Raw genomic sequence first — 142,479 nt, 5'->3', positions numbered from 1 at the left:
AAATTCCCTTCTGGCTTGGTAACACATTGTACTGGAAACTGTTTCCGTTTTAAAATCCCTCCGTGTTTGCCTGAATTCCATCATACCCCTGGATTAAAATGAACACACATAAACGATCTTGCAATGACTGCTGCATCCTTCCTTGCTGCATGTCAGAGGAAAGAAAGAATGAGTTATACCAAAAGGAAACATCTGCTCCATACTTGAGATTTTTCCAATTTCTGGTCGCATCAGCTTTTACCACAACTAACACGAAGTCCGGTTCACCCAAACCAGTTATGAACAGCGATCTTGCATTTGTTACACAATCTGCTGATATTGTGTGTGAGTTCTTAGTTATCTCTTTCAGAAAGAGATTGTTCTGCAAGAAATATATTTGTTTTAGTTAGAAAAAGCTTGTCTGACCCACCCAGTAGTCCGATTCTTTTGTTTTCTGATAAATGCATTTATTTGCAGTAAAATTAAGATAAAAATCAATTTTTGAAAACAAATATACCGTAAAGGGCTTCCAATTGATTATTATTGAGCAGCTCTTCACCCTGTGTTAAAAACTCTTCACCCAGCATGATCAGTAGAAACACAATTAAACTACCAGCTCTGACCAGCTGAAACTCATTGCTGGACTTGCCTGGTAAGCTAGAATTACCAAGCAGCCAATGGTAAACAATGGTGCCACTGTTGACCATGATGCAATGCTTCAGGGTGATTAATGGTCTGATATTGATGGTGATTAATGGGCTGATATTAATGGTCTGACATTGCTGTGATTTACAACCATGTTCTGTGTTACGAGATTAATATGGTTTGCCTGTGGTGCCACATGTACTAAGCATGGTTAGCCATTACAGCAAATCTGGGTTTATCATGTTAATAGCTCATGTTTTAACCATAGGAAACTAACCATGGATTACAATTGAAAACATGATTTTCCTACAGATGTCAGGACTGCCCAGTCCCTGACCACATTCCGGCGCCTCCTTAAGACTCACCTCTTCAAACAGCACCTGTAGAACTCCTCTGTTGTATCCTGGGACACTATAACCCTTCATTTAAATGTGCTTTATTTTGCTCTTATCTGCCCCCTATTTTACTGCATTTAATCCTGTACTTCAGAATACTGTAATCTGCCAAGTGTTTAACCTGTAGTATTTTGTACTTAATCATATCCTGATGTAACTATCGCTATTTAATCATATCCTGATGTAACTATCACTATTATCTGCTGTATTATTGAATTGTGGTTTGTCACACTTGAACAAAAATTATTGTATTTCTTGCTCTTATTGTATTACTTGTATTGTAACACTTGAATGTATTTGTATTTGCTTGCGATTGTAAGTCGCCCTGGATAAGGGCGTCTGCTAAGAAATAAATAATAATAATAATAATGATACAGATATGAGGGTAATAAAAGGACTATCAGTACAGACTTTTAGTTTTGTGCTGGAACCCGTCTATGCCAATGATCTGGTTTTGTGCTCACAGAACAGTTCTCTATTTACTTGGCAGACGTTCCTGCAGTTACACTATTATTATTTGTTTATTTAGCAGACACCTTTATCCAAGGCGACTTACAGAGACTAGGGTGTGTGAACTATGCATCAGCTGCAGGGTCACTTACAATTACGTCTCACCCGAAAGACAGAGCACAAGGAGGTTAAGTGACTTGCTCGGGGTCACACAATGAGTCAGTGGCTGAGGTGGGATTTGAACCAGGGACCTCCTGGTTATAAGCCGTTCTCTTTAACCACTGGACCACACAGCCTCCTATACCTTACATCATGCTATTTACCAATCCCATGGCCTCTGTCATAACCGCCTATCAGTTGAATAATTGTCTTGAGGATGTGTTTTTCTTTTCTTGCAATACATTTAACTGGTTTGACCAGAAACTCTTCTTAAAGCATGTAGAAACTTGAATTATCTGAGACACATCTACCCATATCTCCTACTGTGCATTTGGCTCGATTGCCAGGAGCTGGTGGCCTGTTCAATTGTAATTGCTTATGTAGTTTACTATTTATAATGGCATGCATGTGGCATTGAGGCTCAAACAAAAGGCTGTTCTGCCCTTTATTAATCAGATAGCAAGGACACCTGTGGAAACGTGTGCTGAATTGCCATCTCAGCCCATTAGATTGAATGGCAAGGCAAGGGCTGGACACGGACCTCAAACCTTACAGTTCAAAGACAAACACCTTACTATTTAACTGAAGAGTAAACTCTGTAGTTGAGAGGTAAGTACGTGTCTGTTGCTCATGTCAGTATTATTAACTCACCAGCCGCTAGTAAGGGTGTGCAGAAACTCATACTGTTACTCGGAATTGCCTTTAAGAAGTATTTATTAGCAGATATTCAATAAATCAATCCTGATTTCAAAACAAGAAAAGCTGTCCTTCCCTCAGCTTTACAACTGAGTACCAATCAATCAATGGCATTTATGAATTACCATTGATTAGTAATCAAGTGTTTTAAAAGCCGACTGGAAGCAAAGTTACTGTAATTTACATCGATTGGTACTTGAGTGTAAAGGTGAGAGAAGGACAGCTTTTCTTGTTTTGAAATCAACATGTTAATGGCTGTTTTTACAGAATACCTGCCGATCAATACTTCAAAGCAGTTATGAGTATGAGTTTCTGCACACCCCTCGGCACTAGGCGATTCATTATAAAGATCAATAGCATACTGCCTGACAGAGTGCCCATACAGTTAATGTCCCCTTTGATAATTGATCTACCCCTCTAATTACATGTAATTATATGTTTTATCTTTAGCAGATCATTGTTATTAAGATAATAGATCTGAAGAGTTGATACTGATTGTTAGATTAACTGTGCTATAGTATAATAGAATAGAATATTACATTTTTTATAAAGGGCAACAGCAATTTCTAAACACTATGAAGGTAGACGGACGATCAACAAACACAGGGTCTATACTTGTCTCTAGGAGCTTTTAAATGCTATGTAAAGAGCAACTGAGCTGTTTATAGTTTATAAAAGCTTAACAAAGCCAGCTAGTGGTGTCTGGAGCCCAGTTAACTGGCTCAGTTAACCAGCCCCCAAGCTGAAAATGTTACAAGATGAACAACAAAACACATTGAGAGTGCTTAAGAGGACTTCAGAGGAAATATATAACTTTATATATATTTCTACTTATATTTATATAAATATAACTTTGATTCTACAAGATGAAAAAGTCATGTTAAAGTTACAAACTTTAATGTGAAGAGAACTTGGATTAGATTATTTCGTTGTTTGGTTCTAGCCTTGTAAAATGAACAGGCGTTTTACCTCTTTAATTAAAGACTGGAGTTAATGCTTTGAGAATATGGCCCGGCATCTCTTATAACAGTAAGGGCTACACACAACACATTGTATTATACCAGACTGTCTCATATAGAGAAGATAACACACTGCTGTTTAAGTTTGCACTGTGGCAGAATTCAAATGAATGGCATTTCCTTTCTGTCAAAATGCCTGGCCTTGCCATTTGTGTTCCATTCACATGGGGGCACCTTGTATGGTAGCAGACACGCCTTGCTGCAGAACTTACCATCAGTTCTGTCAACAATCCTCCTGGTCAGGCAGTAGAGCCAGGGTTTGTCATTTGCTCAGGAACTTGTAAAGAATGGAAAGCTTGAGAGGCAGAAATGGAACGCAATGTATTTTCAAGTCACATAAAGCTCAATGATTATTGCACGGTTCCAAGGATATTTAAAGAACGTGCCACCTGCTTTCCAATTCACTTCCTTGCAGAAAAATGAATTGTGCTGTTTGATACCCGCACATGGGAATGAGGATCTAGTAAAGGAGGAAGCAAATAAACAAGCAAAGAAGAAGCGAATCCTGGCTGGCTTGCGAATGCACATCTCAATAAGAATGCATTGCTCTGGCCCATTCACAAGTAATTTGGCAGGAAATCCTGCTTCTATTTCTGATACAAGCACTGAAGCTTTGTCATGTAATCAAACATATCTGTCTGAAACAGCAGCTTCTGTTTACAAAGGGCTCCTGTAATATGCATACGAATGGCATTTCTCCATGTGGGGCATAATCAACTATAAGAAGCCAATTCTTTCTGTGCTTAGGAAGGGACTGCTTAGCACTCAGCTGAGCTTGTAAAATTGTAAACAAATTAGACTGGACCTGCTTTCTGATAAAGCACAGTGCAAAGATTTGTTGTTTATTTAAGTCTGTTAAGTTGATACAATTATTGCAGAATTCCTAAAACATTTCTAAACTGTACTGTCATTAAAGAAGAAGTCGAAAACGTCAAACTGTGTTTTATTCCGTGAAACAGACTATTAAAGAAACAAGGCTGTATTTTCAAAGCGGTTCTTCCATTCTATAGTGAACTCCTATTTTTTTAAAATGAGAAAAGTTGATGTTAATGTTGCAAAATGAAAAACAAAACATGCTGCGAGTGATGAGGGAATATGCAACTTAGCTGTCTGGTTCTAGTTTTGTAACATTAACAGGTGTTTTACCTCTTTCAAAAAGTACGAGTTAATTAAACACTGAAGTAAACCCTTTGAAATTTTTATATAAAGCTTTGTGAAGTTGGGCCCACTTCTCTGAAATACATGGTGTACATTATTGCATCTGCTGCTTTAAGTAAATTCATTAAAATCGGGTGTGGCCAACTTGCTAGTTTTTGCATATTCACGGTTCCTGGCATGCTCTGACCGCATGATTCACACGCATGTTTAATGAGGATAATCACAGGCAGCTGAATGTACCATTCAGAGTTTCTATTTAGCACTGCCACTCCTGCCAGGAATCCTAACGCTGCACTAACAGACCGCTATGTTTCCATCAAGCAGCTCTGAAGGTGTGAAACCTGTAACAAAGAGAGACACCCCCCACCCCCGCCCACTCCCTCGCACTTCCCACCTGGAAATTTGCTCTCTCACTAAAGACCTGGCTGTGTTTACACAGGATGAGGGGCTTCCTGCCTCTGGCGCTGGGAGGCCTGCTTCCCAGGAATGTCGAAAGGAAAGGCGGGGGAGAGGGGCTGGATGGAAGCTGCATCCCAGCCTGTCTGGGCTCTGTGATCCATCGGCAGCTGCAGTCAGATCATCCGATAGAAAAGTGAGCACATATCCGTCGGTGTTTCCGCATGTCCCACCCCATAGCCAGCAGTCAATCTCTGAGCCCTGATTCTATCCAAGCCAGGCTCCATAGGAACCTGTCCCAACAAAGGAAACCATTGCTGCATCAGAAGAGCAGACATTTATCCCTGGTAGCATATGACAGAAAATGATACCAAGTGAACAAAGTGCATATACCTTGGATGGCAACACTTTAAAATAATGGTCCCAAATTCATAATTAATTCTGACTAAGTGACCTGAGTGTCTTCTGCACTTCCTCAGAGTTCTTCATTCATTTTGATTCAACCCTCTTAATTTGTGGATTTAATTATCCGTATTCATTCCATGTTCCTTTGTAACAAATGATGTCGCTCACATGTAAGGCGTGCATTTATGCGTGAATTTACAGATTGTGAGAACTCTTAATTCATGTATATTGACTGGGGTTGACCTTTATGTATTGGATACAGGAAGTGAGAAAGAGGGAGAAACGTGAGTGAGACTGGTAAGCAAGACTTAACTCTACACTAGTAGCTCTGTACACCTCCTCATACCGCATCCTCTTCCAATAAAGCCTTTTAAACCTACTTATCATGTATGGACAATTGATAGACAAGCCTTCCAGTAGTACCATGTGTAGTCATTAAAACTAGAAACCTGATCTAAGTGCCCCCATACTTATATCTTTCAGCTATTTTGTTGACTATAAATTCACATGGGATTGATTTAAAAAATCTATGTTGTTATGATTGCTGCCAAAACATTGGAGTGGGTTACAGCACAGTAAGGGATTAGGTACAAAAAAGCAACAGTGTGCAATTCATGGTGTTCTACTTGAAATACAGCAGTGCCTTATTAAAGAAAAAAAATGAAAAGAACCAAACGATATTCAATACCTCAAGAAGGGCCCCAGTGATAATGTTCATAATTCTATAAGAGTTAAGAAAATTGGGGCCATATTTTCAAAGCGTTTCCACCTGCCTTTAATTAACATTGGATTATATTACTTACATGTTTGGTTCTAGTTTTGTAAAATTAACAGGGGTGTTATCTCTTTTAAAAAAATAGGAGTTAATTATAGAGTGGAGTAAACGCTTGCCCCTTGATTTCTAGTTCATTCTTAAAAGTTGGATCCCTTTTAGGAAAGAAGAAACCAAAACTCCATGCTGAAGATAAAGTTTAGTAAATCTGCCCTTATGTGAAGAGCAAAATGATATTTATTAAGGCACTAAATATATCAATTGTTTTTTTTAAATTCACTTAAACTCAAATGGAGGAACATGGCTCAGGCCTGATCCATGTGCTCCATGTCTTGTGGTTTTACAAGCAGTCTTGGAAGGATGTCTCAGGGTAGACCCACATGTTTAAACAAAGGGAGCTCGACTTTCAAGCTCAGATTTATGAGTCTTGTTCATTTAGAAAAGGTACTTTTAACCCCTTATTCTAAAGCCCCTTCAACCATCAAAACACTGGCACCTTGGCTAGAATTCTAGGAAGTGCGTGTGTGTGTGTGTTGGAACAGGAGTTCTAAGAGCATAAAACACTGCTCGGCCACTCACCCAATACAATGCTGGTCTTTATTCAAACATGGTCTGTTTACCATGCCATCAACTCTCCCTCAGTCTGTGGCTGTACTATACCTCACTGTAACAGTCTACCCCTCTGTACCTCACAATAACAGAGCCCCCAACTCTCCCTCAACCTGTACCCCTCTATACTGTAACAGAGCCCCCAACTCTCCCTCAATCTGTACCCCTCTATACTGTAACAGAGCCCCCAACTCTCCCTCAATCTGTACCTCTCTATACCTCACAGTAACCGATCCTAGAGAACACTTAGTCACACACTCTGCACCCTTCCCTTTGTGACTCAAGTGTAAATGCAAGGGTGTGTCGCTAGACACATCATTCGTTGTCACACAAAAGCACGCTTAACCTTTAGTGTGTACATTGTGCAAAGTCCAGCAGAGATATTGGATCCATGCAGTATCTAAGCCAGCATTAATCAGGCTGCTACACACTATGGAAGCCCATTGCAGTACTATAGTACCACATTAGTTCCAGTGGGCTATAGCATCAGGACCACTGTACAATATGTATTGCAACTTGTGTTGCTATTGCTGGTAAAGCTTGGGTTTGTTTGGTGTGATACAATTGTGTTATAATGGGATTCTAAGGGTATTTTCCTGTCAGGAATTATCTCTGTAAGGAACTATGGGAGACTACCCCAGATCCTAATGAAGGTGATACAGCTAACTCAACGCAGATCAAGCGATGGCTGATCCCTCCCTTGCATCCTGTCTGTGAGATGCAGCTGCTTTTTATATTTAAATATTTATACAAACAACGCCCGGTTTGTTTTTCATTTGAAAGGCAATTTAATATCTACCTGCAACAGGCCCAATAAGAGGGTTGGTTACCATAAACAACAATTATCGCAGCACTTTTTTTAATGTGGCGGAAAATGATATTCCTTCACTGCAGCTAACAATGAAAGAGGCATCTGAAACCTGCTGAACAATGTGAAGGACAGGAGCTCCAGAGAGAGTACCTGCAGTCATGTTTCAAGGCCACCTTTCCACAGCATGATCGGAGTGCAGACACACACAGACACACACAGGAAGTAAAGGAGGACGGTCTGGAGGCTCGGGCCTTGTTTACAGTTTCCTTGCTCTTCTAAACAATATTTGATACCCTCATTGAAAAGGTGTGGCATAGGGTGTCAACACAGGGGCCTACAAGTAAATGTTTGCCTACTTTTAATAGGTTCTCCCTGTCTGTCAAAAGTTCTTCTTCTGTTTTCGTCTCCTTCCCCTTTTGACTACATACCTGTTCAGTGACTTTGCCCTAGGTCTCAGTCCCAACTTGCAATTTAATCTGAAAAGATTCAAAGAATGCAGATTTGGCTCAAGCGACTGTGGAGCCCCGCTGCCTTCCATTCGCTCTTTGTTTTAAAGAAACTCTGTTCCCAGCCTGAAAAGAAAACGTTAATCCCCATTTGGAGCTCTGAATGCGTCTCTTCTTATGTAGAGAACATGCTTGGGATTTATCTTTTGTATTTTTATTGAGGATGGGCCGCGATGATAAGTTCATTTTATAATACCTTCTATTTGACCTGATGTTATCTTTCATTGGAAACCAAACTTTGTTGCTGGAATCATAATATTTACAACGTATGAAAGTGGTGGATCACAAATTGTTCCATTATGAGTGGTTTTAGATCATGTATATACATAACCCTAAACAATACAAATACTTTAGTTATTGTTGCACACTTCTTGCACTCGTAAAAAATACTTTAAAACTGGATTTGCTTTCTGATCGCAGATGCCTTTATGAAGTTTAGCACAAAGCATAACAAAATGTAATAAAGTGTAGGTAGGGATTGTAAAGCATATTAAGAAAACATGGCTAACCAGGGTTAACTATGGTAAATCTAACCATGGGAAAAGCATGCGGAAACTACAAAATAACTGCACAAATGGACTTTTAAAAAGGTTTCAGCATGGGGTTACATTTAAGGAGTGATTGATTCATTCTAGCATTAGCAATGTTTTATAATCTTCTTTTTGTTTAAATGCTACCAGCATTTCCTGAGAGCCTGCAGAATTACGTACAGTGGCGTGCAGCAGGTTATTGCTTTGGGTGTGGAGACGGTTAGATAAAGTAGGCTAATTTGGGGATTCTTTTTAAAGACCACCTAGTATGTACTCATTACAGACCACAATGCTGTCAACTTCTGTCTTAAAGAAACCTTTTCAACAGCAACTAAACACAGAAGATAGAAACTTGGCTTAACTCCTTCAGCATTGACACCAGGATCAATTGCAGTTATTGGGCAGCTATCCTTATAATAACTTAAAAAAATACCAATAATAATAATATAAAAACTGTCAGAAAGATCAATGATAGTTTTTCACCTTTTTATGCATTATGTAATTGCATGCAGTTTCATAGTTTTATATTTGGCTTTGTAATTGGTTCTATAAGGATAGCAGCACCACAGTTAAAAATGCAATGACTTTACCAGGATAACTAATGAATTAGCTTCAGTGTCTTATGAAGAACCATACATAAAAACATGTGTAACAGGGTCAATAATGTCCCTGTTATCTTTCACATATTTGGAATTGATTTTCACTTTCTAGTAGCTTCTCCATCCAGTTGTAATGCCTTATTGGGTACTGACTGATTTCATTATTGATAGTTTTACGCACCTGAATATAAATAGCACATGGCTCTTGCAAACGGGATGTCCATCCTGGGGGTTTGTGTCTGTGTGTCTGTCTTTCAATGTGGTTTTGCTTGTGCAGGAGTGGGAACACGTTTAGTGTTTGGAATGGAGAGTAACAGCAGTGTGGAGTAGTGGTTAGGGCTGTGGACTCTTGACTGGAGGGTTGTGGGTTCAATCCCTGGTCGGCGATACTGCTGTTGTACCCTTGAGCAAGGTACTTTACCTAGATTGCTCCAGTAAAAACCCAACTGTATAAATGGGTAATTGTATGTAAAAATAATGTGATATCTGTATACTGTGAAATAATGTATAATGTGATATGTTGAAACAATTGTAAGTCGCCCTGGATAAGGGTGTCTGCTAAGAAATAAATAATAATAATAACAGAGAGAAGTGAAACTGTACATGGACTTTCCTGATGATAAGTATTTGGCTGGCGTGCCGTATGCCGTTTTTTCAGTCAGTTTTTACAAATTAAATCTGATATTGTTGGCGACTTTAACGACAGTCAGGATAAGTTCAGTGAATACCAAACTTTATTTATTTGGAAAATCAATATCGTACCGGCAATAATCCAACATTTCCCCCTAATTACCATAACACAGGCATTTTGCTTTTGTCAAAAATATGTTGATTATTTTAAAATGTCACTTCAAAATCCTACAATTAGAAATGTAAAATAAACTAAGAGTGCTTGTATCAAACTGGAATTGAGACCAGAGGAACAACCAGCAGTTGTTACTGAGATCTGTGAAAGCTATGCAGGCTGCTTGTAAAAGCTGGACTGACTTTATTTCATGGCCCGCTTTGTAGATGAAATGAAACAGATGACATCTAAAACAACGATAGGGTTTGAACTCTTCGCAGCAATAACCAGACAGGGCAATCTGACTGAGAAGATCATGTTACAGCCAGACACTGTGCATGCTTATAATGTACAGAGGTATAGTGCATTATCGGACATCATTCATGCACTAATGTGATTGAATGAGCACTTCTTCAATGTCATAATATTTCATATCTGACTTGTTTAATGTTATATATGGGTGTTCACTGTCATTGTCTAATATTGTTACAGGTTGTTAACTGTTCCAGCGAATATGTCATTTTCAGCCATTCTTACTTGAATTTGTGAAGTGTGGTGGTAGTTAAAAAATGACCACGGGGAGTGTGCGACTGTGATGACTGTCCCCCTAGAAACGTTGGCAACAGTGAGAGAGTTGATGGAAAACCCTATAGAAAACCAGAATTTTAGAGGGGAAAGAAATTACAGCTACTCAGTTTTAGTTTTCATTTTTCAAGCCACATCAGAAATTCAGCAAATCATTTATTTATTTATTTTATGCTGAAATAGTAAATAAACCTGTTAAAACCAAATATATAAGCGGAAACAACAACGAACAATGCTTGATCCGTTATGTAAATGTATAACAGTACATGTGTCTGCAATTTTGCAGTTTTCTCATGGTTATACTATATATTTACCATAGTGTGCTATGGCTTTACAATGCTTGCCTTACAATGCTTGCCTATGCTTTACCACGCTTTCACTGTGCTGTATTACACTTTTATTATGGTAAACTTTTATAAGGGAGAACAAACATCATAGGATATTAAACAGGTCAGCTTTTCTTAGATAACTCCTACTGATTTGTCAAGTGTATGTACAGTGTATTGGCTTAGAAACACACACACATACACACAGAGCTAGTATTATATATCCCTGGTGGAACTAAATAAACAGATTAATAAAGCCTGGCTTGTCAGAGAGTATTGAGCAGTTCCATGTATTTCTCTGAAAAGCCAGTACTTCAATAAAGGTTGTATGCATCATTTGTTCAGTAACCTATTGGTAATGCAGGCTTTATCTCCCCAAGATAAGGTCTTCAACCAGGCTGTTTCATTTTCTATAGTATTGAAAGGCTTTTCAAACTTCTCTCCTTTGTGAAATGCTTTCAGCTCAGTAGACTCTGCTCCTATACCTATGGGAGAAGTCCCAGTAAGCTCCTGCACCCCTCCACTTCACATCCTGTGCAGGCACAATGGTAGCCACCCAAATCCCCAGGATCATCAGAACAAAAAAAACGGACCCCCCCCCCCCCGCCCCCTCCAGCCCTTCTGAGATAATCATAAGATAATTACCCGTTCAGTCTAGCATTAAACCACTTTATCTGAAGGTGGGGAGGGTCATTATGTAGGGCTTGAGAAAAAAACAATTGCTAACTATTTGTGAATAAATTGCGGTCAGCAACTTGCATGCTCATGACTGGTTTGAACAGGATTGTAGAGCTGCTAATATGATTAAAAACACCTGGAATATAAAGCAAGGCCCTATTACATTTCCTAGCTATTGATCCATGTTTATTAAAAGAAAAACAAAAGCAGGTGACAATAGGTGAAAAATAATATATTTTCCAGGAAAATATCAGGGGTTATACCCAGGCATAGTCAGAAAAGCATGTAATTCAAACCGTGTAAAGCTGGAGAAGTTAACCTGTATTAGTACTTCAGTATGTTAAACAGACGGCCCCATATTACCCCAAGATGCATCTACCAAATGTTAAAGTCATGGATGCTCTTGGTGTAAATCAGTATTTTCACATGCTTGAGTGGGGCCAGATTTTAGATGAAAATGAGTCCATACTGACCTATAGATTTCATGTAAAAGTCTGCCCCTCACGTGACTGATTAAAGTAGCTTCTCTGACATGTACTGTGTGATATATAAAAGATGCATCTACCTTTTTCTCTCGTCTTTTTTTCCCCCGATCCTTGTACTGTAGTACAAAGGATAAGAGAGCTTTTTCCCCCTGCTTAGTAAGCGTTCTCTTCCGATCTGAAACATATTCAATACTTTGAGAAACCATCTGCTGCTAAACTGAGGTATTGATTTTTGCAGGACAAACAGAACACTGCAAGGTGAAGAAATCGAAAACAAGCAATTTGGGAGGAAAATCATTGAACAGTGGACTGTGACAGCCACTTAGAGCCATTCCTTATCCTCTGTGATAAGGGTAAAGAATAAAGTAGCTGCAGTCAAGTCTAGTACTCTTCATCTGACACTACAGGGATGCAGCGTATGATATGTAATCATTCAGAGAGGTGCTCAGATTTTATTTTTTGACCTCTATAGAAAATCCCCTTGGGTACAATTGGCAAAACCTTAGCAGACCACTCCCTTACAAGACGATGGAGCCCCATATGGGATAGTGTATACTGGTGTTCATATTAGTCCATAGGATTGCAGTGGATAGCCTGTGTGTATTGGTGCCACACTGATCCCATTTATATAGTACAGCATGAAAATTACAACTGATTTAATATCACCGCACACCGAAGCTCATACTTATTATAGCTGCTCTGTGCTGCCCTATCCGTCTCCATTGTAGTGCCCCTGCATTTGCCATTGAATTTTGAAAAAGGAAACAGGGTGTGTTTAGACAGTGTATGAAGCTTTTATTAAAATGTCCTTGAATTTTCCACGAGACCTTTTGAATGAAACCGTGCTAAAATAAATACAAGTCCTCTCTGAGTAAGCATGCGTGAAAAGCGTTTCTCAAATGTCCTTTCAAATCCTGAATCCCTGTTTAAGGAACAAATAGTGACATCAGGTCAGAAGAATGCTGTGTGAAACCTCCTTTTGTGCGCCATTAGCCAGTCACCTTGAAATAATGTGTTATCAGACAATAATAACCTGCTGTCTTGCTGCGGCAGGACCGGAGAGCACAATAATTATTATTTGAAGCTGCAATCTTACTCACATGCATACCTGCGATAGCTGTTTCCATTTCACGTAGTGTTTTGGTTGAGAAAATAATGTTGGGAGTGATGGCTGTCTGTCTGTCTGATACAGCCCTTATAAAACCTTATTATAGTAAAAACTTAGCAAAGTGTAACAAAGCATAGTGAAAGTCTGGTAAAGCATAGGTAACCATTGTAAAGTCCATCGTTATGGTAAAGCGTATTAAAAAACAAGGCAAACCATGGTAAATGTATAGTATGAACATGGGAAAAGCAAACATTTATTGTAGTAGACTTTTATAAGGGAGGGCAAAGCTGTCTCCTTACTGTGGCTATTACCGGGTTTCCACTGGCACAGCAGAACTGTGACGACCCCAGGCCCCAGGCCCTCACAGTACATGGTTTTCCATTGGCTGTTTGTCAAGCCATGAAACTCTTGCCTCACAGCACATGTGAATCTGTCTCGGAGCCGAGCAGGGCCAGGGGCAGGGTTAATGATTTTCGTCATCACGTTGCGTCAGTCAGCACACTCGAGGAAGACGAACAACATGGCGTGCAGCGAGTCGGAGCAGAGAAAAGTGCATTTCAGTTGTATTCAGTAATAGATGAAGAACAAAAATGAAGAAAAACACAACCATAATCTCTAGATCTGCCATTCTCAACTCAAATACAGCGCCTCTTAATACTGCATCATCTACTGTACATGCGGCTCCTCACGTTCATTGCGCGTGGCTTCAGTTGCACAGCTCGGGCCGAGTGGAAACACAGCCAGGCTCCTCCTCAACCACGCTGGGCTGGCTCAGCCCCAATGTGGCTCGGTTATACAGTGGAAAAGAAGTATTATAGCTTTGGGATCTTCATACTACCCCCAACATGGAAAAAATAGTATACACGGACAATATGTACCTTCCAGAACTATCATTAAAAGATGTACAATTATAAGACAACAAGGATTTAACAGTCCCCTAGGCAACCTTTAGAACACATGGATAATCCTTAAAGTGAAGGTGGCCATGATGATCTCACACTGCTGTTCGTGCGAGTGGGCGAGGGAGCGCCACACCTGCTGACTCACTCAGCTTGCACAGGTACTACTGCCACAAGCCCACCGTGTCTGAGAAAATTCACACACCAACACCTAAGCACGGAGCCAACTCCTTTAAAAAAAGAAACGCACGTATTCCCAGAAAAATGTGCTGGAAAAAAAACAACTCATCTCAGATTACAACATGAAAGACACAGTGTTCAAAGACTCTTAAACCTTTAGGGGAGGAATTCGATCAGAAACACTGCTCTGTGGCGCTTTTCAATCAAACTAGCTGACATGGGAGGAAGTGCCAGGCTGCATTAACAGAACTGCCCACAACTCACGCTAACATCCTGTAATTTAAACCATATACCTCAGATTTGATCATTTTGAAGGCTGCCTTAAAACTGGCACATATCGTGAGCTCTGTATTTTTTGACTAAACGGCTGAATTACTGTAAAAGAAAAAATGGGTCTGGCAACTTCATATTGCATGGGGCATATGTAATAAGAACTGGCGACCACCGCACGCTGCAAGCAAGCATCTTAACCACAATGCAAAAGAGCCAGGATCGTCTGCAATCGTGATTTTAGAGGTTTTAGCCGCATCTCATCTCCTCGACAGGGGACAGAATCTGTCCATTCCACATATTTATGGTGACAAATGTTTGCGTTTATAATCTATACATAAACTGTATATACACCAAAGGAAAATGAGTGAACATTTTTCGCCTGCAAACATTTACATCTGTTTCACAGGTCACTATTAGCACTAATCTTGACTACCGTATCTAAAGTCCAAGATTCCTGCTAATCGGGGTCTGTGAAACCAGCAGTTAATGTATTCAAGATCAGTGATGGCGTTAATACATTCAAAGATATTACAATCCAGTATGCTGGACTAAGCTGTGTGCAGATGTGATTCAGAAAGAGTTTGATTCAATTTGATTCACCGTTGAAATGAATTATTTCGCCACAATTATTTCAGAGGTGCTGTTGATTGTTGTAATTTGTGGTAGAGACAATTCATTTTTACAGCTGAACCACATCAGTCAACACAACAGATCCACCCATTAACAAGGATTTGGTAAAGGAGAACTGTTTTCAATGGCATTCATGGCATTGTAATCACCAACTAGATTTGTCTGCCTTTTAATTACAGGGGTTATGGAACAATTTTACAAACGCCTGCCATGATACTGTCAATAAGGGGCTGAAGGTTTTTAAATACTTGACCATTCCTCCTTGCTTTGTAGAAGGTTTTTATTTCACAATGCAATACATTCTGGCATTTGTAGTCCTGCATTTCTTAAAGAAAACAGACAGCTATAAGGTACATCGATGCATTAAAAGACAGAATTACAGAATGCATGCATGTCAGGGACATACAAGTTAATCAGCCACCAGGGTAATCAGTGACCACTGGGTTATCGACTAGTTTTCTATGTAAATCAATAATCAACAACGCTGTGCTATTTGGATGAGCGCTTCCCAAAATATCTATACACCTGGGTGCCTCCATGATATCAGTCAGCAGGAATATTCAATCATAAGCAAGCAGATAGGGATTATTAATACCTATCCACTGACCATACCTTTTATCAACAACAGGCAGGTCATTAAAATGACCATGCAGAACATCTTCATGTTCTTTTCCTCATGTGGGTGTAGCTGAGAATGTGTCAGGAAAACACGTTACCACCAAGGAAGGGTATTGTATATGTTAACAATAATCAGGAATCAAATCACTGTTTGTATGGACAGAGGTTTACCATTATTACATTTATTAAATGCTGTGACATCCAGTCACACGTACACCACCAGATGAGAGCTCATGTCCTGTTTTTCCCTGTTAGTATACACTAGGCCTCAAGGGGGTGTTTGTGTTCAGTTTGGAGCCTGTCGTATTAAAAAGCTTGGCAGTGAGATGAAGGTTCGTGAATGAGAACAATTATCAAAGCGATAGCATAGACAAGCCTATGGGCCTGCCAGAGGTAAGCCTGGCTTTATCTGTGACAGGTTGTTTATTAAAGCAAGGTAAAGATGGCACACCCATCTGCCATAGCGTGCACTAGGACATTTTTTTTTTTTTTTTCTGTTATGACTTAAAGACTGGAGTAAACGCTTTGATAATATGGCCCATAATTTATTAGTAAAGGGCGAAAGACTGTTTGTTTTCTTAACAAGCTTTGCAATGCTCGTGCCTGTGCCTCACCATACTTTGTATTGCTTTTACAATGGTATACTGTACATCAGTCATCTTTTATAGGGTTAATAAACCTCATTCCAAATCAATTGCTAAACCTGAGCCAGCGACTGCATGATTCAAGGCTGAACTTTGCACTTCCTGCTTATGTTGCTAAGGCCCTGTCGCGGTGCACTTTTGTTTTATGACAGTCTTTAAAAAGTTGTGTCCGGGCCTGTACTGTCTACTGCAGAGTCAATAAAGGCTATTTCTCTATTTAAACTCCACTGCTACCACAGTTCTGCAAGCTTTTGTGGCATGCCTAATCCGAGGATTAAGTCCCAGTAAAACGGCATTGTTGACTTTTTGACCTCTCTCTCTCTTGGTTTCTGTGCTGCGGGCTTCAATCACAGCCACCATAAGAGGAACATTTGAATATCTCTGTTGCTGAAGCACATGGAAAGATTAGTGTTCAGTTGAACACGTTAGAGTAAAGAAGGGCGTGTTCATCTTCAGAAATGTACTTTAGGAAAATGAGAGGGCCAGCCCCACATCACACTCGCCTAATTAACCAGAACAGTAAGCCTGTTGCTTTCCTCGATTGAGTTCTTCAGGTGGCACATGTCTTTGATTGGCCACCAAACACTAGAACCATTCTTATTAAAATAATCTTATCATTTGTAATCACCCTTTTAAAAGTTTCCCACACTAAAAGCATATCAATGTGTAATAAAGCACAGTAAAGAATAGTGAGGTATGGTAAAGCATATTAATAGTAAACTATGGTAAATGCATAGCATAACCATGGTAAAAGCATGGGAAAACTACAAAAATACTGTGGTAGACTTTTACCAGGGCACCAGCAGGAATAATAGAGTTAAAGGGAGAGGGAATTAAGATCTACTGCTGTCTATATAATTAAAATAATGGGGCACTGCACCTTTAAGAGGTTGAAGGGGTGTTTTCTACCATCTACATTGCAATGATATTTAATTTCTTGCATGCTTTATATTATGCATGGTCTCTATTTCTGCTTCGATCTAGGACTTTTTCCTTGAATAGTTTGCAAGCATGGAAAATAATGATCAAAGCAGAAACTACAAGAGATAATGATCCCGTTTCTGTCTCCCCGTCATTGCATGCCGTTTGCAATCTGTCAAGGTAGTTCTAATTGGCGTTACTCAAATATATACCAAATATTGCAGGACTTTCTTTTTTTTGTAAGTCTAGTTAATGTTCCGGCTGCTCTTCAGGTCTAGTTGCGTGCCATAGACATGTGGAATGCAGTTTCATAGAAAGTGATATTAATGAGTGTCAGCGCCACCAGCAGTGCATTACCAGAGAAAAGGAAAAGTAGCTCCTGGTCCCAGGAGTGGGCAACAGGAACCACTTGGGATGATAGCAAGCATCATAAAGTAAGGGGGCAGCCAACAAACAGAAATGCTAAGCTACTTTATATTTGGGATGACGATGGTATATAATCCATTTAGGTTGTGGATGTTTCACTTAAATGTTACTGTGCAGCGGAGTGATCAGTCTGCAGCGGAGTGATCAGTCTGCAGCAGAGCGAGTTTGGCAGTGTGCAGTGGAGTGTGTTAGGTACAGATTCCTAAAGCTCATTCACGCCATTAAACTGATGGTACTGTTATCCAGTTTTCTATGATTCATGAAGCCACTGTACCGGGAACTCATTTACTTGCATGGTATTTAACTGTGGGGCTTATTCTGCTATTGTTGAACTAATTATCATAACCATTAGCTGATTCACAAAGTGATCATGATTTTTTCTCACCACAATAATTATGTCATCATAGAAGATATTAAATCAGTAGCACGCCTATCTAAATAGAGCCAAGAACCTTTTAATAAGCTTATATTTAAATTACAAAAAGAACAAAAAAAACTCGCCCTTACTTTTCCAGCGCAGTATTCTTTTATGAAATAATGTGTCATTTATACACACCGCCTGGCCACTTTATTAGAACACGTTTTGGATTTGGCATCACCCTGAATTAGGCTGACCATGTGGTGTGACACGTGGCCCCTGCAGTGCTATAAAGCTGTGGGAGCAACACAATTACAAACCAGGAATGGGGAAAGGCAAACATCTTCAGGCATTTGAAAGAGGCATGATAATGGATCCATGCAGAACATGTGCCACAGGAGCAATGTTGGCACGCAGCAGCAAGACATAGTGTACCAGCAATGGCAAAATGAAGGGACGTCTATGCCACATTGTGCACAGACTGTGATCAGGGCAAATGGCACCCAACCCCGCTATCAAGTACAGTGGCCAGTTGCATAAAACTGCTTCAAACATTTAAGTCAATACCCTAGTTAAAGAAAAATATATCCCTAAGTGTTGTACTTAAACATAACACTCCAGATTTTTTATGCAACCAGCCCCAGGTCCTAATAAAGTTTGCAAGCAGTGTATGTGTGTATGGGACGTTTCCCTAAATAATGCTGTTAAAACATTTGCCTACAGCAAACCATCCTTTCTATATCCCTGCAATTGCCAGCAGTGCAAGCCCTCATTGTGGTTTCCTGGAGAATGTGTGTGTTTAGTGTAATTATAGAGGCTACTTTGACCTAGCGAGCCCAGGCACAGATGTAGTCAGGGAGGGAAATCAGTCATTTTGAAATCATTTACACTACAGGACAATGTACTGTATTCTAAATGTGTGAAATGCAGGGTGTGGCGCTTGAATTAACATTCCTCCCTGTGCTGTGCCAGGATGAGTCTGTGTGAGCGAGCCATTTTCATACACTTGATTTATGTGCTCCCAACAGCTCCGAGGAAAAGATTGGCTCTCGCACACAGCATGCAAGGTTTAAATTGCATCATAAGACTTATCTTAATGCTTTCAGCTAGTTCTCAAATCATCCGGAACTTCAAACACTTAATCCTAGGTGAACAAACTTCAACGAATGTAACTTTGTCGAAACATTTGTTTATTGAAACTTCACTGTTGTGCTTTTGCCAACCTTACCCCCCACACTCTCCTGTCAAAAATGTGATTTGAAATCAAAATGAGTAACTGTAGGCTTTCAAAAGAGTGAATCTTGTATTTTATTTTACAAGTATTCTCCTCTAATCACAACCATACCCTCTGGATCTGCCATTCTCAATTCAGACACATCTCAATACCACGCGGCTCCACACGTTTATTGCGTGTGGCTTCAGTTGCACGGCTCTCAGTGGAAACACATCCAGGCTCCTCCTGAACCACGCTGGTATTAGGATTAGATTAGAGTCTGATTGTGTGATTTACATTGATGAAGGCGCTAGTTGAAATGCTTGTCTACTTCGTTTTGTGAAGTTATGGATGTGTCACAAAGACGGCCAGAGTGGGTGGCGTCAGACCAGACAGGAATTCAAAACAAAGACAGTGGTTGATGATGAGCTGAGTGCAATGGCTGCACTCAGCGTTTATTAACAAATAAAAGGGTTGAAAACAGCACAAAACACGGGACACGGCACTATACGCCAAAGTAAAAAGACAAACAAAACGCACTAAACACAAACGGTGCTCGGAGACAAACAAACACGGTGAGTACACACACTTATCTTCACTTTTACGATCTTTAACTTAACTCTCCTCTCTCTCTCTCCCGTTCTCCTCTTCCGAACACCTAACCACCACTGAGTGAAAATGTGCATCTATATATACTGTTGTGCTGGGATTCAATTACTAATTAATTATTCACTTGAATCCCAGCACGTGAATTAATTCTGTGCAACCCCGTGCTCGCATATTATATTTTAAATGCACGTGCGTGATGTGCAATCCCGTGCCTACATATAATTATACACTTTTTAAATACACGTGAAACACAGACCCGTTTATATCCCGTGTACCAATGACTATACACCAACATTTACACGCGCAACATACAACACATAACACACAATTGCACACAGGGGCGGGGCACATTGCCACATATACCCCCCCTTGTGCGCAGCACACATGACCTCAACGGCCACCTCCCCCCTTAAATACCCAGCAGTCCAGGCCAAAGTCTCGGGCTGGGAAGGGAGGCTTCAGTGGGCCCTTGGCTGGCAATGCTGTTAGCACCCCTGCCGGTAGTGGCACGGCTGACAGCCTGTTGGTCCCATCCTGCAACGAAAAAGCTGCGGGGGCAGGTGGTCCCCCGACCTCCCCCTTCTTCGTAGCCGGCAGCTCCCTCCTGTGGGGCTCCGGCCACAAGAACTCCTGCAGCGAAACTGCTGCTGGGGAAAGTGGTCTCCAGACCTCGTCCCCCTTCTTCGTGGCCGGCAGCTCCCCTTTCTGGGGCTCCGGCCACCGTACTCCCTGCGGAGGTACGGGCAGCAGAGGCAGCTCCTGCTCCTCTGCTCCGGGCGGTGGCGGAGGCAGAGGCAGCTCCAGCTCCTCTGCTCCTGGCGGTGGTGGAGGCAGAGGCAGCTCCAGCTCCTCTGCTCCTGGAGGTGGTGGAGGCAGAGGCAGCTCCTGCTCCTCTGCTCCTGGAGGTGGTGGAGGCAGAGGCAGCTCCTGCTCCTCTGCTCCTGGAGGTGGTGGAGGCAGAGGCAGCTCCTGCTCCTCTGCTCCTGGAAGTGGTGGAGGCAGAGGCAGCTCCTGCTCCTCTGCTCCTGGCGGTGGTGGAGGCAGAGGCAGCTCCTGCTCCTCTGCTCCTAGAGGAGGAAGCGGTGGAGGTGGCGGAGGCAGAGGCAGCTCCTCTGCTCCTGGCGGCGCTGGCTCCCTCCGCTGTGGCGGCTGGGCTGGTGCGCGCCGTGCTGCCTTCAGCAGCATGAATAGAGGCTGCTGGGGGACACCAGCCTCCTGCCCCTCTCCCCCCCAAAAATTTCCAGGGGGTTGGGCCTGTAACTCCTCCCCTTCCGGCCCTTGGGGCTGAACCAGCAGGCATTTTCCCTCTGCTGGTGGCTTGGGTCCCAGGGCTGTGGAAGCCCCGACTTGCCTCCCTTTGGGCTGTGGACGCACCGACTCCTCCCTTTTGGGCTGTGGACGCACCGACTCCTCCCTTTTGGGCTGTGGACGCACCGACTCCTCCCTTTTGGGCTGTGGACGCACCGACTCCCCCCTCTTGGGCTGTGGACGTTCGGGCTCCCCCCACTCAGGCGTAGGACGTTCGGGCTCCTCCCACTCAGGCGTAGGACGTTCGGGCTCCTCCCACTCAGGCGTAGGACGTTCGGGCTCCTCCCACTCAGGCGTAGGACGTTCGGGCTCCTCCCACTCAGGCGTAGGACGTTCAGGCTCCTCCCATTTGGGCTGTGGACGCTCAGGCTCCTCCCGCTTGGTCTGTGGACGCTCAGGCTCCTCCCCATAGCTGCGGAAGGGACAGTGGGCGAACAGGTGATCCTGGTCGCAGAGGAGGCACCCCGGCGATGGCTTGTTACATCGCCGTGGATGCCTGGCCCTTAGGCGGCACTCCTCCTCCCTGTCCTTCACCTCTTTATCCGGTTCCTCCTCCTCCTCACCTTGGAAGGGGCAGATCGCCACCGTGTGTCCGTAGACTCCACAGGCCATGCACCAGCCTTGGTCCTCGAGGCCCCCGAGGAGGTCCTCCAGGTCCCGGCAGCCGTCTCTCCAGCCTTCCATTTTCACTTTTTTTTTTTGAAACCAGTCCTGTGGTTTTTTTTTTTTTTTAAACACAAAACCCCCTCTCCTGGTCTGACGCTTGGAGGCGCTGTTATCCCACTTCTGACACCACGTGTCACAAAGACGGCCAGAGTGGGTGGCGTCAGACCAGACAGGAATTCAAAACAAAGACAGTGGTTGATGATGAGCTGAGTGCAATGGCTGCACTCAGCGTTTATTAACAAATAAAAGGGTTGAAAACAGCACAAAACACGGGACACGGCACTATACGCCAAAGTAAAAAGACAAACAAAACGCACTAAACACAAACGGTGCTCGGAGACAAACAAACACGGTGAGTACACACACTTATCTTCACTTTTACGATCTTTAACTTAACTCTCCTCTCTCTCTCTCCCGTTCTCCTCTTCCGAACACCTAACCACCACTGAGTGAAAATGTGCATCTATATATACTGTTGTGCTGGGATTCAATTACTAATTAATTATTCACTTGAATCCCAGCACGTGAATTAATTCTGTGCAACCCCGTGCTCGCATATTATATTTTAAATGCACGTGCGTGATGTGCAATCCCGTGCCTACATATAATTATACACTTTTTAAATACACGTGAAACACAGACCCGTTTATATCCCGTGTACCAATGACTATACACCAACATTTACACGCGCAACATACAACACATAACACACAATTGCACACAGGGGCGGGGCACATTGCCACAGGATGGTATAGCGAATGTTATTGTATTATCTTTTATAGTATAAAAGATCATTTCCTTCAGCTGTATCCACATGCAACACTATACCACGATACTCTATTGCTTTTGACTTGATAGGGTGCATGAAATGAAACAAGTCCAAGTTGAAAAGAAAAACATTCCATCACAACAACAGCCATGCAGACAGTCACAGAAGAGGACAAAGTAAAAACAAAAAGGTCAAATATCCAAGAATGAAAAGCAATAAATAAATGAAACACATTTTACGAACAATTTCAATAAAGTTATGGTGTTTAATACATTGCTTATGTTATTGCTACAGACCCTGATTATACTACTCTTGGATAACCTTGCCTAAAATAACACTAGGGAGTTCAAGATCAGTGCTAATCTAGTGCTGTGAAACCAGCTGTATACATTGTTCCACAGAACCTTTTATGCCTTCCACACCAGAGTGATTTGATCTATTTGTAATGCCAGTTTCTGCAGGCTCAGTGTCTCTACAGGTACATGCATTTAACCTGCGGCTGAAGAAAGCACAAATATCATAATATAACTTTGGCAGGGGGAGGAATCTGCGGGCACTCCCTGCTGCGACTAAGCTGTGGGTGGTGGGAAGAACCATCTCAATGGCAGTTCTGCATTAACCCCATAAGCGCTGGCCTGCTGTACTGCTACAGAAATACTACAGAGCAAGTACTTTCATCTGTCATTTCCTTGTTTTATTTTGTTGGTAATACACTGCTGTGTGCTAGATGGTGTTGGTACTTACTAATATAACTTTAGACGATCTAGCCTGCATTGCATATATCTATGGAGACAACTAGAACTGAAGAGCAGCTCCAGCACTTATCCAGCAAACATATACAAAGAAATAAAAAACATTGTATTTCAGAAATTGCAGTAAGTACCTCTCGGAATGACTGCAAGGTCTGGGCCATAAAAGTGTAATGGAACAAAAACGTATGGAGTAATGGAAGAAAACGTATTTTGAAGGTTATAAAGTACATCTTTGAGCTCTGTTATAATTTAGTAAGCAAGTCAGATGTGTTCGGTGTTTAAAATGTAGTACTAATATAATACTTCTATGTGACAGAATATGAACACATTACAGTGCTGCACGACAGTATTTTTATGGCTAGGCTGACACCTTGTGGTAAAACATGATTCTGCAGTCATTACTTTACCATTACCAAATGTTTTAATCTTCTACTTCATATATTATTTATATATTCCGATGACATATACATTCCACAAAATAAACTGCAATGCATCATATATTGGTAAGTATCGTGTACATTAATAACGTGGAACTTCAGGTTTGCACCAACTCCCAGTTTCATCGCTATGCTCCAGCATGCATACCTTGAAATACATGGCTGGCTGTGTATTGAGAACAATCTTAACTTGTACTAATTCATTGTTATTAACAGTAAGGGCCGTGTTTTCAAGCAAGAGTTAAAGCAAAGGTGCATTAGCAACTAAATCACTGCTACTTCCTTGATCATTTCATGTGCGGCAGGTCACGTGGGCTGATTGCATTAAGACCAAAGAGAGGCTATGCTTAACTTCAGTGCATTTTACTGTGTCATGTTACGCTTTAGTTTACATTGATTTTTTTTTTAACGCATGCTTTTATTTCAATACAACAATTTAACCAAAGCACAAACCTGTTACTCTCTAGTCTTCGTATATTGTATTATTAGTAGTAGTATTTGTGCGTATAGATTAAACAACACATTGCTATACAACCCTTCATTTAAAAAGATCTGGCGTAATGTTCAAAAAGGGTAAAAGAAAAAAATCGATTATCACGCTGCTAGTGAGTGGTACAGACTAGTATCAATCTGTGTATTTCTGATAATGGTTGAGTCTAGTTCCTATCTAAAAGGATCTTTGTGAGTCATGTCCAACCACAGCAGTCCCAATTGAAACCTCACCGTCGCCACTAGAGGTTCTTTCCTTGATGGAAAGTTGCAAACTAGCCTCGACTTTGTGACAGTGCTATGGCAAATACAGAATCGTGCTTCCTGGTGGCTTCGGGTGGACCTGTCGCTCTCTGATTGGCCAATGCGGCAATGGTCTTTATATTAACTTTCCCTGTGTTTTGAGCGGGGGGGGGGTCATTAAAATGACAGGATGTATTCAGTTTCAGATTCAGTAACTGAATTGTAAGGACAAAAATTATTGGGTTTTAACTACCCTGCAACGAGTTTTGCGACACTCTAGCCGTATTTACGACATCTATGCTGTCGGCCCGGGTCTCCTAGGAACAGATCCCACCCCTGTGGTTTGTTGGCTTCTGATTGGCTAAGCGCTGTACGGTGAAAGGTTCCCGGTTGTGCTGACGCTACGCTCGTTTTGAAGATGGCGGCTGCAGGAGTGTGTTTGAGAAGCGGGCCCGGTTCTGCAGAGTCTGGTACCACCAGTGGCCGGAGGTTCTGTGGAGCTCGGCACCGGTTTCAGAAGCTAGGGGCCAGCTTCCACCTCATCCTTCTCCTGGTTCTGGCGACGTTGCACGGAGCGCACGCTGATGGCAGGACCCTGGTACTGTTGGACAACGTCAACATTAAGGACACACATTCAGTCTTCTTCAGCAGCCTCGCCGGTAAGCAAACGGGGGCGAGCCTTAGAAATAAAATGCGCAATTTTTTTTTTTTGTTGTTTATTTAAAATCCCTTTTGAAGGCTAATGCAATGGCTATGTTCTTGTTCTAAGTGACATATCCTGGAAAACAAACAAACAAATGAATGATTACTGTCTAATGTAATAGACTATATTTTTATAGTTCAGTAAGTATTTAAAACTGATCACCAACTATTTAAAACTTTTGCAGACCGAGGGTTTGATCTCTCCTTCAAGACTGCTGATGATCCTGGTCTCTCTCTTATTAAATATGGACAGTTCCTGTATGAACACCTCATCATCTTTTCCCCCTCTGTTGAAGGTAAGCATTCTCTTCAGCAAACACTCGATCCTGCAGCAGGGATTCTCTTTAGTAGACTGTCAGGCTGTGTTTGACAGACGCAGGATGAAATTGGGTGATTCTGTGCCTGGGTAATGCGGCACACGTGGCATGGTTGCCCATTTTCATTTTACCTTTGCACCCTGCCTAGATATAGAGGCATATATGGGTGTGTATAATCTTCATTCCACCCAAGAGACTCTGTTGCTCAGTTGAGTTTCCACCTCTTTTGATGGAGTTTTGATTTTGGGGTAACCTGGGTATAGCTGAAGTTGTATCAGATCTATCCGCAGAAATGTTGAGATCATTTTTACCCCAAGATCATGCATAACATGTAGTAAAATGTAATTGTGTCTGTTATCGCATGTGACATTGAATGCTTGAATTCAGGGAGGTAATACAGAATAGCTCAGCAATAAAATGTGCACTGAAGATTTTAAGTGTCTTTCCAGTAGTGAGTTAACGTGACAAGTCATCTGGAATTTTAACACCATTTCTTGTGCTTGCAGATTTTGGTGGAAACATAAATGTGGAGACCATCACTGCCTTCATCGATGGAGGAGGAAACGTTCTGGTTGCTGCCAGTTCAGACATTGGTAAGTGCTATATATGAGTCTGTGCCTCGTGCTGCATACGAAGGACATTGCCACTATCACAAGTATTAGAATATGGTCCTACAGAGTTGGCTAGATGAACAGGGACTGATGTTTCCTTCTCTTCCTAAAAGGTGATCCTCTGAGGGAGCTGGGCAGTGAGTGCGGGATTGAGTTTGATGAAGAGAAAACTGCCGTCATTGACCATCACAACTATGATATCTCTGACCCTGGAGAGGTGAGGGGCTGAGTGTGCTTGTACAGTAAAACATAAAGATAAGCAAAGCAGTATGTTTCAGGGCTCTGGGTACAGTTTCACAGAAACCAGAGGGAACTGAATTCCACAGGTGGAACCATCGCTTTTCTTGGAGAGTCTGCGTTATCGGAAGCTCTGGTTGTTAACCCTAATTTTCTAGCCAATTTATCTCTAACTTCACACCCACAACCTTATAACCAGAGCCAGCTGATTTGTCATATTAATATTGAAATGTTATTTATTTTTATCCCCTCATCACAGCACACCCTGATCGTAGCGGACCCAGAGAGCCTGATGAAGACTCCCACCATTACTGGACCAGCTACCGGGAAACCCATCCTGTTCAAGGGGGTTGGGTGAGTGCATGTGTGCTGGGGTGGCTTTTTGAAATGCTGCGGTTGTTGCTGGAGGCATGGTTTCAATGCGAAGCGCCTGCAGTACAGAGCCTATCCTAGCAGTTTGAGATTTTCTAGGCTTTAGTATAAGCATAATTGGACACATATGTAACCTGTAAAGAGACTGTTGGCTGGTTTAACTGCCCTAGGTAAAGCAGTCCAAGAATAGAGTGAAACCAGACGTTTTGTCATTTAGGAAAATACTAGTTATAGTGGTTGACTGACTTGCATGTCAAGCAAATGTTTAATAAATAAGGCATCTTCAGGAATAAGCCAGGTTTCTAGAAAATCATTTGGTTTTGTGTTTTATAGTCTGTTTTAAAAGTATACATGGTTGACTGCTGACAGCTCATCCATGTCTGTCCTTTTTGCGTTAGCATGGTGGCAGACCCAGATAACCCTCTTGTGTTGGATATCCTAACTGGCTCATCAACCGCCTACTCCTACTTCCCTGACCGACCAATCACACAGGTAACTGCACAACTTGATCAAACATTTGTTTTGCAATAACGTGTGATATTTTGTTATATTTAGGAGGATATTGCCATAGTTGTAAAATAAGGAGATGTTGTACAGGTTTTACATTAGGATGATGATGATGCAATAATAAACCCAATGAAAATGGTATGCAAATAAAAAAGCGGTGACGAACTTGTCTGTCTACTTTGCAGTATCCCCATGCTGTTGGAAAGAACAACCTCCTGATCGCAGGGCTGCAAGCACGCAACAACGCCCGTGTCATCTTCAGCGGCTCCCTGGATTTCTTCAGTGACGCCTTCTTCAGCTCAGCTGTGCAGAAGGCCACGCCGGGCTCCGAGAGGTACTTGGAGCTTTTCAAATTTCACTTTTGTTTCAGTATTGTTTTTTGGGGGGGTTTGCTGAACAGGTGACCCACCCTTTTCTTTGTGAATTTCAGGCATGCCCAGAATGGGAACCTGGAGCTGGCAGTGGCCCTGTCGCGCTGGGTGTTCAAGGAGGAGGGAGTGCTGCGTGTGGGGGCTGTCTCTCACCACCCTGTCGGGGAGACCACACCCCCCAGTGCCTACACCATCACCGACCTTGTGGTGAGTGCCTTATTACAACACAAAAAAGGGCAATTGGAGATTATATTGAATGAAATGCAACAACTGTATTGGCTCTAAGTAAATTTGACATTGGATAACGTGAATGAGTCACTTTCAATCGCTTCTATAGCCAGGGGTATGGGTCTGTCAGACACGGATGATAACAGGAAGAACAGTGTAACTTATATATACATGCTTTTACCATTTGCCTACAGGAGTACAGCATTGTGATTGAGAAGCTGTCTGAAGGGAAATGGGTCCCCTTTGACGGAGACGATATCCAGCTGGAGTTTGTCCGAATCGATCCTTTCATCAGGACCTACCTCAAGAAGAAAGGTAGAAAATGGCTTTGATTGCTGTGGGTCTCTTTCAGTAGGGTTATATTCTGGCTGCTTTGAAAATCTAACTATGAACTGTGACCATTAGCCTAAGTCATTATAAAAATATTATTACTAGCAAGTGGAGAACAGTACAGATCACTTTTATTAATTCCTCTCAATTCCTGATAATTATTGCTTGGTTAGATGCATAGTTACTAATACTGTCTGCCTTGTTTTCATAGGTGGGAAGTACAGTGTACAGTTCAAGCTCCCTGATGTCTATGGTGTCTTCCAGTTTAAAGTGGATTACAACAGACTGGGATACACTCACCTGTACTCCTCAACACAGGTAAACAGCACATTGGGCTGGTCTTGTCTGTACCACTTAAAGTGCTGAAGGAGCCCCAGTACCTGTACAGATTAACCTGGGTTGTGACTAGCTCTTTTAGACTTCTCTACTCTGTGCACTCTCTTCAAGTGATATTGGAGAATAAAGACCTATTGATTTTCATTCGCTTTTCTCAGGTATACTGGCAGAAGCTTTTCTTTTGTGCTATATAAACTTAGTCTAATGTCCCATCCGGTTTTAAATATATTTATTTTCCAATATATTTTTAGAAGGTTGATATATAAGTCGATTATTAGTCAACAGACATATAAAACAACTGTTGGTACTTCCCGTCAAATGTTACCATAATACGAAAACAAAATTAAATGAAAGGCAATTCCAATTTTGTATGCTTTCCTTTTGTGTTTTGAGCTGTATTAGAGATTGTGCATTCATAACTGTTTACTAGTGTGGAGGTAGTGGGAGTGCATCTAGAATACCGAAGTGACAAGCAGATTGCAAGAGCAAAACGTGTGTCCTTGCAACTAAGACTAAGAGAACTGTGATAATCACCCAGGATACTGCAGCTTTTTGTAATTATGAAAAGTGATATTCCAGTCTCTAATTGCCTTCACTCTCCCCCTTCAGGTGTCCGTGCGCCCCCTGCAGCACACGCAGTACGAGCGCTTCATCCCCTCAGCCTTTCCCTACTATGCCAGCGTCTTCTCTATGATGGGCGGCCTCTTCGTCTTCAGCATCGTCTTCCTGCACATGAAAGAGAAGGAGAAATCCGAGTAGTGCCCCTTCCCCATTGCCTGGATGCAGAGATTCAGAGGGGCAGTGGGTACACTGGTTCCCATCTCCTCTCACAGCTGCACTGAGGAATCAGTAGGGACTAGTAAGTGACATGGGAGAGGAACAACAAAACCTTGAACTTGCTAGTCACTACTGTGCTCCCTCTGTGCAATGAGGAGTGGAGTCGACTTCATAGCTGGGCTGTTCTCAACAAGAAATACAGGCTGCTTCTGCTTCAACTTGTGTTTTCTTGGAGGATCTATTTAACAAATTCTTTGGGGAGGGTTGGGATTAATCAATTGTTATAGGTTTAAATTCTGTTAATGTGGGATATTAAGTTCAGGGTTCTTCCTGTGCTCTATGCTGGTGGAAGCAATCCTTGTAAAAGGGTCTGTTTGAAAATTGCAAGAGGAGCACTCTGTTTCCCTGGCATGGGGTCTAGGGATGAACCCTGCAGTTTTCATTTTGAAATGCTTGTTAAAGATGAAGCAGCTTCTAATGAGCACTGCAGTTTGTTGTGTTTTTTTTTTTATATAACTGAGGAATTGGAGAAATTCATAACTTACAAATGAGGAGAATAATAGACAGCTGTGATTAAAGAGAGGTTTTTGTAAATTGTTTGGTTTTTTTTAATACTGTATGGGCCCACATATCTTGTTTTTTTTTTTTTTCCCTGTCCATTTTAAATAAAAACAAATAAATGTTGCCATTCCGCCCCTAACTGTTGTGCAGGTTTTTGTTTTTATTAATATCTTCTATTGAAATTTTACCCCCTCCCCCACCCGAAAGCTATGATGTTATTCATTTTCCTAAATAAGTGGCTTCGTTAAACTCCCTGCCCCTTATTGTGTGGTTCAGTATTTTAAACATATTGTAAATGCATTGGTGCTCACCAAACTGACTGCTGTCTGCTTCAGCCTTGAACCACAACACAAAGTGTTCATCCATTCTGTTATAAAATGCTGTGGGATTTGGGTATTGCATGAACATTCCTAATAAAGACGCAAGATTAATTTAAATGGGAATGAGATGTGTTATCCCTAATGCAGCAGTCTCAAAACAGATTTATTATTATTAATTTATTTAGCAGACACCTTTATCCAAGGCAACTTACAGAGACTAGAGTGTGTGAACTATACATCAGCTGCAGAGTCACTTACAATTACGTCTCACCCGAAAGACGGAGCACAAGGAGGTTAACTGACTTGCTCAGGGTCACACAATGAGTCAGTGGCTGAGGTGGGATTTGAACCGGGGACCTCCTGGTTAGGAGCCTGTTTCTTTAACCACTGGACTACACAGCCTCCTGTGTGCTACCATACAGTAGATATGTGTTAATAAAAGATCGACACAATGATGAATCTGTTATGCTTTCATTTTAGATGCACAGATTCAAATCTGTCTATTGTCACAAGTAAAATAAGCCTCATGCAATACCGACTGATGTTGCCCACCCATTCAACCTATAGAAATTAAAAACGGGTAAACCAATCAATGCCTTGAACTTGTATACATTTTCTTTTGCACAGAGCTGAAAATTCAATCAGAGTTGTGTATATAGGAACACGTTTATACCTGTTCCTTAAGAAAAGTGGGGTGGGTGAGACATTTAAAAAAAAAAAAAAAAAAAAAAACCTAGCCTGCCCAAATTTGCTACAGCTAAGTGATCTTATATTTTGTTTCAGTGAAATGGTGATGCTTTTAAAATGCGTTATAATGTAATTCAATTTCTAATCAAACGGTGCAACTAGTAGTAAATAACTGATAATAATGGCCATTAAACCCTTATAACAAACATCTCATGACGTTTCGCCACGCCCAATACACACAAGTCAGTCACAACTCGTTCCGGTTACAGAAACCGGGGTTTCATTTCATTGCGGCAGTGTGGCGTGTGGGAGCTATTTTCCGGCTGCCGTAAAGCAGGTTGTGTCGAGTGGGGAGTCACGAAGAACCGCAGAAGAATAACAAAACACAAACTTCATTTATTTTTGCACGGAGTCAGGTTTGGTTTGCGAAGCTGTCCGGTGTCGCGATGTTGGTGACGGTGTTCTGTGTGCGTAGAGACCGCTCGGAAATCACCTTCTCCCTGGAGGTTTCGGCGGAGCTGGAGCTTCGGGATTTCGTCGCGCTGTGTGAGCTAGAGTCGGGAATCCCCGCATCAGAAATACAGGTGAATTTTACACACAACGCATCAGCGATGGGCATCTATATCCCGAGATACTGTATTCCAGAGACCAATACAATAGACGCGGAACATAGGGAGTCAAGTGAAATATTATTTACTACAGTGATTTATGTTTGGAATTTGTGTTTTTAAAAACGTGACTACAATAAGTCGATAGCAGTGCAATGTTGTCACAACGAGTACATGGAATTCAATCAAGGACTGTAATTATGAAGTTTTAAATTCGTTATGTACCCACATTTTGAATGCCCGTCTCTGTTCTCCCCCCAATTAAATGCATTTTTGTTTTTGTACACGCTGTATATTTCTCTTTTCCTCTCCCCATTGCTGTATATTATCTGGAAGTGCTGGCGTTAACCGGCGGTGTGATATTATTTGATTTTTAATTGGTTTAGAAATAAAGTAGACTTGGATGTGGAGATATTTCACGAGCAATACTAAACAATGGAACCACCGCCTTACAACGGCAAGATCGAGGAAATGACTGTGTTATGGAAACAATAACCAGTTCTCTGGACAGGATGTACAACACGGGAGAGAGAGAATCGCAAATGTATATAAATATATAATTTTATTTCCAGTGCATGTTTGGATGGGAAGCGCGGCCTTTCATTAGTCACCGCACTAGCGTTTGTGTTTCATACACGAGCGCTAGTCCACACCCCAAACCCCACACCCCACACCCCGTTTGCACATAAGAAGCCCTATACATCTGACACGCGTTATACAAATAAAACAAACTTTTCAGTTGTAGGGCTGTCGGTATTTTCACTTAGTTGCACTGCGGGCCAATCTTAACATGTTTTAGATAGGAGCAAGAACATAAACCAATGTATTAAGTATTTTTTTAGATTGATTGGGTGCTGCAACACCCATCCCTTGGCAGGATTCTAGTGGCCTCCCATTTGCACCCCCCCAGTATATCGTAACGTGTTGGCATTTAGTTTTTCAAATTTTATCCTGAAATAGTTTTGGTGTCGGTTTCAATTTTCTGTCGTTTAGCCTCTTGCTGTCTGTGCAGTGCTGGGTGCCGCCCCTCTCACATGGGAGGGGAGGTTACTTGATGTCATATTGCTCAATCCGGCCTAAACGGAAAGACGTTTCTCGGATCCTGTAGTTCTTAATGAACTTGTATTTAAAATTGTGTGTGTGTGTGTATATGTATATATATAAAATTTGGTACAAACAATAGTTATTGTCAGATTTCTTTTTGTTTAAGGGTACACAGGGATGCATGTACTTGTTGTATACTGACTCTGATGGTTTGATCCCCATGGTTTTAGATCACCTTGGCTGAGCAGCCCTTGTCAAACCCGCAGCTTGCTCTGGCATCGTACGGATTGAAGGATGGTGACGTGGTGGTGCTGCGGCAGGAGGAGCGACGGCCTCCCACACAGCCACAGTTTCCAAGTATGCTGTGTTTTCTTCTCTGGGACACAGCCAGATGAAAGCAGGCCCTGAAAGATTCATTGCAAGGATGCAAAAGAGAATCCTATTACATAGCAGTTTGAACTATTTAAGCTTAATCAGTCACACTGAGGCAGGTTTTACTGTGAACTGGCTGACTAAGCTCCCAGCATAACATGGAATGGCTCAAACTGATATGCAATGGGAATCTTAGTAATCTTTCATCACAGCTCTTCCAAAGTTGCTGCAGCTCTGTTAAGGATCCATTCTATTGAAGAGAATTAAATAATATTGAGTATTTTGCTGTGTTCTAGTTGATATTCATTGTTTTGTGGTGGTGTTTGTTTTATAGGCCTGCCTCGAATTGATTTCAGCTCCATCAGTGTGCCAGGGACTTCTGCTCAACAGCCATCCCCACAACGGCAGCGTCAACGACAGCAACAGCAGCAGGAGCAGTCTCCTCTTCCTCCCCCGCCACCTTCTCTGAACCCAGGCTCCAGCTCCGGCTCCTCTCAACAGGGGTTGGATGACCCCGCCCTATTGAGAGACATGCTATTGGCCAACCCTCACGAGCTGTCGCTGCTGAAGGAGAGGAACCCGCCCCTGGCTGAGGCGCTACTCAGTGGAGATTTGGGTGTGTTCCTGCCTAACTGCTTTTAAAGTCTAAATGTGGATTGTGTTTTACTGAGTACATTTAGAATCCGACCAGGTCTTCCCTCAAACAATGCCCCAGTATGGTGTTGGGCAGCACTGGTGGGAAAGAAGTTCTGCATACTTTGAGCACAAGAAAGATACCTTTGCGCTGCGTGTAAGAATCCGCAAATATTGATAAATGGGAACATCCCTGAAAATGAGTTGAATACAAGTGTATCTTTTTTATTAGAAGGAAAATGGGCAAAAATATGATTTTTTTTGTGCGGGGTGGACAAGAAGTTTTTAACTACGTTCAAGAAAAGAGAAGGCAATGTGTTTGCTGTGTGCAGGGACAATATGGAGATTCTGTAGTGTGCTGTGTGGAACGTAGACCTAGTCCCCCTCCCTTCCTCAAGCCTGTCCTGTTTCCCTCTCCACAGAGCGGTTCACAAAGGTGCTCCTGGAGCAGCAGCAGGAGAGAGCACGCAGAGAGCAGGAGAGGATCCGACTCCTGACTGCAGACCCCTTTGACCTGGAGGCACAAGCCAAGATAGAGGAGGACATCAGGTACTGAGAGACTGCAGAGCTCATGGGTCAGACAGGGCAGGGCTCTCCAAAAGACATTTAATGGGGTTGAACCCTCACTTTGTTTTCAATGAGCTGTATCGGGAGTATAACTTGCCAGTATTACAAATTCAGCAATAAGATTGTGATCACACACTAACACAGTCTATAGCTCTGCCCAACTTCACCTTGAGGGTGGCACTTTGTTCCATCAAACCCTTCATCTACAGAAATCCACTTCAGGATGTTGTTAACTACAGAATTGCATAGGATTTTATTTATAGTATTAGTATAGTTATTGACAGATTTATAGACGACTACAATTTTGTTTTGTTTAAGCGTACACATTCTATAGCAAGCTCTCATTTTCACGATTTACCACTTAAAATATGATCTTGCTGGGGCAGTGCCTTTGCATATAGGCAAGGATATTCTCTGTGCCTAAGTGATTCGGTTCCCGAATTGGATTTTCCTAGAACCTTTCTACTTCTTCGTTGTCTTGTGTCTCCAGACTGTGTATTAGGAGGTATTGTCTCGTCAGTAATTGCCAACCGTGTTTGTTTCAGGCAGCATAACATTGAAGAGAACATGACGTTTGCCATGGAAGAGGCCCCAGAGAGCTTTGGCCAGGTCGTGATGCTCTACATCAACTGCAAGGTCAACGGGCACCCAGTCAAAGCCTTTGTGGACTCGGGTAGGTTTATTGTTAACAGCAAAAGATGTGCTGAACTTACCAGATGTAGTCATGTGGATATATTTTGTACCTGTGGTGATACTTTCAATGTGAAACTTACAACAGACTGCAAATGCTGGATTAATTCTTAAATGCTTGTCGTCATGTCTCTTCCCCTGGCAGGTGCCCAGATGACCATCATGAGCCAGGCATGTGCTGAGCGGTGTAACATCATGCGTCTGGTGGACCGGCGATGGGCGGGGATCGCCAAGGGAGTGGGCACACAGAAAATCATTGGCAGAGTCCATCTAGGTGTGTGAGTTTGATTACACTGTTAGTTACTTCAATTTGCATTAGAAGTTGATACATTTTTTATTGTAGTTCTGTAGTGTCACCAAACAAATATACTTGGTAGAACCATCTCACCTGGATCTCTATAACAATGTTTGACAACACATTTCCTCTAAAATGGAAGCTGTCTGTTTTGCATTAATGTTTGATGTTTGGGTTCAGCTCAGGTTCAGATAGAGGGAGATTTCCTGCCCTGTTCCTTCTCGATTCTAGAAGACCAGCCGATGGATATGCTGCTGGGACTTGACATGCTGAAACGCCATCAGGTGAGGGATACAAGCGAAGTTTGAACAAAAAAAACCAAACATCTATTTTAAGTAGAGACACTATTGATTTTGGTTTAGCCCCCAACCCAATGTATTTCCTTATTCATTCCATTTTTGTAACATGTATAATCTTCTTTCATTTATTTATCCTCCTTCAAAAAGTATAAAAAATGTGTGATCTGCTGGAGATTTCACATGTGAGTGATGCAATTTAGTTAGGGTGTTCTTTAGTACAATTTATTGAGAGAAGCAGAATCTGGGGATATTGGGAGAAATCACACTCTCCTTATTGCATCTACATAATGCCTTCATTACACTGAACCCTAATGTGCTGTAGTAATACACAGATGAAAAGCCTGTGGGCTCCATTCACAAAGCTTTAACTCATGAGTTATTTAAAGAGAGTTTTCTTTTGAAATAAAATCAAGTTTCATATTCCTGAAACTCTTCTGGGCTTATTGATGGTTTAGTTAACAACCTCAAAGAACAGTTTCATGAATATCAAACTTTTCTCCTAAAAACGAACTTTGAAAAGACATTCTTTAAATAACGAGTTAAAGCTTTGTGACTAGAGCCCTATATCTCCCAAACATCTCTCATACACTGCCTTGGTGCAATTTCACCACTCTGTTCTAACCCATGAATACAAGGTCCCCTTTTGTAAGTGGCCCTGGCCCCCTGTGTGCTCCTCCGCAGTGTTCGATTGACTTGAAGAAGAACGTTGTGCTGATTGGCACCACAGGCTCAGAGACCCGCTTTCTGCCCGAGGCCGAGCTGCCAGAGTGTGCCCGCCTGGCGTACGGACAGGGCCGAGAGGATGCCCAGCCAGACGAGATCGCTGACCGGGAGCTGGCCGAAGCGCTGGAGAGATCAGTCCAGGAGTCTGGTAGGAACACTCCAACAAAGACACAGCTGACAACGTCCGTTTCACAGCAGTTTGAGCTGTTGGGGCCCTGCTATGAAAATGTAACATTTGTTATCATGAACTAAGTGATCAGTGTCAGCTTCAGTTCAAGCTTTCTTAGGATAGACCTCGTCGCTGTAAAAAATCTGTGTAGCAGATGTTACATTTCCTTTTGAATGGCGGTAATCCAGGTTTTACTTCAATAATACTTGGTTTCCATTGTTCAGTATTTGCTTGCTGTGTTCAGGAAACTCTCATTTGTTTTTGAGAACATACATTTTTTTCCACCTCAAATACACAAAGAATGATTTAAAGAATGTGTTTTTTTTTTTTGGGGGGGGGAACAATGGATACTTAGTATTGGTTGCATGTGGTCTCTACAAAATGCATGGTGTGGCTGCTAATGTTCAGGTGTTTATACTAAAACCTGTTCAAACCTAAAGTGACTCGAACCGGATTGGGGGCTCATTTTTCCTTGGGATAGAAAAAAGGAAATCTGTTTTTACTATCCCAACTCTACCTTCATTGTACCACTCCCTTGTTTTTGCATTATAGCTCTTATGCCAGAATGGGTATAGATACCGAATTATATATACGTTACAATACAAGTCTTGAGTTTGTAGTGTTCATTTTGCAGCAGGATCCTGTCTGCCCTACCACCAGGGATGCACATTGGTATAACTCGGCCATACTTAATCCCAAATCTCTTATAACCTGTGGTTCCGTTGCTTAAAGTGACTATACTGCACATATGTGACAACAGCTTTCAAAGCCTGCTTTAGTCCTTAAGGGTCCCAATATTTACATAGTATTTAAAATAGCACCATGGCCAACCATACATAGGTACCATATACTACTAGGGCTAATCAGGGTCTATAGGAGTATGTCGTGCGTACTAATCCTGAAGTATGCTAAGATGCCAGAAGTTTTTTTGAACCAGCAAGCTGGTGCCTGAATATAGTGGCTATAATCAGTTACTAGACCCAGGGTGCACTGTGCAAATACAAAGACAGTAACTGAAAACATGTGGAGGTATGCAGACTGAGCCCCTTTCCAGCTCTAACAACCTCACTGAAGCCCTGGAGCTGGGTCCCGCTGTGAATACACGCTGCATGCTTTGTGACTGCTAACAGAGTTTGCTTTTGTGTTTTTTTTTGTTTTAATTTTATTTCCTAATCCGAACAGAACATCAGAAACACTGATGCATGTTGTGTGCGTGCTACAGCTGGAGAGGGCCCACCAAGCAGGTATTTGTTGCTTTATATGCTGTTTTTAAGTAGCTATAGACTGTTGGCATATTCATATTTTTATTTGCTTGTAAACCTGCACTGTCAGATGTAAATATCTGCCGTTCATTTTCATGCAGTCTTCTCCTGCCCATCAAAGTCTTGACATAAGGGGTTATATATTTTTTTTAAAGCTTGGTAACATTAAGTAAATCTCTATTAATAACTCCTTGAATAAAAAAAGTACACGTTGTGCAAAATTACTTGGAACATTAATTTAACTAGAAATACAAAAATAAAGCAGATGTATACATTTTAAAAATGTGTATTTTACTGCCTTACGTAGTTTTGAAAATGACCCTCTGTGTCAGTCTTAGAAGGGCAGTTTGTATGAAAATTCATTTTTTCCTTTTAATTTTATGACAAAAAGGGTGGTGGTGGGGGTGTGTGTTAACACTGACATTGTGCTGCTGTGGGATTGGTTACCTCTTCGTGTTGATGCTGATCACTGGGATCCTTTAAGACCCAACTTGACAAAGTTTTGAGATCAATCAGCTACTGGGAACCGGACAAGCATATATGGGCCGAAAGGCCTCCTCCAGTTCGTTCTGTTTCTTATGTATTATAAAAAAATACTTTCTTGCTTAGTAGAGAGAGTAGGGAGTTAAATATAAGGATGCATTTTTGTAAAGTTTATATAGTGTTACAGCTTAATTGTGCATAGGTATGAGTCAGGGAGCTGATCTGAAAACACCTGTGATAGTCATTGACTTAACTTTTGAATTATTATTATTGTTTCAGAAAAAGATGGGAAAACTACCTCACCAGAACCCCCCCCATTCCCATCCCGACCTCCCCGTCTTCTCCCCAACTGTCCCTCGGGATACCCTTCCCACGTATCTCAGCCACATAGCCAAGTCCTCGATCGATCAGCTTCAGCCCCAGCCTCTTTGCCTCCCCACAAATCCACTGTAAGCTCCCAGCCCCAGATGGTGAGCTCCAGTCCAACAGCAAAGGAATGCTTACCCTCACCATATGACTCCCAGTTTCAGGGTTTCTCTGAAAACCTCTCTACAGACATTGGGCCTCCAGAACAAAGCCCTTCTTTGGAAAACGTGTCCCTGAAATTTCAAGAGTCCCCGGCTCGAAATGTTGACCATTTACCTCCAGAGCACTCGGACTTGGCTCGGGGACTTTCTGCAGATCTCAAGTCCCAGGACATGCCTGTCGGCGACCTGGGAACAGATCTACCAAATGAGTCCTCTGTCAGACTTCCACACGAGTCTGCTTTCCAGAGCTGTGTATCTGTGGACTCTCAACATCAGACCACTGCACAAGTGGGGATTGATTCTGATGACAAAGAAATCCAGCTATCAGGGATGGACCTTGGATGTAAGTTTGGGGCGGGAGAAGTGTCTCTTGCCAAGAACTGCCAAGATTCTGCTGAGAACTTTGCAAGCTACGAGCAGAGAACTGGTACCATTTCAGGAGAAATAGAAACAGAAATCAACAGAGGTCCCTGTAGCCCTGGAACTCAGCTGGAAAACACAGAAATGGAGCTGGAGATGACCTACCCTGAGCAACTCAACCTTGACCACAAAGGTTCTGGGTCGGATGTTGAGTTAAAAGCATCGGAGTGTCTGTCTAATTTGACCCTACCTAGCACTCAGTCTGAAGACATGGGCTGTAGTGATTTGGTGGAGGACAGCTCTAATGATGCTCCAGACTTGACAATGGAGAGTCTACCGACTTCTTTACCTGAGAGAAATCAGCCAGAGGGCAGCATGTTTTCTGAGGAAAGTGGTCCATCTCTTGCGGCCGCCCTGCTGGAGCTTCATGAACTTTTGGTTGCCAACCACCAAGAAGCCTCCCACTCCCTCGTATCAGACATGAAAACTGATTTGCAGAGGGAGGACGCCGAGGGAATGAATGTGTCCGACACGAGCTGCTCCCCAGGAAGTACAGAGAGAGTAAGTGAGGCGACGACTGACGCAGAGGGAGTGATTGCCAAAACTGATGGCCATGAATTCCCTTGTCCCTTCTCTACAGAAACACTGACTGGGGTAGAACTGGAGCCCTCAAACAGAAGCCAACAAACGGGCGTCCCAGAAAAGGACATTCACACATTGGATTCACTGGCAGACTGTGCTTCGTCAGGCCCAACCTTGGATAGCCTGCCTGCAAGAGCTGAACAGGAAGTGCCCCCTTCTGAAGGCCATGCTCATAGAATACCACCAGAGGGCAGGCAGGAAAGGGGAGTTGCAGATGGAAGAGCTGCTGTACTGGTAAACCCACAGGCTGAGATGGAAGTGCCATTGAACTCTGATTTCAGTCTGCCAGTCTCAAGAGCTCCAGGACACCAAGGTGCACCACTTCCAACCATGGAGGTGAGTCCCTTTGGACATCCTCCCACCAGCTCTTCTCTCCCAGGGCCCACAGCCTCCTTTCCTGCTGGCCAGATCGAGAGGATTACAAATGAAGGTTTTACAGTGCAGGAAGCAGTGAAGGCCCTGGAGCAATTCCAGGGAAATGCTGAACTGGCCCTCCTTGTTTTGCTATCTAGGGGCATTGTGGTCCCCACTTAATCTGCCCAGAATGGGTGCCCTGCAGTGAGCCTAAACCTCCCAAAGGATCACAACCTTTTCCAAATGAGACACTGACAATGCAGAGAGCCACCCCTCCTCAGAAATAACACATGAATGCAACTTCAGATGCATCAGAAGCTTACCACTTCTTGACCTGTCAGTTTACTCTTTTGAATCTTAAATGTTAGCTGTCATTAACGTTTTTCTTCTTGGGTCATCTTCATGTGTTTAGGCAGTTGCATTTAAGAGGGAGGGGGGGAAGAGATCTGTACAGATTGCTACAGTTTTTCATGTGGGAAAGGCCGAAGGGACCCTAGATCAAGTTGTTTGGGTTGCTCAGTCTGAAATTCAGTCATGTGTACATTGATGTCATGCTCCCCATATAAACTGAATGATTGGAAAATGTCAAGGAAATGGGACGTCACACTCGGTGCTGACATCACAGGTGGCTTTACAGAGAATGTGCCATCTGGACACTAGACATAATGATTGCCATTGAAGTGGAGGAGCATGTAAAGCATACATCACGACCACAGCTTTCCAAAGGGCCGCAGATTGTGTAATGTGTCCATTCAGCATTATACCTCAATTCAGGTTTTTGTTTTATTTTATTTTTTTAAATCTTTTTGTCCCAATGTTAAAATGCCCTCAAGCTTCATCTGTCCTCCTATAAATCAGGATTAGTGTCATTTTACACTAATTTCTTGATCCAACTTTGTTTTTTTCTTTCGTTCAGTTTATTTTTTTCTTTTTAAGATATTGGTTCGTCAATCAGACCATTTTAATCCTCGCTATGATCTTGTATACATGACAAAATAAAATTGGTTCTTTTATATTTTAAACCATCTTGTGTTTTTCATTTGTTAGCATAAAAAAAAACACCTATAGATAACTTCTGTGGGGCTGGTGTTGGGATTATAACTAAATTGATTTAATTGACTCAAGTTTCACACTCCTTTTGATACAAATATCTTTACCTTGTCAGCACCCCAGCCTGATTGATTTAAATAAACCTGTTCAGGATTTATTATTTTTTTAATTTTATTATTTGGGTTAAACAATTTAGTTACTCAATAGCGCTACAGAATACTAAAATCTCAAGATATCAAACTTTTCAATTCATGTCTGGTTTATTTCATGATTGAGGTTCAGTAAGGCAGTTCTAAACCTGAGTTGCCACATAATACACTTATTCTAAAAGGAGTTTGAAAACTTAATGCATATGAATGGAAGAGTTGCACTCACCAGAGATGAAAATAAAATGCTTTGTTTGCACAAAACGAACATGTGCAGGTTTATTTGAGGAATGCTCACGTAGTTACAACAGTCTGTGTAGAAACGATTTTTCAGTTAATTGATGCGCAATCGTTTTGTTTCAAATTGTGACATAGCATTACAAGAAAGTGAATCAGGTGTCACTGGACAGCAGACTTAAAAGCTTATTTAACACCAGTATACCCGGCATACTGTATTATTACTTATTTTTAACAACCACATGTGTAGGTACAATAAGTAAGAAGTTAAATAAACTAAATCCAATGCTAGAAGTAGTTAATGCACACAATGTGATGTTAGGGCAGGACCGTGAGGACACCACACACTAGTGTTCATTTTCATCTACATTCAAAGTTTACATTGCCCGTTTACATTCAAAGCAGCTATCAGTACTTGCTGTAGTGTCCTCATGCAATTCATACAGGCACTTGTGATGCTAGTCTTCTGTTCATATGCATCAGAAAAGGTACGTTTCCATGTAGTACACAAGATCGCAGCCGGCCATTCTTATACCCCTCTTATAATGTTCCATATAATGTGAAACTTCTTGCATTAAACATAGAAAAAAGTTGGGATATATGTTTCAGACCATTTTAATTTATGAATAAAATACTTCCCCATTAAAATGAATGATTTAAAATACATTCCAACTTCCTGTGAGTGTTATTATTACACTAACATATTATCTCAAAGTCTTTCAGTTTAACCACAACGGCTGTTTCAGATCACTTCTCCTTCCCGAAAGCGCTGTACTAACATTTCAATATTTCTGTTGGATGTAAATTATTATGAGCGCATGTCCCGTGCTGGATGACGTCAGATCCTGTCACGGGTTGTTGCTGTTCTGTCTTGCAGTCTGTCAGTGTCAGGGCAGCAGAACATTTGGATGTATTGTATTTTGGGGTCATTTACCTGTGCATTAAACAGGACTTTTAGATTATAATGTATTAGGTGGGGGACAGGTTAAACTCGTTAAACGTTTTTTTTTTCTTCCCCCAATTATGACAATGTAGTTTTGGTTCAATTCAAGCAGTTTCTTGCACTGCAGATTCGAAATTATGAGACAGTCACCAATCTTGTGACAGGTACCGCGAATTATAACGACCATGCCTGGTATTTAGGCAGCTGTAATAAATAGAAACGTGAAGTGGGTACAGTTGTGTTTAAGAATAAGGAAATGGCACAAGTCAACAGGCAGAAATAAAACCGATCCAGCAACAAAGTACCGGGCGAGGAAAAAAAAAACCAAAATCACTTTTTTAAATCTGGGCAGGAAAATTAGTACGACATCTGTAAAACTTACCATACTACTTAGCGTATTTCCATTTTACCATCTGGACCGTGCATACGGAGTCTCGTCACACAGGGTTTACTGGAGTGCAGTGGATACAAGCCACTTATTGTTCTGTAGATCTAGATGTCTCCTGTGCCTGGCTAAATAAGAAACTCAGACTAGTTCTCGATCGAGATATTGGGATCAGACTCCAGTTGCTGTGGAATACAACATTCTTGTCAGCTGGTGGAGTGACTCTCTTCCCCACTTGACCGGGAGGTTGCGGAAAGAAACAAGCGACCATCCGAGGTGACAGGCTGCAGCTACCAGATACATAGGAGGAGGGTCGGGAGAGCTCGAGTTATGGATCAGCTAAAAGTGAAGGACCGAATCCTGGAGAACATATCTCTGTCTGTTAAGAAGGTAAGCAAAGGGATAAACGGGAGGGGGAGGAGATCACGGGAGAAATGATTAGGAAAGAACGGGGCTCTGCGGGCCTGGGGTGCAGAACGAAGGGAGTCCGCCAAGATATATTCGCTGTCAGGTGCCTGCAGAGACGGTGAAAGAAAAGAAAGAACGAACAGACTGTCAGAATGGGTTTTAATTTTCAGAAAGAGGAACTGGCTTGTTTGGTTAGGAGCCCGAGGTCACAGACAAGGCCCAGTTGATGTGACTAGGGCTGTCATCATCGGTCACACAGCAACGGGTTAGGCACGAATCGTCATCCGATTCCCCAGACTTTTACATTTCAAAACTGTTATAAACATTGTAAAACCGGCTACATCTTAACTTAATATACTAGGCAGTCACTAAGATATTTAAAACGGGGCTTTATTAATGATTCCTACTAATGTGCATTGCATGCAGTACAATTAATAATCGATTTCTTTGATCGGGAAACATACTTCACTAAAGCGGTCATTGTGAACTGTTTCTGAACCCACAGACGTTGCTCAGTACAAAGTTACAGTTACGCTCGTCATATAAAACTGAATTGGATGAGCAGTACAGCTAGATCTGTATCGCTATTACAAAAACAAACTTCAGGATAACTGTATTGCACATTAGTGTTAGATTTAAAGACGACTAAGCAATGACTCTATGTTTGGCCTTTGACCCTTATCAATTTATCTGAAGTGCATTTTTTTTTATCATGTATAATAACTGTTGTTACCTAGTAATACAGTGAATCATATTGCTACAGTATCTCGAACATTAATAGTTTTAAAATTGATAACTTTGTGCTGTAACTTTCCTCCCCCAGCTTAGGAAACTAAATGCAATGGGGATGGGCCAGTGTCAAGGTTTCACATGCCCCTTGTTATAATACTACTTTTTTTTCCCTCAGCTGTTCTCAGAGCATGTCAATAGTTAGGAGTGTTACAGTCTTGCAATGCCCATGACAACTGTGACAGTGCTTTCTCGTTGCACCGATGTGTATCTGTTTAATTTGAATGCTGAACAGCAATAACTTTGCATTCCTGAGATATGGTAAGTGAAACTGTGGTGAAAATTCATAGATAGAAGAAGTTTCACAAGAGATCTGAAGCTTTTCAGGGGGGTTTAATCTGTGATTATGAAATAACAACAGAGTCTGTAGGTCTTTAATTGATTACCTGCTGGGCAAGATCTTTCCTTGACTAGTTCAGCACAGATTTAGCATGAGCATGACTGCTCAGATTTTTGATCCCTGATCTCAAGCAGGACTGGGTGCGAGTAAGACTTCTAAAAAGCCCTAGTAAGTCAATAGCTCCAGTGACTGTCTCGTGTTGTTGTTTGAGCTACACTGTAGAAGCTTCTGAGCTAGCAGTATCCCTGGCCGATTCCTGCCTAGTCACATCTCTCCATCCACTTCCATTTGTTACTACCGGTATTTTATTTCTTTGGTATTTCTAGCTCTCTGCCAGATCACATGACAGGCACTTGGAATAAACATTAGGTCAGACATTCACGTTCAGTACAGCAAGAGCCTGGCAGGCTTGCCTTGCTGTCTGTCAGTCAACTCAGCCATACAAACATCTCAGATTTCATTTTATGTACAGATAAATCTGAAGAGGTGTGTGGTAACAGATACATGTAATGTAGAAACCATTGAAAATGGGGCGTTGGTTTATACAGAATTATGTTATTAAATACAGATGAATAATAGTGAACATGAACAATAATAATTGCAACACACTGATATTAGATAATGCATTTGTGGCACACCCATCTGTTAAGTTTGTATGAGACACGACATGAAACATGTCTGATTCCCAAGTGCTTCCCAATTCGTTGCTGTAAAATGGTATGGTTAAGTTTTCTGAAAGCTTAAAACATACATAATTTGCACACCTAGAGTATTGTTTTGCTGTCCACCTGATAGATACACTTTCATGGTAGAAATGTTGCAGCATCTTTGTGCTGTGGTAATTCAATATCTTTAGAAAAACATCACAGCTAAATTAGACCTTTACTCAGAATGATTGGTGTTATAATTGATAATTGGCTAACTGAACATTTTAGCCAAGGAGAAATCAGCCTTTTACATAACCCAAGGGACTTATATAGTCAGCATGTAATGGTTACCAGCGGAAGCTTATGTGCTGTGTGATTTCTATCAGCCAAGTTACTAAAAATAGTAGTTGGTCCATTATACTTGCTGGGTGGTGCACTTGTCTTAAAAGGAGAAAACTGACACTTAGTTTAAAGCTGTAGGATTTTGTTAAAAAAAACCCCAATAAAGATGTGTTCAGTAATCTGAGGTCCTTGCTGTATCTTAGCTTGACCCTTCTCTCGTTGCAGCTGCAGAGTTACTTTGCTGCCTGTGAGGATGAGACCCCAGCCATCCGGAACCATGACCGAGTGCTACAGCGACTGTGTGAGCACCTGGACCACGCACTACTCTATGGGTAATGTCAGCTGTCCTGGGGATTGTGGGAAAGGATAGGACTCTACGCTGGAACACCATCAAACTGACAGTCACTGATTTCAGTCACTTGATCTTGTTTTGCCTTTTGCAGTTACTTTCATAATGTCTGATTGTTTTGCACTTTGGTTCTTTTTGCAGACAAATCTGATGGCAACCAGCTTGCCTTACATGACAGCCATCTGTGCAATTGCGTGTCATCTTGAGTTAGTAAGCAAGTAGCTTAAATTGTTGACATGGGACTCATTCATGTATCAAAACCCTCCAAGCAGTATTTAAGGTGCCTAACGAAAGCTTAAATCTCAAAGTCACAGTTTGAAGCTTATAACACTTACAGTGATTGCTACAATTATTTCTATAAAAACAGACTTTAATTGGGTTTCTACTGCTGGTGAGCGGACTGGTCCTAAGCAAAATGAGTGGTAGTGTTTTCAGCCCAGTACCCTCTGGACAACCACCCAATCCTCTAAGTCAATGTATTATATACCCCCAATCCTGCCTTCATCTCCTAGACCCTGAACTACCTGTCCTTTCCCCCCTCAGGTTGCAGGATATCTCCTCCGGGTACTGGGTGCTTGTCCTCCACTTCACCCGGAGAGAAGCCATCAAGCAGATTGAGGAACTACAGCACATTGCCACCAACATGGGCCGCAGTGAGGATTAGACTTTGATTTATTCAAAGTGTATTTTGTCCTGAATTGTATATTGTGTGTGTATTCTGTTTTGTTCCTCTTTTGAGACTAGTTTGTGTGTGTGTCCTCAGGCCGGGCTTGGCTCTATCTGGCTCTGAGTGAGAGCTCCCTGGAGAGTTACCTGCGGCTCTTTCAAGAGAATCGAACTCTGCTGCACAAGTACTACTTCAAGTAGGTGCTGCTATCTGTCAACAGCACAATATATTCAAGTAGGGGATTTGCAACCTCTGAAATGTCTCATGGTTATAAGAGATATACTCTCATTCAGTTTGGGAGAGCGGACCGCAAATATAATATGACATATTAACCTGTTACTGAAATCACAAAAGCAGATTTTGTTGCCATGAACTACTAATCAAGTAGTTTTTCTTTTTTTATTTGAGCAGTATGTTCTATGCACAGGATGACATCTGTACACATGATCAGATATACTGCAGTTTTGACAACCTTTAATCAGCGATTGATTGTTCAAGTGAAAGAAAGGCATTGTTTGTGTTTCAGGAACGCGCTGGTCTGCAGCGATGACCACCTGACCCTCTTCCTCACACTGGTATCTGGACTGGAGTTCATCCGCTTCAACCTGGACCTGGTACGTGCTTCTTCTTGCACCTTTCACCCCTTCATCATCTGCTGCTGAGTGCTAAGTGCTAAGTGCCCAGACATTATCTTTGTCTTTGATTTCCTCAATCCAGAAAGCGTCCCTTTGAGAGAGCTCAATTATTATAAAACACAGGACTTTTCAGAACCATTCCAAACTCCATAAGAAGCAGAATACAGAAGATCTGTATTCCAACTTGTCCTTCAACACAGTAAATCTACAGCACAGAATCAGACACAATTGCTACTTTAAGCCATGCCGCCTTCTGCCCCTCTACAGGACGTCCCATACCTGGATCTGGCCCCCTACATGCCCGATTACTACAAGCCCCAAAACCTGCTGGATTTCGAGGAGCGCCTCCCGAGCTCAGACAGCCTGTCCCTCAACTCCTTCAACTCCATTACCTCCACCAACCTGGAATGGGATGACAGCGCCATTGCCCCCTCCAGCGAGGGTGAGTGCACAGCGACCCGGCCCCCTGGTTAGGTGGGGAGGAATTCAGGCAAGAAACATCCAGCACCGTGCTTTATGACTCCTTTTATTTCTCTGTCTTCTATGGCAACATTCAGGATGTTTTCCATTTTAACACACATCTTGTATTTTTTTATTGCTCCTTAATGCAAACATTACTTGTACTTGTAGTCAATTCTGAGCATGTTCATGTTCACTAGCAGTATTAAATGCCATTTATATTCTTTAGTATACCAATTGACCTCAGAGCCGCCAGGTTTTACATATAAAGTATTAAGCAATTCTAGGTATCGTGGGTTTCTCTGCTTTTGCTTTCTAATGTAATTGGGGTAAAGTTTCAAAGTTTGATTGAGTAGCGCTATAGAACAGGGCAATCCAGTGGGTCATAATAAAGCAGTGCTGTTGTTTCTGATTGAATCCACACCAAAGATGCAGGATGATCTCTCTCCAGCCCACCCACCCCCTCCTTGGTGGTGCTTGCAACCCTTGGGTGTTTAGGAGCTGCAAGGAGGATTGCATTCAGCACGCTGGAGGAAGAATTCTACACAGTCCCAAACCCCTTCCAACCTCGCATCATTCATGGTTTCTCTCCACCAGTCATGATTTTTTCCTTCCCATTTCATGCTGAATATAGATGGAGGATGGGCAAAACACTTTGAAATTCTCCAATATATCTGTGGTTCTTAGTGCATACAAATTGTGCCTCAAGTACATCTTTTTAGATGCTTAAAAAAAAAAAAGATGTTTAATAATTTTTACACTGTGATGTTAATGTCACCCTTACACTATTAGTTATAAAATGTTATGGAAACTTTTCCCTAAGTATTTTTGAACAAGAAAACACTGTGAATGTACAGTAGACAATGGTACCCTGCATTCACACCAGCTGAGCTACTGAATGCTGTATTCTACATGGGTATACCAGATGCTATTTTACATGTTGCCGATATAGGTCACAGTAATCTGCTTTTCATTACACTGACACCAGTAATGTGGTGTATTTGACTAATACAACTTTTTGAAGCACAATGGACCCTTGACCCTACAAACCCTGTTTTTTTGTGTGGTCCCTCCTCCATCACTACATGCTTGCCTCAGATTCTGATGCTCAGTTTTGTCCCTCCCTTGTTTTTAGATTATGATTTCGGAGACATGTTCCCTGCGCTGCAGTCAGTACCCAGTGTAAACTGGGAAGGTGGGACTCTGCTCTCTCATACCATCACCTCCCCTCCCTCAGCTTGCTGCATGTTCAGCTTGCAATGTCCTGTGTGTGCGTGGTGCACAGTGCATGTGTAACGGTGGCACAGCTAGCAGAGGCACTTATGTGTGTGTGTGTGTGTGTGACACGGATTTGGGAATTAAAGGAACCAAGAATTTAAAATCTCCTTTACTGTAAAGCTTGCTGCTGCACAAAACTACAATGAACCAGTAATAATGTTGCTTGAAGAGAGTTCAATTGGATTTAAAAGCCTTTGTTCTACTCGTTTTAAAGGGATGACAAACAGGGCTTTATCAAAAGCGTGTTCCTACGTCTCCCGTAGCATAGCTACATTCTCACTAGTCCTTTGCTGTTATAAATGAGAGATCATGATCGTATTTGGTGTTGGTTTCTGCTGGGTTGATTTGGGTAGCAGCCTTCATACAGATATTTGCTGTGCACTTGAATGTTCATAAAGTTACCAAGACCTTGTGTTCTGACATACTTTGCTGTTCAGTGCCAGAGCTTTCCAAAACAACAGCCCAGCCTCCTGTTAGCACTGATCACGGATAGCTGATCAGATATTTTAAATCTGTGATAAATAGCGATAAAAGCACAGCGCATGCATGCATGCATGAGCTGGCACTAATGCTTGTTCCTTTACTAACAGTAATTGATAAGAATTTGAGAGCGATACCGGCAAACCCATTTATTTGCTTTTAGTCCTTTTTTAAAACAAAATATTTTCTGTTTGAACTAAAACCTGGGCTGTTGAGGGCGCGAGGACTGAAGAGGTCCAAATAGAATTGGCTGCTCCACGTACTATGTTTATAATTCTCAGCATGTTGTTCTGGGTTCGGCGTGGTGCAGTTGTATGTAGCAGTGACTGACTGTCTTGTCTGTGTTGCTGCGTGATGCTCTTTCTCTACAGAAGGGGACCTCACAGACTCTGTCAGCTGCCCTCGCTCTGCAGCCTGTGAGCCTCCCCTCTTGGAGGTGGCTGTGAGGAGCCCCACGCTGCGCTACAACCCATTCAACGAGGAGTCGGACACGGCCACTTCCACAGAGGTGACCCCCGTGCACCACAACTCCCGGGACAGGAGCGACACAGCTGAGGACGACACAGAGAGCACTGGCACAGAGTTGGAGGTCATCAGGTGGGACACCACACTGCACTGCATATGTACACTTCACCCTGTCTCTTATGGTATAAGAGTGTCTTCTCATGAAGTTAAAGTGACTGCAACACCTTAAGTTGCAGCAAGCTCATCTTCTTGTTCCCTGCAGGCTAGCCAGGAGGAGGAAGCCGTGTAAGAAGAAGCGAGGGAAGGTGGAGCCGGTGAGCAATCATATGAGCAGCTCTGGTCCGGAGAGCAGGGGGCAGGAGGAGCTATCAGAGCGGGAATCAGGGGACACGCAGGAGCCCCTGGCGGAGAGGGGGGGCCCAGAGGTCTTAGGAGATGAGGGGCTGCGTCTACCAGAGATGACCGACACCTCGATGGACAGCGTGGGTCAGCCACTGCGTGAGGTGATGGACCAGCTCAACGGAGCTCTGGACACTGATCGCTGGAGGACAGAGGAGCCCGACGGCCAACAGCCCTTTCGGGAGAGCTCAGGGGGAGAGCCCCCGGACCCCCCTCTACTCCCCCTGGACCAGGGCCTCCTCCAGACCCCCCCTCCCAACAACTTCTACCGCTTTACCCCCGAAAGTCCAGGCCCTGCTTCCCCAGGTGGTGGCCACTATGACCCTGCAGGGGATGGCCAGCCGCCGCATGTTCTTGGTGGCCATGAAGGTGAGGGAGCGGGAGAAGTGCAGACAGGAGAGGCCGGAGAGGCAGCCAGACCCCTAGAAGAGCGGCGAGTAGATGAAGGTGAAGAGGATGTTCATAATGGAGCCCACCTGGATACCGACAACAGCATTCCAGACTCCCCAAAGCCCATCCCTGGCCAGGGACCTCCAAAACATCGTGTGATTGAGGAAGACGAGCCCAGTAGCCCATCAGAGGTCATGCATCCAGCTGAGTTTAGGTGAGCCACGGTCCTGGTTTTCCATCTACATGCACCAGTGCACTTGGCCAGGGGCTACTTGGTGCCAAGTAGGAACATTTCATATTGAAATAAATAAATAACCTTTTGGATGGATGTGTACAATCGCTCTGTTATTCCACTGAGGTTTTTTTTTTTCATTTTTTCCCATTATCTCAATTTAAAATAAGTTGAACACCTAGAATTCTATAGCTTATTCTATATTGTCTTTGATTTCTTCATTCCGGAACTCAGGTGATGCTGTCACATTTTAATCATTGATTTCACCTGATCTGTACTATAAAATAGAGCAGCCCTCCAGAAAAGCATCATTTCATTGATTAAGCGCCTGTCTGTTCTCTGCTGCAGGGTGGATAACAATCACCTCCTGCTGCTAATGATCCATGTTTTTCGGGAAAACGAAGAGCAGCTTTTCAAGGTATTTTTTGTTTCTGAACGATTTAAATGCTTGGTTAGTTTGGATGTTTTGTGAATTCCCTTTTAAATGAAACATGATTGACTGCCTTTTTTGTAAGTATTCTACCCTGCCCTGACTCCTCTCCTCTCTGCAGATGATCAGGATGAGTACAGGACACATGGAAGGGAACATGCAGCTGCTCTACCTGTTGCTTACAGACTGTTACATCTACCTGCTAAGAAAAGGTAACCTACAAAAATTTGTATTGTATATTGAATTGCATTACTGGCAGGCGACAAGATCCCATCAATGAAACATCATAACTAGAGCCCTACCTATTTCACAGCCGTGAAAAATATGACACAGACCGTGAAATTCATTCTGCACCGTCAATCTGGTCTGAAGTTATATGTACTTGATACGATTATTAGCTTGTTTTAATTTAAAAAAGAAACATCATCAGGAAGTGGATAGGATTTGACAGCAGCCAATAACTGGGCTCTACTCACTGATTGGTAGACACGGGCATCCTACAGCTCTCAACTGGAGGTAACGTTAGGCGAGACAAATTAGACCTAGATTTTAAAATGAGTGTCCAATATAAATCAAGTGCTACAGTCCTAACTGCAGTGGATCGTATAAAAGAATATGGAAGCCAAATAGTATCCACAGAACAAGGAATTTAAAAAAAAAATGCAGGACCTAAAAAAAAAAAAGAAACATAGCAGTAATGTTCAGAGACGTCACGTTTATAGTTTTTTGTCTCTGGATATATTGCCCAGCTACAGACCCGTCCTTCTTTGCTCGGGCTTGCTCGCAAGGCTAGCTCAGCACTGTCTATAAATCCCAACAAACTAAGTGGATGCAGAGAAGAGCTGTGTCTAAACATGGACAGGCATTTACACCACAGAGACAGGGAATGAAGGCAAACACAGTTGCAGGATGATCCATGCTCACATTCAACCCCTGGCTTAGTTCAAGAGTGTGACCTGTTAATGCTCAGCAGTTTGAGTTACTGTTGCATGTAATAACATTTAAAACCAGAACAGTCTGTTTTTAATAATAACTAGAACAGAAACGCAACAATCATAGAGCGATCCTTTGTTTTCAGTTTCATTTTCTTTTAGCGATTTCTACTTTGTTAGTCACATGCTTTTGTTAACTTCAGGGCTTTATATGTTTATATTTTGCCGTTTGTAACTACATGTTTATACTTTTGTTACACCACTGTGAAATTGAAGATTTAAAATGTTATGACCGTGAAATTTAGGAAAATGGACCGTGAATCTGGTAGGGCCCTAATCATAACAGACCATGCAAGGTAATTTCATTATTTAATTCCTGTTTCAAAACAAATCTATAGCCACGCTATATGAGTAGTGAGAAACCGCTTGGAAGCTTTGTATCTTTGTATGTTCTAGGAAGCCCCTTTGTCTTGTAGTACGTTCTGTGCTGTTTGTACTTTTTTGGCCAGTAGATACATTGGGGAGAATGTAATCTGTATCAGTTAAGCGCTTGATGATTTTATTTCTAGGAGCTGCAGAGAAACCCTACACTGTGGAGGAGGCTGTTTCCTACAATGAGCTTGACTACATTTCAGTAAGTATGGGAGTCTATTTCTGTACAAGGGTGTGGGGTTGTTCCGACTGCAACACAATAATAGAAACTTTAATGCTTACTCACAGTAGTTCAAACACTTGGGTCTGACTGTAATGAAACTGTAAATGGTCATTTCAGCAGTAGCGGTTGTTATGATGCCCACATGCAAAGTGATTGTCACGACAAATACATGCAGGAAATGCCTTAACACTTCCACCTGATCTGTTTTTCTTGCCCCCTTCCTCTCCTGTCCCAGGTAGGTATGGACCAGCAGACAGTCACCCTGGTCTGTACGAACCGACGGAGGCAATTCCTGCTTGATACAGCCGACGAGTCCCTGACGGAGTGAGTGCTTTTGAATTGTGATCAATTTTAGGCTCAGCAACAATAAACTAATTAATTTAATGTTGTTCTCAGTCGGTGAGAGCCGTTTCATTGTATAATATACTCTGACAGGTGGTTCCTGGCTACTCTCAAGTCAGCTATGATTAAGGGGTACCGGGAGCCCCCCTACCCCTCCATTCTCACCGACGCCACCATGGAGAAGCTGACGCTCACCAAGTTCGTGGCACAGGAGTCTCAGTGTGAGGTAGGCTGCTATTCCTTTTCTCTTCTGAACCAAGCAATCGCTTATGTGTGACGCTAACTGGAAAAGAATGCTGTTGCAGGCGACGGACGTTTCTGTCCAGCTCTATGCCCTTGTTCACTGGGAGGACCCCATGGATGTGACTGTAGGACACCAGGGTGGCCCCTACATGCCTGGTGAGAATACCCACACTAAGGAGGGGGTGCTGCACTACAAAGCCGGGACCTCCTATCTGGGAAAGGAGAACTGGAAGAGCTGCTACCTGGTACTGAGGTACACTGTCACCCTGTCAACACACTGCTTCAAAACACCTCGTAAAAACAGAGTGGGAGATACTTCCCAGAACATACTGGAAGCATTTTCTTTAGGGGTAAACATGGGGGCACCACAAAAAATATGTGTTTAATTGTTTACGTCAATATATTTCCCTTTACACTTTCTTGAAGTTGTATAAAATTCAAATGTTTCAGTGCCACCTGGGCTGCATGTGTGTGACCGTTGTGCTTCTTTTTCTTGGCAGCAATGGGATTCTGTACCAGTACCCAGAGCGGACTGATGTGACTCCTCTGTTGTCTGTTAGCATGGGGTAAGCACACAAACACTGTGAGGGGTATAGCAGTGTCTCCACTCCCACAGAACCTTAAACTGATAAAAGAATATTTTATACACACATGTGGGCACTGATGAATCTACTAAGTACTGTAAATATTACGCTCTAAAAACTGGAAGGTGTGCGTAGATTGCAGAGTTCAACTTTGAGAGGTTTGATAAACTTAAGAGGATCCAAATTAATGTACTGTACATGTCTGTTTTTTGCACCATGCTTCTACTGTATTCTGCAAGTTATGTGGATGCAAAAACAGATATAAAAGAACAAAACAGCAGCAGAAACATTGGTAGAAAACACAACGCTATCGTCAATGCTCTGCAACTGTGGGCGCACAAATTGAAAAGTATTACTAACAAAGACAGGCGTACATCGTTACTTCCTTGCTTTAGATTTGATTAGTCCATTGTACCTTTTGAACGAGAATGGAGAAGTACTTGAAAAGGTATTGATGCTGGTCTGTCTGTGTGTCTGTCCAGGGGAGAGCAGTGTGGGGGCTGCCGGCGGTCCAACACCACTGACCGGCCACACTCCTTCCAGGTGATCCTGAGTGAGCGGCCTGCCTTGGAGCTCAGCGCAGACAACGAGGAGGACATGGCTGACTGGATGCTGTACCTGTGTCAGGCCGTGTCCAAGGGGGTGAGGAGATCACATATCACAACCAGGACTGTTTGGGAATAGAAATGCTGTTGCAGTCAGCACATTATAGTAGCACAGAATGTAGGGTTTTCACTTTGGGCACTTGTGCATGGTTAATGCACTTTGCATGCATGTATCTCTACACTTTTGGGTCTAAGAAAATGTACATTTAAACAGAACATTTTAGTGTATAAATCAAAGTAGAAAAAAATGTTGTTCTACAAATGTGAAATATAGGATATATTGCAGGATATATCTGGCTCATTCCGATTTATATATCCTTGTAACACTGATTGGTTCTTTTGCAGGTTATCCCTCAGGGTACAGTGCCCATCCCTTGTATCCCATGCTGTCTTGTGCTGACAGACAGGAAGTTGTTCACCTGCCATGAAGATTGCCAGACCAGTTTCTTCCGCTCTCTGGGTGGCAGTGAGCTGATTGACGTGACAGCTGTTTGTACCGAAACAGGCAAAGAGTACTGTATAATTGTGAGTGTGCTTCCCTGTGCAAAGAGCACTGCCAGTTCCCCAGCAACTGAGCAATCCTTTGCTTCCAATTTCATTCCAGGAGTATTTAGTGTAGCTTATGGGAGAACTCCCAATTCAAAATAGAGGAGAGAGATATCAGTAGAGTTTTCTATATTCCAGTAAATCCTCTCCTGGATGACCACACTTCTTTAGTGCACTGTTTAAGAAATGTTAAGAAAGGTACATTTATTTGGGAGCCAAACAAGATTTAATTTTCTCATTTTCAGAATATATAATCCTAAACAGGGATGGAAATAAGACTCCCATTGCATAGCATTTTGATCCATTCCTGACTTTACTATGAGTTTACCTATAGCGTGTGGCTAATCCATTGAAGGGTACGAGATGCAAACTGGTGTATTTCAGGGAGTTAAATAAGACTCCCATTGCATAGCAGTTAGAACCATTCCTGATTTTACTGGGAGTTTAGTGAGACACACCTGTGCTTGTTCCCTATACACTGTGGTCGATCAAGCTCGTATTAAAACCTGAAATGGGTGAAACAGCTGTGCAGTAGGAGTCTTATTTGCTTCCCTGTTTTTAAGAGTGTGGTGGATTTGATGCAGTTGACTGTGTGTTGTGAAGGTCCTCCTGAATGACATGCAGTTCCCTTGTAGGAGTTTGCAGAGGACCGGAAGCAGTACCTGCCCCCCTGGGTTCTGTATTTCAGCTGCCTGGCTGAGCTTCACAGATTCCTCACCATGTTTGAAGCTGCCTGGCAGAACATCTTTCAGGTGGGGGAGAGAGGGGTTGGTGTGTTTTATATTTCCAGATTGTCTTGACAAAAGTAAGAGCCAGCGCCATCTAGTGACCTATTGAATCAGGTTTCTTGTTTTACAGTGGAATACACTGCAGAGCAGGAGATGGTGCCAGTGCTTACTAATATAGTATAAAGACACTTTGACTAATTTAACCTACATTAGATATATCACTGGCAGGCAACTGGAACTGAAGAGCAGCTCCTAGTCAAACCTTAACACAGGCTTACCAAAACTAAAATAAGACAATTGCAATAAGAACCACTCGGTGTGAGTGGAAGAGTCATAAAAAGGTACAGTAAGGGGACAGAGAATGAGAAAATGTCGTTTTCAGCTGCGCGTTCTAATACTTTTTAAAGACGCAGTGCCCTGTCTCTCCCACAGGTGGCGCTGACGCGGCGGCAAGTGGTGGAGCCTTCGGTTCAGAAGAAGTGCCGGGACGCGCTGTGTCTCATTAGAAGCGCGTGGCAGCGCAGTGACAGCCTGCAGCGTGGCCGGTCAGAGAGAGACCCCTGGTGCTGAGAAAGGGGATAACCAGAGGACTCACCACTAACCAGGGGCAGGGGCAGGAGGCAGGGGAAGGGGGGGCCATGTGGCTTCAGAACTCTTCCCCCCCCCCCCCGCCAACCTTCAGACTAGCAGATCCTTGTGGAAATCCAGTAAAATAGAACCTTTTTCATCTTCACAGAATAGGGCACGGCACACACTGTGCCCATAGATTCATAGATTCTGGTAAGGGAGTGGGAAGGCTGTGCCTTGAGTTTGTGGGACTTTGACTATAACTGGGGAACCAGCATACAAAAACAACTATTCCAATAGGATCGTAGCACACTTGCCCCATAGAATAGAAAAAGGCTAAACTGGAGCTGGACACTATCATCGGTGAAGCTGAGGATCATCTGAAACAGGAGGACCACAGTGATGGCTGCATCAGTATCCAGCAGCATTTTGCACAGGAAGCTGCTCAAGCATAGCTAGCAGGAATTGGCTTCTAGTATATAAATAGGACAGGAGGGTAATATACAAGTGAGAGATATGACTCACAAATGATAACTATTTGGTCACTATTTTCTTTGAATTGATTCTATTTAAACTAGAACTATTTAATGGTGTTGGGACCCTATTCGAAAAAAAGGAATGCCTGTTATTTAAATGGAAAATCAGATAAGAAGTGACCTGTTTAAACCGATATTAGTTTTCATTACACACACAGAAGGGCAGTAATAGGAGATCTGAACGTGTAACGGTACTGTCACCGATTGTTCCCTGCCAGACAGCCAGTTTGATTTTGAAGTCACACATCTGTTGTGACATTGTGATGTTTGTTTAGCGATCGATGCATTGGCGAGGTACAAACCGGTTGTAATAATAGAGGATACATGGAAATCCAGAGAGAAATGCGTTACAAAATATAAGTGACGGAAGCTAAATCCGCTTTCCTATTCACTGTGAGGGGTTATGTATTCCTGGTAACACTACAGCGAGTAGGGGGGATTCACAGGGAGAAACTTAGGAACTGGAATGGAATAATGATCGTGTCTGAGGAGCTTTTACACTACTGCATTGTTCTTTGTTTTAAACTATATGTTTTGCAAAACACTTCAAGACGCAGTCCCCCACAATCATGTTCAATTTTGCACTAACTGTAGTTTATCCTTCTGTGCATCAGAAAATATACAGTCCAGTTACTGTACATTCTTCTGAAACCCGCTTGCAAGCAGTCTGGTGTACATTGGTATAGCGCAGGAAGCTAATTAATGTTTGAAATGTAGCCCTTGTTTACCATACAGACGCTATGGACACATTAATTAGTAAAGATACTAAATATGTGGGATGCAAGGGGTTGATGTCTGACAACCAGTTCCTTAAAAAAAAAATACATTTCAATTGTTGCCACAAACTGCACAGGACCTTTTTTTTTTTTTTTTTAAATAAACTACAGAAAAGAGTACTTCATTTTGAAGTATGGTTGTTTGCACTGTGTGTTAATCCAACCTGCCTGACTGGTTTTATTTTTTTTTTATTTTAATTGAGACTGAGATTGAGATGTTTATTCTGGAAACTTCTTTTCAGTGGGAGTAAGTATTATCTACATTTATAGAATTAGGACCTTCAAGTTAAGGTATCCATATAAGGGGTTAGTTGTACTAGTCTTTGACTACACTGTGGGCAGCTGGTTATAATGGACTGAAAAGACCAGTTCACCCTTGACTATTTTACTCAGCACTTTTGTATAAGAGAAGGCAGAATTACTGACGGGGCGGGGGGCTGGATTCCAGCGAAGGGTACGAGATGCAAACTGGTATAATACAGGGATAGAAATGAGACTCCCATTGCACTGCAGTTTGAACCATTCCTGGTTTTACTGGGAGTTTAATGAGACAACCTGAGCTCGTTACCTTTACACTGGTTGATCAAGCTTGTAGTAAAACCTGGAATGGGTAAAACGGCTATGTGATAGGAGTCTTAATTCCATTCCTGCATTATTACTTTGACACCCTATTATCGTTGCACGCGGGTCAAAATAGACAATTATAATATTATTTTAACCCTGACCTTTTTGTCAGGTCGAGGATGATATTTACCTGCCTGCGCATGCCATATTAATACATATTTAATTATATCCAACATATTAACCATAAACAGCATCTTGCTTTCATTTTGGACGGTGCAATCAAACATTGTAGCCTGGGTTTAAAGTCATGTAAGATATTGATAGAATAGGTATATAGGAGCTGTGTCTGTGTTAGTGTTGCTATGAGGAAGGTACTGTACCGTCTGTTCAGGTACAGGGTACATCATGTGTACTTATTCTATCAGATGATAATTAATAACACTCTGTGCATGTGTATTTTTATTACAGTTTATTAATTATAGCCCATTTTCTAACAGGTGTACAGCAACTCATGAATGTATAATACTGTAATCTCAGTAACACTTTCATTTCTGCATGGTTGAAAGTTATTGTTTTGTATTATTATATACTACTGTATATTGTTGAATGTATATATTAAGAGCTGTTGTAAATAAATTGCAGTAAATAAAATAGAATGTTTCTCCTGGGTTCTGTAATCACTATTCCAAATGGATCTTCCAGACATTCTAAGGGCAGATAATACATTTAACCCCGAAAGGCAAACAATTTGAATCCTTACATACAGATGTATAGGCCTATCCCACTTGCTTATAGGAGTGAATGACATTCAAATCAATTTTTTAAATCTCCAATGAGCACAAACAGCATGCTGCTACCTCCTGTTAGAGCCGCACCCGGGTCTTCATGTTGTGTTTCTTCCTTTTCCTTGCCCTCTCAAATTTCGATTTGCACAATTTCTGGTGACATGGCAGATGCCAGGATGCCTTTTTATCCATGAATGTATATGGTGTTCCATCACTGCCAAAATCAACATGAACTGGCAAAGCACCCAGCTCCTGAAATTCATGAACAGATCTGAGGAAGGCATAAACTTTAAAGACATCATAGTTTTTGCTATTCTGTGGGCATGATGAGTCCTCTGAGGTCTGTTCTTGACAAATTATGCATGCGTTCCAGTCTATTGTTAATGTTCAATGTTGAGCTTCAGTGTTTGCAGCTTGCACATTCAGTATAGCAAACCTCAGAATGTGAATCTGAAACACACAAAAAGACCTATTTTAGATGCATAAAATATATCCTATTCATACAGACTGAATTGGCTTCAGCATCACCTCAGGGGGGAGACAAATAAATGGAGAGATAAAGAGCTTCCTTCTGCATAAAGAGATCTAACAGTTGTATTTATGTTCTGAAAGACATTTCATTATTTTTAATCTAATTATTTTTGTTATGTTTTGTTCAATTGGGCTAAAATGTGGTATGTAACTTCCTAACACATTGGACTTTCATTTAAAAGTCAGGAACCTTCATAATATGCGTTTTGTATATATATTCCAGAATTTCTTGCAGCGGCATCACTTTTCTAATTATCACTTTTCTTAATTATCGTACGTGTGTAAAGTCTAATTGAGTACACCTGGGCAGAAGTTTTTAATCTCAGGGGGAAGGGGAGACTCGTTTCTCTACCTTAACAACAGTCGTGAGATACGACTGGTGCGGGTCTTTCTTTTTGTATTCTTTTGAACACTCATCAAATCAGACGAGCTGACGACCGGTGGCTTCGTGTTGCGATCAAGTGTCAGGACGGTGTATAGTTAAGATAGGTCCCTACTCTCGAAACTGAGACTGATATATTTACGTGTCTTCGCTAACGTCTATTGTGCTCTTTAAAAAGTGAAGAAAACCAGATTCACATCTATATACAAAACAATAAAGGTATAGTATTAATATATAAACTACCGCGTTTGCTATTTAGATGATGATGATTGCTTTAATGGGGTAGAAAGTTTTATATATATATATATATATATATATATATATATATATATATATATATAGCCAATTTAAAATGGATCCCACAGCTAGTGTCGGAAAGGCACGCTCCTGAGCCAATTGAAAAGCTTTCTTATGTCTTACAACTGATCCGAGGAGAGATTTTGTCAGCCTGTAATTCTGAAGTAGCCCTCCACATTAAATACATGCTTGAATGCTTACAGTAATAAATGTAGTGTTGGTGTTTCACAGCAGCGATGGACCTGTTCTGTAAGAAACGGACCTTCTCGGACACACCCCAACGCCATGGGGCAGTGAAGCGCCACGCCTCAGGGGAGGAGCTGGCCAGGAGACGGGATGAGGGCGGCCAGAAGGTTAAGGGGGAACCCAAACCAGGCCTACCCTCCTTCAGGGCCAAGAAGCCTGGTTCGTCAGGGTTTGAATACCACACTAGTCCTGCTCTCAGTACTGGGTTTTGGGACACCTCATAATTCACTTTTACATGATCCGGTGTTTGTGCACTGAGATCCCTGTTAAATAATTTCTTTCTCCATTTTATAGCTGCTTGAAAAACTCCTTTTAGTAAACCTACAGACTGTGGGACTTATTCAAGCTGTGAATAGTGCACTGGGAGTACATTTAGTAGGAGGCCTGCTTGCCATAGCCATCATAAAGTATAGATATGACAGCGCCATTAACGTTGATTTGATTCAGGCCCTAGTCATTTCAATACAATACCTAAACAAGGGTAGTCCTGAAATCCAGGACTGTGCATTGAGTTTCTAACTAGACTCCAATCAAGTAATTAAGCAATATCATCTGCAGTCTTGGTTTAACAATGTTTTGCCATTGAAATATTTGCTCACTGCAATTTATTCACCCTGTAAGGAAAGTTCCTATCCCTGACTAGCTATACGGCACATCTTTCCAGCAGACATGACCACGGAGCTCCCTGGAGGGATCTGTGCTGCCCTGGTGTCCGTCGCTGCTGACCGGGACTGGTCCGAGACCCGTCTCTGTCAGTCTCAAGCCTCTCTCTCACACCAGCGGGACTCTGCTGAAGGTTTGAGTCCTGACCAGGACTCTGGATTGACCCCACCCGATGCCTGGTCAGTCAGGACAGTATGGGGTGTTTGTAGCTCAGTAGTAAACCTAGTTGAGAATCCGAATTAAGCAGATCCAGTTATTCTGCAAGCGCATATATCTTGCATGCTTAGAAACTTCTAATAGTCCTACACCCAGGATAACACTTCCATGACTGCTTTCTTTCAGGGATAAGACGTTCCTTTCTATGGAACTGGAGCTGCTTGAGGAGCGGATCAGGAAGGAGTTTAAGTACATCAATGCACGTGAGTCCTTTGTAGAGCTGTAGTGTTAGTCACAGGCTTGCCTGAATAATGCTCATTTCGGTAGTGGATCACTTCTTTAATATCAATGGGTGACTTCATTAATATTGTGCAGCTATTGTAAATATAGATATTTTCTTAAAGAATAAAAGGATTTCCTTTAATAGGAACTGCAGAGGTATATTAAATGTGTGTAATGGAACCAGATGAATAACTGCTTGATAACGATAAAATTAAATTAATCAGATTTTTTTTTTTTTTTTTTTTTTTTTCTCTCTGCTCTTGCCCCTGCAGAGCCCCTGTATCAGGATTACTGGCTGACCTACATGGAGTCTCAGAGCAGTGTGTGCTGGCTGGGCGCCTCTCTGTCTGGCCTGCTCTCCCCCAGTCAGACCCGCAAGGACTCGAGCTTCTCCTGTTGGCAGGACCTGCCGGAGGTGCAGAGCCGTGGCCTGCTGACCCAGCTCTCCCTGCAGCAGAGACGGCTACAGGAGGTACGGCCAGCTCTCCAATGCCGCTTTCACACTGCTGAGCTGACCTGAGGTCAATTACAATTGCAATTTGCAATTCCCATGTCATTTGAACCTTGACACACCTGTGTAATTGTAATTATACCATATAATTGATATTTTTATGCATTTGTATTTTGCGTTAACCCGTCCGTAATCCTTGGCTATGCAATCTCTGGTGTATTTCGACCCTCTCGTTGTGGTTGTGGAAGGTGATTTTGAATTCCTGCGTTCCCAGGCTATGTTTGAAGTGATCACCTCAGAGGCCTCCTACCTCAAGAGCTTAACGGTGGTGGTCAGTAACTTCCTGGGCTCGCGGGAGCTGGCTATGACCCTGCACTCCATGGAGAGACACACCCTCTTCTCCAACCTGCTGGAAGTGCGGGATGTCAGTGAGAGGTACAGTACCCTGATGAGAGAACGATCAGTACACCCACTGATGAATTGCCCATATTTGTGAGCATTCCCATATCATGGCCTGGATGAATCAGGATCTACCAATTTGATATGGTTTCAATTTTTCCCCCACTGCAGTAAGGCAAGAAGTATCCCCCCACTATGTGAAAAACAAATAGTGACTCATGTCTTGAAAATATTATGGTTTACATACAGCAGATTGGATATAGGGGATGGTCATTTATTTCAGTTTTGGTGCAAAGCCAGATTTTCAAAGACGGCTCAATTTCTAAGTAGAAGGAAACACTGATACACCTTCAGCTCTGAGACTTTCTGGTAATGGTATGAGATTTCACTCTGTGTGGGATATACCTGTGTGTCTGGGTGGATCCAGCTGAATCGCTCGTTGAATTGCAGCTTCCTGCTGGACCTGGAGCAGCGCCTGGAGGAGAGCTTGCTCATGACAGACCTCAGCGATCTGGTCCTGAAGCACAGCGAGGCCTTCAAGAGGGTCTACATCCCCTACGTCACCAACCAGATGTACCAGGAGGCCCTGGCCCAGCGTCTGCTGTAAGACCCCACTGCCTTTCAGCCTGCTCCCTGCTTGCAGTGTAATGGATCACTCTGGCATCGACTTCAGTGGAGAGGGCTTTATGAGAATTGATATTAGTGCTGCACAGACTGATTATTCGGATGATCTCTGCACAGAAATCGGGTGCCAACGATCAGGTGAGGGTCATTGGTGTTGACTTAGATAATTTACCATTCAAAGTGAAACAAGTTAAGAAACAGGTACTTGGACTTCTGATTGCTGCTTTTCTTGCTCTCTGGAGAACAGCAATCCACACAAATCCAAACAGCTTTCTTAACTTGGATTGGTGCTTTAGCCCAGTCAACACCAATGATCCTCACCTGTGGGGAGTTTGATCCGAATATTTGGTTCGTGCAGCACCAATTTGATATTATTGAAGGTCTTCAGGTATGCAAATAGTCTGTCTATCCCCCAGCCAATGTTTATTTAAAGCATGGAAAAGGAAGCCCTTAATAAAGGCACAAGTAAATGACAAACCTTTCAGCCAGTACCATTCCCCATAAACCCCCACTGCCGATGCCCTCCGCTGTTGCTGTAATGGTCTCGTGTTGTGGTCCCAGGCGGGAGAACATCAAGTTTGTGACGGTAGTGAGGAGGCTGGAGGAGCTGCCTGTGTGTCAGAGGCAGCCACTCAAGTCCTTCCTGGTGCTGCCCTTCCAGAGAATCACTCGGCTCAAGATCGTCCTGGAGGTAAGGACATCATCACAGGCATGGAAATAAGACTCCTGTTGCATCGCAGTTCACCCATTCCTGGTTTTAGGAAGAGCTTGATAAGCCACAATCTATAGGCATCAAGCTCAGATGTGTGTAATTAAACTCGTAGTAAAAACTGGAATGGATCAAACTATGTGGGGAGTCCACCCGTCAACACTGCACAGATCTGTCGTCTTTATTTAAATGTTTGTAGATGCTTGTCAAGTATTAATTCCTTGTTATAGTGAGATCATTTTTGCTTTCCATTAAGCAAAGGGACTATACAGATTCACTTTTGGAAATACTAAAAGGAACTGTTCAATAATAAACATTTCAACCAAAGCCTTTGTCTGTTGAACTGTGTTTTCAGTTTAAGTTTATTTTAGTACAATCAGATGTACAACTATTGAGTGTTTGTGTGGTTTTGGAGGAGATCATGCAGTAACTGGTGTAAAATGAGTCTCCAAGGCCGTGGTCACAAAGCGTTGCGCTTTGGTTTGATTATTCAGGACACTTCTGAAATGTTAACAGTCTAGGAAAGTTTAACAAAGCTATCAGTAAGGACCCCCCCCCCCCCCCCATTTAAACCACCCATTTAATTTAATTTGATCTGCAAGGTGATTTTATTTCAGGACTGCAAAACACTCAATCAAAAAGCTACTTGGCTAAGTGGACAACCACTTTGGCAAGTGCCTTCCTCAGTGTACTGTGCTGTGATTTCTACTTTACCATGTCTCCTTGCTAACCACTGCTTTCTGGTGGTGGACTCTGGCTCTTGTCTTTCAGAACATCCTGAAGTTGTCTGATCCTGAGTCACTGGTAATCCCATCACTCAAGCAGGCTATCAGGGCTGTGGGTGAGGTAGGAGATGAGCACCGTCAGTCAGTCTGATTTTCACTGATCACTGTGTGTCTGTCCTGACTCCATTCCTTTCCCTCATTAGATTGTGTCGGAGTGCAATGACAACGTCAGAAGGATGAAGCAGACGGAGGAGCTGGTGCTCCTTGAACAGCAAACAGTGTTTCGCAAAGTCAAGGTATTCTCAAACCATCCTCTCGACCAGCTACCCTCTTTTAGTACCACTGAACCAAATTTGTATGTGCAGCAGGTTGTCTGCTAGTCCTCTGGGAACATGCACACTTTTATTAGCATCTGTTTGTACTGCACTTTTGCAACAATAATGATTTTAAAATTATAATTATTTAAGCCACCCGATGACATTTGTTGTCATTTGAGTGTACTGAATAAATTTAACAATGTATATATTGCTACTGGGTTGGTATAATTACACTTTGCATGCATACATACATGCATGCATAATTACTATTTAATCCTATATCAAGTAGCAATATCTTGACAAGCTTGAGATGTTTCTAGAAAATCCTTAATTGTATTATTTAATACAGAAGGTTCTACATATATTTGCACTACATGGCATTCTGCTTGTGGTTATATAGTATGCAGTTGACCCTTGTTTCCTGCAGTCCATCCCATTGATCACTAGAGGGCGCTGTCTGGTGCGTCAGGGGGAGCTGCTCCAGGTCATCGTGGAGGAAGCCAGTGGGGGCTCCAGAATCAAAATCGCCATGAAACCGGTGCAGCTCCATCTCTTCAACGACCTGCTGCTGATATCCGGGAAAAAGGAGTAAGCACATTGAACCACCCTCACCTGTCCCTATGCCTGGATATTGTTTGCAAAAAACAAGTTCTATACAACAGAAAAGACTTGTATCAAAGCAGATATGTAATAGCTTTTAGTGCTCTTGCAAAATACTATGGTTATTGGAACAAATTATGGAAATGCTAAAAGTGGGGCTGTGAGCACAGTAAGTGGACCCACCAGCTTCCCTGATATTGGGTCGAAGGTAGAACCCTACATTTGCTTTGTTTGGTACAATGTTTTTTGGAAGCAAGTTTGGATTTCTTTCTTGGTCTTGCTGTCTGTTTCTTTTGTGAACTGAACTGTTCCTCCTCCTCTCCTGCTTGGTCAAGGGAGGGGCGGTTCAGTGTCCTGGACTACGCCCAGACTAGCAATGTGAAGGCGGAGAGGCTGACAGCGAAATCCCTGGGACTGCCCAGTGAAACCTTTCTTCTGCACCTCACTGAAAACCACGCAGGCTCGGCCAGCGCTCTCATCCTGCAGGCTCACAGCAAGTAAGACGTTTCCTCTCTCTTCCATGCTGCTGTGCAACAATGTGGGCTTCTGAGCTTCAAAAACCTGCAATTTAACAGTCTCCCTCCTTCCGGATTTCCTTTTTATATTTTAAAAAAATTAGAAATTAATATAAACAAAAGATTTGACTTACGATGTTTTATTTGAAGTGATTCTAAATGGCTTGAATAGCAACTGTAAATAAGTGGTTTTGATTTTATGAATGACAAATCCTGTTTTTGTTTTTAAGAAAAGAAAAGGAGCAGTGGATTGCTGCAATTTCACCCCCTGATTCAGGTAGCCTAGTATTTAGTGATGATGATGAAGAAAGTGTGTTGAGACATGTGTTTACTTTGGTTATTGTGGTTCCTTAAAACAATAAAAAAAAGTAATATCTTGCCAGTGGGGAGATGGTCTTGGTAAGGTTGTTTTGTTTTTTTTATAGTTAATTTTAGTTTTTTAGTGGATTAATGAGGTGGTCTGTCTTTATAAATAACCCCCCTTTTAATGCCCCTCTGTTTTCCAGAAGCAGAGCAGTAATTCAGAACACCGCTATCCTTGAGAGCAATCGCATCGTTACCGCTGAGAACCCTTCCTTCTCAACACATTGCCCGCTCTCTTTGAGCCCACACCCAATTCTGGACAGATACCTGGAACTGGGCATACACCTTCATGGACTCTTCATACAATAATCAATGCTTTTTTTTTTTTTTGCAGAATACTGTGTGTACATAGCACGTTTTTATATGTTAAATAAAAACATTAATAAATTAACTTTTTAATAAAATTTAAGTTGGTTCGTGTCTGATTTCTCCCCATCCCCCATATTTTGTATACAATAACATAGATCTGATGCGAGGGAGGTGGGACTGGCAAGAACCGGAATTATTACTTGTCCAGTTATAAGGATACAAAGGCATTTTTTTCTGAATCGTGGCAGTTGCATTACACATGACTTACTCATTTATGCTATTTTATATTTGTGTTTTAGAAAATAACTTTACCAGTCAGCGTTGATGTGTGGCCAAAATAATTCAATACGATTAACTTTCCATCCCAGTGCGATTGATAACATACAAACTATTAAGAAATACGTATTTTAAATGAAAAAAATGCTCATCCTCCATCTCCTTAACTGTAGCCTGTTGCCAAAGCTATTCTGTATTGTATGTGTACTCCCATTTTAAAAAAATCGTGTTCCATTATATTATATCTGGTTTCCGCCAAACCGTCGCTTTCTCTCCCCATAGCAACATGGAGATGCCAGAAAGAACGGCGCGCAGTGAAGACGTCACCCATAGATGAACTGGAGCTGCAAAATGCAGAAGTTATGTTTGGGCGCTAGAAATCCATGCTAGTTCACATTCTAAAGAAAAAAAAAATATGTCTCATATTTAGGAACTGCTGTTAACACGTTTTTTAAACGGTTGCCGTAGGCTTTAGGTATTGTATGAGCATGTTTTTATTTTCGGTGTTATCTGGGATCACGGTTCGCACGGGACTGCATTTCACCGTTGTTGGTAATCTGAAACCATCTGTTTATGTTTTGGTTTTTAGCTCAGTGCGAATTGGGCTTAAGAGCGAAGGCAGCACTGCAAAGCTAATTACAGCGCTTTTCGTTTCGTTGAATTAAATGTTGTGTTTTATTTACGTTAAAAATATGTAACGTTTAAATCCAAATACAGGTCATCACTCATAAGCTGTCACAACATGCGAGTCATAACGTGCAAAATAAACAAATGTGCTGGCTGTGTTATTTTGCAGCAACGACTTTCAAATACAAATACAATACAGGCAGCTTTGTGTGCTTTTTGAAAATGTTCAGGTTTTTAAAGATGAACAATAAAATACGGTGATCGAGTATATACTTTGCATTGCTCCTGTGTAATTTCTGTATTGTGAATTAACTTTGTTTTCAGTAATGCCTACGATAAAATCTGACGTTTTGACTAGTAGTCTTTATCAGTGCCTAGGTGTATGTAAACTGTAACAAAGCTGTGTGTCTTCATTTTCCCACCCTTATGTTTGTGAATCTAGTGGCAGTCATGGATTAGGGGCAGGTGTGGGACACAGAGATGGCCCTTCGCCCCAGACCTGGCTCTCTGGTCCTGTCAGACTGGCAACGATCACCAGAGAGCAGGGACTACTTCAACAGCATCATGCACAGAAACCGGAGAAAGCACTTTGGTAAGAAGAGCCAGGCCGAACACAGTATTTTTCCCCATCTGTTATTTGTAAGATGAGGATGACCATGTTGATTTGCTTGGCAGGTCTGCTGGAGGCTCCTGTCCTGCCACTGCAGGCGGCTGCTGACACTGTCAGCTACAAGGTCTTTGTCTCTGGGAAGAGCGGAGTGGGGAAATCAGCCCTGGTGGCCAAACTTGCTGGGCTGGAGGTCCCCAGCATGCATTATGAGACCACTGGTGAGTGGGTAGGGTGTGGCAATATTTTACCCCACAGAGAATAATTTATACATGTACTCGGGTTACAGTTTTCTAAAACAAAACACACACAAAAAAAGGAAAACCCATTGCTATTACTTGACATTGAAAAAAATATTTTACTAGATTCTCTTACTATTCTTGCATTACGATTACAGTTATGGATGACTTTTTTAAAACTGTCATTCAGCTTGTGTCTTCTAAGTTAAAGGTATTAGTGGTGTAATGAGAGAATAAAATAACAATGTAATAGGTTTATACAGTGTCAAATGTGAACAGGATCACTGTATTGGTGCTGATGAACTACTTTTGTTTTGATGTATAATATGATAACTTGATCTCGAATGCAGGATTATTTTGTTAAAAGTCAAAACTTAAATGAGCCGTGTTAGAACGTGAATTCATACCAACGGTTTCGAAGCTGAGATTGTATCTGCTCCTGTTCCCAGGGATCCAGACAACTGTCGTTTACTGGCCGGTGAAGCTGAGAGACAACGGGCGAGTCCTGCTGTTCCGCTTCCAGCTCTGGGACTGTGGAGAGAATGCACTTCGGAAGTTTGACCACCTGCTCCCTGTATGCATATTTTTGTATTCTGCAGTTTCTATGTATGAAATAACTTTGGTTTGTATTACCTTAGCAGCTGTGTGGTCGATGTGCAGTTCTCTTCCCCCTACCCCCTTTTCTCCAACTTTTTATATCCCTTTCAACCTCAATGGTTATCTTTCCCTTCCACTTTTTGGTTTCATGATATGTTTTGCTTTGAATAAATATTTTGCTCCCGCCTTAAAAGTATTTAAGCTGCAGCACATGTTGCATTCAGCCTGCGAGCCCCAGTCACCCCTGTGTCTCTCCCAGGCTTGCAGAGATCAGACGGACGCGGTTCTGCACCTGTTTTCCTTTACTGACCGCTCCTCCTTCGATGACCTGTCCAATCAGATCACCCGCATCTCTGAGTCAGCAGGCAGCAATGTCAAGCTGGTGGTGGGCACCAAGTATCCTTCATGAAGATTCCAGATGAGCAGGTGACCTGGGAAAAGGGATGTGTTTAATTATAACCCTTTAAGATTAGGTCAACAACTGTCTGTTAGTATAACAGGAACCTGTCTAGATCTAAGTGTGGAATAGGGGAAGGAGATTTCAAGAGGAGGGGAAGTCGGGTACCTTTGTACACAAATGTAGCTTTCTAGTCTAATGCACAGAATAGTAAACTATGAAATGTACTAAACTATATCAAGTGTAAAATTGAACAGTAAAAGGACAACCTTTTATCCTGTCTTAGCATATCTGTAAGCACTTTTTTACACAGAGTTATAAATGCATGGAATAGCCCACAACATTTAATAAAACAGTATTTTTTTTAATTAGATCCCTTAGTAGGGGTGAATGGTGTGCTAACAAGGGATGGGCTTTTCTTGTTCCCAAACCATTTGTTGGTTGGCTTTGGAGCAGTTCAGGCTGTTGTGCTGTAGCTGTGTTGAGCAGTTCCTTGACTGGGGCTGCAGATTTGACCAGTTCATGCACACGGACGTGACGGAACGGGAGCTGAGAGAGTTCCAGCAGGCCTGGGCTGTGCCCGTGTTTTGTTTCCAGAGTGCAGGGGGTGGGACGGGTCGGGCTGGACTGGCCGATATCGCACCCCTCCTCAACGGACTGGCAGAGCAGCTGTGGACTCAGGACCTACAGGCAGCCAGGCTGCACACCTGCTAACAAGCTCGGACCTGATACTAACACTGGGGTGGATTGCACTGTTCATTCAATGACAAAAAACTGCACTGCTAACAAGATAAAAAATAGACTGCACTCATGGACCAGTCCAAATAAATTACTTAGAGTAACCTGCTGCCAACAAGCTCAGATTAGACTTGCTGCTCAATGTATTCACAGAGCAACTTATATGCAAGAGCTGGACAGAAGCATCCGTTTACTGCAGTCATCAGTATGGACAGCGCTAACAAAATGCACTGCACTTGGACCCAATTTAAACTGACCTAGTGAATTATAACCATATAGGAAAGGACAGCAACCTGAAACCTCTCTAAAATCCCTCTTGAACCAACCAGTGGCACAGCAGACTGGGAATAGTCACTGCACTTGGGATTCAGTGAGTATTTGATCAGACAATGCCAGCTCACAGTAAACTGCTTTCAGGTTTTCCCTAAAACTTTCTGGAACCGAATCAAAAACTAATAAACTCTAATAGAGACTTCAAATAATGTCATGCATGTCTGCTCAGCTGCATCTATCTCTGATACTGGCTGCTAACAGCTGGCAGCAAATCTGTTCATCTGGTAATCGGTTCTGACAACGGTGACACCACCTGTCTTAAAAAAAAAATTAATATAAAATACAACCTTGTTATATTTAATGAAATTTGAGTAGTCCGTCCAGGTGTATGTTTACAGTTTCCATTCTGTTGTGATTGAGTAGCTTACTGTCACGTCCAGTAATCACAGTAGTTTGATGCTGTCTATAATGTGGACAGAACTGTATTTTGCTATTGCTGCAAGCATGGTGCAGATCAGAATGAAGAAATAAATGGAACACTGCAGTTAATAGGATACGGGGAAGCATGTTTTCTTTAATATACCAGGGGCTTTTTACTGTGTTGTGTATTACAATTACAAACATGTTGTGGGTTTGCACTATTAAGCAGTACTGTATTTGCAAAGGAAAAGTGATAATGCAAGGATGATTTTTTTTTTTTATATACTACTCACTACTAGCCTATACTAAATACTTGTGTTAACAGAAAAGCAATAATGTATGCATTATAACAATATTAAGGTGTTTACTTTCGTTTTGTGGTTAATGTACCTTTGTTTCAATTGGTGGTGCTGCTGTGCCAGAATATACAAAAAAAAATGAAATGTTTCATTTTAAACTGTTCAGTTATTAAAAATATATCTACAGTTTCAATTTTCTTTACCATGTATAACAAGTAAATGACACTAAAAGTATATTGAATGCCTTTGCTTTTGTATTTTATCTACAGAAACCCGTGAGGGAATGACAGCTTTATTAAGTTGGCTGTACATTTCTCTTTATAATTAAAATATTGTGTAATTCCCTTTTTTCCTTGTGTAAATTCATTCATGTAAAATACATGTTTCAAAACGTCCTTTTGATACGCAATGCATTCAATAATATAAACATGTTAACAGTTACACTTCCAGATAGAAAGAAAACACAAAACAGCATCTATTTTGTCCAGCTGTGAAAACAATTCTTCCATTAGTAAGCTTTCGAAGACCGCAGTAATCCAGGTTATTATGAAAATGGATTGCATAATAATCTGATACGGTTCACATGAATTACAAAAAAAAAAAAGAATCTACCTCTTCATTCCCAGCCCAGTCCTGCTGTTTATTTTCAGTCCTGATCCATAAACCTGCCACGTTTTTGCTTTGTTGCATTTCTGCAGCATAAATATTAATTTTTTTCCTTGCGTGAACTGCAGAGAAAATGAGATCCCTCTATGAATCCTGTTACCGTAATGTCAGGGAGTTTCTTGAATGCTGTGGGTTTAATGACTTCCTAGCTGTTAATGGCTCATCTTCTCTGAGATGGGATGTGGTTAGGCATGCCTGTGTGGTAGCAGTGATCTGAAGAAACAGAGTTCAAACATTTATAGCAACATCGGATCTACAGCATCTTCGATCAGTCTTTCATTTCCTTTATTTAACAAGACCAGACACTGATGAGAGTGAGTTTTCATTTTTAGTGGTGCTGACTATAGCACAACATAATTAATACCTCCAAACTATGATATTTGAATTGTAGCAGAGAAAGGCCAAGAATGATTTAAAGAGTGTTCTCAAAGTTCTAAACCTGAAAAGGACATCATGTCTTTTTTTTGTTTTTTAATGTGATCCCTGTCCAGGAATATGTAGAAGCCAAGATCATTATACATGTTGTTCTATTTTGGGGTATCTTTGTAAAAATCTTAAGAGTGTATTCAGAAAAGAAAAGGCGTGAAATGTGTTGTTTGTGTCAGGAAGTCAACATGTAAGAAAAGCCCCAAAAGTTGCATTTTAGACCCCCTAAAACTGCGATATGTGGAAATACAGAAAAAGAGATTCTCAGACCATTCCAAATTTATTCAGATATGAGGATGTTGTAACACATTTTAATAAGACATTCTCCCACCTGGAGAGCAATTTTTAATCTTGTGCATTAAGATCTACAAGTTTATCTTTGCATACAGTATCCGATGAAAGGAAGGATTATACATGTGTACAAAACTCTCAAAGTGATGCCACTAATGAGATCTGCTGGTTGCTTTTGCATTTAACAGCATAAGAATTTATTAAACCCATTGATTTTTATTGTCTAAAAACAATCCGCATGGATCCGCATTGAGATCTGAAATTGTTATGGACCTGGCTATACACAAGCCTTTCAGTATTTCAGTCAGGTGGCTATGAATTAGGAGAGGGCTGTGTTAAGGGATGGCGAAATGCACTGATCAGATATGCTGAAGAACAAAGCTTCCAATCATCTCCACTGTGCACTCTGCAGGTACCAGTATTCAAAGAATTACGGTAGCTCACAATGTATTCCAACCACTCCCGAAGGAGAGTGCCTGCAATATGTATGCAGAGGGCTGGAATGAAGCATCAGCTTACTGCAGATACATACAGTCTCCCTCCCTCTCACCCACAAAAGCAAGGCAGTTTCTCTCTTAGCATCTCTTGATTTTCTTCTCTCCCGTTGACTGGAGCTGGCCTGCTCAGTACAGATTGTATTTCCCAGTGTGTGCTGGAGGGTTGGTTCTCTCTCAATGGACCGGGCAGTGCCGGATAGTTGAGGAAGACCATAATCGGGAAGATGTACTCTGAGGGGTTTGGTACGGACCGGGATCTGCTGCTGGACCTGGGCCCCGTCGATCAGCCAGACTGCTATGGCAGCATTGAGAATGGCAGCTTCATGGGTACCAGATATGTGAGTACCCCAATCTTAATTCCGTAACACTTCACTGTATATTTCAATGGAATTCCCTACATGTTTATCATGCATTACTGTATATTGAAAATGCATTAACCTGTTTTTGTATGAACCACCACTTATTATAAGTCTGTTTAATTATCTTAACAAGTCCATCCTATTTACACTGGGCTGGGGTCGACAGACTATATCAGCCCAAGACTATAGAGATGAATAACCCATCAACCAGATTCTATAATCCTAATGAAATACTTCTAGCCTAAAAAAGTCCCAGCTTTGGTGAAGTAGGGAAACAGTGTGAGCATCCAGATGGTAAAATCAGACTCAAGGCAGCGAAAACTGCAGAGGCACCCATAGAAGATTTACTGATCGATTGGTACTTACTGTATCTTGGACTGCCTTACCAAAGGTAACATTATGATTACTACTAATTGTAAAACCAGCTCATAGAATAAACATATTCTACTTTCCTTTCTGTGTCTTCTTATATCAGTATCTATTGAGTCTAATGAATTGTCACCTGCCCTAACCAGCCAGTAAACTATAGAACCTGTTTTATTGAATGGCAGTGGATGAGAGAAGACCCTTGTCTCCAACAGCAGTCGTATAGATAGAGGACCTTCCTGTGCTCCTTCGCCATACAAGCAAGGCTCACCAATTTGCACATGACTAATTATCTGTGATCTAAAAAGAGATATTATTTCAATTGCTTTAATTCTTAGATAAACAACTGATGGTGCGGAATGAAAACTGTTCCAAGGGGTGTGATTCACACTTTATATAATACTGCTACAGGTCTCAGCAGGAGCACAGCTTTGTGGCAGACTGACGAGCAGTTAGCTTGGGCATGTGTGGAATGTAAACAAACTGAACTGGCAACAGGTCCTGCTTTCTGAGAGTGTGCACGGGATGCTTAACCGTGGGAGTCAGACATCAAGGAACTGAAATATGGTCCCCAGCAGCTTTATATGATCGAACAGCAGGCTCCTTGTTATTATTCAAAGCATTCCAATTGACAGTTATATTTGTTAGGTTTAACAGGATAAAGAAATCTGATATTCAAGGGGCTATCATTGATACCTACATTACAAACAAACAAACATCCCTGTGTTAATTGATTTTTGAAAATCAATAAAAAGTGGCTGCTGTTAAACGCTGTATTATATACAGAAATACTGGCATAGCAAATAGCCCTTAAAGGTGTGTTAACTAATGCTTTAAACAAAAACTTTTAGCATAACAACACTCTCACAAGTATCTTATAACGCGTTAACATGTTTCTAGATTGTATATAAACGCTTAGAAATTATCACTAAACTAATGTGTGAGGAGTGATTTGGTGGACATTTACTCTGAAAGTATTACATTCAATACTAATTTTGATCATTCAAAATAATGCGTTCTGATTTAAAAATGAAGTTGTTGTAATGCAGCTTGATGAAGATGATGATGAAGACCCCATTTACATCCACGGTGAAAGGGGGGGCACCCGAGCCTCGGACCCCCATCGCAACTTCTTCAGGGACGGGAGAACCAAAATCGGTAAGAGTACCCAACTTCACCAGCCATGTCAGGGGGTCTTGTGTAAATCAGGAGTCACTACCAAGAATTAGGCTCTTCAGTCCTTGTCCATTTAGAACATGAATTAATAATCCAGAAAAGTTACCATGTAACATTGATTTGATTTGCTCCCGGGTCTCCAGCACGCTGGCAGGCTCACTGCTCTGAACGAGCCCTGAGGGGCCACTTTTTCACTGCGGCAGGACTGCCACGCCATCCATATTCAGCTTCCTCACACCCTCGCTCCATCAGAGCTGCTAGTAAAGCCTGCTTCTCAATCCCCTACTGATTGCTCCTGCATTCTTCTCTTCACACCTCCCCTGTTTGCATCAGCTCATTGTCTCTTGCATGCTTCTCCCCTTCTCTAGGCCCCCTCCCTATCTACATGTATCTACTCTTCCTCTTTCGTTTCCCTTCTGTCCCCCCCCACTTTTCCCTATTTCCCCCTCTCTGTCTTTTTCTAATCCTTTCTACTCCTCCTAACTCTCTTTTTCCTCTCTATCTGGATCTCACTCCCCTTTCTTTCAATGTGATATGGGTAAGGCTCAGTGAGTGATTCCCCCAGTGTCTCCTGCAGACTTTGTACTGGTGTGGGAGGTGCGGAACCACAGCCGCAGGAAGAGGAGAGCCAGGAGCCGCTACCAGGAACTGGGGAAGGAGGAACAGAAGAGCGCAGACAGCAAGGAGACGAAGCACAGCCGCTGGAGGGACAAGTTTGTGAGGAACCTGCAGAACACGGGGCTGCTGCTGGAAAAGGTGGGTCAGATAAACTCCCTCGGCTTCTACAGGGAGCGTGGTAGCCGTTGTATTGGGTATGGTCAAGAAATAAATGAATAGATTATAATGCTTGGAAATTAAGTGGTGATAGACTTAAGGCAGAGGAAAGGAGACACTTCTTCACACAGAGAGTGGTGAGTGTATAGAATGGGTTACCTAGTCATGCTGTTGAAGCAGAAACATTTGGATACTTTCAGACCCAACTTGACAATGTTCTGAGAAACTGGATGAGCTTAGACTGGCCAAATGGCCTCCTCTCGTTCGTAAACTTTCTTATGTTCTTAATAATGTGGATAAAGTTAAGTTTGAAAGGTAGATAGCATCTTTTTTATTAAATGGCACAACGTCTGTGATTTTCATTTGGGATAAGAATAAGAAGTCCACAAAATCATAACACATTGCTGTTCTGTGCTTTCCTGTATGTCAATGTGCTTGCTGGTCTGTTCCCTCCCCACCAGGAGGAGACGGTGAGCGACAGGAAGACCATTCACTACCTAAAGTTGAGCGCCCCCTGGGACGTTCTGGTGTACTACGCAGAGGAGCTGTGCTTGAGAGCTCCCCTACAGGTCAGTAATGCTTGTGCTGTTTCTTCATTCTCATTTTGCAACATTAACATAACTTTTCTCCTTTCAAAAATAGCTCTTAATAGTTTTACCTTATCATCTATGATTGCTGTTAAGGGTACACTGTGGAAATATCATTGCAAATTGAATTGCATTGCATTGTATTGTATTGTATTGTATTGTATTGCATTGCATTGCATTGTATTGCATTGCATTGTATTGTATTGTATTGCTACCTGCAGGCACAGCCGAACCCTGATCTGAACTCCTCAGACCAGTTCCTGAAGAATCTCTGGATCCCCAACATCATGTCCCAGTCTGTCCCCAAAAAGCCAGTTGATTACTACACTTGCGCCTTTCGCAAGTCCAAAATGGCAAAGTGAGTGCTTTCTGAACAGTTGTGAAACTTTGTTGTCCTGTGTCCTGGTTAGTCATGGATGAATTTGGTTAGCACTATATCTTCCTTGATTTTGCTACATGATAATATTATTTTAATTTAACTGCAAATCCAGGCTTCTGATCCTGTACTTGTAATAATACCTGTATGTGTTACTGCGCGAACAGCTTTATATGGGCAGGTCATCCTTCAAAACGAGACTTTGACTGTTAAAATGTGCTTTGAACCTGAGCCACTCTGTGTCCAGGTTTCACTCCTTGAAAACAAGTCATTCCTGATTGGAGAATGTGAGATGCTGCAGTATAATACCTGCTGTAGTTGTGTAGTGATTTGTTATCTAGGGATTTGACAGCTGTAACTTGACTGGAAATAGGAAATCGAACAGACTGCTTGAGTAAATTTACAAACACCGACACACAACACCAGGGATGGAAATAAGACTCCCATTGCATAGCAGTTTGATCCATTCCTGGCTTTACTATGAGTTTAATAAGACGCATGTGAGCTTGTTACCTATACACTGTGGCTAATCAAGTTTATATTAAAAGCTTGATTGGATGAAATTGCTATGCAATAGGAGTCTTGTTTCCATCCCTGCCCAACACTAATTATATCAGGTTGACATCATGAACATCAGTGCAGAATGGGAGTGGTTTCTGTCACTGGTGTTTGTGCCAGTGTCACCTCTGTGTGGATGCTTGTGTCCCTGTCTGCAGGTTTCTGGGTTGTGAAGATCACGACACCTATTTCACAAACACGCAGAGACACCGAATTGTAAGTACCATCCCGCTTGAATAAATACAAATTATAATTCAGTCTACTTTCATAAAATGAGCAAGGAGGTGGCAGTAGACAGGAGTCTATAACAGACAGAGCAGGCTTTTTTATTCTGGGACTTGGCATTGGCAGGTATACGAGATTCTAGCCCGTACAGCTTATGGGAAACGCAAACGCGCTGAAATTGGGATCGACAGGCTACTGAACGAAGGAGCGTATTCAGCTGCCTTCCCACTTCATGAGGTAAGAACAACGCTCTCAGTTGTGTGACCTCCACAGAAAGGAGCGGGTCTATTCAATAGATTCAAATTGCTTAAATCAATAGAAGGAGGGGACTTTGATAGAACCAGCATCTCTAACAGAGTGTGTGAGCCTCACTTGTGTGTTGTTGTCTTTAAAAGTAAAACGACAGATGTGGTCCTAATTTAGAATTAAAATGGGGGCCATATTTAGGTCCACCACTGTTAAAATCAAGAGACCCTGAGAGGTGTTATTCCAGTCTATTCAATCTTAAATAAAGAATGCATTATTTGTAGATATTGCAGGAATGGAAATAACAGTCCTATTACATAGCAGTTTCACCCATTTCAGGTTTTACTACGAGCTTGATTCGCTACAGTGTATATAGGTAACAAGCTCAAGTGTTTTCTATTAAACTCATAAAATCCCTGTATTACCGTATATTACTGGAAATCGGCCAAACAGAAATTTAACAACTATGCATACAGTGAATTCTGTTCCTTCCTTGTTGTCTCAGGGCCCCTTCGAGATTTCAACGTTTGAGGTCGACCCGGAGCAGCTGAACTCTCGGCAGGTCATCTTCCAGTACTGGGGCCGCTGGTCCAAATGGTACAAGTACCAGCCGCTGGACCACATCCGCGAGTATTTTGGAGAGAAGATTGCTATCTACTTCGCCTGGCTTGGTGAGCAACCCTCTGAGGGCTGCCCTGCTTTTAAACATCATGCTTTAAAACAAGAGATCCGAACAACTTAACTTAACCTAGCTCTTTACACCAGGAAATCGAATTGAATCCCAGCTTCTATTAGATTATCTAAACTCCTGAACCGAATGCACTGTCATAGCAGATCTTAACTTGATTCTTTCCAGCTATGAGAAAGTGGATCACATTCTGGGGTGTGTATTCTTCCTTTGTTACATGTGATGGAGGAAAGGGTTCCAGGTAGGTGTCCTGTCCATGCACAAGTCTTGTATACGCTTGTACAAATGTCCTTTTTAAATGATTTTTGACCAACCAAAAAATAATTTTTCGATGTAAGAGATCAAGCAACCCCACTTGATCAACTTGAGCTGGAATGAATTGCTATGCCATCAAAGCCTTCTTAGTAAATCCCATCAATTCTACCATTCTGGGAACCAGTTTAACCACTGGACCCCACTGATCCACCAAACCAACAAACAATAAAAACACTTTGTGGGTCACTAAGAATTCATGACCCCTTGTCCTGCCATACACTATCTGTATTCCACACCAAATCCTTTTGTAATGGAGTTTGGGGGCCCTCTATTCTCTCCCAGCCTCTCCAGTCAATCCGTCTGTTTCTGGTTCATCCTCAGGTTTCTACACAGCCTGGCTCCTCCCTGCTGCTGTGATGGGAACCTTCGTCTTCATTTCTGGCATCATCTCCATGGGAACCAACACCCCTGCGTGAGTCCAGCATGTTTCCAACAGCAGATTCTTAGGAGGGAAGGGTATGGCAACGGAGTACTAACTGGATAGCCAATGAAAACGGTTCGCTAAACAAACCAGACCAATCGGTAGCCATTTGGACTGTGGTCCAATTGGAGGCCACCTGAACTAAGAGGTCACCTGCTTTTACCAGCCAGTCAACCCCAGAACTCATATTATTATTTTTTTAAATACAAGTGAACGACAGGTATCTTGAATAAGCTGTCTTAATCAGGTTTCACTTCATTTGTAAAGTAGCAATACATTTATCCCTTTTTATACTTGTTCTAACTTGGTCTTGGAGAGGAAATGTATTTTAAAAAGGTGTTAAGAACTGCACCACTACATCACAGGATCAGATAATCCAGTCTTGACTGATTGAAGACTCCTAATAGCCCTGTTTAACTGTCACCTTAGGCTAATTAGACTCCCCATTAACAGCGTGTCATTAAAACAAAGCTGGATACCCAAAGTGCTGCAGCTTGTTTGTGGAATATTAGCAGCTGATAGTATTGTCTTTGCACTGCTCGGTTTCCATGGCAACTCGAACAGGCTCTCTCTGGGGTCCTTGACCTCTCATAGTGGGGGTGGCTCAAGTATCACACTCCGCAAATCCAAAGAAAGAGACAGAGTTGCGGGCAGGCAGCAGGTTATTAACCCTCACAGTCACAGCAATTAGTGCTATTGATTTGGAATTCAAGGCTGGAGCATTCTGTTTTTACAGACTGCTGAACAGAGGAGTGCATAGAATTACCATTTGGTGCTTTGCACCCCAACCTCTCTTTTCAGCGCTACCAAAGCCATAGATGGGATGTTTGGTCATATTTTGGGATGGCATTCCGTTTATATCATTTAAAACTATAATACAGTAGACTCTCGCTAACCAGTAGGGACTAGAAACTGGTCAGATTATTGATTTGTTCGGAGTACTGATTGTAATCTCTACAGTACCGGTACTAAAACTGTTTGTTTTATATGTGCGTTTCATCAAAAATCAGTAATAATGCTTTGAATAAAACATGCAATTAATTGTAAATGTTTTAACAGCCGCCATTGTTCAAACCGGTTTGTCTCTTTAGCACTTTAGTCTTTCGGTGACGTATTTCCGCGCAGCACAGTTTGGCCCCGTTGGGTATGAGATACGAAACTGTGCTGACTAAGGTGTAGCTAAGGTACAGCTGAATGTCAGTGGAAATGTTATCACTACACTCCAATCTGTGTCACTTCACTTCAAATAACTTCCGAAACATACTGTAACCTGGAATGATTGTTTTCCATAGCTTTCAATCCCTCTCCCTCTCTCCTCAGTGAGGAGATTTGCTCCAGTGGGGGGAGCTATCATATGTGCCCGCTCTGTGAAGCCTGCAGCACCTGGAACATCTCGGATATCTGCTCCATGGCCAAGGTAAGCAGGGTATTGTGGGACACAGGGTCCTCCCAGTGCTTCCCTTATCTCAGCGATGCTGTCTCTCTGGCTTGTTAAGGTGTGCTTACTCTGTAGCCTTCTACCACTCTCCTCTCTCTAGCTGGGGTACCTGTTTGATCACCCAGGGACCGTGTTCTTCAGCGTCTTCATGTCATTGTGGGCCGTGACGTTTCTGGAGTACTGGAAGAGGAAGAACGCCACGCTGGCTCACCACTGGGACTGCATGGACTTCCAGGAGGAAGAGGTAGGTCCTGCTCAGTAAAACCACACAGTGTTGTATGCCTCCCAGTCAGCTGGGGTGGAGTTTTAGGACCACAGAACTGCGCTATGAAAGCCGTGAAGGCAGGAAACAAAATGGAAGCCCTCATACATTTCTGCATTTTTTGAATTAATATATAGTGACACACTCAGCAAAGATCCATTCAGACATTCTGGTCTGTTTTCAAAATGTTTAAAATCCTAGTATTTACCCTGAGGCAAAATGTTCCAGCAGTCAACAGCCAGGAAGAGCTTCTTTAGAAAGCTTTATAATCATTAATCAGAGAGCAGTACTTGTGGAAGTGCCTTTAATTTTGCCAGTGCTGATCTCACACACATTTAGTTCATTCATATTTGACTAACATTCTAAACAATCAAAGTGACAGCCTGGAACACTTGGAACAAGATCAGCTGTATTGGAGGCATCATGGTAATTCATAATTGAATAATAAGGGTTCCAACGGTGTGTAACCATATTAGTGTCTTGACATGCAACATGCACTTGATGATTGAGAGTAATCAACTTATTTATCGCCATGGATTTTATTTCGCGAGCCTCATTTAAACATGAATTGATTGATTATTCACATATAACATTATCTCATTTAACCATTAATTGATCGATTGAGCTAATACCATTACAGGTAGACTGTGTGGTCTAGTGGTTAAAGAAAAGGGCTTGTAACCATGAGATCCCTGGTTCAAATCCCACCTCAGCCACTGACTCATTGTGTGACCCTGAGCAAGTCACTTAACCTCCTTGTGCTCTGTCTTTCGGGTGAGACGTAATTGTAAGTGACTCTGCAGCTGATGCATAGTTCACACACACACTAGTCTCTGTAAGTCACCTTGGATAAAGGCGTCTGCTAAATAAACAAATAATAATAATATTGCTCTTTTTTGTGTTCTGGTTGGATTGATTGTTTTTGCTTATTACTGTCCCAGTCTGATGCCCAATTAAGAAATGGGTTGCTGCTGGCACTGTGTTGTCCTACAGCAGTGTGAAAGACAAGGCAGGGGCTTAGTGTTCGGGCTCTCACTTCCTGTCTCCGCTCTCGTTCAGGAGCGCCCTCGTCCCGAGTTTGCTGCGATGGCGCCAACGATGGAACAGAACCCCGTGACTGGAGTGAAGGAGCCCTACTTCCCAGAGAAAGCCCGGCTATCCCGCATGCTCACCGGGTCCATGGTCATCGTTGTCATGGTGAGACTCGGTCCCCCACAAAAAAGAAACGCTTCGACAGGAAGTCTTCGTAAACATTGTACTATAACACGAAAGACGCTGACACTGTATCTGTATAAGAATGAGTGGTTAACTCTGCAGACCAGTATGCAGGTCCAGGAAAGATAACTCAAAACAGCAGACCAGTAAACTAATCTAATATACTTGTATATATGTATGCATAATCTACACCCATTTATTTTCAGTTCAAGACACTCAAACTATTTAGTTACTTACCCTATGGCTGTCTTATGCTGAAGGAGTTTTTATATGAATTAGTCATATGTTTATCTCTTAAATTTCTATTTTTTTGTTTCAACTAAACTAACCAGAGAACCTCTCCTTTTATATTATTATTATTAATAATAATAATAATAATAATAATAATAATAATAATAATACTACTACTACTACTACTACTACTACTACTACTACTACTACTACTACTAATAATAATAATAATAATAATAATAATAACGTTATTTTTCTATATTTAAGATAAATTCATTTTAAATCTTCAGTGTTGTCAGCCCCTCCTCTTTCCCAGGTACTCTGCACTATCTGTCCTGTAAGCATACTGTTGGTGCCTCGGGTGGTTAGAATGAGATTGCTTTGTCCTATTCGCTGTCCCTCTGTGCCCCTCTCTCTCAGCTCTGCGTGGTTATGATATTCCTGGTGACTGTAATCATGTATCGGGGGATCGTCAGTATGATGATGTATCACACGGAAAGCATCGTCCTTCGCACACAGGTAACAGAAACATTGCAATGCAAAGGCACCTCCCACAAACTATTCTGGAGACTTGGGCCAGGTGTATAAAGGCTTTTGCACCACAATGCAATCAGGACATAACTGCTAACAAGATAGATAAACTTTGAAATTATTTTGGGGCTTGAAATGAACGTTGGTTTTCTAGTTTCTTGTTTATTTTTGTCCGGGTGATTGCGATGTGTCTGCGTTTTCCCTGCAGGCTGGGAACATTGCTAACATCTCCAGCAGCATGGTGAACCTGGCTCTGATCCTGCTTATGGGCCAGGTCTACACTGCACTGGCGGAGCAGCTAACCAAGTGGGGTAAGGGCTCTTCACTGCTTCAGCAACAAGACACAGCACAGCCAGCACTGGAGTCCAGTAACAACCTCCACCTCGTCTCATTCAATACAGTGTAGCCGTGGCAAGGAAATTCAATCTGATGTCTCGTTAGCCTGAGTTACCTGAAGGAGACTTCATAATCAAAAAGCAATGTCTTTATTAAACACACGGGAGGAAAACTAGGGAAGGAACTGCTTTTCCCAAACAAACAAATACTAAACAAGCTGATTTGCATCTTCATTGGAATGTAACAGAATTGCAGGTGTTATTGACCAGTTTGGCTTAATATTCACCAGACCGGTCTATAACTGAGCAATATTATAACTCATGCATTACTGACTAGAAAACTGACTGTCTGTCTATTTATCTTTCTGTCTGTCTGTCTGTCTCTCAGAGATGCACCGCACCCAGACTCAGTACGAAGACGCCTTCACTTTCAAAGTGTTTGTGTTCCAGTTTGTCAATTTCTATTCTTCTCCTTTCTATGTGGCGTTCTTCAAAGGCAGGTAAGAGCTTCTGGGAAACTCTCAGTACGTGTAGTGGAGATGTTTCTGCAGCGCAGCTCTGCTTCAGACGATTTCCAGGGAGATCCCGTCCACATTGAGTTGGGGAATTAAAGCAACAACGAGCAGATAATAAGCACTCAATTATATAGGTAACATTTACAAGAAACAACGTCATAAAGACAAACATGTAGGCTAATGCCTTCATCAGTGTGTTTTCTTTAACCTGTATTGACATTTCATCAGGATTCTAGGGTCAAAGGTGAAATCCATTTTGTTTAAAAATCAATTTCCTAGATTTTATTTGCTTATTTTCACTGCTGCTCATCTTGTTCAGTATATATTGACTTCATACAGATTTGTTTAAAATGTGGTATTGCAGATTTCCCATGACTTCAATCAGAAATTCTGAAGCTGTTAAACGGAATCAGATTGACAGTCGTTTTGACGGATGCCTTCATCAGTGTTATGTCATGACACAGGTGAAGGCACTTGCAGTTTAAAATCTCCTGTTTCTCCTCCTCTGCAGGTTTGTTGGGTATCCCGGGCATTACGGCAAGCTGTTTGGAATGCGGAATGAAGATGTAAGTAAACTCACAGATTGTTCATGGCTGTGATCTCGATGCTTGTAAATAGACAGGCAGACACAGAGAGAACTTCAATCTCCAGTGCTGTCGGTCTCTCACCTTTGCACTCACCTGAGTTCTAACTGCCTGTGGACAGACATAAGCCAGACAATTAGGTCTTCAGTGCTGCAGGAGTCGGTTTCAAAAACATTTTCAATATTAGCATTGTACTATAAGCTTTATATGTCATATTGATGTGCTTTCTGTAATTAATATACTTCATAAAGTACAAAAGTGACAAAAACAACAAGATGGAGAATACTTGACTCTTCACAGTATTGAACAAAAAATACAGTATATAAATATAAAGCATATTGTGGTACTGTAGACATCTGTTCGAAATCCCCTTATTAGTGGAACATATATTCCCTTACGAAAGCTCACCAAAGTATATGTATACTTTTGTTGCTTTTACTGTTTTATCTGATTTACTCTCTTGTTTGTACTGTGCTTAGCTTTCACTATGCAATCCTATTTTCACTAAGCTTTGCTGCACGTTGGTGTTTCACAATTGCATATATATATATATATATATATATATATATATAATATTGATGTAGTTGCCCTGACTCTGTGTGCTGGTTTTGACAGTGCGGTCCCGGCGGGTGTCTAATTGAACTGGCTGAGCAACTCTTCATCATCATGGTTGGGAAGCAAATCATCAACAACATCCAGGAGTTTGTTGTTCCGTGAGTGCGGTACTAAAATACACGAGCATCTCAAACGACCTTCAAGTGCTGCACTGCAGCAGCAGCACAGAGGTCACGGCTCTTTGCTAAGGGGCAGGTGCATCGGAAGCACGAGTACAGCAGTTGTTTTGCATCTCCTGTTTGATTTTATCTGTACCACAGTCTCTTAGCAGCTACTGCAGTACACAATATAAATAAAGCAAGCTGTCAGTATCGAGCTGAGCTAATGCTTTTTTTTAAAGGGAGCAGTAGAAATGCTTCACTACAGAACAGAGCTATGAATTGGGTAACGTTATTTGAATCCTACACCATGTAGCATTCATAACCTTCTTAAAGGCTTCATAACTCTGTGCATAATCGTTCATTATCACTTTGAACACTGACGGGTCTCAATAGTTACAGGAGAAGTGTTACTGGCTAGGCGTCACATACACATGAAATGCTGAATATTCAATTACACTACATTGGTTTGCAGCATACGTTATGACTGCATGTTATTAATAATATATATTTGTGACAGTTCAACACAAATATATTTTTCTCCAGTGGAATTAAAAACATTGAAAAAGGCCGAGGGAGTTGAAAGAAAGCAATTCATCATATTTTCAACAAAAAATAACCAATAAACCAACAGCATGCATGTAAAATAACCAATAAAAGCAACAACTTAAAAAGTCTGCTGGAGGCTCTTATGAAACTATTTTTCAAAATGATTTTTAATAACACCGAACTGTCATTTTTAATATACTCCAGTGGCCAGGAAGGGAGGTTGTAGGAATGTTATTCCGATGAGAAGAAAGCTGGCAGGTTCTCCCGCTGCAGATCCTTATTAATATTTCATGGCCTCACAGACAGAGCAGTAAGAGATAGTAATTATACAAGCGGGGAGCGTGAAGTCTGTCAGGCAGCCAGGTGCTCTGTTATTAAACTGCTTCTTTGTGCTCTGAAATGGATGTCTCTACCTAATCTCTCAAGGCTTGGTTTGATTCCACTTTACTCTTACATATGTTGTCAGTGGAAGCCTCACTGAACCCCCCTCCTCTAATTCAACAGTGGTTCATCCCTAAGTAAAGCTCACCAGTGATTCTCTGTCTATCTGCCAAGGCAAGATTTTAACTCCATGTTACCCTGGATATCACGTCTTACAGCTCCCAGTAATCCAAGTTTATCATTTTTACAGTACAATTTGCACCAAAATTAATTAAAAAAGAAATGTAGTATAATGTATTTATATATATTTTTAATTAACCTCCTGAGTTGCTTTTAGTTTTGTAAAGGTTTCTTTTCACTTAACCAAAAACAATTGATGCTTGATGAGTCTGTCCCAAACTCAGAAATGACTGTATGTAATACAATATTATTCTGAAAGTAGAAATAATTTATATATAATAGTACACATCCACATGTAAAACATATTTATTTATTATTGACATTATTCTGTATTTTTTTTCTTGCACCAGCTTGTATTGGTTGGATGTACAGTAGAACACCTTGAAGTCTTACTCGATTGGTCCAATAGTGGCAAACAACACAGTACAGTAGAACCGCAGAGTTACGAAAACCAAATGCAAAATCACTACCAACAAATGTATCCAGAGAGGTGAGGCAGATTTCAAAGCAAGTACAGCCAATTTTACGAGGAACATGTTAGTTTTAAACAAAGCCAAAGGAGGGTGAAGGACTGAGCAAGTTTCACAAATGCATTTGTTTAAAAACAAGCACTGTGTTAATCCGGGCCATTTAAATCTGTATTTTTGCTACAGTCACCATTTCAACAGTAACTTAAAGGTAGCCTTTTTCCATTTATAGAACTATTTTAAAGACTTTAAAACCATACCAATATTGCATTACTGTGCTGTATCTTTGTATTATTCGCCAGATTGAGAGAGTAGACAGCAGGTGCCCACATTTATTAAAACCATTTTCAGAGTTACGAACGGCCTCCATTCCCAAGGTGTTCGGAACTCTGAGGTTCTGCTGTGCCAAGAACCAAGTAATGTTCAGTTTGGTAATGGGCTCCTCCTGTGCTGTTGGAGGCCCATTCTACTCGCCCCTGCCTGTGTTTGATTGCTGTGTTCCCCTCAGGAAGGTGAAAGCCTGGCTGCAGAAGCGTCAGATCAGAGCCGTGCGAGGGTCTCGGATCTCTCAGGAACCCAAGCGCTGGGAGGAGGACTACGAGCTGATCGAGTGTGAGGGGCTCTTCGAGGAGTATCTGGAGATGGGTGAGAGAGACAGACCAGCGCTGGCACTTATCAGAGGCTTCTCAGAGTCAACAGCAGTTCTGCACTCTTCTGTGTTTAATCTATATATAGGATTAGGATGTTCTGTTAAATCGGACAATCAGAATTTGTTCCTCTTTGCTTCAAGACGTTTCATACCAAACATACCAAACCATGTAGTTGAAATGGAGAGAGATTTATACATTTCTCACTTTAATTCCCCTAATCTTAAACTGAAGTTCAAGTATGAAGTTCTCATGCTTTATGGAATTGAGCTCATTGTTTAACACTGTCCCCGCCTCTCCCCCCAGTCCTCCAGTTTGGGTTCATCACCATCTTTGTGGCAGCGTTCCCCTTGGCTCCGCTCTTCGCTCTGCTCAATAACTGGGTGGAGATCCGCCTGGATGCTCAAAAGTTTGTCTGTGAGTACCGTCGTCCTGTGGCGGAGCGAGCCCAAGATATCGGGGTGTGGTTCAACATCCTGGAGGCCTTGTCCCACCTCTCTGTCATTGTCAATGTGAGTGTCCATATTTATAAATACAAATCTAGTCCAGGGGCTCCACCAGTCCATTCCAATCCGAGATCTCTGTCCTTAATTATTTAATAGAACAGGCCAAAGCCTTGTTTATTGGTAATTGAACCAGACCTGATTGGATCATGGTTCTGAACTGTATTGAAAGAAACCCAGTTGATTTTAAACATCATTTTTCATAGGTTTTATTATACAGTTAATCTAGTCACTTTATTATGAAGATAAATACAAATGGGGATCGGGATGCCAAGTGTGAAGTCTTAATATAATTATCAGCTGATTTCATAGACCCTGATTAGCATCAATCTTGGACCACCTAATATTAATGTAGGTACGGTAGCCCAAGATTACTGCTCATTGAGATCTGTGGAACTCGCCATAGAAGTTATAAACTCATTAAGACCTTGGCGATATCGAACTAAGTTACTTTTTCAGTATTTCTAGTTTTCTCATAGTTGAGTGTTGAAAGAGGATTGTTATCCATGGTTGCCTTGATTTCCTCCAGCATTTAATTAATGAAAGAATTTCTTACTGGATGGATAACTGGCTGGATTATGTATAAGTCTGTTCAGAGCAGACTCAGTAGGGTCCTAATTCATATGATGACTGACCCCTGATCAATTCATTGTCTCAACAATGTTATGAAAACCGTGGGCATGTCATGTGGATTTCCCCACCCTGAATAGATCTGCATTGTTCTGCCACAGGCTTTTCTGATTGCCTTCACCTCTGACTTCCTGCCGCGACTCCTCTACCAGTACAAGTTTGACAGCAACCTGCACGGCTACGTCAACTTCACCCTGGCCCACGCTCCACCCAGCTACATGGATGGCAACCACACTCAGTGCAGGTGCCCTCTAACTCCAGTCTTCTTCAGGGAAAGACGGGCAGGCTTTCAATACAATACGCTGTGTATTCCCTCTGCAATAATTAGAGAGGAAAATGACCTTAATGAAAAATCTGCTCATAATCAAGAGAGGTGTTTTCATTGTCTCTAAATTGAAAGGGACTGACAGCAAGTTGTCCTTATACAGAGTAAGTCAAACGAGGGAGTCCTAATGCACTGTAGTAGAACATTGCAGCCCTGAGCAATAATACAAGAATCGAGAAAAAAAAAAAGTCTGTTGTCTTCTTAATAACTGGATTAATGCCGCTGGCAATCAAATTCCATATTTTATGTGCATTGTAATATTGTATTTTTATATAAGCTGTGCTGAGTTGTTTGTACATGTGTTTTGAATAGCTGATGGCAAACCAAGGGTGTCAAGTTTAAAGCCGCTAAATAGTGCACCATTTCCAAATATACTACAGTTGTGGTGTATTCGCATTCTTAGATCCAGTTTTAAAATTAAACTCTGTTCTTTTTTTAAAGTCGAATTAGTAGTACCAAACACACTCCTCTATCATTTCTCATCAGATACAAGTCGTTCCGAGATGACAGTGGGAACTACACCCTCTTCTACTGGGAACTGCTGGCGGTGCGCCTGGGTTTCATCATTGCCTTTGAGGTATGGGGGCGTTCTACTTTGACCATATTTGCTGTGGAGGTTTCTTGGCCTCCACAACCCCCCTTTGATATAACGTCCATGGCTTCCCTCCCCCAGCACGTGGTGTTTCTCATCCTACGTGCCATCGACTGGATAGTGCCGGACGTCCCAGAGTCCCTGGCACTCAAGATCAAGCGGGAGCGCTACCTGGCCAAGCAGGCCCTGGCCGACAACCAGGACGCTGTCCTGAGGGTGAGTCAAGGATCAGCCTTCACCCCAGGTCAGTGCAGCACAGTGTCACACGTCTGTCTGCTGTGTCTCTCCGTCCCGCATCAGCAACAGTTACCAGAACGAGATTGATTTTTCTTACTGTCAAAGAAATGAATGACCAGGAGAAAATGTGCTATTCAGTATTCTATTTATTGCAGGGGCGTTGTATGACTAAGGAAATACAAAGCCTGGGATGTAATTTGAAGCAAGCTTTTAGAAATGAAAATGCAGTGTGTACTGTAGGTGGTTAGAAGCTGAGGGTTTTATTTATGTTTTTATTTATTTATTGGACAAAGAAGAACATTTTTCAAGATGGTCTTGGTATTTTCAGAGATGTGCTCAGCTGATCAGCATTCGGAGCTGTGCAGCTAACTTATTAACTGCACAGGCAGCTACACCAACAAGCAAAGCATTACAGTAATCAAGACGAGAGGAAATAAAAGCATGAATCAAAACCTCAACACCAATGCGAATATCAAACTAACGCAATAAAGCTAAGAATGCAGTTCCCTGCTGAGCTGGAGTGACTGTTGCTCATGCGCACGGGTGTGGTTTCTGGTACCAGTCCGTGTGTCTCAGTGTGTATCTGTCTGTGTGCTGACTGTCTTTGTTCTGTATTGTTTGTCAGTAACAGACAGGGCTCTGTACGGGATGGCAGGTGAGTACAATCCCATCACGGATCATATGATCGACTACAATAATCTGATAAGTAGTGGAAGTTTGCTGCAATCAGATTATTAACAGAGTAGATGAAATAAAGTTCCACATAGACATATTATACAGATGCAGATGCAATTTAATTAAGTTGTTTCTACTAATGTTTTAATGAATATTAATACGCTGTGGACACTTTAAATTGTAGATACAACTGATCGCTAACGAATGTGGTTGCAAGGGAATCTATTGTTTTTCCTTGTATAATTATTAGTTTATTTTGAGCTTGGTGAAACATTTCTAAATCCCATATTAATCCTGTTACTGATTGACATGTTGTGATGTGGTGAGCAGCATGCTGTGATTTGAAATAGCTGTGGTACAGTATGAACTGTAGGTTTAAAAGAGCTGTATTCTCAAGTGAATTTTTATTTACCTCCCCCTCCTCCCCCTAAAAGCAAGCGACCTTTCTCCAAGCAGCATGTGCTAGTGGGGCGGACCAGGAAGTGGAGGAAATGGAACTGGAAGAGGATATTTGATTGGCCAGAGTTACTCACATGACCTGCCGTTCTTTGAATAGGAAGACTGTCTGGGAGGACTGGAAAAAAAAAAGGGGAATAAACTGCTACCATTCGCCATCATGCAGCTGCTCATTTGTGTTTTTCTTTTTCCTGATTGGCTGCACTGTTTCCGGGTAGATCGTGAAGCAGAAGGGACTCAAGAATCTAAATACCAAGCCCAAAGTTACTGTAATATATAGTATGAAACGTCCTCAGTTTGTATCACTACATTATTTTATATTTTTAGATCAATCAAAAGTGGGCGCCTAATAAAATGACATACCTACCTGCATTGGACTGTCAGAAAGTATCTTTTATTAATAAACTCATGAATTACTGTTGCTTATATGCACAGCCGGCTTTATCATTGTAGAGTTTTCTTAAAATAAAAGGGTTGACGTGGAGGTTCTAACACAATTGCTGGAAACAATACCACTGATTTCTTTAAGGGTTTATTCTGGCAGCTCAGGGACTTCAGTAACTTATCTAGACTTTAGTACCTTTACTTTTCGTACCTGCATGTACAGCAGAACAAGATGTGCTCTACATGAAGTAAGAAAGCTTTTGCATGTGTGGGACTCTGTAAGGTTTGCGCCAAGCCCTCTCAAATCAAGAAGAAGCTTTAGGAAAGCCAGTGTCTGTTCTGGCTGTTACTTCAAAGCGACAGCTAAAATATCCTCCAAGGCTGAATAATGATTTTCTGTGACAGGCAAAGATCAATTGCTTCATATATATATATATATATATATATATATATATATATATATATATATATATATATATAATCGGCTATGGGCCTTGAGTGGCGTGGCCACTTCATTCTTCATGCAACATTCAGAACATCTCAAAGGTTTACTTTGGCAGTGCTTGGTAAAGCTCAGAGTATAACCATTTTAATTTGCAATACAGCAATTAGATTCTTTAGAATCTATTCGAATGTATTTTAAATATCATGCTTACAGTTTACTGGACAGTAGTACATATTCTGGATATATACAATGCTACCATAATATTAAAAAGTAAGTAGCGGTGTTCAGAGAAAATATAGCTTTATACGTCCCCATGTGTTGCTACAACTGTTTAAATAACGCACCTGTCATTTTTCTTTTCATTGTTAGCATCCTGACAACTTTTTACACATAACTTTAAAGTCTGTTTCAAAGCTTTTTTCAAAATGTCTGTTCTAGTGCACCAGGGTTTGAGATCTGTCCTCTAAATCACTGCAGGAAGAGCGATACAAAAAAAAACAAAACATAACAAGAAGTGCTCTGGTTTTTTTGTTCCGTACCACATCTTGGATCGTTACTGCTGTGTTACCTGTTTGATAATGTGGGCAATAATCCTTACACTATCAGTGCACTGGAGCAGACTTTTTGAAAAGAGCTTTGAAACAGACTTTAAAGTGTAAAAAGTGGTCAGGATGTTAACAATGAAAAGAAAAATGACAGGTACATTATTTAAACAGTTGTAGCAACATGTGGGGACGTGTAACGCTATATTTTTCAGTACCCCGCTACTTACTCTTTAAGATTAGCAGTTCTATACAAATGGCTTTGCATGTTTTAATGTGTATTGAGGTTTTGGAGTCAGGCTGTTGCTCCAGTAACAAGTATGTAAATTACATCAATGGGTAATAAAGTTAAATTTGATTATCTTTGTGTCGTTTCTTTTCTATACATTCAGTATTCAAAACAGGTCCAATGATTGTTCAGATTTGCACCAGACTGTTTCTGATGCCCTCGTAAGAAAACACGCTTTATTGTACCTGCTGTTGTCTGTTGAGAAAAGATTGTTAATGTGTTTCTGTTAGTACTGCAGTATATTCTACCATTGAATGTTTTATAGTTATTAACGAAATTATTGAAAATGAACAACTGAGTTTAAGTCTCTCCTTTCCAATCACTGTGTCTCCAACAAGCAGAAACTCAGAGGAAATCATGGGGCAGTTACAAAATAATAATAAAAAAAATATTACGAAGTGTGGTACTTTAAACCAACAACCTAATACAAGGTAAGATGTCAAGCTATATTTTCTTAATTCAAATGTATTTAGTATATTATACATACTGTACCATTCTTTTAAAAAACAGTTTTAAATAATAATGTGCTAGATTCTATTGCATTCAAGTTGTGCAAAATCACCAATTCCAATTCTAACACATATAAAAACAGCTTACGATGACCACAATACTGCTTGCAAGCCCTTAAATAAAATGCCTGAGTTGTTTATTTCTGGTTTGTTAAAATCTAGCCCATTGCCTATTACAAAAAAACAAAAAACAAAGACATTGTGCAGCCACAGAGTTACAATTCCTCTCTCCCAAAGCATTGTGGTCTTGTTGGCATGTATTCCTGCCTTGTTTAAGTTCGCCCCCTCAGGGAATGTGCTTTCATGCTGTTTAGAAGTACCTGGCACCATTTGAAGCGGAATTGAAACTAGAGAGCAGGTAGGACACAGCGCTTTGTAGTACAGCACACAGGTTGGTCTGATTGTAGAGGTTTAGAAATGCTAACGCCCGGTAGATATGTGAATGCCAGGAGCTCAGGGATGGAAAGTTTTAATATAGCTTATACAGAGATTGCTCTTTCTAGTGAGCATTGCATGAATACTGGATCAAGACTAACGCTCTCACTTGGTCAATACATGCTCAGGGCTGAAGTTTCACAGTAGCTGGATCTGAGCCAAGCTACTCGTGAAATGATGTGGTTGATGCAGCAAGAACACTAAGATTACAGGTTGTAGTGGAGTTTTAAATAGTATCCTACTATCCACCCACTACTATAGTCTGTCATAAATGCTGTGTTGCTCATCATGACTGAAACTGGTACATGAAGCAATTTTATGTTGTAGAAAACATGTTGGGCATTTGTATTACAAATTAATCAGTCAGACGAGGGTGACAAATGTGCATACTACATATTGCAGATGTTCCTATTTTTTGGGGGGTCTTGCACCAAAGGCAATCTGCTTAGGAGGACTATAACATTAAGACCAGTAAGTAATCCTGTAGTCCAATAACATAACCGTGTTGTTGTGATGGAAAATACCACAACTCGTTAATAACAGCTTGGTAAAGCTGGCTGAAATACAAACATTTCCAAAAGAGAACCTGTTACATCGAGCCCTCTGAATGGTCTACTGAAGACACAGCAAAAGGAACCGGAGTTTCACAACTTCTCTAGCTATCTCTCTATTGGAGGAAGCGTTGACAGTACACAGGGTCATCATCTGACCCACTGCCAATCAGCAATGTCTATCAGAATGTACACAGTGACTGATGAATTTCATTGGGGCTTTACTGTATAGGTATCAATAGGGTTCTTTTTAATGGGCTTTAATCCCTTGCCCCAGATCATATTGGAGTTAATTCATTTTAATAAAAGTTACATGATGCATCCAGATTTTCGGAGGGTTTGTTTAAGAAAATTGGTCTTATCAGAGAAGATTTTTAATAGAGGTTTGATACAAGAGACTACAGATGTTGGCCTTAATACTGAATACAGGGGGTGGCCTTAATATTGATGGTGACTTTACAGGTGTGTCAATGGGATCAAATTGAAACTACAAGAAAGTGGTCTTCTAACTGAGGTGGCTTAAATGTGAGGTTTTACTCTATATTGTAAATGATATATTTTCTTTATAAATTGACTCATACATGATCCTCTTGTGTGCTACAGTTTGGGTGACCAGATTTCTCTTCGTAATTCGTGGCCACATTTAACTACATGTTACAGCTGTATGTATTGCAATTTTTACCCTTATTCTATCATTTTGCATACTTTTCATTTTGTATAGTAGCCTATATGAACAATATTATTCAGGAACTGTATATATTCATTTTTAAGTGGTATCTGGTGCAGTAAGATAGCATTTAAACTGTTGGATACAGTGTGTCAAAGGCTTAGTCACAAGTGAAATGAATGTGTAGTTGTAAGCTTCACCAAACCGCAGCTTGATTCATCACAGGGCTGAATAGCAGGTGGGGTCTTGCAGGAAAGGAACCATGCACTTGCTTGACAAAAGCTTGTGCTCAAATTGCTGTCACCCAGATTCAGGTACAGTATGCCTATGCTATTGTTCCTCACCTCTAAGATGAAACGCACACAAAAACCATCAAACAAATAAATAGACAAAAGCAAGTTGTTTTAGCAGTAGCCTGTTCCCTGAAGGCAACTCGGATCACAGCGCAACGTTTTGTTATTTAGTAGAAGAGTATCCAGGGAATTTAAATAATGTCTCCCTTGTATAATTTTCACTGTGCTTACCATCATCCATAATAGCAGAGAATGAATTAAACCTGATGGGAGATTTACTGAATTACAGAGTAGGATAGATCTTTTTTTTCAATTTAGTGCTGCAGAAAACAAAAGAAAACATTTTCACTGTCCATGGTTACTGCAAAAACAAATCAAACAGTATGACCTGCAACAGTGCACAAAGTACACGCAGAGAAACTGATTCACACCCACAGGCTCGTATACCTGGCTTACAGTATATAGCATTTGCAATTTCAAGCCATAGAAAATCTGGGGAAAGAGAGGAATCGCACACAGCCGTATGGAAGGTTTATGAGGGAGAGGGAAGCTGCTTGAAATAAGAAATAAAGGGTTGCCAGGCTGTAAAACATTTCCCTGTGGAAATATTTGATTTTCTCCAGTTTCATTTAGGTCAGGACATCCCTGGTCCACTGTGTATATTTTGCAATATCAGTTTTATTTTAAAAAGTGTTACATCAACAGGTTCTAGCCCAAATCCCCCCCCCCACCCCCCCCCCATTCAAATATATATATATATTGAAATAATGCTTCATTCCTCCTGAAAAGTGATGAAATTAAAAGCTATTTTATCATGTATACACTGTGAAAAGAGATGAATTATTGCTTATTCTACAAAGATATTCTAAAATGGCCTGGACACATTTGTTGGTACCCCTTAGAAAAGATAATAAATAATTGGATTATAGTGATATTTCAAACTAATTAGTTTCTTTAATTAGTATCACACATGTCTCCAATCTTGTAATCAGTCATTCAGCCTATTTAAATGGAGAAAAGTAGTCACTGTGCTGTTTGGTATCATTGTGTGCACCACACTGAACATGGACCAGAGAAAGCAAAGGAGAGAGTTGTCTGAGGAGATCAGAAAGAAAATAATAGACAAGCATGGTAAAGGTAAAGGCTACAAGACCATCTCCAAGCAGCTTGATATTCCTGTGACAACAGTTGCAAATATTATTAAGAAGTTTAAAGTCCATGGAACTGTAGCCAACCTCCCTGGGCGCGACCGCAAGAGGAAAATCGACCCCAGATTGAACAGAAGGATAGTGCAAATGGTAGAAAAAGAACCAAGGATAACTGCCAAAGAGATACAAGCTGAACTCCAAGGTAAAGGTACGTCAGTTTCTGATCACACCATCCGTCGCTTTTTGAGCGAAAGTGGGCTCCATGGAAGAAGACCCAGGAGGACTCCACTTTTGAAAGAAAAACATAAAAAAGCCAGACTGGAATTTGCTAAAATGCATATTGACAAGCCACAATCCTTCTGTGAGAATGTCCTTTGGACAGATGAGTCAAAACTGGAGCTTTTTGGCAAGTCACATCAGCTCTATGTTCACAGACGAAAAAATGAAGCTTTCAAAGAAAAGAACACCATACCTACAGTGAAACATGGAGGAGGCTCGGTTATGTTTTGGGGCTGCTTTGCTGCGCCTGGCACAAGGTGCCTTGAATCTGTGCAGGGCACAATGAAATCTCAAGACTATCAAGGCATTCTGGAGTGAAACGTACTGCCCAGTGTCAGAAAGCTCTGTCTCAGTCGCAGGTCATGGGTCCTCCAACAGGATAATGACCCAAAACACACAGCTAAAAGCACCCAAGAATGGATAAGAACAAAACATTGGACTATTCTGAAGTGGCCTTCTATGAGTCCTGATCTGAATCCTATCGAACATCTATGGAAAGAGCTGAAACTTGCAGTCTGGAGAAGGCACCCATCAAACCTGAGACAGCTGGAGCAGTTTGCTCAGGAAAAGTGGGCCAAACTACCTGTTAACAGGTGCAGAAGTCTCATTGAGAGCTACAGAAAACGCTTGATTGCAGTGATTGCCTCTAAAGGTTGTGCAACAAAATATTAGGTTAGCGGTCCCATCATTTTTGTCCATGCCATTTTCATTTGTTTTATTATTTACAATATTATGTTGAATAAACAATCAAAAGCAAAGTCTGATTTCTATTAAATATGGAATAAACAATGGTGGATGCAAATTACTTTTGTCAGTTTCAAGTTATTTCAGAGTAAATTGTGCATACTTTGTTTTTTGTGGAGGGGTACCAACAAATTTGAGCACGTCTGTGTATATATATATATATATATATATATATATATATATATATATATATATATATACATATATATATATATATATTTTTTTAAAGGTGCTATAACAACAAATTAGGGTTTTAATTGATTAATCATTAATCGATTAATCACACCTGTGTGCTTAAAAAAATATAATAACTGATCGATTAATCTTGTCTACCTGAGTTCGGTGCGCGCAGAAATAAACCTTGAAACAATGGCAGTGGGCACTTCTAAAGACCTTGGCTGCTGCTGTCGGCTCCCCTTTCTGTTCCAGCCGTCCTGACAGGCAGGTACAGGAGTTGGACTGGGGGTGGGCGAGTGATCAGGAGTTGGATTTAGCGTCAGGAATTTCATATCATTACACATGGCGTGCAATAATGTTTTTCCTTTTAAAGAACTAGAGAGACTCACCTTGTCCTCACTTGAAGCGCTGAATTCCTGAGCCATTTAAAGATGCAGTTATTATCCACCATTTAAGTTAGCGTGCCTACAGTATGCATAACAGTACCAAAGTGATTCATCCAAAACTTCAAAACACTCAGTCAAAACAAAGTTTATAAGAAACGAAATCAAGCAGATAAATGTTCAGCTAGTGTCTGAAGCTGCTGTAGACTCTACACTTCATCAGTGTACTGAAGAAGACACTAGCTGAAATATAGGCCTACTTGACTTAGTTTCTTATATTTTACTGGGTCACGTCTCAATTGAATACTGCTAATGAAAAGGTCAAAAAAATACCCAACATTATACATGCAGGCTACAGCATAACCAGCAAAGGTACCACCATGGTTTGGTACAAATATTGCCCAGCGGTTTTGATAAGGCAACAAACTAGTACTTATCTTCTATGATATCTGTACCATGGTAATGCAGTTAATTACCAGTGTCCCTGGCTCCATTCACTATCACTGTTGAGAATCAGACTATAGTTTTGTTTAACTTGTGTTACATTAAATAATAGATAATCCTAATTGTATCCTTGTTTTAATTTTAGAACCATTAGAACACAAGTTATTTTGTAATACAGTTTTCTGTATGTGACCTTTGTGCAGACATAATACTTAAATGAAAATGATTTATTGAAAATATCTTAGGCAGTCAGGGAAATGGCAGGTGTTACAATCTAATGCTTTAAGGTATTTTTTAATTTTTTTTATTTTTCTACCTGAAGGCACTTTTTTTAAACCTTTTTTTTTTTTTTACCTTTTTTTTCGCAAAATATATTCAGCCTCCCTCCGGGCGAGGTAAGTTTCCACATGTCAGCGATTCTTGTTCAGAAACAAGTTACATTGCAATAGACAAGTTCATTTCTGCATATATACCCCGATGATAGTTCCATTACAGGTGAAAACTTCCATAGTAAACATTTTATTTTTGTCTGTCAAGAAAATCCCCATCTTATTGACCCTTGTACTTTATTTGTGTGGATGGTTACACCCTACTGCTCATACTGTGCCATTTGTCCTGCTTGTCCTGCTATGACTGTCTCTCACATCCCTGTTCTGTCCTCCCGTCCTCGTCCTCTGCCCTCCCTCCGCTGCTGCTCCTCCAACCCCTCTAACCTCATTTCTCTGCCTCTCCCCCCCTCCCGCACACTCTCTGGTGCACTCTGGAACTGTCACTCTTCTGCTAACAAAGCTGATTTCATATCTGCCTTTGCCTCCCACCTCTCACTCGATTTCCTTGCTCTCACTGAAACCTGGCTGTCCCCTGATAACACTGTTACTCCTGCTGCCCTGTCCTCTCTCTACGTCCTGTCCCATACCCCGCGTCTCACTGGACATGGAGGTGGGACGGGTCTTCTCCTCTCTCCCTCCTTACTCTTTTCTGTCCCCTCCGATCTCACCTCACTCTCTGTCAATACCTTTGAATTTCATGCAGTCCAACTAACCTCTCCCTGTCAACTCCTGCTCATTGTTCTGTACCACCCCCCTGGGCCTCTCACTCACTTTCTGGATGAACTCGACTATCTACTCTCCTCCCTCCCCTCTCTGTCTACCCCGACTGTCCTGTTGGGTGACTTCAACATCCAACTCTCCAACCCCAGCCACTCTGCTGGATTCCTCCCTCTCCTTCACTCCTTCGACTTCTGTCTCTCTCCGTCCCCTCCTACCCACAAAGCTGGCCGTCAAATGGACCTCACCTTCTCCAGGGCCTGCTGCCCCTCCACCCTCTCTGTCACCCCCCTGGACCTCTCTGATCACTATTTCATCTCTTTTTCTCTGTCTCTCCCCCCTCTCCCTGCTCCTCCTACCCCCACTGTCACCTCTCGCCGTAACCTCCGCTCTCTCTCCCCCTCTGTCCTTGCCTCCACTGCTCTCTCTCACCTCCCTCCTATCGACTCCTTTTCACAACTCTCTGTAGACTCTGCTACCTCCACCCTCTTCTCCTCACTCACCTCCTCCCTCGACTCCCTCTGTCCCCTCACCTCCCGACCTGCTCGCCCCTCCCCTCCCCATCCCTGGCTCTCCTCTGCGCTCCGCTCGGCAAGAATCACACTGCGATCTGCTGAAAAGAAATGGAAGAGAACCAAACTCCCTGCTGCCCTAGACCTTTACCGCACTCTCCTCTCCTCCTTCTCCTCTACTCTCTCCTCTGCTAAATGTGCTTATTTCCAATCTGTAATCCAAGCCTCCACTAACAACCCACGTAAACTATTCTCTACCTTCTCCTCCCTCCTAAACCCTCCCCCCCTCCTCCTCCCTCCTCTATCTCCCCTGATGACTTTGCCTCCTTCTTCTCTTCTAAAATCTCAGATATCCGCAAACTCTTTAACACCTCTCCCTCCCCCGCACCCCCTCCTGCTCCAACCCCTACACCCACTACATCCCCTACTAACTCGCCCTCCTTCTCCACCTTCTTGCCCCTCTCAGACTCTGACCTCTCCTCCCTGCTCCAGGGTCACAAACCAACCACGTGTGCCTTGGACCCCCTCCCCACTCACCTCTTTCAAGCTGCTGCTCCTGCTCTACTCCCCTTCATCTCCTCCCTCCTCAACACCTCTCTACTTTCTGGTATCTTTCCCTCTGCCTTCAAAAAAGCCTCTATCACTCCCCTCCTCAAAAAACCTACCCTCGACCCCACCTCCCTCCCGAGCTACCGTCCTGTCTCCCTCCTACCCTTCCTCTCCAAAACCCTCGAGCGGACTGTACACCGCCAGCTCTCTGCTTGACCCTCTCCAATCTGGCTTCCGCTCTGCCCACTCCACTGAAACCGCCCTCCTGTCTGTCACCAACTCACTTAAGTGTGCCCGAGCTGCCTCTCTCTCCTCTGTCCTAATTCTCCTCGACCTCTCTGCTGCCTTTGACACTGTTGATCACTCTATTCTACTATCATCTCTTGCTGACCTGGGGATCTCTGGCACTGCTCTGGCCTGGTTCTCCTCCTACTTCTGCAACCGCACTTACCAGGTAACCTGGCGTGGAGCAACCTCCACACCTCACCCTCTCTTAACTGGAGTCCCCCAAGGGTCAGTCTTGGGTCCTCTCCTGTTCTCTCTCTACACCCGCTCCCTGGGCCCCCTCATCACATCCTATGGTTTCTCATACCATTTCTATGCTGATGATGCTCAGATTTTCCTCTCCTTCCCCACCTCTGACTCCACCATCTCCTCCCGTATCTCTACCTGTCTGTCTGCTATTTCCTCCTGGATGCACTCGCATCACCTCAAACTCAACCTCTCTAAATCTGACCTCCTTTTCTTCCCCTCCTCCTCCCCCTCCTCTGATCTCTCTATCTCTGTTCCTCTGGAATCTACCACACTCTCTCCCTCTTCCTCAGCCAGTCACCCTGGACCCCTGCCTCTCTTATTCCCAGCACATCTCCACTCTGGCACGCACTTGCCGATTCTTCCTGAGCAACATCCGAAGAATCCGACCCTTCCTCACCAACTATGCTACCCAGCTCCTGGTCCAGGCCCTGGTACTCTCCCGTCCGCCACCCGTCCACTCCAGCTCATCCAGAACTCTGCTGCCCGCCTAGTGTTCTCTCTGCCTCGCTTCGCCCACGCTACTCCACTACTCCGCTCGCTCCACTGGCTCCCGATCACCGCTCGCATCCAGTTCAAGACTCTTGTACTAGCCTACAGATGCCTTGACCAGACTGCACCCAGCTACCTCAGACCCTCATCTCTCCCTACACCCCCACTCGACCTCTCCGCTCTGCCTGCACTAGAAGACTGGCTCTACCTCCGCTACGCTCCTCTGCCTCCAGAGCCCGCTCCTTCTCCACCCTTGTTCCACAGTGGTGGAACGACCTTCCAATAGATGTCAGGACTGCCCAGTCCCTGACCACATTCCGGCACCTCCTTAAGACTCACCTCTTCAAACAGCACCTGTAGAACTCCTCTGTTTGTATCCTGGGACACTATCACCCTTCATTTAAATGTGCTTTATTTTGCTCTTATCTTATCTGCCCCCTATTTTACTGCATTTAATCCTGTACTTCAGAATACTGTAATCTGCCAAGTGTTTAACCTGTAGTACTTTGTACTTAATCACATCCTGATGTAACTATCACTATTTAATCATATCCTGATGTAATTATCACTATTATCTGCTGTATTATTGAATTGTGTTTTGTCACACTTGTACTTTGCTTGAACAAAAGTTATTGTATTTCTTGCTCTTATTGTATTGTAACACTTGAAATGTATTTGCTTACGATTGTAAGTCGCCCTGGATAAGGGCGTCTGCTAAGAAATAAATAATAATAATAATAAGGCAGTTAATGGATAATAAACCCACCTCAGGAATTCAGGGAGGTTATTAAAGGTTATTAATCCTTGCGTCTGCTTATTTCTATCAGGCTAGCGGGGCAGGTGCCTTCAATGTGTGACGAAGAAGGCAGTCTCAGGTCCGCTAGTGCCACTTCACCAAGGCAGGTGCAGACTGCAAGCAGAGGCTGTGGAAGAGCATTCAACTGCTCCACCTTCCCCCTGCCTCTCCCCTTCTCCTTGCCTCTCCCCTTCTCCAGCACAGCTCACATGAGTGTGTTACTCCTCAGTGCCACCTCCTCTCTCTGCAAGGTCTTTGTTAGGGGTAGTCTTCAGCCACCTCAGGCCCACCTCTCCCAGCACTCGCCCCTATTTGGAAAGTCCAGGGATTGAGTGTGTGAAGGAGAAATGTCGGAGCTAGAACAGTCCCGTGATTGAAGCTGTATATGAGGTACTGTAAAATGGAATTGGCTCAAAAGTGCCATGGAGAGTGTGAACACTCAGAATACTGTAGCACGCTTTGTTTTGTTTTGTTTATTTTGCCAGTGGCTTCAGATAAATTGAACTTGGCCTCTTCCAGTAGCCGTTGGGTTTCCCTGAAGGAAAGCTGAGCATGTGGTGTTGACTCTGGTCTAACCTGTTTTTTTTTCCTTAGATTTTTTTTTTCAACACACAGGAGGTTAGAGAGAGAGAGAGAGAGAGAGAGAGAGAGAGAGAGAGAGAGAGAGAGAGAGAGATGAGGGGGGAAGGAGAAAAGAGATTGTAGGCATGTCACGACAGCTTTCTGCATGGTCTGCACACACACACACGCACACACGCCCTCTCTCCCTATCTGTGTCTGGTCTGGCTACAGCACTTCACTATTAGCTAACTACAGCAGAGTCTCTGCACACACAGGCACGGCTTCCCCTGGCATGTCAGTTCATCTCCCCTTTGCTGGCAGGTGCTCTAGATGAAACAATAAATAACTTGAGAGAGAGAGAGAGGGGGGGAGGGGGGGAGAGCTGGAGAGGTGGATAAACATTTCAAGAGAAACTCGCTGCAGCAGCTACTGGAGTGTGTGCTCTATGTTTTGGACAGCCGAGCAGGAAAGGAGGAACTTTCTTGTCCTTGCGCTACTCAGGAAGTCTCATTCATGGGCGCACGGGATCAGCAAAGGATTAAAAAAGGATTAGGAGGGGCGCGAGGGCAGTAATGGGACCCCCAGCGCTTCCAGATATTGCTCACTATACCTGCAGCTCAGCTGAGAGGCTTCCCAGTGGCTGGGGAAGGAGACACAATTTCCAATGAGGTAAACTGCTGCATTTGTACTGATTAAGTCAGCTTTGCTTATGCTTGTTTGTAACTAAATCTGTGTTTAATGGTGATCCTACTGATCAGCATTAGTTGTCCTGATGGCTGCATTCTTCTTTACAGACCCAGAGCAGCTTGAGAATGTGTTCTTGTTGATATATATTTTCAAAGAGTAGACTGTTTAGTTTGTCGCACTAATACTGTGCAGATGCTATTAAATATAGTCATATATTTTGGTTCAAATGCTAGAAGTCTGGCTGGCTATTTGCAGGGGGGTTACATTTTTAGGGTTATGATTTGCAGGTAGCAGTGGCTTAGCAGGGATTATTATACTGTGGGGGCACAACACCCCAATCCCAACCCCCCACAAGAAGCAATTTATAAGTATAGTGCTAGCACTTTATAATGTAATATAAAGGCATTAGGGAACAAGTGATAAACTACAGTAACATCATATACAGACATGATAATGCTGTGTAGGGTTAGACCGATTTTTAATGTGGGGCACAACATTCAGTGTGGGGTCGTTGGTCCCCTGTACACCACTATGAATTGTCTATGCAGAGCATGGGAGCTGGTGCTGGCTATGCTGCATAAACAGTCATGTGTTTGTGATGCTGTCATACAGGGTTCCTCTGTCATAGAGTAATGTGATGCCACGGCCATTGTAAGAGATTCAGCACCATAGTCATTAGGCAAATGACTGTACATTGTGGAAGTCTGACTAGCTCTCACGCTGTAGCATATCGGTCCTTACGGATAGACTACTTAATACATTGGTAATTCAAGCAAAGACCAGCACTGGTCTATATATGTTTTTAACTGGTCAATAGTCTTAACGTTGGTCTAAGAGCCGGCTCAGCTGGTTCATGGTCCTTTTAATTGAGCATTCTAAAGTCAAAAGGTTGTTCACACTTCTAAATGAATCTAATTGCTGCACACCATTTGTTATATACCCGATTGGTATCCAGCTGGAAACCAGTCAATATTTGTTCCAATTCCCTCGTCTTGCTGGTCCCCAGTTCACCGGCAGTTGCTGGAATTTTCAGCAGGGTGTTGTTACAGTTGGAGAGGTCAAGACTGCTGTACAGCTGGGACTCTAGTCTGATAGTTTCATTTAACTGTAAATTGTCATCAGTCAAACAAAAACATTGCATGAGCTGTTATACTGTGTGTATGGAAGGGGTTACCAAGCCACATTGTTTTTGTTGAATCTTTGGGATCCTTTAAGACCCGACCCCACTTGGAACTGGACAAGCATTGATAACCCTGCTGTTGTTCAATGACATTCATGACCTGCAACTGCTGCAGGTAACCGCTGGAGCACATGGAGGGTGATGCAGTGGCTGTAGGATGCAGGGGAGAGAGCTGTGCCACTGGATGATGTAAACAAACTGGACAGTATAGTAGTAAAGCAAGTTGCACAGAGGGCTACACTGTGGGATAAAGCAGCAAGCAGACACCGCGGGCTGATACTAGTTCTTTAGTGACAGATTGAATGCAACACTGTAGCTTTAGCTTGTTTTTTTGGTTGAGTTTTGAATTCCAAACAGAAGTATGCACACCTGTAAAAGTATAATTGAGGTGTGTCAAAGAGATACCAGCCATCCCCTAAAGAAAGAAGGAATTCCTACTCACTTTGCCAGCAGACTAATTAAAAGGAAGCGAATGGAAAACTATAGATGCTAACACGTCACCTGATGAAGGCTCTGCCATTGTGGTTTTGATTGTATAATCAATGTGTTAAACCTCTTGGAGGGCGAAGGTCATTCTGTTTATTGTCCTCTCCTTTGAAACTATGATCTCTTTATTACCCTCTTTATACAGCGCAGTACCAGTCAGCAATACAATACAGAATATATTTTTAAATGAAAAGTGACAAATGGTCTTTGAGATATATTTCAAGGGAGAGGTGCGATTGGCATTTGTCAACATCAGACAACAACTGCCCTGCTACAAATGAGAGACAAGTTAGTCTAGTCAGGAGAACTCATATAGACTCAATATATGACAACTTTGTGTTCGGCCTAGCTTTTCAGAAAATTCAGTCTTTCTTGACAGCGCTCTGTGAATGCCGAGAGATTTCGATTTCCCTCTTGGTAAGCCAAAAAGAGAGGTGGAGTTGAGAAAGAGGAGGCAAACGATACACACAGAGAGGTAAGGGTTATATTTCCAGGATTACCAACTGATTGTTACACAGTTGTCTGTTGACAGGTTCAGGCCAGTACCTTACCTCCCTGACCTAAAACTTTACATTGTAGTAACGCAAACAGCAAACTGACCTAAAAGGGAATTTTGTGAATAGGATCTTTATTATACATCACAGGTGTTTTAATACACATCATACATGCCCACATAATCCCCATATTATTAATCATATTCTAATAAGTGAATTCCATTGGTTTACACCAACATTCTGTGGGAATTCTGAATTGACATATCCTACAGTAAAGCTGCTTACAAAGCCAATACATGTTCCTGTAACAGAAGGCCAATATTAGTAATTGTATTCAAGAAAATGTATGCAAGTAACACACCCCTCACATAGATAATCCATTATAAAAACCCTGAATGCATTTCCTCTGTGCTTTGAATAGGATGACATCATAGTCGGCAATTTTTTTTTTTTTTTTAATAATTTTCTCCCAATTTAGAATAGCCAATTGTTTTTTTAGGCTTAGCTCACCGCTACCACCCCAGCGCTGACTCAGGAGCAGCAAAGAGCGTGTGCCATCAGCCAACCACTTTTTTTCACACTGCAGACCCACCATGCAGCCACCTCAGAGCTCCAGCGTCGGAGGACAACGCAGCTTTGGAAAGCTTACAGGCAAGCCTGTGGGTGCCCGGCCAGACTACAGGGGTCGCTGGTGCGTGGTGAGCCGAGGACACCCTGGCTGACCTAAGCCCCGACCCCAGGCTGCGCTTGGCCAATTGTGCACCGCCCCCTGGGAGCTCCTGTCCACTGTTGGCAGTGGAATAGCCTTGACTCGAACCGACGACCTCCAGGCTATAGGGCACATCCTGCACTCCACGCGGAGCGCCTTTTACGACTTTTACGACTCGGGAGCCGCTGTCTTGTAACAAATTTGATCGGGTTGCAGCACACAGCAAAGACTTCATTAAAATAATCCTGTATAAGCAGGTCAAACTAGGTATCTAGAAATTCAATACAGGTGTAAAGGTTAATTGAATGATGCTTGTTTGCATTTGACCACATGAAACATTTCTTTGAGACTGTGAGCGCTGCTTTATAGCGAAAACTGAAGCAAAGCAGGTTTGTTCTTTATTGTGATATGTGTAGAAATGAAGGGCACATTGTATGTACTACTAACCAGAGATACATGTCTCACATGCCAAAAAAAAATCAAAGCAAGCGTGAAGAATGAAACACTGCAATATGCACACAGCCTTGTTCTTTATAAGATGAAAGGTTATGAAATTGCATCCACAGAGTCTCCAAGTTGGTTCTAGTATGTTAGAGCCAGCTTGGTATCAGTTTCTCTAGCCTTGTTTTGGGCATGTGCAGTTGCTGCAGGTAGATTCTCTTTTAGGGGCTCTGCTTTGCGTTGCTTCCAAGCACAGCTCCAGTCTGTTACAAGATAATGACATGTTTGAACTCATGCTCAACCCCTCCCAGGGCCATCGCAGCTGCAGGCCAAGCCAGAACAAGCTCTGTAAATCTGGGAGACCAAAGCGACAGCAACGCTATATCATTTACTGGTTTTCCTCTGCCTCTGTACTGAACAAAATGACGCCCCTTTCATCATGCAGGTGTAGGATTTGTGAGAAACTCTGGTTACTCTGCTTATTACTGTGATTCATGCAGTTCAGATCGCTGTACATCTATCTTAGAATGAAGTATTGGTTTATTTATAAGGCCATTTGGGTTACCACAAAATCGAAATAGAATTGGTCTTTTTTCATAATAATTGCAGGGATAGAAATAAGAATCCTATTACATAGCAGTTTCACCCATTCCAGGTTTTACTACAAGCCTGATTAGCCACAGTGGTAATAAGCTCAGGGGTGTATTATTAAACTCCCAGCAAAACCAAGAGTGGGTCAAACTGCTATGCAATGGGAGTCTTATATCCATCCCTGAATCGCTGATATTCACATTGAGATATACTCCCTGTTTATGAAGGGACATTCAAAAGAAAACTGATTCTTTCGCAGAATGCTTGACACCACTCATTGTTTCTTCAGAGTACCATATTCCTGCAGCCACAACACTGGATGCTTATCTTGTGAGATCTCAGAAGCTAAGCAAAGTTATGACAGGTGAAGTACTTGTATGGGGGTCCTCCACAGTGAATCAGGTGCTGCAGACAGTAGAGTAGACTGATCTCAAAATGAATGCTTTAAAACACATTTCTTTATCTTGGTTTATTAACTGTATCAACTTTATCACAAGCCCCCCTTTTAAAGCACTGAGAAGCTTTTGCTTCTTCACTTCAATTTGTTTTTAAATGATAATGCTAAGGCTTTAGATTTTATTAATAACACTGGAGTATTGCAAAAAAATTGTTGAAATAAATAATTGTAGACTTCTATTTCTTCTAACTTTCCTCATCCACAAAAGCAAATCTTTTGATACAAAAATAAAAAATATTTGTTTTCGAGAAATTTCTAGAAATTATAAATTTCCATTGGGGTATGTAAACTTTTGACTACCACTGTGATTGACTGACTCACACACCTTTCACAGTGCGTTTGTGCCCTTTATTTGAAATACCAAACAAAAATAAATAAACAAAACAAAAACTCAATTTTGGAGCGCTAGCTAAACTTTTTACTTTTGGTTCCTCACTAAAATTGGACGGCTAAGCCGTTTACCGATTTAAAACAATTCTTCAAACACACACATTTCCACACTTCCTTTACAAAACCACACAGGTTTCTTTATCATGCCAGCCTCTCTCTCCTCACACAGACTGGAGACCACCCCAATCCAATATTTCACACTGTTTAAATATCTGCCTGCTAAATTACAGGCAGGTGATACTAATTAAACTAAAAACAAATGAACAGGTAGACAATTAAATTAAATAAACTAATTACACCTGTGGCTCTGCAAACACACACGTATCTGGAAGGGACAGAAATTAACCCTATCCCTGCCAAGTCTTTAAAGAGTAACTGGTTGAAATCCAATAGAAACTGTTGATTTGTTTGAAAAGCACAGGTGATATCAGGCTTGTGCTTAGAAACTGATGACACTAGAACCTTAGAATCTGTCAAAGAAAAAGAAGAATGCTGTACAGTTCTCTTTTGGCTAGTTTAATGATTAGCCTCTCTCTGAAAACGAATCAGCCTTAAAACACAGGCAGATAGAGGCTTCTGTCTCTGCTGTCGATACTTTCGCTGTCACAAACATTTAAAAGTAATTCTCAAGGTCAAGTTAAGGGAAGCTGGAACCTGTTTAAAATATTATAACCCTGCCATAAATCTTTATCCTTATGATTTTTGGCAGAACTACTGTATAATATATAAAAAGAGCCATCCTTAAGATATAAATCATAAATGGCTTGATGTTCTCGGCACCCTGGTAACATTAAGATATGTGAATGGGAGTGCCCTGCAGATGTATGTAATAAAAGGTATTTATCCCTCTTGACGCACAGTTTATTTAATGGACATGGCAGCACACCTGCCCGACTGTTGAACAGAAGTGCTGTCTTTCTTGTCAGTTAAATTGCTGTTTTAGCTACTTGCTGACTATTTTCAGGTCTCTACTGGCTAGGGCGGCTTAGCGTCCTTATGGAGAGAGGGAGAGGGAGAGGGAGAGGGAGGGAGGGGGAGCGGGGCAGGCTCAGTTCTAATTCTGCGTTCAATTGACTAGCTCTGTAGGCCCTAGGCTTTATCGAGAATTGAAAACCAGCCTAAAATCGATCTAGACAAACTCCATCTGTCAGCACTCTGGCAGCTACTTCTACTTTTAGATTTTGACTGATATATTGACCGTTAGCAGGAGTGTCCCGGCTTGTGAAGGTTGGAAAAAATGAACATGAATAAGAGATGTTGAGACTTTTGACCATCTCGTCCATTTTTGTCACACCGTTAGCCCCAGGGCAAGTTTCTAATGGTTTCTTTAATGGGTCCTGTCCTAGGCTCGAGGAATTTACAAAGTGAAGTTCTTAAAATGCAGATCCAGTTGGGATTTGGTGAAAGAGGATGATGGCTTGCATGATGAAGTAAATATCAACCCATGTCAGTAAAAACTGCCTACCTGGCAAAAGGCTACTTGAAGTCACAAATGGAATGGATTCATATACATTCATTACCAAAGCAGCTAGATGTTTTTACACTACTGTAGGAGTCTGTTGACTGTAGTTTTTCCATTGCAAAGAGAGGTTTTTTAATACCTCTTGAAGTACCATTGATTTCTCTTAACCTATAATAGACTTGCTGAATTTGTTTTGGCCAGCAAACTGTAAAAGCAAGTTTAGGTTGTTTAATTTCCAGAAAGCGATGAGCTTGTTAAGTTGTTTGCTGTCTCTTTACCGAGAGTTGCTATTTTAAGTCTTTTTTTGGGGGGCAGGAGACTTTTTGGGCAGGTTTACACAGGGATCTTGACCTGTAGGTCAAACATACTGTGAGAACTATCCTTGACAGTTCAAAACAAGAGTATACAGCTTGTCTCAACTTGCACAGCTTGTGTTTTGGGTTAGCACAGCTTGTGTTACACCCCTGTTTCCAGAACTGAAAGAGATGCAAGTCCGAAAAGAGAACAGCATAATGTTAATCCCAAATCTATAGGAATTCCAAATGAACAGCTGTCTGATATCCCACTGGGATGCTATTGTGAATTTGAGGCCATTATTGTAACCCTTTTCAAAATGGGATTAATATTTCTGAGTCTTGTGTCAGGTTACCTAATTGAGCCTCAATCAAGCTTTTCTAGATAGAGACACATCTTTCTGCGGAAGGGACTTTGAATGAAAGACCTGTAGGAATGACTTGGAAACTCATGAACTTTAGAATGCATTTTCTACTCTCGCTGCAATGAGCCAATATACTCTGAAGTGCATGGGAAAAGGTCTGTTTCATTTGTTAAAATTCCATATGGAGGATCCAAAAAGTCAAAGGCATTAAAATTCAAAAGAGTCCTGGGTAACATTAAATGGCTGTGCAGAAAGTCTATGTTTAATAAGTCCAGGCATTGCTCAGATTGTATTGTCATCTGGCAGTAGTCTCTCTCTGTGTCTCTATAACGCATCACATTCAAACGTGACAATTTCGAGCCCGCTCTTAGCATTAGCTTGTGACTAGTCTTCCTAATTGTGTTTGAAGCTGTCTGTATGCTGCTTGCCTCAATTGTAGCACACTGTGGTGTTACAGCAGGTTGATTCTTCATTATTGGGTATATACTGTACTGTACTAAAAATGTGGTTTACAGTTGTTTTTTAATTTGATTTCAGTGTTGTTCAGGGGGTAAATTTGTTGGTGGTTGCTAAGGGATAAGAGCAGCTGTGTTTGTGTTTACGTTTTTTACTTGTTAATTTGTTGAGCAGTTCAAGGTTTGTGTAGGCCTTCTCTGTGTTGAAATAGCTGTTTATTTTGAAGAGTGTATATATCTGCTAGTTCTCTCAATGACTTTAGCAAACTTAAGCGTTACATTTGCAAGGTACTTTTGCAGTTTTCCAATGCTTTTTCCAATGGTTATACTATGAATTTACCATGGTTTGCCATGTTTCTTGTTTATGCTTTACCATACTTTAAATGATTAGCCATGCTTTACATTTTTTTCACTATGCTTTATTACACTTTGCTCTGCTTTTACTATGGAGAACTTTTATAACGTAAATCAGTACCTACCTGTAATAGGACTGCAATATGTCTCCATTATGTTGCCATTGCTGGTAGTGCTGTGGTTCGCTAATGGTTCAGCTAGGGTTCTACACAGTAATGCACAGGTATCCCAGTGATCTTACAGACTTTTCTGTAAGTGAAAGTACTGGTAGAAGGAATTGCAGCCAGAGATTTTTAATGCTGGTGCTTATAGTCATATGATGGGTACACAATCAATGCCAGGCTAACTGTTGCTTAGTCAGGGAAAAAAGACCTTCAGTGGCAGTAAAAACTGTAAGTGGCTGTCAATTTTCTGATTTTATGATCGGTTTCAAAATCCCTGAGATCCATACTAACTTCAAAGTAACTCATTAAATAATTAACTGTCACAATCTGGCCTTCAACAACAACAACAAAAAAGTAATGATTTGATATGAAAGATAGACAATGCACTGCTTAAAAAAACCCTGAACTTTTACTGGATTTATGTGCTTGGCCTCCTGTCAGGGGCAAGAGAGTTAGGGTTTATTGATTTGCACCAGGATTTTGCAAGTGGTGGAGTAAGAGAAAAAGGAGGAAGCCAGCAACTGTGTGAGTTTAAGGAGATGCTTCATGATGTCTCTTTAATCTTCTTCGATTCTGCTCTCTTTGTGGAGTATGCACATTTTTCCTCTGCCATGTTTTCCCCCTTGTAATTTTACAGTTCTTTGTAATAATGTACAGTACCATAGGGGTGCTCGTTCACTGCTATGATTAAATTCTAAAAGAAACTCAAAATCCAATGACAAATGTTTTGACTTGAAGTATTTTTCAACGTCTTCAAAAGTCTTCATTGTCTTCAAAAAAACACAGAATTCAAAGTGATTTTATTTAAATTTTGTATAATTTAGAAACAAATCACCCCCAGCAGAATTACTGTTAATATATGTAAATCAGTACCAGCGAGCTACTGTATCAGAACTGAACACTTGCATGCATTAGTATGTGAGTTGCATTGGTCACCCTAGTTGCAAGTCCCTATACATAATCACCTTTGAAAACGATTAAGAACAATTTGGGTTTGGCCCTGTTTCACGCATCATTAGCGACTCCGACTTTTGGATTGAGTGTGCAGGATTAAAAATGGAACACATCACCCCGGGTTATTAATTTGCAATGTAATTTCATAAAACCCCTGATCAATGAGCCTGCTTTACTGAGCTTTTTCATGAAAAGAGGCTTGTTGATATCCAAGCTAGAAACTTGGATCGTGATCTTTATAGGAGATCACTTCAATACACACTCTGTGCAGAATTTACAAAGACCTGCAATGGTTTAAGACGTGTGCAAACACAATTTACCCAACTGTCACATAACACTTGAGTATCACAGTGTTAGTGTAAACAGCGCCCTTTCCAGAGTTGCAAGTCTGAAATAGCCTGCAGCTCGGTTTTACTGTTACACAAATAGTTGGAATTCCTTCCCCGCCCTGTGCTTAGTAAATGGCCTGGCTCAATAGGGAGATGCACACAGCTTCTGAGACTGGGATTCATTCTTTCTTTTGATAACATAGTATGTGAATGGATTAATTACAAATTACTGTATAAAAGTATTTCGAAATTAACAGTTTTTAAACAACCGTCAGTTTTCAATTAACTCGATAAAGACCAGACACTTGTTAGTGTGTAAAGTTGCACAAGGACCATGTTTCACATTTTAAATGTTAAAATCATATGTATATTTTTTTTATATAATAAATCCTGAGAAGGGAAGGCTTTGTTAAATAGCTAGCAGAGTTTGCATATCCTTGTACTGAAGTCCAGCATGAGGTAATGTAAAGAGATCCTCTGATTTGGCAGGTGAGGGAAAGAGCAACGTAACACCATTTTAAAACAGTAACATACATTTAAAAGGGTCATTATTACAAAATCATAGAAAGCACTTAAAATGGGAAACCAGAGGTGAGTAAGCATATAATATATGAGGGTCATTCAAGCGAAAACTGCCCTGGAGTTATTTCTCTGTGTACCGTTCTTTCACTTTTATGTATATGTCAGACTGACAGAACCACACGGCGTTCATCACTAGGTTGACAAATGATTCAAAACTCTGGTTGTTGCAAAACAGCATTATTTTGAACAGGGTAGCCTAGGGGCATCCCGGATAGGGAAACAGTTTGAGAGATTCTGTTCTATCCTCCTAGAAAATGCTTACTCACAGTGTGTCTGCAAACCATTTAAATGTGCTTCCAGTGACCCTGAATGCACATAGCAGGGGAACCACATGACTGGCCGTTTCAGAATTCTGGAACCACTGGCGGTCAGGTATGTTAAAGGTGGGGTTGCACAAAGAAACTAATTAAGTTGTCATGTCAGTTCACTCGGCAATATTTGTGAATAGCCATGACGTCATTTCTTTTGACCAGTGGATTTAGGCCTATCCATGTGTGTAAGGAGTGTCCAGTAGTGGCTATATTCAGTTAGGCCCCCTGTAGAGTAGTATGCCCCGATGCTTCACTTTCTAGGGCAGGCGTTTTCAACCGGGGGTACGAGTACCCCTGGGAGTACACAGGGCGACTCAAAATTGAAAAAATAATTTTAGTAAAAGCAATAGCGGTTGGTTGAATTGTTTTCATTGTTTGATAGAGTGAAGCCAAATTATTTTTGTAGAATACGTGAACATGTGTACAGCTATGGCCAAATGTTTTGCATCACTTAGAATTTTTGGATTGTGACATAATAAAAATAAAAATAAAAAACTATGTGAACCGAATTTAGATATTTTATTTAACATCATGTAATCAAAGAAAATACAAAACGGTATCGAAAAGTCTACCGGAAACCATAATAGTAGAACAATATTTCATGTTAGATTTCCAAATGTCAAATCTGTCCATTTTTGTCAGTTTGTCGTTCAGTATATGGACAACTACAAAGTGGTATGTAATTTAATATGTTAACATAACATTATTTAGCAGGTTTCATTCAACCTATAGTGAATTAGTTAATTATACAGGGTGATGCAAAACTTTTGTCATAGCTGTAGGGTTTCACAGTGCCAATGCAGAAAGACCCTTTTTTTTATTGAATCTCTCACAATGTTGTATTGTATTTTTTTTAATTGTGATTTTGGTTTGTTTGGGTACTTAACAGCAAGTCCTAATCTCTGTGTCAGTGTTTCAGCAATGGCTACTGTGTCTGTCTGTACAAGTCTCAGCTTGTCTCACTACTGCAAGACTACTTAATGTTATAATTACATCCAAATCTGTCTGTGGCCTCTCAGCTCTGTGGGGGAGTGATGTGTCAGTCACAGCTGCCCCTGAAACACGTTGCACATTGGTTTAAATACCCTGATGCAACTTGCTACACTTCAGTTTAATCAATGCAGACAGTCTGGCAAATGTACAACGAAATAAACAATTCTAAATGTGTTTATACCAATCAATCCCACAAGCTGCAGTGTTAGCCCAGATATTTTGCAATGAATATCAAAGTGGAATGACTTACTAAAGAAAGAAAAAAGTAACTGTTAGGGGTGTGCTGATAAATCCATTCAATAATGACAAGCTGTCCTTCCCTCACCTTTACAATTTGCTTCCAAGCAGATATATATTATATATATATATATATATATATATATATATATATATATATATATATATATATATATATATATATATATATTAACTCAACACATTAATGAATGGATTTATTTAATGCCTGATGATAAACACTTCTTAAAGGCAATTAGGACTATGTGTAAGAGTATCAGCACACCCCCAGTAACTGTCAAGACTGGTGCAATTGAATATAAGCATCTTATGTCAGCTCTCCATCAAAGCCTGTAAGATCTACAGTCAAGCCTATAATGGATGAAACAGATCAGCAACTGGGAGATGCAGCATTTATATTACAGGGAGCACGGACAGAGAGACATTGCAGGCTTGCGTTCTGCACGGATCATGGTGTTGGTGGCTCAGGGAGGATTTTGCTGTTGCATACCTGTTGTCTGGAGGGAGGGAAAGGGAAGTGAATTCTGAAATGGAGCCTTTACTGTGGATTTATAGACGACAGCTGTAAACATGAGTAAGGGTTTTGTGTTGCTAATTAAGCCTGATTGAGTTTGAGTGATGCAAAACCACATTTCAGACAAGCAGGGATGTGTCACAGATTGGAAAATATAAAGAGGTAAAAATGAACATTCCTGAGCTGATTGGAATAATATTGAAAGCACCTCACCAGTTAAGTGGTCTGGTTGCATTTTGTTGCTCAAGATGCTTTATGAGACACAAATAAAAGTGAAACTCCCCATGGAAGAGTTTAGTGAACCGGCACAGCTTATTGTGATCATTACTGCAACCGGGTTTGGTTCTTTATCAGGTTAGCTCTCCTATAACACGATTTGGATTAGAAGTGGTTCTCATCTAAGGGACAGTCATAGGACCGTGGTATCACAATGGTACTGCATAAAGAACTACACACTGTAGAACCACTGTGCTAACCTATCAGGGCCACTGTACAGTGCTGTCATTGCTAGTACCAGTAACGCTGTGGTCTGCTCATGATTCTACATTGTTTTTAATAATATCTCAATGGGATTTTTCCAAACCTTCTTTTTTTTTCTGTTGGGAGTCATGGTGTTATTCCTGCTTAACCAGGATTCATTCTCAGTGAGCCATTTCAGATTACACAGCAGGAAACCATAACGTTTATCTAGCACCAATTAACAACAAAAGTGCTGACGACAGACTGCGGCCATCAGACAGAGACAACCACCCTAAAAAGCGTCTGGGAGGCAACCATCCCTGCCTCCCCCACCTTACACACCTACCCTTCCCAAGCTGCTCCTGGCTTCCTGGAGTTATTTCCAGCTGGTGGGAGATGAAAAGCTTCATTGTTTAGGAAGTGCACAGGTAGCAGCTAGTTATCAGCGATGCAGCATGTGTGTGTTTTTACCCAAAAGAACAGACAGATTAACAAAAGGGGGGGTTAGCAGTATTACAGGTTTGCGTTCGGCACAGATGATGGTTTTGGTGGCTCGGGGAGGATTAGCTGCTGCATACCTGTTGTCTGGAGGGATGGAGGGAGGGAGGGAAGGGAAGGAGACCTGGTTGGCGCAGTAGAAGTATCCCTCTACAGGATAGCGACTGCCTTCACCTCTGGGCTCTGGGGCCTGGTTGGAATCTAGTGATCCAGGAACAAAAGTGAGTGGTTTTATCCTGGTTCTGTCCAGATCCCATCCACTAAAACAAATCATTCCAATTGGCAATAAAAATGGCCCGGTTTAAGTGTTTCAATGTAGAAATGGTTGTTTACTGGCCACCAACTGCAGTCTGTAATTTGACACTAAATGCCCAACTTCTTTCACAATGAATTTGTTTCCAGCGGTATCGCTAGTCATGGGGTTAAAAGAGTAATCACCAAGGCTTTAAAATACGTTTTCTTGCATGTCATAACGTAACAATATCTTAAATGTCCCAAGGATGGAAGTAAGACTCCCAATGCATGGCAGTTTGATCCATTCCTGGTTTTACTATGAGTTTAATAAGACACACCTGAGTTTGTTGCCTACACACTGTGGCTAATCAAGCTCATAGTAAAATGCATTAGGAGTCTGTGTCTCTTGTTTCGCTGCTGTTCTTTTTCTTTTCTAGACTTCATTTGCCGTTTGGCTCAGGTGATGCCCAATTATCCTGCCAAAACACATTCAGATGTAATTGGACTCCATCTGGCTTCACAATTTCCTACGTGCTTCATAGAATGCACATGTACAGCTCAGGGGAGGTCCAGTTACCGGTAAAACAGGAAATTAAAAGGAAATAAAGTCAACAACCAATAAAGTTTAGTTCTGTTTAGTTTTCTTGCATTTTGAAGGCTATTTTCTCCAACAGAATCCAATGGTTTAATGCATAGGGTTTAGATTTGAATTCAAGACCAGTTTTAAGGTTTCTTTTGAGGGTACTTGACTAAATATTACATCCAACTGAGGTATCCAACTGACTGTCTCTCTCTGTTCCTCTTCGGTCTCTCAGCGTCAGGTGTCTGCACACCCTGCTCCCTGGATATGGACTACCGCCCCCTTCCTGACTTCCATCCCCACCTCAAAACGTTCCTGTACCGAGGAGAGAGTGGCGAGATGTGGATTCCCGGCTCACCTGAGGCCCAGGCTCTGAGCGAGGGCCTGAAGGACAGGCCTTTCCCCAGGCACCACATTGCCGTGTGCAAGCAGGAGTCCCTGACCTTCATTGAGCTACCTGACCTTTCTAGCGCTAACGGACTGCATGCCCCAGCCCTGGAGAGCCAGGGGCCTTGTTTTGGCACAGCCATCAGCCACTCAGACTCCAGCGGATGGCCAAGCACTGTGTGTTCAACAGATAGCTGGAATTACAGAGGACTGAGGCTCAATGTGGACCACAACGTGGGGCCGGAGGATATACCCATCGGGGAGCCCAGCTGGGCGGACTTACACAGTGTGAGGGACTTGGAGAGGAATTCAGTCCCCCCTAGTAAGACCCCTCCTTCTCCCCTAAGTGACTGGGAGTCCTGCAACGCTTCTTCTCCCACCCTCGACATCAGGCCCAGTCTGGAACTGTGTGGCCTGCAGCGGAGAACCTCACAGGGCTCCGATCGGGAGAAGTCAGTCCGTGAGTTTGTTACTTCCTACTTCACACACACACGCACACACTGAAACACATTAAAGTCTTTTTTATCATTCTGTTATTTACTTGTGTGTTCTTTTTAACATGTCTGGTGGTTATTTCTCTAACCATTGCCAAAATACTACAGTACAGTACGGTTTTCAGCTCACATAATACCACCATGGCAAAAACACCTTACTACTCCATTTTTCAGGCATGCAGGTAAAGTAGTATAAGATTTTTTTTACTTGCACACATTGATGTTGTCATGGTGGTATCATGTGATGTCAACAATGCTAACTTTGGCCAGTCCTCAATTAACCACAAGAAACCATTAAAATAAAGATAGTAGTAAAGGAATGAGTAGCAAAGATGACTTTTACTTTCTGTTAAAAACCAACAAGAAGGCTTAAGCAGCAGGATACTTTTGCTCTGCAGGCAGGAAGATGAAAGTGTATTCCCCTGAGAGTCTCAGCGACGAGTCTTTGAGCAGCCCGAGTCTGGAGTGCGAGTATCTCTTTCCTGGGAGCATCTTTGAAGAGGAGATGAACACCAAAGAAGCCTCCCCCCTGGACGCAGTCCTGCCGGCAGGGGGGATCGAGACTAAACCCCCCGCAGAGAAGCAGGACACAATCCTGCCGGGACACACTCTTCAGGATAAATCGTCATCAGATGCGGCAGACATGACAGACTTTTCTGAAGGCATTTTGGCTGCAGAAACAGCCAATCAGAGCTCTCGGAACAGTGAGCAGGAACGCAGGCGGTTCTCTGCCTCGGAGCTGATCAGCCGGTTGCAGCTCTCTCAGAGGAAGAGCTCCTTCTCCCTGAAACTGGGCAAATCGCTCTCCGCCAGGGTCACGCCAAAGGACAAGGGTGCCCCGCGCAGCCTCAGTCCTGAAGGTAAGTGCTGTGTACAGCTATGGCCAAAAGTTTTGCATCACCCTATAGAATTAACTAGTTTTGCTTCATAAAGTCGAATCAAACCTGCTGCCTAATGTCATGTTAACATATTTAATGACATTCCGCTTTGTAGTTTTCCATATACTTAACGAAAAATTGTGAAAAATGTAAAAAGTCTGACATTTTGAATTCTAACATGAAATACTGTATTATTATGGCTTCCGATAGACTTTTGCAATATCATTTTGTAGTTTCTTTAATACATGATATTAAATAAAATACCTAAATTATGTTCATGTATATTTTTTTTAGGCCATAGCTGTGGTCCTTTGACATTTTGTAAACGTACCAACACTTAAAACTCGCTAGCCATAGCTAAATTATTCTCTGGTAGTAAATCATTTTATAGAAAGATTACCTTTGCATACCTAATTGAACAGTTCCACAGACCCTGATTAGTACACATATTGGACTACAGTACCTAATGTTACCTTTGGCAAGGTAATCCAAGATTGTGTTAATCAAGGCCTGTGAAACCAGCCCTCAGTCAGTCTGCTAGAGCAAAACTGCAGGTCAGTGCTGAAAGGGTTAAGCATCATCTATTTCTAGAGTGCGGCTGGTTGCGTAGCGGCAGTTTTCTGTGCACACTTAAACCTAAATGCCTATTTTACTAAATAAGACGTTTGATCTGTGAAGGCTGTGAAGAATGTCGATCTGCTTTAATCTTCTCCCTTGTCTTTGATGGATCTGCCGCAGGCAAGCAGAATGCCAGGGATCAGAGCTCAGCGAGTTCCATTGACAGTGCTCCTCACAGCCCCCTTGGACCAGGACCCCCACTCCCTGGTGACTGTACAGTGCACGTCCACAAGGGGACCTCGAGACATAGGTTAGACAGACCGCAATTCTCAATTTGCATCCAATTTAAAAGATGGTCTAACCAAATTAATCTTTTTCCTAGGAAATCCTATCCAGTTCTATACATCTATTCAAACCTTATAAATTCTTTTACAAATATGTTTTTTCTGTTCGTTCTTTCAAATATTGGCTGTTCAGTGGGGTTATATATCTTCCAGCGAGAGAAGTCTGGATTTTTGAGAAAAGTTATGCTTCCTAGATCTGCATACAAATGTGCAGCATTAGCTCCAATGCATATATACCTATAAAATGAGAGCGGGTGAGTGGGAGGCTTGTTTTAAAATGAGTTTGACTTTTCATTCCCTTTACAGGAAGAATTCCATAGAGGAGAATGCCTACACGCCAGCTTTCCCCAGCTACATAAACAGGCTTTCAAGATTTATGCCAAACTGTAAGAATTATTTTCATATTTGAATCTTTTTTTTTAAAATTATTTTATTTGGGGCTGTGTCAAGAAGTTGAAGAATGACACAAATTCATGAAAAATGTATCTCTTTAGAGTTACAGGTCTAATTTAAAAACCGCAACCCTGTTCCATTATAAATATTCAATGCTTTACGACACCAGCATTGATATCTGGGGGCCCACCACCAGAAAGATCAATAAAATAACAGCAGACAAAACAGTTGTGTAATGTCAGTATAGATCTGACCTTCCTGTTCAGCATTGTACATGTTTTAAAAACTTAAAGAAAAGGCATCACAAGGTTTCCTCATAGAATGATCATGTGTGCCCACATATGAATTAAAGGCCAACATTCACATATGCCATATATGATATAGCTCCTTCAGTCATGAATTTTTAATTACAATTTTAGAAATGTTAAAACAGTTTGTGTGAACTCTATAACTTTGAAAAAATATATATTCATTAAAAAAAAGATACCTTGATCGGAAACTTAACATGGTGCAATTCTGCACGCACAGACTGAAGGAGATCTACCGTAGTGTTTGCACATGCTGGCTTCTCAAATATTTTTAAGAGTGTCCTCTGCTCTGTGGTTTCCATAGCAATCCTGTACCAGGAATACAGCGACGTTGCTATAAACCGGGAGATCCAGCGTCAGCAGTGGGCAGACGCCATCAACGAGGAGGATGAGAATGGGGTCGCCCAGCCCAGCTGCAACGTCTCGCCAACCAACTCCTTCCGCTCGCAGCGCTCCTCGCGAGGCTCTGCCTTCTCACTGTGGCAGGACATTCCCGACGTGCGCGCCAGCGGCATGCTCGCCACCTTCAGCAACGAAGAGCGCAAGCTACAGGAGGTCAGGGCTTGTAAACCCAGACTAATAGAAGAGTCAAATGCCGATCAGCATTAGCAAGTGCATTTCAATGAACCAAATAGGGGGGTTATCAAAAGAGTATGCTTGACTGATTCACTGCCCTCGTTAAGTAAAGTCTAGTAAAGAGGGAGAGCTGCATAGGATGTGATTTAATTCCAATAGTTAGAACACAAGAACAAGAGTTTGGGAATGAGAAAAGGCCGTTCGGCCCATCAAGGCTCGTCCCTTGTTGGTACTACTATGTCACCTGATGGGCTATTCCATGTATTTGTGGAAGGAAATTGCTTCCTACCTTCCATTCCAAACTTACTTTTGCTCGGCTTCCATTTGTGCCTCTTTTCTCTGTGCTAAAAAAACAACCCAATGTCCTTTGTTCAAAGTCCCAATTTTTTTATTGATTACACCGTGTAACAAATTTTTAATTTTTTTTGGTTCCTGGGTAGTAAGTGTTATTTCCTAATTGCTTATGCCTCAAAAGTATAGAAAATGGCTATTATTCCCCACAAACTTTGCTTTTGTGACCAGGACAGTGATATTTTGAAATTTACCTATTTTCCAGAACATTCCAGATAGATTCAGTGCTGAGTAAACTTGGAGTAACTTCTAGAACTTTCTAGAACTTTCTAGAACTTTCCAGTAATATAAATAGTAGTATAAATACAGGGGCCTTAAGCCCACCAGTTCAGTTTAGTTCCAGCTGCCTAAGTGGATACATATCTGCATTTTTCTGAGATGGCATCAAGAGGCTGCAAGCATCCGGCAGACGCATTTTGCTATGTCTGCGGCCAATTTATCAAGACAAGAGCGAAAAAGTACTCCGTGGAAGTATCTGCTAAGATGTGTGAGGCCTACAAGGCATATTTCGGCATGCCTGTCGGGGATCAAGACAAACCCTGGGCACCTCATTTCACCTGCGAGCACTGCAAAAAAACTCTGGAAGGTAAGATGGACAATTGTTGCTCGGAATTTTATGTTAGAAAATTTGTTAACATTTTTTAAATTGTAAAAGTTTTTAATTTTAAAATGTTTTACAATTTTCAATGTTATTGAAAAAATATGTCATATATGAAAAATGTTGTGAGAATCTCTTACACATTAGTCATGGGTGAAATAAATGTATTTTTGTAGGATGGTACAGAGGGGAAAAGAGAGCCATGAAGTTCGCTATCCCAAGAATTTGGTGGGAACCCACTGACCACTCAAGCAACTGCTACTTCTGCATGGTGGACCCTTCCAAACGTTGGACTGGCAAGAATGCACCTGCTATCATGTATCCGGACCTTCCTTCATCCATCGACCCGGTGCCACACTGCCATGAGCTCCCCGTACCCACTCCTCCGGAGAGAGAGAGCAGCCGTCTTTAGAAGAGAGCAGCAAGTCAGAGAGCGAGGAAGACGTTGTAGATCCAGATGACAATTTCAGAGGTGGAGCTGAGGAGAGAAACCCATACTACCCCAACCAAAAAGACCTCAACGACTTGATTAGAGATCTTGGTCCCACCAAGTCCAATGCCAAGCTTTTGACGTCTAGGCTCAAGCAGTGGAACTTGTTGGATGAAAGTGTGCAAGTCGCAGATCAGAGGAAGCGTCACCAACCTTTTTCCAGCTTCTTCACCCGTCAAGATGGGCTCTGCTTCTGCCACAATGTGACCAGTCTGTTCGAGGCTGTAACAGAATCGCCTGTAACCAGAATGAGTGGCGCCTCTTCATTGACAGCTCATCCAGGAGCCTCAAAGCCGTGCTGCTCCATAATGGTAACAAGTACCCGTCTCTTCCCCTGGCTCACTCGGTGCACCTCAAAGAGGATTACAACAGCATCAAGACCTTGCTGGACGCCTTGAAGTATGATGAGTACGGCTGGGACCCCCGGAAGGTGCTGATGCCACTACTGCACATCAAATTGGGCCTTATGAAACAATTTGTCAGAGCTCTAGATAAGGAGTCAGCAGCCTTCAAGTACCTTCAAGACTTCTTCCCTAAGCTGTCTGAGGCAAAGGTCAATGCCGGAGTCTTCGTCGGACCACAGATAAAGAAGATCCTGGAGTGCAATGAATTCCCCAAGAAGCTCACTAGTAAGGAGAAAGTGGCTTGGAACAGCTTTGTCGCAGTGGTTCGGGGCTTCCTGGGCAATCACAAGGCCGAAAACTATGTGGAGCTGGTTGAGACTCTGGTGAAGAACTACTGCACAATGGGCTGTAGGATGTCCCTCAAAGTCCATATCCTTGATGCTCATCTTGATAAATTCAAGGAGAACATGGGAGCGTACTCGGAGGAGCAAGGCGAGCGCTTCCACCAGGATATACTGGACTTTTAACGCCGCTACCAAGGACAGTATAACAAGAACATTATGGGAGACTATATTTGGGGGCTGATTCGTGAAAGTGATTTACAGTATAATCGTAAATCTCGAAAAACTACTCACTTTTGTAGTCACTTTTGTATTACTTTAGTATAAATACATGTTAATTTGGATTCATATGTTTTTTTTTTTTCGGACTTTATGTGAACGAAAAGACACAAATTCGCCCGTTTTCTCATTGGAAATAGGTACATTTCAAAATATCACTGTCCTGGTCACAAAAGCAAAGTTTGTGGGGAATAATAGCCATTTTCTATACTTTTGAGGCATAAGCAATTAGGAAATGACACTTACTACCCAGGAACAAAAATTGTGTTACATAGTGTAATAAAATAAAAAAATGCATGTAAAACTTCCAAGAATGGACCATGATCTGACTGTATGTAGGAAGCAGAATATAAACAAGCTACATTCAGTATAAGGTGTCTGCTGAACTGATCCAAAACCATTGTTTAAATAATCAAAATATATATTTTTTTACGTTAGAAGTATATAAAAAGTATATTTTAGTGATTTAAATAACTGTAGCATTTAGATTGACTGCTGTTCCAACTGAACAGACCCCAGGTTCTTATAAAAGTGTAGAGCAAACGTAAGACGCGCATGACTTGAGTGAATTGGGTTTCCAGGCTGACCACAGCTGCCTGTCTGTCTGTGTGTTTTTCGAGCAGGCCAAGTTTGAGCTGGTGACGTCCGAGGCCTCCTACATACGCAGCCTGTCCATTGCGGTGGATCACTTCATGTGCTCGCGGGAGCTGGCTGACTGTCTGGGAACCCAGGAGCGTCAGTGGCTCTTCTCCAAACTGCCCAATGTCAAGGCTGTCAGCGAGAGGTACTGTAGGGGTCAGGGGTCAGGGGTCAGGGGTTAGTTAGAGTTAGAGGTAGAGTTAGGGTTAGGGTTAGGGTTAGGGTTAGGATTAGGGGCAGGGAGGATGTATGCTGTTAATAGTGTAGGAACTGGAGGCTTTTGAGGATAGTGGAGATCTAGTGCCTGTGAAAAATGAGGGACTGACAACACTGGATCACTAATTTGACAAGGCTTCAGTTGTGCGGATCAGGGTCCAGGCAATCGTTTTTATTTTTCCATCCTGTTCACAATGGTCTTGTGTGGTTCCACTGTCGCTGCAGGTTTCTTCAGGACCTGGAGGTGCGGCTGGAGGAAGATATCCTGCGTTTCGATGTGTGTGACATCGTGCTGGCTCACTGCCCTGCCTTCCGCAGAGTCTACCTGCCATACGTGACCAACCAGGCGTACCAGGAACAGACCTACCAGAGGCTGCTGTAAGGAACCACAGCTGCCTACTCTTAAAACTCAGTTCATTCATCTTTAATCAGGAGGAGAACCCATTGAGATATACGTCCAGGAATTGCCAAGGGTGTTTATCCTATTGATTGAGTTGAGATTCCAGGGATGGAAATAAGACTCCAGTTTCACCTTTTCCAGGTTTTATTACAAGCTAGATTAGCCACAGTAACTCAGGTGTGTTATTAAACTCATAGTAAAAACTAGCAATGGATCAAACTACTATGCAATAGGAGTCTTATTTCCGTCTAAGTCTTAGTTCAGTGATTTCAAAGTCTGAATTGATGGATTTTATTAATTAACTTATATATACTTCATGGCGGGCTCTATCTGTCCCTTCAGTGGACGGCCAAATGCGGTCTTGAACCCAACATGGCTCACTGACGGAGAGATGTATTTTACCTGATACCTCAGTAAACGATACTAACTTGTTCATTAGTTAACTGGACAGCATCATCCCCTCCCGTTGCGCTATCTTGGCTGTGTTAACTCGACTCTGTAACCTGCCCCTTGCTCTCCAGGCAGGAGAATCCCCGTTTCCCAGGGATCCTGGCTCGGCTTGAGGAAGATCAGGTCTGCCAGCGGCTCCCTCTCACCTCCTTCCTCATCCTGCCCTTCCAGAGGATCACACGGCTCAAGATGCTGGTTGAGGTAAGACGTGGGGAACCCCTTCCACAGACAAGAGTTAAACCATAACCGCTACAGCACGTCCTTCCTTTCCAAACCAGTGGAGTGGATGATTCAAGTATTGCTCGATTCAAGATTTGACATTTTTAGTCTACATGTTTATTATTGGAAATAGATTTTTAACATGCCCGCACAATTGAAAGATGTTAAAAGCAACTGCTGGACGTTGACAAACACCCCTTCAAGATGGCGGATGGCAGGATAGGTAAGGGGACACATCAAGACACTGCTCTAGTTTGTAATGAGAGCATCACTCTTTTGAAGCAGTTCATATTTGTTTACTATAGTGAGATAACATAATTGCACCTATTGCCACTTTTTTGCCTAGATTTCTTAATCACAGCAATTCAATTTTCCAACATACCACAAAACAATAGCATATGCCACTATAGCTTACTGAACGTAACCCAAACTCTATTTTAATAAGGGAATATGAATTCCCTTATCTCTGAGAAGAGCCTGGCACACCATGCACTCATCTGCCCTGCAGCAATTACACTGAGCATTTCGTTCATACATTATTGAAAAGGACTAATGTTTCCCTTGTATTAACAAAACACAGTGTCTGTAATACAAGGCTTGTGCTGGTAGTAAAAATACGTTTGTAAAAAAGTACTAAAACCCTTACTTTGCAATGAAAATATGATTCTCAGCAGCCCTGACAAAATCCAATTGAAAAAAACGAGTTACCTGCGTTAATATTGCCCTCATTAGCTAATGATGTTCTTCCTTTTTTCAATTTTTAGAATATCCTGAAGAGGACCGCCCCAGGATCTCAGGATGAAGACACAGCCACCAAGGCATTTAATGAACTGAAAAAGGTAACATGGTGCATTGCAAAACCTTGTTTTTGAGACCATCGCTACATGACTAATAATGGATTCGTAACTGCATAGGCTGCCCTGTGTTGTTGCTTGACCCTGATTCTTTTCACACCTGCAGCTTATCAAGGAGTGTAACTCCAGCGTTCAGTCCATGAAGAGGACCGAGGAGCTCATTCACCTCAACAAGAAAATCCACTTCGAAGGCAAGGTAGGGGCAAGAAGTCCTCTCCTTAACACAACCCTAACCTTATATTTTCTATATTATTAATAAAGTAAAAAAAAAAAACACATATATATATTTACTCTCCCTAATAAACCTGAACCCCGACCCCGGTCCACTGGTCCACTCTCGTTTTGTTCCCTACAGATTTTCCCACTCATCTCACAGTCCCGCTGGCTGGTGAAACACGGTGAGCTGGTGGAGGTGGACACACAGACCATAAGCATGCCTGGGTCAAAGTTCAAGCTGCGCCCTGTCTACCTGCATCTCTTCAATGACTGTCTGCTGCTGTCCCGGAAGAAGGAGTAAGTCCACTGGGAGACGTTGTATTGGGGTCACAGGGTAGTGTATGTATACAGTGTGTATCATGTGGAGGTACAGCAACATATACAGCTGTTCACTTTTAAAGTACCAGCTGACATTTTAACACAAAGATGTAGAGCTTTCTATTGCACTGATATTGAGGATCAGTTTTCCTTGAGGACATTATTTTTCAAAACGCATTCTCTAAAACGGAGTTGGCCACAGAAATCAGCATTAAAATATTTCATGAATATGCCTTGGTTTGCGTACAGGACCGGAAAGTTTGCTGTGTTTGTGCACGCGAAGATCGGGGAGCTGAAAGTGAAGGATTTGAACATGAAGCTGCACGGGATCTCCGGGTTCATCTTCCACTTGCAGCTCTGCGAGGAAAGACGACTCAAGCACCAGATCCTGCTCAAAGCAAACACGGAGTGAGTGTCCTAAATCACAGCATCATGAATAAATTACAGGGCTGAAATGAATGCAGTATTTTATATATATATATAGGGAAGCACACTAGCCTTGCCATACATCAGTGAATGGTTTCTGCCTGTTTAGGAGTGAGAAGCAGCGGTGGATTGCAGCCATGTTCCCCTCAGACCCTGTGATGAGCAAGGGCCAGATCAGTGAGAATGAAGGTGAGCTAAGGAGGTGATTAAGTGTGTCAAGGAGTGGGTGAAGAGATAAGTGTGTAAGAGTGTGTGAGTGGCATAGCAGTGCTGCAGGGTGACCAGCTGCCTCTTTCTGTTCAGACTTAGCCCAGGTGCAGTGCATTAAGAGCTACAAAGCCCAGGAGCATGACGAGTTGACACTGGAGAAGGCAGACATCCTTCAGGCCAAAACCAGGACCAGTGATGGTGAGACTCCATAGAGAGAACTGGATGAATAGCCTATTTTCTGTAAAGGTATTTTCAGGAATACCATATACAATAATGCTTTGTTTTTGTGCCAGGTTGGATTGAGGGGATCAGGCTTTCAGACGGGGAGCGGGGCTGGTTCCCCAGGAACTACGTGGAGGAGATCACAAGCCGCAGTGCTCGGCTCCGCAACTTGAGAGAGAACAACCGCATCAAGTGTGCCACGCAGAAACTGGAGGAGGAGTACTTGTAGCTCTGCACTACTAGCCACAGCCTGCAGGGGGCGCGGGGCAGGGGGCACTGCACACACCAGTAGCCAGGAACTGATGCCCTCTCAGCCCTCAGTGGATTTCCCTGCCATTTGTGGAGTGGCATGTTTACTGCTGGAGTTAACAATCAAGTGATTTACAGCACTTCAGCTCTTGATTGATTTTTATTAGGCATCCTCAGCGATTTCATTCTGCAGTCTCCTTGGGTTCAGGAGGACAGGAACTCGGAACCTTTTCCATCTGCCCACAAGGAAAACAGTCATTCCCTACACCCGGCATGTATTTCCGACTGCCTCTCAATTTATTTTAAATGCCTTATTTATTTTTTCATTCCTCGATAAGGAACGGGTCCTGTACTCTCCAGTTTGTTATTGTTACGGAGGCGTATGTGATTACTGAATCCTGCCAGAAGGCAACTTTGAAGAATTAAACAGACACAAGAAACCTAATGATTATGATCATTATTATTATTATTATCATCATTAATGCATGGTGCAATATTCAGACTGATTAGTTGGAGATCCAGTGCGTATCTTTATTCTCACAGAAGCTAGACGTGACTTTTCTTTTACCGTTTCTTCAGGTCCCTAGTGGCTACAGTGTTCCACAATCATGTTCAGTTTAACACTGATACCTCTTTTCCACGGTACAACCGAGCCGCTCAGTTCTTCATATATTACTGAATACGACTGAAATGCAACTGAGGGCTGATTACACAAAGAGGATAATAATGATTCTCAGAGAGAGCTCTAATTTGGATCTGACGAGCAAGATGCTCGGCCTTAGATGCCGTGACGTAATTATGAAAATCATTAACCCCACCCCTGCCCTTGCTCGGCTCCAAGCCAGATTCAGATGTGTTGTAGAGCCATAGTTTCACAGTTTGGTTCTCACTGTGCTTGACAAACACCAGTGGAAAACCACCCCTACTGTCAGGGTCTCGGATGTGCCAGTGGAAAAGGGGTATGAGATATTATTCCTTGGTATCTGTGTACTAAATGATCCTATAGTTTAGTCTTTGGGTGCACTCCACTTCATCAGAAAGCAGACATTGTTGATATACCAATAGTTTACGTACTCCAGAGGTAAGTGAGCCAAACATCTACTGTACTGCATTCTGTGAGCCAAACATGTGCTGCTAATGCAGAAGCATGAGTATGTCATGTTATGTAATGGTTTTGCATGGAACCAAATAGAATCAAATGTAACACAGTCAAGCATTGAATTACCTGATCTGCAGGTGACACAGCAGCAAAATAAAATCATTATTCTTTGGACCAAATGGAACCACTCAGTAGAGGTTTAACCTAACCTGTGTTCGCTTGGGAGGCTGCGTTAGAATAGTATGTACAATCATATCTTTTGAACGAACATCGAATGCGTCTGTCCTGTTCAGCCCGATATGATCGGATCTGCTTTTGGGTTAGCCTATGAATAAATCTTAAGAAAAACATATTGTGTTGTCTGATTACTTAGTATTTAATGACAGGGGATGGGTTGTGTTAAAAGTGAAAGAAAAAAAGACTTTAAAGTGATGTGTTGTTGAACCGACTGTAGGAATGCATGCAAGATGTACCGGTTTTTGCTAATCATTTATCTTGTGCGTCATAAATAAATATGCAATTACCCATTTATTAAAGTTTAGTTCCACAGCTATACAATAGTACTGTATTATGAATATTATTAAAAAAAAAACTTTATAATGATGACATACATAACTGTCTTAAATATTTGTTGGAGCAGAAAACTACCAATATAAGTCTTAATAAACATACTCAACTTTTTTTTTTTATCATGTAGCTACACTTGAATTAATGGGTAAATGCATATCAATTCAATTTATGCCACACAATTTTAACAGCAGATTTGTATTTTGTAATACCTTACATAACGGGTAATAAGCAAAGCTTTAAAACCCATTTCTCACCTATCGTTAGTATTAAAAACACATTCTCACAAGTTGTTTTTCTTTCCAGACTTTACTTTCACTTTGACCCATTCAGATAGATACAGGATGTGCGACTGCCCCCCCCCCCCCCGGCCCCAAAAATGAAGGTTGGTGGGCCCCTCTCTAATCGGGCCGATCTAATTGGCCCAACTTCGCACGCTCTCTTTACCTCTGTTATTCTCCTATTAAAAAATAATGCATTGCTTTGAATATGACACTACCCAGAAGCCCAGCGATGACGCTTGTATGACCCATTTTTGTATCTGTATTTGGCCAGTGGATTACGAGAAATCAGGTGGTTTTGTCGGCGTTGCGCTGTTGGTCTGTCGCGGAGCTGCCTGTCTGTGTGCTGTGTGAGAGTCAAGTGATTTAAAAAAGCAACTAGCTGTTTTGTGAGAGTTCTATTTTGTGGAATAATTTTGTAGTTCTTGTGACAGAGAAAGAATGAATCTGTGCTGCAAATCTCCCTCCTGACCTGAGAGGGCGCTAGGCAAGGCTAGAAATATCCCTAACAGGAGACGCACCGGTTCAAAGGTCACCATAGGGACGGAAGTTAGACCAGAAGTGGGGCAAATCTGTGGAAAACCTGGATTTCTTTACTGTAATCAGCTGTGTTGTTTGCAGCAATTGGACTGGAGGTGGTGACACGTTGATCACAGAGAGGAGTCTGGTAGTATTTAGGGAACACAGTTTTACTGAATAGATCCCTTGTTTGGTACATAACGAGCTGGAAGCTGTTTTGTTTATTTTCTTGTAATCAGACGGCGATGGGAGCCCTTGGAGCTGGAGGTGAAACTCCCAGACATCCACTGCAGCTGGAACCAAGAGGCACGTCACCCAAACCTACCTCACCACCCCGTCACACACCACGTCTGGACCCGCACTTATTATTAAACCTACCTCACCACCCCGTCACACACCACGTCTGGACCCGCACTTATTATTAAACCTACCTCACCACCCCGTCACACACCACGTCTGGACCCGCACTTATTATTAAACCTACCTCACCACCCCGTCACACACCACGTCTGGACCCGCACTTATTATTAAACCTACCTCACCACCCCGTCACACACCACGTCTGGACCTGCACTTATTATTAAACCTACCTCACCACCCCGTCACACACCACGTCTGGACCCGCACTTATTATTAAACCTACCTCACCACCCCGTCACACACCACGTCTGGACCTGCACTTATTATTAAACCTACCTCACCACCCCGTCACACACCACGTCTGGACCCGCACTTATTATTAAACCTACCTCACCACCCCGTCACACACCACGTCTGGACCCGCATTCATTATTTGTTTTGCGTACTTGTTGGTATGGTCTCTGTGTTTGTGTATACATCACTCTAAAAATAACTTGCCTCAAATATTAAAAGGCCCTGCGGGTTAAAGACGGCATTTGAGACTTTTGTTTTGCCTGAACTGCACCTGCAGCACATCACCCTCCACATCCTGACATTGTATATACAGAAAAGTACCTGAAAAAAACTATGATTAAAAAAACTGAATTTAATTTATGTATTAATTTATTTAGTTATTATCGCAAATCCGTTACGCCTTCACCCCCTCAACACAAGGAAACTAAAATAAAAATAAGTTTGTACATTTTTGGTTAACATCTTGCATTTTATTTTTTGCTTGCCAATCATATTTAATATCAAATTTTATTTATTATTATTTTATTATTTGTTTATTTAGCAGACGCCTTTATCCAAGGCGACTTATAGAGACTAGGGTGTGTGAACTATGCATCATCTGCAGAGTCACTTACAATTACACCTCACCCGAAAGACGGAGCACAAGGGGGTTAAGTGACTTGCTCAGGGTCACACAATGAGTCAGTGGCCGAGGTGGGATTTGAACTGGGGACCTCCTGGTTACAAGCCCTTTTCTTAAACCACTGGACCACACAGCCTCCCTTAATAGAGCCTTCTGATATAATATTGCTATTAATTTGTTCCTCCTCCTCTCATGTTCATGAAAATGTGTGCATTGCAGAGAGTCTGACATCAAGACAAAGAATGGTTGAATACTTTAACCCCCCAGGGCAGCTATTTTTTTAAATTTGTCTCGTCAGGGGGGTAGGAGTCTAAAGTCGATCTGAAATGTGAGGAAAACCAATTTCTTTTCAATGTCCTTGTATTTTTCATCAATAAACCCTTCACTGTTTACATTAATGGTATTCCTAAGCAATCTGCTAGATTGTTAGTACCTCAATAGTGGGCATTTGTATGCCAAATATTTGCATCTCCTGTTATGTTTTTAACTATTTTATGTACTGAGTCTTTACAGTTTTTGAAAGTTTATCAACTTTTATTTTAGCGTTGTTATGGTCTTTAAAGTCTCCTTTCTGCACATCAGCATTCCACTGTACAGTAATTCAGCACTTCTGCTACGTCTGCTTTGACATACGATCATGACACCAGTAAATTATCAGACAGCTATTTTAACAACGGGCACCTGGAGTAAGACTCCACCCCCCTGGCATGAAAAGCTAGCTCCGCCCCTACACCCTGTCTTATTATTTCAGATGCATGCTTTTTCCCCATTTGTGGTTTCATCAAGAGTGTTGAAAATGTTAAATGTGGAGGACGTTCTTGCCCACACATGGCTGTTGATGTGCACGCTGGTGTCTATTTTTACTTTATTTCGTAGTGGGTTACGGAGGTGGTATGAGAAGTAGATGTACGTCGTTTTATCACTGACATTAATAGTTCAATCATCTACATGCAAGTGCCCACACATCACTGACCTTTGAAAATACTGTGTATTTACATAGTAGTTACTTAGTAAATGCATGTGTACTTACACATAACTACAATGTTATTAATAAACCTAAGCCTAACTCTAAACCTAACCCTTTTCTGATATAATTTTGTACTTACATATATTGTGCACAATGATTTACACATTACATACATTGTAACGATGCATAATAACATTGTAATGATGTGTAATTAGAGTCAGAGCCATCTAGGATCTTCCACGTGGGAAGTTGTTTATAACTATGCTGGCAATACACTCCTGAGCTCTAGATGGCGCTGGCGCTTTCTGATCTAGCCTACTTTAGCATCTAAAACTAAAGAGCAGCTCCTGAACTCCTTGTCAAAGCACCTTAACAATAATAAAATAAATAAACACAATATTTAAATAAGGGCAATAAGATCCACTTAGAATAACTGCAAAAATTGTAAAATGCTAAGGGGACGGAAAATGTCATTTGAAGATACTTGCTGTTTAAAAATGACTACTTGTGATTAATTGAAACAGAAAATAAATGCTGTAATGAGTTGCCAGTTGCAATAATAATACACTGTTAGGACAAAGCTATCAATCTGAACCCCACAAAACACAATAACAAAACAGATCCCCTTCCTCACACCACCGTAGGCAGACCTGCTCCAATGTGCTCATTTCTATGACTGCTCTAAACCCCACTAAATGCATTTAAGAAATGGATCCCCATGATCACCCTCATTTGCATTGCTAACACAGAGTGCCATTGCAATGCATATTTTAAATCACGAGTTCATTTCTGAACTATGTTATACAAGTACTGGAGGTTCTTATATCAGCTCTTACAAATGCTCTCTTTGGTTTCTCATTATTAGTTGACTAACAGGATCCAGATCAGTAACATCTCTTTGTGGTGTTCCTGCTGCTTGACTATGACAAGTGCAGGTGTTCCAGCTGCCACATGGTGTCGGTGCAGCATGCATCTGACCCCCCCTCCCCCAAGTCTAGTAACAGTTGATCATCTTCTGTTTAGAAAACTGTAGGAAATGTAGTTTTTTCTTCTCATTTCTTATTATACTTTAAATACAGGCCTTCAGTCTTCCCCTTTGAATTCATTTCCGATGTGAAAGTTTCCCTGGTAAATCTGAATTGAAAGTTTGCAGTTTACTATGCCTGCCCCATGCCTATGGGACAGGCTTTAACGCACTTCTCTGTGCTTTCGCATTCGTTACCATGTGTTCACAATTTGCTGCCCTTTGCAATAAGTTTGCATGAGGTTGAACAGTCATTTAATATGATTTTTAAGAGATTAGGAATTAAATGACTGTGGCAGTATTCCGCAAGCTGATCAATGTAAAATATATATTTCTCAGCTTGCAGAATTGCAATTGTGTTTAAAAAGTGAAACAAGAATTACATTGTACAGCTAATGTTTACTAACAGTGAAAAACAGACTTTGCAAGTCTTTCTGACTAAGACGTTTCTTTAGTTTAACTAATATGCACATTAATGCTTTAAACAAGGGAGGCTGGGAGAATTAAATACCGGTACAGCCATGACGATGCTTTCTTTCTTTTATTTTTTGAGTGGATGAGAAAAAAAATCCCAGAATATATCTGAAGGGAAATTGTGGGGGCAGTAAAAAAATATATCTCGTTGAGAGAGGCTTTTGCCAGTAACTGTTTTGATGTGGGAACATATTCGGAAATGACAGCAGCCAGCTTACCTGTAGCAAGCATATCTGTACAGAACAATACAGTTACTGGTTTAGGAAACTGTCGTGCATCACTTTTCCTGTATTAATAGCAGGGTGGCATGCTTAACTTATTTTTTTTGGAAACTAAGCTGTTAAACAATGTGTACAAGGTGCAGCTTTTTGAAAAAAAATCCTCTGCTTTTTTAAAATGGGAAATTCCTGATAATACAATACGAATATACACTTTCCATTTCTCATTAAAACCAGGTGCTGCTTTATCATCCTCAATGGCAATTCTTCTTATAATTTTGTTTCAATCTAAAGGAAACTAAAGCTCTTTAAATATATACTTTTCTATTTTGAATAGAATAGAAGACTCTTTCTATGTATACATGGGCTAAAATTTATCAAATATAACACGCACCCTGTGCTTTGAACACATGACTGAGCAATAGCATATAGCATCCCTTGCAGAAAAGTCACGCTTCTAAAATGTGTCGAGGGCTAAAACACATAATAATCATATTTTAAACTGTGTTTATCAATACTATTTGATCAATGTATCAATTAAGCTGTGCGCTTGTTATAAAGAGATGTAGTTTTTCTTGACTTTTGCTGACAGCTGCAAGAAAAACAGGTTAGTATGCATGTAGGCTGTGCATGAATACCAACTGAAGTATACCGTACACATCGTATATAATGCACATCCCATGTATAGCATGCCTCAATGCTTCTGACATTTAGAAAAGGGTGCTCATAGTATTCTGAAAATGACAGTATATGCATATAGACAGATAGAGTAGGCAAGGCTGGAGTTGAAAGGTATTACTGGAATGAGGAAGGTTGTTTAGTTTGAAGACAGATTTAAAGAAAAATATATAGAAGCATATGGGAGTAATGTAACTCAGAGCCATAATTCTACCAGATGCACCTCACGGAGAAGGTTAAGTCATTTACAAGAAAGGGCTGCAGTATCAGTTTCCTCAAATGCGGCTGAACATTTTTATACCTAAACGAGCTCTTTTAACACGTATGTGGTTAGCAAGCAGGAATGCAGCAATGTAACCACACTCTGCAGTGTCACATGTTACCTTCACAGAAACCTGCAATGAGAGATTTAATCAACCCCTTTCTGATAGATCTGGAATGCACACGTATTGTATAGTACAGATAAAAGCAGCGCTATGCATTTATATGTTTTATTTGTAGAGATCCACATTTCACTTTGGGAAGCCTCATATTTTTCAAATATAGGTACTAATGGTTTAATTAAACTATCTAATGTTTTGTTCTGTGCGTATTATTTTTTCTCGTAAATTTATGCTCTAAAAGTCTGTGTAATACACTTTTATACGCTGCGTTTTCTACGGTTTATTTGAGACAATTTTTAAATTTGTGTAGGATCTTTATCTTTACAAGGTATAGCTCTGCTGTGACCAAACGTTATTAGAGTGTTTGTAAGCATGGCTTTGTTGCATGTTGAATATGATCAAGGGGTTTCGCTAAATGAGACGTTTTTCAATGGCATAAAAAGCCTGTTTTTTTTTTTTTTTTTTAAAGCATAAAGGTCGAGTTCACCCATTCTCTGCTTGAATTGAAAAGAAACGTTGATATTAACCATCGATTTGGCAAAAGCAGCAAGCCTAGTCATAACAGTGTAGTTAGGGTGAGGAGACATTATATGTAAAGTGTCACCCATGGGAGAGGATGTTAAAATCTCCGTGTTGGAGATCTTTTTTTTCCATAGATATAATTTCAGTTGCTACTCAAATATAAAGTTACTATAAAGCAGTACTCTTACAGAGTCGTGGGAGTCTCCCTGATTGAAGTGGAGGACAGATATCTGAGAGTTACACAGAAGAATGCTCCTTACATGGAAAGTGCACACTGAAAACAGGTTAGCGGATTTCCTGTGCTGAAGACAATGCTTTTGAGGAAGAGTGATGCACACTATTGAGCTTCCTGTGGTTGGAGATTTCAGACAAAGACAAATTTAGTCAGAACTGGGTCCCAAAAAAATAAGAAATGATATAAAATGTACTTTCAATTGTCATTTTGAACAATCAGATGCTGGTTTTAAACCTTTGATTATAAAAAAGCTGAGATAAAACAATATCAAACCGAAGTGCATATACGTTTGTGTAAAAGTATTATTATTATTATTATTATTATTATTATTATTATTATTATTATTTTTTTTTTTTTTTTTTTTTTTTTTTCTGGATTCAACATTGACCGTTTTTATGAAATCTGAAAATATGGAATTTTAAACAATAATCAGGTGGTTTTTAGATTGTTTTGCAAAGTAAACCAAAATTGTTATGGTGTTTAGAACAAAAAAAACAAACATAGATAGATAGATAGATAGATAGATAGATAGATAGATAGATAGATAGATAGATAGAGCCAGATATATGTGGCTGGTTTCTGATTAAGGTATTGGTTTTTTATACTGCATGATCACATTTGGTAATCTTTTGCATTGCACCGGATAAGGTTAAATGCTGATTAACCCTTTGGTTGTCAGGGTTTCCCTTGTGAAAGTAAACTAAAGGTGAGCGGCAATAGCAGAGTAGCAGAGAAAAGTCTAAAGCATACTGAGTGGTGGTTTTAGAGTGCTGTGAATTAGTCTAATATCCAGTATGCATAGGTGAACCAGCCTAACTCACTAGTGACCTGAGCCAACTCTAGCCTCCAAATGTGAAAGGCATGAACCCCCAATGACTAATAACCTTGTCCATAACTATACGTAATGTAAAATATATATGTGAAACACTCATTACTTTTTTTTTTTTTTTTAATCAGCTTTAGCATACCTCTTTGTGCTTTACAACGCTCCCATATGGTTTACCAGGGGTTCTCTGTGCTTTATACCACCTTGATATGTTTTTACTATGGGAAACGTTTATAAGAGGTGAGTCTGGAGTCCTATGGTCACCCTACAGTAGTTTATCATAGCAAGTTAATCGCTTGTGTGAAATTGCAGTCCAAGATATCCTAGCTCCCAGTTCACCCAGCAAAATACTAACCAATGCCTAACATAGTGCTGAAGCCGATTAGCAATTGTGCTTGGGTTCCAATCAGGCTTAGGTCACGAGATAACAACTTAAGGGTCGTAATTTAACCCTCAGTAGACTGTCTACAAAAAATAACACATCTATGAACCTTAAATTAGTCTAGCATGACATTTTTGGATGCTTTTCAGGACAGGATGCTCATGTCAGGACACACAAGCCGGTCTCTTGGGTACAATCAAAAAACCCTGTCTGTCCTGTGGTTTCCCTTTTCACACATCCCCCAATGTGGTGGATTTTTCTGACGCTATAAGTTGTAAATGATCTCTATATTTCGCAGTAGGGCTGTAGAGTTTAAGTGAGTTTTTTTTTTTACTAATTGTTGGAATAGGCTTGCCAGTGAAACGACAAGGACTGTAAGCATCTTTTGACAGTTGCATATCATCTTGGATGTATGTGGAGCAAACGGCACCTGTCAAGGAAAATTGAAGACTTTTGAGTTAAATTTGCCAGTACATGGCTACTTTAGGAAAGACAGATTTTGGTTTTCTTTATGCACACCTTGTCCTTGGAGCAGACAGGACCATGGATTCATGTATCATCTGAAGGACAACAAGTCCAGCAGCAAATTGTCCCTTCTGCTCTGGCTCCACCGAGGTACCAACGGCCTTCACATACTACAACAAGTGGTTTCCCTTTTAGTTCACCCCACCAAGTACTGACCACACCCAATGACTACAGAGCTGGAGGAACCCTTCATGACTTCTTTATTGAGCAGCCTTGATTCAAGGCTTGTTTCTTAGGAGACAATTGTTGTTCAGGTGAGAACTCTTTTTGCTGAACATTCATAGAGAAGAGATCGTAAACAAGCTGTCTAGTCCTACAGGAAAGAAAACAAAGTTAATACCTATGAATATGGCTGCATTTTCTTCACGGTTGTCGTGAATTTTCTGATTTCCCTGAAATGTACCCACTGCCGTGTAATATGTAGTTCCCTGTGAAAATTCTCATTTCTATAAGAATATTGTAAATATACATATGTTTTATCACTTAAAAATAAATACAGCAAACCCTAACCCTAACCCTAACCCTAACCCTTATTGATGTACTACCTATTCCTCTGCATTTAGGAAGCTGGCAGCCAGTTTCGTTTGCTTCCAGTAAGTGATTGAACACACGGCATAGAGCTGGACGATTTCTTTAACATGTCTTCAACCAAAAAGACACCAGCTGCATCAAAGATCGCTTTGTGACATTTCACGTGTTATTTTTATACATTTTTACATTTTTAATTTATTTGATAATTCACTGATGGTGAAAATAGAATGTCTTTAAAAGGTAGACATAAAAAAACAAATTATTCTACAATTTATTGTTTTTCAGGTAAAAAAATATTTAGGAACATTTGTTGTATAATAACTGTAGAGAAATTAATCAATTTTGAATGTGACAATGCTATTTTATGTGCTTTGATAACTATTATACTTAACCGTGAAATATCTTGCAAAACCTATTTTTCGACTGTGAAATGCTGTGAAACAAGATTTGTTTTTACCATGAAAAAATACAGCCCTACCTGTGAGCTGCAAAGCCACAAGGTGACAGTTTAGGCTAATGTTAATCTGTTGTTTTGTATGTGGTATATTATTGTGCATGCTACAGGAATTAGAATCAAGTGTTCTCATTCTTGATCAGCAAAGCAATTAAAACATGTATATTTTTAAAAAGCCTCTTTAGCAGTGCAATAGCACTACTGGAGTGGGAGTCATTGACAGAATGCTACCCCAGTGGTAACATTTTTCTGTCTGTGTCAGTTTTGTTAATTGGGTCAAGTAGTTTTAAAAAGGAAAAAAAATGTATTTCAGCCTATATGGGATTATTCAATATTAAAAAGTCTTGCACATAATCTTCAGTACTGAAAAACTGCAGCAAAGGTTGACCAGTATTTTTCAATGTTATTTCACTGGGCGTGAGCTGGGGGGGGAAGGATAAGGCAGAAGAAGTAGCAAGGAGCAGTTAGTAGGACAGAATGTGGTCACCGACTGGGGCCGACGCTGTCGACATCCCAGGGGCGGAGGACCCGGCAACCGGAAACAGGATAGAAAAGAGGTCACCGACTGGGGCCGACGCTGTCGACATCCCAGGGGCGGAGGACCCAGCAACCGGAAAACACATATGAGGGTTATGACTTGGAAAGCTGCCCCTCGGGAGGAGATGAGAGAGGTACCCAGCATCTGAGGCTTCTGTAAGGGGCGCTCGTAAAACCCCTGATTGGCCGAGACATCACGCTGCCTGGGACCTGAAAATAAGGCCAAAGCATTGAGGTTAGTATAGGACTCGGCACGAGTGACCACGTCCTGAAGAGAGGCAGAATAGAAGAGAGCCTCGAGTGAGATGAGCGCAGGAGCTGCGACAGAACAGAGTTTGGCCGGGGGTCCGCTCTGACTCACACGGTGAGAACCCCTGAAGGTAAGGGAGGCGGCTGCCTAGCCCTGAGGTCGGGGAAGTGAGCCTCACTTGCCCCCCAGAGATGACCGATGCGAAGGCATGTAGAAGGTGGAGGAGGGGAGGAGGAGGAAAAACGAAACACTAGACAGAAAAGGTGCAGGTGATCAGGTCTTAAATAGTAAATAGAAACTAATTAACTGGAGATTAGAAAATTGAAAGATTAGAGATTAGCGGCCCCCCCAGCTCCATGCCCCCCGAACCTCGCAAGCTAAGATTTGTGAACACTGTTTTTAAGACATCGTGTTCTGGACTGCACAGACTAGGTTCATTTCAATTGACTTTTTAACTGGAATAAAGCAATTCAGTTTAATTGCATCAATTTATTGGAAAATGCTTTTTTTCTGATGAATTTAACTAGGCACTTTAATGTGTGTTTTTTCTTGCAATATGCAGCATTCTAAACTGCCTGATTTAAAAAAAAAGCATCAAGATATTGAAATACCTTCTATTAAATATGTTTAACATTTATCATTATTTTTCGGATAAAAGACGATGCATTTATTAACAAAGATTGCTTCATTTCCACAATACTGCATGTTGATCAGAACAGTTAAAGGTAAGTGCCTGCACACAGACTGGAATTTCCCCGAACAGGGTTAACCCTTCGTACTCCTACACCTGTCTGTGGTGCCGCTGAAGAAGACGATGGAAATTCTAGGGCAGGAAATAGCTTAGCAGAATACTTCAGGTAATAGTGCAGGGTGCTGCTCCTGTGTGAAGACAAAGTCAGCTTTAAGCTGTGGGTTTTTGAAAGCAGCACTTGGTAGCTACAGGTGTTTTCGATGGAAACTGTTAATATCAGGATTGACAGCATGCATATTTATATATGATGGGGACTTTTTTGTGAACGACAGAAGTCGCAAGTGATTCTAATTCAAAAGTGGGCAGAATTGTTCCATATATATTTTTTTATTGTGGTATGACAGTGGGAGGTGTTTGTAGAAGTTATTAACCCTATGGTGCTGTAAATGTCATCGCTGACTTGCTGTATATTTACCATTGCAGACTTTCATAGAAGGCTTGTAGTTCACTGGGTGCACCAGAATATGTGATGCTTCATCGTGAGTAACATGAAAAAGTGAAGAATCTATGTGCCAGACTGGGAAACATAATGAGCTGCAGTCTAAGGCATCATTGCATTTCCAGTACAGAATCAGATAACCTCGTTCACTTCATAATACAAATACATGACACACTATTCACCACATACTCAATATGCTTTAGTTTAGGGTTCTGTTATACATAGTTCTATTCTGTTCATGAGTCTTGTGATAATAATTATTCTGTTATTCTTATACAATGTTATTATAACATATACAGTAGCAGACCCTGATATTGACGTGGTACAGCCTGAAATCTGAAACATCTTTGTATCAGAAGACGTCACATTAAAATGAGCTCTTTACTGTTACATTATTCTTATTTGTAGTCTTTATTTTATATTTAAAAAATAAACCATAGGGTGCTGTATAAGATACAAGCTGATTTTCACCCACTCAAAATTTTCCCCTGACTTTTGTGTAAGTACATGTATTAAATATATTAACTAAAGTGTCTCTATAGTGTGGATACAGTGTAGGTAATGTACCTGCATTTTGAAGCTCTTTGTTCTAACTTATGTAACTGGATCAGACCACTATGGTAGATTATTTTAGATATCAGTATCTGTCCATTCTTTCCAGCACTGTCTGCCTCTGTTGTGTTCCTTTGACCCCAGTTCAGTTTTTAGCAGCTTGGCATGATCTGATCAGCATGACCACAATGTCAAAGCACATGCTTGTTCTCTTTTCTACCTGTCATGAGACGGTTTAATGAGTCAGGTTAACTAGACATGATGGGTAAGACTAAGGTAGGGGTCAGCCCCAATGTGCTTAGCATTACGTCAAAGCTCCCTTATATATTGTTCTATCGCTGTTGCCATTTAAGATGTCTTTGATGAAGGCACATTTTCATTTTCTGTTTTTCTTTGAATGAATCATTAGGGCTCTTGTCACAGATCATTTACTAATTTTATGTGTCAAAGTAGCAAGCTCTTTTGATCATGTATCAAGTCAGAGCAAGAACCTGGGTAACTCCAATTATTGTGTATTTACATAGTAGTTACTTAGTAAATACATGTGTACTTACACATAATTACAATGTTATCATGCATAGTTACAATGTACTTAACTGTGTAAATCTTTGTGCTCGATATTAACTACTATATAAATACACAGTAGAGACACTTAATGTAAAGTGTTACCAGAACCTGTTATCTCCTACTTCAGTCCCACACTTTTGTGCTGGCCCTAATGACTACATTTACATGTAAATATGTACTCCTGACTGAACTACAAATGCCATCAGTGTTGAAGGGAGCTTGGGTCTATTTTACGCTATTCACAGTACCTGAATAATGTTCCTTCAGCATGCACTGAAACAACGTGAGCCCCCTTCACTTCATTTGCAATCGCGTTTTCAACACAGGAATTCATTTATATTTTGTGAAACCCTTTATTTATGTTTTATAGTAAGGGTGGATCATGTTATGCCATTTTCTTTTTATATAGAAATAGTCAATATTTGTTTTGTTTTGATATGAGATTTTTTCTTTTCTCTATTCTTAAAAAAAAATCGATTCTTGTTTTAATAAAACAGCATACTGCCTGCTGTGTCAATCTGGCCCTTGCTTGTGTCTATTAAAGAAGCGACAGGAGCTACCTGGTGAAGAAAGCCAGGTGAAGGGTTGTCCCAGCGACAAGGGAAGAATCTGCCTACCAGTGTTTTGGATACACCGTGCAAAGACTTCAGCTTAAAATTGGCAGCAACAAAGGTTCTCCAGATGGAAAATGTGGAGGTAGAACTGGGTAGAACTGGGTTTCCCCTGCAGCTTCAATCTGCAAAAAAATCTGTTAGCTTCATAAGACTGAAATGCCGTGAAGACGCGGTCTGAAAGAAAATATGTTGATACTGGTGGAAAGAAGTTGCTGTAGAGTTTACAGTGCATTAGATTCCATTCCAGGAGATTTTGGTTTGGTGAACCATTCCCAGTCCCTTTGTGGATAGTCCTCTGCTTGTTATTGTGTTCAGTGAGCAGCACTGCTCCTATTAAGTGTCTGTTTATGCCACTTTTTGGTAATGAGCTACATTACCAAGCAGTAATTCAAATACATTAGATGATATAACCAAGTTATTTTGCTTTTCATTTTGGTACCAGGTGTGCAGGCACAGATGCAAAAATATGACACTGTGAGATTCATAAAACTAACAATTCAGTCATTTTCAATGGTCTCTGGCTCAAGCAATAGCTTTTAAAAATGCCATTGATCTTACTACTGGTATAGACTGTTTACTACTGAAGCATTGAAGATCTTAAGAACATAAGAACATAAGATAGTTTACACACGAGAGGAGGCCATTCAGCCCATCTTGCTCGTTTGGTTGTTAGTAGCTTATTTCAGATGTGCATACTCATTTGTAAG

General features: G+C 41.6%; 7 protein-coding genes across 19 annotated transcripts; all 7 read left to right on the top strand.

Moving 5' to 3' along the window:
- Nucleotides 1–24,866: 24,866 nt before the first annotated feature.
- LOC131698841 (dolichyl-diphosphooligosaccharide--protein glycosyltransferase 48 kDa subunit) lies at nucleotides 24,867–30,018 on the top strand. The gene is made up of 11 exons (XM_058993270.1): nucleotides 24,867–25,189; nucleotides 25,418–25,528; nucleotides 26,056–26,142; nucleotides 26,274–26,377; nucleotides 26,657–26,751; nucleotides 27,168–27,261; nucleotides 27,462–27,610; nucleotides 27,707–27,854; nucleotides 28,070–28,190; nucleotides 28,417–28,523; nucleotides 29,151–30,018. Exons 1-11 carry the CDS (start codon nucleotides 24,949–24,951, stop codon nucleotides 29,298–29,300), a joined length of 1,407 nt encoding a protein of 468 aa, XP_058849253.1. The 5' UTR covers nucleotides 24,867–24,948; the 3' UTR covers nucleotides 29,301–30,018.
- Nucleotides 30,019–31,101: 1,083 nt separating this feature from the next.
- Nucleotides 31,102–40,936, top strand: LOC131698840 (protein DDI1 homolog 2-like). 2 transcript variants are annotated; one of them, XM_058993269.1, is made up of 9 exons: nucleotides 31,102–31,470; nucleotides 32,769–32,895; nucleotides 33,245–33,526; nucleotides 33,966–34,092; nucleotides 34,656–34,783; nucleotides 34,946–35,074; nucleotides 35,276–35,379; nucleotides 36,076–36,265; nucleotides 37,469–37,530. In XM_058993269.1, exons 1-9 carry the CDS (start codon nucleotides 31,333–31,335, stop codon nucleotides 37,483–37,485), a joined length of 1,242 nt encoding a protein of 413 aa, XP_058849252.1. In that variant the 5' UTR covers nucleotides 31,102–31,332; the 3' UTR covers nucleotides 37,486–37,530. The 2 variants fall into 2 exon arrangements, with proteins under 2 accessions (XP_058849252.1, XP_058849251.1); XM_058993268.1 differs by lacking the exons at nucleotides 31,102–31,470; nucleotides 32,769–32,895; nucleotides 33,245–33,526; ... (2 more) ...; nucleotides 34,946–35,074; nucleotides 35,276–35,379 and adding an exon at nucleotides 38,311–40,936 and having other exon boundaries at nucleotides 36,126–36,265.
- Nucleotides 40,937–42,179: 1,243 nt separating this feature from the next.
- Nucleotides 42,180–58,719, top strand: LOC131698839 (pleckstrin homology domain-containing family M member 2-like). Of its 2 annotated transcripts, XM_058993266.1 has the most exons (20): nucleotides 42,180–43,065; nucleotides 45,427–45,533; nucleotides 46,094–46,203; nucleotides 46,314–46,413; nucleotides 46,744–46,831; nucleotides 47,120–47,294; nucleotides 48,447–48,506; nucleotides 49,441–49,666; nucleotides 49,797–50,537; nucleotides 50,904–50,973; nucleotides 51,107–51,197; nucleotides 52,487–52,551; nucleotides 52,808–52,896; nucleotides 53,008–53,140; nucleotides 53,220–53,410; nucleotides 53,658–53,723; nucleotides 54,224–54,383; nucleotides 54,692–54,871; nucleotides 55,528–55,644; nucleotides 56,053–58,719. In XM_058993266.1, the coding sequence occupies exons 1-20, from the start codon at nucleotides 43,006–43,008 to the stop codon at nucleotides 56,188–56,190; spliced, it is 2,967 nt and encodes a 988-aa protein (XP_058849249.1). In that variant the 5' UTR covers nucleotides 42,180–43,005; the 3' UTR covers nucleotides 56,191–58,719. The 2 variants fall into 2 exon arrangements, with proteins under 2 accessions (XP_058849249.1, XP_058849250.1); XM_058993267.1 differs by lacking the exon at nucleotides 48,447–48,506.
- Nucleotides 58,720–59,699: 980 nt separating this feature from the next.
- LOC131698838 (rho guanine nucleotide exchange factor 19-like) lies at nucleotides 59,700–66,517 on the top strand. 7 transcript variants are annotated; one of them, XM_058993261.1, is made up of 14 exons: nucleotides 59,700–59,980; nucleotides 60,293–60,327; nucleotides 60,358–60,463; nucleotides 60,969–61,146; nucleotides 61,310–61,386; nucleotides 61,678–61,877; nucleotides 62,131–62,291; nucleotides 62,706–62,858; nucleotides 63,441–63,570; nucleotides 64,360–64,434; nucleotides 64,517–64,609; nucleotides 65,058–65,218; nucleotides 65,566–65,727; nucleotides 66,252–66,517. In XM_058993261.1, exons 2-14 carry the CDS (start codon nucleotides 60,295–60,297, stop codon nucleotides 66,415–66,417), a joined length of 1,695 nt encoding a protein of 564 aa, XP_058849244.1. In that variant the 5' UTR covers nucleotides 59,700–59,980; nucleotides 60,293–60,294; the 3' UTR covers nucleotides 66,418–66,517. The 7 variants fall into 7 exon arrangements, with proteins under 7 accessions (XP_058849244.1, XP_058849243.1, XP_058849239.1 ...); XM_058993260.1 differs by having other exon boundaries at nucleotides 60,290–60,327; XM_058993262.1 differs by adding an exon at nucleotides 65,976–66,022 and having other exon boundaries at nucleotides 59,701–59,980; nucleotides 60,290–60,463; nucleotides 66,252–66,437.
- Nucleotides 66,518–66,995: 478 nt separating this feature from the next.
- LOC131696603 (ciliogenesis and planar polarity effector 2-like) lies at nucleotides 66,996–71,234 on the top strand. Of its 3 annotated transcripts, none has more exons than XM_058993264.1 (6): nucleotides 66,996–67,168; nucleotides 67,763–67,912; nucleotides 67,996–68,148; nucleotides 68,616–68,740; nucleotides 69,023–69,159; nucleotides 69,670–71,234. In XM_058993264.1, exons 2-6 carry the CDS (start codon nucleotides 67,801–67,803, stop codon nucleotides 69,872–69,874), a joined length of 732 nt encoding a protein of 243 aa, XP_058849247.1. In that variant the 5' UTR covers nucleotides 66,996–67,168; nucleotides 67,763–67,800; the 3' UTR covers nucleotides 69,875–71,234. The 3 variants fall into 3 exon arrangements, with proteins under 3 accessions (XP_058849247.1, XP_058849246.1, XP_058849248.1); XM_058993263.1 differs by having other exon boundaries at nucleotides 66,996–67,245; XM_058993265.1 differs by lacking the exon at nucleotides 66,996–67,168 and having other exon boundaries at nucleotides 67,261–67,912.
- Nucleotides 71,235–72,794: 1,560 nt separating this feature from the next.
- LOC117425949 (anoctamin-7) lies at nucleotides 72,795–91,826 on the top strand. 3 transcript variants are annotated; one of them, XM_058993252.1, is made up of 23 exons: nucleotides 72,795–73,108; nucleotides 74,545–74,653; nucleotides 75,249–75,427; nucleotides 75,907–76,014; nucleotides 76,254–76,390; nucleotides 77,125–77,182; nucleotides 77,318–77,428; nucleotides 77,943–78,108; nucleotides 78,762–78,852; nucleotides 80,182–80,278; nucleotides 80,400–80,543; nucleotides 81,621–81,758; nucleotides 82,428–82,526; nucleotides 82,747–82,849; nucleotides 83,262–83,373; nucleotides 83,900–83,954; nucleotides 84,588–84,685; nucleotides 86,771–86,907; nucleotides 87,216–87,421; nucleotides 88,144–88,286; nucleotides 88,854–88,944; nucleotides 89,041–89,175; nucleotides 90,306–91,826. In XM_058993252.1, exons 1-23 carry the CDS (start codon nucleotides 72,995–72,997, stop codon nucleotides 90,384–90,386), a joined length of 2,712 nt encoding a protein of 903 aa, XP_058849235.1. In that variant the 5' UTR covers nucleotides 72,795–72,994; the 3' UTR covers nucleotides 90,387–91,826. The 3 variants fall into 3 exon arrangements, with proteins under 3 accessions (XP_058849235.1, XP_058849236.1, XP_058849237.1); XM_058993253.1 differs by having other exon boundaries at nucleotides 89,041–89,203; XM_058993254.1 differs by having other exon boundaries at nucleotides 74,531–74,653.
- A 10,658-nt stretch (nucleotides 91,827–102,484) lies between these two features.
- Nucleotides 102,485–128,964, top strand: LOC117425374 (rho guanine nucleotide exchange factor 19-like). Its single transcript, XM_058993251.1, has 16 exons — nucleotides 102,485–102,773; nucleotides 116,577–117,188; nucleotides 117,621–118,082; nucleotides 118,839–118,968; nucleotides 119,309–119,388; nucleotides 120,008–120,258; nucleotides 123,306–123,466; nucleotides 123,763–123,915; nucleotides 124,459–124,588; nucleotides 125,371–125,445; nucleotides 125,567–125,656; nucleotides 125,816–125,973; nucleotides 126,244–126,402; nucleotides 126,530–126,609; nucleotides 126,724–126,828; nucleotides 126,924–128,964. The coding sequence occupies exons 2-16, from the start codon at nucleotides 116,609–116,611 to the stop codon at nucleotides 127,079–127,081; spliced, it is 2,772 nt and encodes a 923-aa protein (XP_058849234.1). The 5' UTR covers nucleotides 102,485–102,773; nucleotides 116,577–116,608; the 3' UTR covers nucleotides 127,082–128,964.
- Nucleotides 128,965–142,479: the final 13,515 nt, after the last annotated feature.

Source organism: Acipenser ruthenus, chromosome 20 (genome assembly GCF_902713425.1).
Source record: "Acipenser ruthenus chromosome 20, fAciRut3.2 maternal haplotype, whole genome shotgun sequence".
NCBI classification, from domain to species: Eukaryota; Metazoa; Chordata; class Actinopteri; order Acipenseriformes; family Acipenseridae; genus Acipenser; species Acipenser ruthenus.
This window is presented reverse-complemented; position numbering and strand designations above follow the sequence as displayed.

Bases quoted from the DNA above. Each gene is read 5' to 3' on its own strand.
- LOC131698841 (XM_058993270.1), top strand. From the start codon at position 24,949: ATGGCGGCTGCAGGAGTGTGTTTGAGAAGCGGGCCCGGTTCTGCAGAG. The intron at 25,529-26,055 runs GTAAGCATTCTC...TTGTGCTTGCAG, and splicing joins CTTTTCCCCCTCTGTTGAAG to ATTTTGGTGGAAACATAAAT. The intron at 27,855-28,069 runs GTGAGTGCCTTA...ATTTGCCTACAG, and splicing joins ACACCATCACCGACCTTGTG to GAGTACAGCATTGTGATTGA.
- LOC131698839 (XM_058993266.1), top strand. From the start codon at position 43,006: ATGGATCAGCTAAAAGTGAAGGACCGAATCCTGGAGAACATATCTCTG. The intron at 46,414-46,743 runs GTAGGTGCTGCT...TTTGTGTTTCAG, and splicing joins CTGCACAAGTACTACTTCAA to GAACGCGCTGGTCTGCAGCG. The intron at 53,141-53,219 runs GTAGGCTGCTAT...ATGCTGTTGCAG, and splicing joins CACAGGAGTCTCAGTGTGAG to GCGACGGACGTTTCTGTCCA.
- LOC131698840 (XM_058993268.1), top strand. From the start codon at position 37,485: ATGCATGTTGTGTGCGTGCTACAGCTGGAGAGGGCCCACCAAGCAG. The intron at 37,531-38,310 runs GTATTTGTTGCT...TTATTGTTTCAG, and splicing joins GGAGAGGGCCCACCAAGCAG to AAAAAGATGGGAAAACTACC.
- LOC131698838 (XM_058993256.1), top strand. From the start codon at position 60,295: ATGGACCTGTTCTGTAAGAAACGGACCTTCTCGGACACACCCCAACGC. The intron at 61,147-61,309 runs GTCAGTCAGGAC...GCTTTCTTTCAG, and splicing joins TTGACCCCACCCGATGCCTG to GGATAAGACGTTCCTTTCTA. The intron at 64,435-64,516 runs GTAGGAGATGAG...TTCCCTCATTAG, and splicing joins CTATCAGGGCTGTGGGTGAG to ATTGTGTCGGAGTGCAATGA.
- LOC117425374 (XM_058993251.1), top strand. From the start codon at position 116,609: ATGGACTACCGCCCCCTTCCTGACTTCCATCCCCACCTCAAAACGTTC. The intron at 120,259-123,305 runs GTCAGGGCTTGT...TTTTTCGAGCAG, and splicing joins AAGAGCGCAAGCTACAGGAG to GCCAAGTTTGAGCTGGTGAC. The intron at 123,916-124,458 runs GTAAGGAACCAC...CTTGCTCTCCAG, and splicing joins CAGACCTACCAGAGGCTGCT to GCAGGAGAATCCCCGTTTCC.
- LOC131696603 (XM_058993264.1), top strand. From the start codon at position 67,801: ATGGCCCTTCGCCCCAGACCTGGCTCTCTGGTCCTGTCAGACTGGCAA. The intron at 67,913-67,995 runs GTAAGAAGAGCC...TTTGCTTGGCAG, and splicing joins AAACCGGAGAAAGCACTTTG to GTCTGCTGGAGGCTCCTGTC. The intron at 68,741-69,022 runs GTATGCATATTT...TGTCTCTCCCAG, and splicing joins AGTTTGACCACCTGCTCCCT to GCTTGCAGAGATCAGACGGA.
- LOC117425949 (XM_058993252.1), top strand. From the start codon at position 72,995: ATGTACTCTGAGGGGTTTGGTACGGACCGGGATCTGCTGCTGGACCTG. The intron at 74,654-75,248 runs GTAAGAGTACCC...TGTCTCCTGCAG, and splicing joins GGACGGGAGAACCAAAATCG to ACTTTGTACTGGTGTGGGAG. The intron at 76,391-77,124 runs GTGAGTGCTTTC...CCCTGTCTGCAG, and splicing joins CGCAAGTCCAAAATGGCAAA to GTTTCTGGGTTGTGAAGATC.